The 143454-nt window shown below is 42.0% G+C and overlaps 6 protein-coding genes across 16 annotated transcripts; 2 read left to right on the top strand and 4 right to left on the bottom strand.

The window, feature by feature from the left end:
• Positions 1-34899: 34899 nt before the first annotated feature.
• On the bottom strand, positions 34900-45026 carry LOC146581988 (progesterone receptor-like). 2 transcript variants are annotated; one of them, XM_085289280.1, is made up of 9 exons: positions 44032-45026; positions 42859-42995; positions 42490-42606; positions 42199-42342; positions 41859-42065; positions 41124-41268; positions 40090-40220; positions 39789-39940; positions 34900-36109 (listed from the first exon to the last, which is right to left on the bottom strand). In XM_085289280.1, exons 1-9 carry the CDS (start codon positions 44907-44909, stop codon positions 35945-35947), a joined length of 2076 nt encoding a protein of 691 aa, XP_085145406.1. In that variant the 5' UTR covers positions 44910-45026; the 3' UTR covers positions 34900-35944. The 2 variants fall into 2 exon arrangements, with proteins under 2 accessions (XP_085145406.1, XP_085145397.1); XM_085289271.1 differs by having other exon boundaries at positions 42196-42342; positions 44032-45025.
• Positions 45027-46787: 1761 nt separating this feature from the next.
• LOC146581987 (moesin a-like) lies at positions 46788-58826 on the bottom strand. 3 transcript variants are annotated; one of them, XM_085289292.1, is made up of 15 exons: positions 58707-58807; positions 57495-57542; positions 57203-57286; positions 57028-57123; positions 56801-56923; positions 56220-56371; positions 56033-56116; positions 55782-55928; positions 55251-55347; positions 54530-54693; positions 54243-54373; positions 53885-54045; positions 53532-53624; positions 52557-52790; positions 46788-47572 (listed from the first exon to the last, which is right to left on the bottom strand). In XM_085289292.1, exons 1-15 carry the CDS (start codon positions 58713-58715, stop codon positions 47408-47410), a joined length of 1788 nt encoding a protein of 595 aa, XP_085145418.1. In that variant the 5' UTR covers positions 58716-58807; the 3' UTR covers positions 46788-47407. The 3 variants fall into 3 exon arrangements, with proteins under 3 accessions (XP_085145418.1, XP_085145436.1, XP_085145427.1); XM_085289310.1 differs by having other exon boundaries at positions 52557-52715; XM_085289301.1 differs by lacking the exon at positions 57495-57542 and having other exon boundaries at positions 58707-58826.
• Positions 58827-60753: 1927 nt separating this feature from the next.
• On the top strand, positions 60754-72960 carry zc4h2 (zinc finger, C4H2 domain containing). The gene is made up of 5 exons (XM_085289249.1): positions 60754-60922; positions 61571-61742; positions 61954-62126; positions 71105-71267; positions 72240-72960. Exons 1-5 carry the CDS (start codon positions 60867-60869, stop codon positions 72351-72353), a joined length of 678 nt encoding a protein of 225 aa, XP_085145375.1. The 5' UTR covers positions 60754-60866; the 3' UTR covers positions 72354-72960.
• A 315-nt stretch (positions 72961-73275) lies between these two features.
• LOC146581985 (uncharacterized) lies at positions 73276-74046 on the bottom strand. Its single transcript, XM_085289259.1, has 3 exons — positions 73759-74046; positions 73524-73668; positions 73276-73414 (listed from the first exon to the last, which is right to left on the bottom strand). Exons 1-3 carry the CDS (start codon positions 74044-74046, stop codon positions 73284-73286), a joined length of 564 nt encoding a protein of 187 aa, XP_085145385.1. The 3' UTR covers positions 73276-73283.
• A 1183-nt stretch (positions 74047-75229) lies between these two features.
• LOC146581984 (ankyrin repeat and SOCS box protein 12-like) lies at positions 75230-79225 on the top strand. 2 transcript variants are annotated; one of them, XM_085289236.1, is made up of 4 exons: positions 75230-75754; positions 75956-76279; positions 77090-77618; positions 78319-79225. In XM_085289236.1, the coding sequence occupies exons 2-4, from the start codon at positions 75995-75997 to the stop codon at positions 78462-78464; spliced, it is 960 nt and encodes a 319-aa protein (XP_085145362.1). In that variant the 5' UTR covers positions 75230-75754; positions 75956-75994; the 3' UTR covers positions 78465-79225. The 2 variants fall into 2 exon arrangements, with proteins under 2 accessions (XP_085145362.1, XP_085145353.1); XM_085289227.1 differs by having other exon boundaries at positions 75230-75759.
• Positions 79226-84466: 5241 nt separating this feature from the next.
• Positions 84467-127856, bottom strand: LOC146581983 (rho guanine nucleotide exchange factor 9). 7 transcript variants are annotated; one of them, XM_085289158.1, is made up of 15 exons: positions 127599-127856; positions 124582-126263; positions 122245-122583; positions 121325-121451; positions 121128-121237; positions 101715-101894; positions 100707-100796; positions 99505-99705; positions 97333-97512; positions 96857-97089; positions 95591-95720; positions 93642-93773; positions 91517-91760; positions 89062-89130; positions 84467-84761 (listed from the first exon to the last, which is right to left on the bottom strand). In XM_085289158.1, the coding sequence occupies exons 2-15, from the start codon at positions 126187-126189 to the stop codon at positions 84586-84588; spliced, it is 3819 nt and encodes a 1272-aa protein (XP_085145284.1). In that variant the 5' UTR covers positions 126190-126263; positions 127599-127856; the 3' UTR covers positions 84467-84585. The 7 variants fall into 7 exon arrangements, with proteins under 7 accessions (XP_085145284.1, XP_085145294.1, XP_085145302.1 ...); XM_085289168.1 differs by having other exon boundaries at positions 121128-121234; XM_085289186.1 differs by having other exon boundaries at positions 84626-84761; positions 89039-89130.
• Between the last annotated feature and the right edge of the window lie 15598 nt (positions 127857-143454).

Genomic DNA, 143454 nt, shown 5'->3' with positions numbered 1-143454 from the left:
TTAAACACAAATTGTACTAGAAGCTGTTCAGGACTGAAGCTTTGTCACAGAGTGGCTTTGAAAAGGATGCGTCACGCTGAAGCTGTGAGTGATAAGGCCCTTCCCTGTTGGAGACGCCACTTAACTCTGCATATGAAGACTGTTATTCCACTGCCTTTGAGTTACCTGCACCTTCCACTCCATTATAAGATGTAAAACACTCTGGGCCCGCAAAGATGAATCTTTCCTCAGTTTTAATAAGTCTGTCGGGCCAGACTGAGAAAGAGAGAGAGATGTAGAGAGAGAGGGAGAGAAAGGAGGAGAAAAGGAGGCCATGTATGAGTGTGTGGCCGTACTGCGCTCGCCAATAAATCATCTGGTTTACACCACTCATTATCTCCCAGGCGGTCCTTTGTTTTAAAGATGCTCTCTCCTTCTCTTTCCCTCCCTCCGCCCCTCTCCTTTGTCATCACTCCCTTCCCAATTTAGCACAAGGATGCTGGTCGCTCGTGGCACGAGCCTCACTGTAGGTTGATTTCTGCTATTGTTCAAAGCCACAGTATTATTTTTCAATGTGCATGTGTAAGCAGAACCTGTTGAATTCGTTTCCCTTTGTTTGAATCACAGCTGTCGAGTTTTTGTTTTTTATTTCATTTTGCCGTTCACTTTTTTTTTCTGCAGCTTCTCAGCATAACCTGTTGGCACCAGCTACAATGGAAATAACGTTCCACCAGTTTGGAAACTACCGCATATTGATAAATAAAATTTTTCCCATGGAACTTGGTCTGGAGTGATGTTTTTTCTTTTCATTTTGTCATCCCCCCTTCTTCAAAGCCTTATGAATGTGGGCAAAAGATTTAATTTGCCTTCCCACTGACCACCTTCGTACATGGTGGGAGCACAAACCAGTCGCCCACGCTCGAAGCATTTCCCCCTCAGTGCCCCCTCCTCTCCAAACCCCTCCAAAAACCCTCACCTCAGGGGTCAGTGCTGCACAGATGGGTTTGTTCTGATACATTAGTCAGATTGAAATCACAAGCAGGCTTCATAAATTCATATTCGGGGAGTATGGACACGCCTTTTTGCATAGTAACTAATATCCATATCAACCCGCTCTGCCCCAGTGTCCTCCAGAATTACATTTCTTCATACATGATTACATCTGATTGGCTGCACTCGGCATTTCCATTGCGTTTGTCTGAAATTACAGTCCCCATTTATCCGACTGAGGAGCAAACTCCAAGTCCTTGGTGAAAGTGGAGATGGCATGAAATGCTATTAAAGTGATTGGGCATTTTCTCTGACAAACACATCAGTGTTTGTGGGCATGGCTTTCGTTGTGGCTGATGATGTGAGCAGAGACAGAGTGGGCGAGTGAAGAGACTGATGGCAGAAGAAAGAAAAAGTCAGGGCAATGAGAGGCTTAATGTGCCTGTGGCTTCACTCCCCCCCCCCCCATGCACATGCACACACACACCATAGCCCTTCACTTCAGTCCACCCACCCAACCCTTGCTGTTTCCTTCTGTGCCCGAGGGCAGGTACATTCATCTGGTTTCCTGGCTCGGTCCCGAGACACCCCCGTAGATCCATGTTACTGTGGGTTTATTAAATCCTTCCCCCCACTGAGCTACTGTGTGTGACTGCATGTTTTTTCTGTGTATGTCTCTGTGTTTGTGACTCTGCAAGTGTGTGTTTGTGTGTGTGTGTGCACGGATTTGCCACGGGGGTTCTTCTGTTGTTTTCACTAACACACACACACACACACACGAAAAAAAATCCTAGGGAAAAAATAGCATTGCAGCGTGCACTGCAGCATTTTTCCTCGTCATTCCTTAAATCAAATATTAGCCTCGTGTCCTCGCTGCATATGTTGCTGCAGCATTAGGAGACTCTCTGGCAGCATACAGTGGTTGTAGTGTGCAGTAATTCATCCTTTTGATTGCATCTCAGTATTGTCTATTTACTTGTCAGCAGCTGAACCCCATCCTCACGAGTTCCCACTTGATGTAAGTATGTGCATGTCTTATGTTTTTTAATCGTGTAGCATGGCGGCTGGAACATCTTTATAGATGAAACAAGTCACCTGGGAAAGCAGAAACTGCCAGCAGCTTGTGGTGGCTTGGGAACAATTTAACTTACATATTCATCCATGACCATGAATACTAATTCAGAAGAAGACTTCCAAGGAAGATTTTTCTTTTTGACTGTGGAAAAGATTTGAATTATTGGAGAGTCTAACGTCACACTTAGTCAGCAAGCCCAACAAGCAAACTCACGTCTTATTTGTGAAATGGAGTTGAACTTTATTTTCAAGCTGACAAAAAAAATGCATTAAGAAATTCACAGCGTGTGGCCACCATACTAATTATTGTCACCAGTGATGTAAACTAAACAAGAGCAGGGTCTTTTAAGGTGAAGAAGCACTGCTTAATGGTTTTTTTTTCTCCCTTTGCACTAAGTAATTTATTTTCAGTTCTGCTGGTCTACTACGTCGCTGTCTACTAGGCAAGCCTTTTGCAGTTCTGACAAGGCCACGAAGCCACAGATGGAAAAATAAAGTTGGAGAAGAAAAGCGACACCGCGCCAGATGATGGAAAGAATTTAGGAACATTGGTGCGATTCCTCAAACGGTGTAAGCTGGCACCGCATCTTAGTCCCCCCCCCCCCCCTCACGTTATTTCACACAATCCGCTCGCTCACAAAATTTGCTGCGCGTGCAGATGCTACCCTTGATCTGGTGAAGCAAGTGAGTTCAGAACTCTGCAACTTTTCGACTGTGACCGGGGGATCCAGAGGGAAAGGCGGTCAATAGAGCTCTTAACTGATTTTGGTGTGCGATCTCTTAATGTTTTTTCATAGGGATCATACAGAAGACTCGTAACTCACACCAGAATCAATATGACATGCAATGGGACATGTTCTTTCTCATGTAATGTACATATACATATTTAATGACTTAATGCATCACTCGCCATTCATAAATAATGCAGGCCTTCTAATGCCTTTCATCACATGCTGCTCATCAAATATCAAGCAGATTTTTGCTCAATCTCAGAGTTACGGAGGAAACCTGAGATGGCACAAAGAAAGGGGAAACCGAGAGGGGAGGGGAAGGGGAGACATGAAAAGAGAGTTCATTAGTCAAACAGTAACATTTAGATCATTCATGAAAGGGCTCATTAATGTGATTCAAATTCCAATCAGTGGGGGGAACTGTGTCTAAACAACATTCCTCTTTAATCCCTCGGAGGGGCAGGAAACGGAAATTCCACTAAAGCATCTTGGTTCTTAAAGGTTATAGTATGTTTCTATTTTATGCTTCACTATAAACACACGTTCACATATGCACAGACACACACACATGCACAAGCACAGCCGTCAGCCACATATTGATGGCATTGTTATGACCAGAACATGCCTGATCAGGCCTGGGCCGTGGCAGGGATCCAGGTCTAACCGAGACTCATCAATCATACAGAGTGAGGGAACCAAAGAGACTTGTATGCATTAAAAAAAAAAGAAAAAACCTGGAGAAATAGCTGGGGCCGCTTGGCTGCTGGGTCACAGGTGTGGAGAGCAAGGGAGAAAGTGGGAATTATTCCCTTTCTTTCTTTCCCTCCTCTCCCCTTTAAAGAGAAACGGCTCTTTTTCTCCCTGTGCCGCCCTCCCATGTCTTTGAAAACGCCATTTCCATCCACATTTTCTTCTCCCAATTTAAAACCCACACTTCATTTGCCCCCTCAGCATCAACACCCCTCTCCTCCTCCATCTCCTACTCTCAATTAGGCCATGCCTCGAATCTCAGGCATTATCTCTGCTGGCCATTTATATAACATGACTCCAAAACGCATTTGCACAATTTTCCAATTACAGTATTATGCCTTGAAGCTTTGGTTCGTTCTGTCTCTCTCATTTCCCCCCTTTTCACTCAAACCGCTCTTGATGTGTAACACTACAAAAGAGTCACCCCTGCAAATACAGACATACATTTCTACTTTTAAATAATGGCACCTTTTTTTCTCTTCATGTGTTGCTGGTGTTTACGAAACTTTACTTTCAGGACCTCGAGCTTAATCATTTGCGCCCTGGCCCCCTGTGACTGATGGGTAGCAAGAAAGAAAACTTAAATCTTAAAGAATGCCTGGGGAATAAAAAAATTGGAATTAAAACACCAGAATATTTGAGAAATGTTTACATTTCCTGAGTCTGCATGAGTGATAAACAAAAATCTGAAAATGCCTAATCATAAAAAATGGAGATTACTGAAAGAGTAAGAACTCGAGGGCACTGAAGAATGACAAACATGACAAAAAAATCACTGCTCAAATGCCCAACTGAGCCAAAAACATGAGAATATTAAGTGAAATTAAACAAAAACTTTACAACATTGAAGAAATACAAGAAACATTGAATGAAATAGAAACTTTTTTGACTAAATAAACATTAAAATGAGATTTTGAATAGCAATAAGAAACTATTAAACAAAAACCATCAACTAGTGGCTCAAAAACCTGAGGGTATTTAATCTGAAGTGAATAATGAATGAATTGAATGTTTCACAAAGTCTCCAGAACCCTTGAGAATACTCTACAAAACTATACAAAAAAATATAATTACCAAAAAATATTAAACACAAATTAAATACAGGCTGAAAAGTGGGGAAGATTAACTCTGGGTGCATTCAGTGAGGGGATCTGACGGCTCCGTAAGTCTTTGGGGAGCATTTGCTGGCACACCCCATAGAAAGAGGGGAAATCAATACAAATTTATGTAAGTGATGACCTTTAACCTTTAATGAAACTCTAAGATGTCTCTAAAACAGCAATGCTCCTATCCGTATGGCATTAATGTCACATAATGGCTAAATCATATATACTCACCAGTCGTTTTGTTAGGCATGTCGACCAAACAGAAGCAACAGAAGCATCAGATGGGGAAGAAAAGTTGATGCCAGATGGGTTGGTCTGAATATTTCAGAAACTGCTGATCTACTGGGGTTTACAGAGAAGGGTTGGAAAGAAGAAAATATCCAGTTGAGCAGCAGCTCTCTGGGTGAGAAAGCTTTGTTGATCCCAGAGGAGAATGGTCCAACTGGCTTGAGCTGATAGAAAGGCAACAGTAACTCAAATAACCACTTGTTACCACCAAGGTACATGCAGAAGAGCATCTCTGAACAGCCAACACATCAAACCTTGAAACAGTTCTCCTACAGCAGCAGAAGACCACGCCATGCGCCGCTCCTGTAAGAACAGGAAACTCAGGGTACAAGCAGCAAAGGCTTACTAAAAACTGGACAACAGAGGACTGCATAAACATTGCCTTGTCTGTTGAGTTTCGATTTCTGCTACAATGTGAAAACATGCGCCCTTCTTTCCTTATATCAACAGTCAATGTGGATGGTGGTGGTGTAATGGTGTGGGGATAGTTTCTTGGCACACTTTGGGCCCCTTAGTACCATCTGAGCATCATTTAAACACCACAGCCTCCCACATGTGTGGAGTGTAATGCATTAGAAACTGTTACAATTATATTGCTACTTTCGTTACAAAGTATCTGCACGCAGGGAGCAAAGAAAGAAAGAAAGAAAGAAAAACAGCAAACAAGCATGCGTTCTTTTCTTCCTGTGCACTGATTTCAGTTTATGTGCCAGGAGGACAAAAATGACAGAGTGATGTGCATTTTTTCAGGAGTGGAGATGTGGACACTACTTTTTATTTTTATTCAACAAAAGGATAACAACAGTAGAATGTAATCTGCATCCAGGACAGAAACACCTGTGTTATGCAACTTCCTCTATTTGCAAGCATCTGCACAGGCAGCATGCTAATGCTAAGCTAACCAAGAGCCTAGAGAGATGTTAAAGCTGAGTGAATCCTGACCCCTGCCCAGCAGCCAGACCCTCAACTTCAACAGGTAACAAGTTGATGAGCAGTTGGGCTAAAGTCTCCGTTTCTACCTGTTCATGTGTTTAAAGTAGAATCACTGTGGCGATTGTTTTGAGTTCTTCTTGGGTTGGTTTTCATTTTTGCTTTGTGCTGTTGGCTTTGTGTTCATACATGAACACAAAAAAAAGGGGTACCCATTTGTGTTGGTGTGTGGGACTGTAGCCTCAGGTTAATATTGTAAACTAGTAATTATGAGAGAGTGCATTTAACAGTGCATTACTTTTTCTCCAGCGAGCAATTGAATAACCTACTCCACTGTGTTTAAGAGTAATGTGTAATATGTTACTTTTTTGAGTAAGAACCTTAACATGGTCACCTCAAGGTGCTGTATGTTGTAACCCCCTATGAAAAAGTACTTGGCAACAGTGGGAAGGAAAAACTGCCTTTTGACAGGAAGAGAGGTAGCAGCATTGACCTGCCACAACTGGTTGTGGGTGAATGGAGAGAGACAGGAGAAAATATGTGCTGTGGAAGAGAGGCAGAGATTAAAAATAATAAAGTTATAATATTAAAAACAGGATGGGGCGTTTGCTGTACTTAAATGCCCTCCATGGGATGGAAATGGGATGTGCTGGCTGACACATCTGCAGCAACTGAGTGATATGATGTAAGAATGAACAAGAACCTCTGAGCCATGTTTCCAGCACTTTGTTGACTCTGTGCCACAAAGAATTAAGACAGTTCTGAAGGCAAAGGGGGTTTAACCCAGTGATAGTACCTAATGAAGTGGCCGGTGGGTATGGCCTTTGCAGCCACTAGATTGCATCAGATTTAATTAGCGCAACACACGGTGCACTATGCTGTCTGCACACAACATCAAAACACCAAATGAGGGAATATTATTTGGACGAGTGGTCTTTCATCCTTCTAGCACTGCACTAGAGAATCAATGCCGGCAGCACATTGTTGTCCAGCACCTTACTGAGACTGTTAAAGTTACCTGTAATTTGCCTTCTATATGTACTTGACATATTTCAGCATTATGTCCTTACCATCATTGTGTTTGATAAATGCTGCATTAAGCTGCAAATAATTAGTCCAGATGTTTGCCTACATTGTGTATGAGTTACTGTTTCAGCTACATTCATGTTTGTATAGTAGTTTGGACTCTTTTCTTCCTGTCACTTTTTTTGCATCCCTACCTTCTGCTATGCATCGGTGGTCGATTAATATTTGCTTTCTTCTCTGTCATAGACTTCAGGCCCCTTTGACCAGTCTGTCTCCTATATGTATTTTCTAACCCCTCCATGTCCAGGCTGTGCATTTGCCAGTCAGCCAGCACTACATGCATGACCTTTACATAGTCCATTTGCAAAATGGATGGGTGGTTGCTTTCTGGTCACACAGTGACAGTGTCACCACAGATAAACCTCACAAAGCTGAGCCCGAGGAAGAATCATTGCGGTCATGCTTGTGCAAACGCATGACTAACGCCACCATCCCAATGCAATGCATTTAACAGCCAACGCCAGTCCTCAAAGTATTCCATATCTTTTTGGTTTGTATATGGCTCTGTGATGACTCGTTGAGAATTGCTGGCATAGGATTTCATTTATGTATCTTGTTCTATAACTTCATATCACACATACAAACCTGTGGGATAATTTTTTTAAATGAAAAATTTGTCCTAGTTTATCGCACAGATTTCTCTCTCATAGCTTTGCATTTCCATTTGTATTTGATTGCCAGTTTCCTCAGCACACAGTAATAATGTTTTGTCCTCTACCGCATGCCAGTCTCTGCTTAGTGGTCTGTGCATTTATGGCCCCCGTGCAGAGTAATACCAAAAAAAGGAATAGCCTACCTCTAGGAACATGCTGTAAGCTGTACTTAGTCATATGAGCAATCTTATTTCCACAGCTACAGTACTGTAGAAGTATATTAAATTTTCACAGCAGTCTAAATCTTCTGGCTACAGTCATTAACTGGTCCTTAATGCTGTTTGGTGTCCGTGAGCAAACACTGTCCGTTGTGATTATAAAGAGCTGCACTTCCGGTCTCTCCAGGGTGGCAACTGAGAGCTGACTGGCCTATTGTATCAGTTCCTGTAAACCCGAGCTAATACAAGCGTCGCTGACCACCCATCTGCACACTAACTGACCTAAATACTGAACAACATCTGTGGGGGCAGAGTGGAGTGTGTGTCTGTGCATGCCACTGTGTTTTTGTCTGGAAATCTGTTCCTCAATGACAGTGACAGAATAATAACGTCTCTGAGTCAGCAGCACGGTGAAGGATCTCTCAATGTCACCCGACTTGAAGACAGCGTATGTATCGGCGCTTGTTAGCTTAACAAACACAGAGAAAAAAATGAAAAACGGAGAAGAGCAGCCGGGAAGTATCAAGAGAGCGTCCGCAGACGTGCCGCGGCTGCGCGATGCTTGACAGGATGCATTAGAGGATCTCTGAGTGAAGGGTGACTGACCTAAACATGTGACCTAAGTGCTGCCCTAGATTTAGGAGTGCCACATGAGATCAAGAACATTTCACTCATCTGTATGTTGTTACTGGCTCTGCACCGGCACACTTTTTTTTTTCCCTTTTTTTCTGCATTTTCGGGGATGACCTAGAGAGCACATCCCCTTTTTTTGCAGCAGCAAGAACAGCTTTAGGGGAGTGCTGTTTTACTGGGCCAACTCGTTTTCCCACACGCAAGCTGACATCAGTGAGACATCAGTAGAACGTGGTGGGGGGAGAGCAGCTGAATATTCATGAAGGGCAGGGACCCATTTCAGCCCAGTGAACACTCTCCCTCTCTCCTTCGCTTACACACACACACACACACACACACACACACACACACACACACACACACACACACACACACACACACACACACGCAAGAAGTGCAAGGACTCGTTCCATACCAGCAGGCACATACTCATCTCATGCCTCACTGCACTCATTCATATCAAAAGCGCATGCTCATTACATACAACAGCAGAACACACACACTCGCACACCAGCCATTAGCCATCGTGCAACTCATCTAACTTGCTGTCTCTCATAAAGATATAATAAACATTTGAACAATATCTTTTAGCAGCAGCTGCTTATGAATCCATTAGCACAATAAGTGCATTTCTTGTTTCATTATGAAATAACTGCCTCAGAAATGTCTTAAGGCTAAATCTGCCATATGCAAAAGAAAAAAAAAAAAAGGCAGCAAGAAGAGACAGTTTTGCTTTTAGCAGATGGTTCCTAGCTGCGACTAACAGCTGTATTCGTGTTTCCTTTTCATGCGGACGTTGTTTGACATCGTGATTATAAAACAGGCCTGTTTCAGAGCCCGTCCTCCGCTGTCTTATTCTGATATTGGTATGCAGAGGCGTCCGCGAGAGGAGGAGGAGGAGTGCACGGTGCGATGAGAGGATAGACTTGGATGTGATGAGAGGCTGAGGCCAGTCAGTCAGTCTGGACGTTTGGCACAGAGACAGCAGATTCCATTTCCATGCCAATCTGCCTTGTCTCTTTCTGAATCAGACTTGACCTTCACAGGCTGATGACTCCAGAGGCCTGGGACCAGGAGACGCTTTCTGCCTAAAACCAGATCCGCACATTCCCCTCTCACACGCACACTCTCTCTCTAAGATGTGTTACAGGAATGGGGGAAAAAAACAGTCATTCCCCCTTAACGTGGTTGGTCTTGTGTCGAGCGCGAGCATCTATAAGTACGCGCGCACGCAAAAACTTAAAAACCACAGAAAAAGAAAGTCTCTCTCTTGATTTACTATAAAGGAGTGATACAAAGGATTGAAATGAGACCAGATCGTCTTTAGAGAGCCAACCCTCGGCGCAGATGGCTCTGTTTTTCATCTTCACTCGCATGAGATCTCATTTTCTGTGCTCTGTTCAGCAATTTCTCTGCTTTTTTGTTTTTTTTACCATTTGAGTTTGTTTCCATAAAACACCAACAGAATCCAGTTCAACAAAACAAATAATAAACAAAACAAATGACTCTCCTGAGGTTCTTTTTCTTCCTCTTGCAGGTTTTTAACCGACCCCCTCTCCAACCCTTATTTTCTTGCATCTAAAGCTACAAGCACTGGAGGTCAAGGCACCGAGCAACCCGTCCTGTCTGCCCCCCTTATGTTTGTATTTAAAGCCAGACTAAAATAGACCTTTACAAGTCGCCTAATGAAAGTGACTCTGGGCCCTCTGGTTAATTGACCACCTTTAATGAGTGTTAAACTGCAGCAGTCATTAGGCTGAGGGTTGCTGTGGGTCACCGCTGGGCTGAGGCAGAAAAAAGGGAAGAGAGAAAACAACAAAATACAGGTAAGGACTAAAATAGCACAAATGATTGTTCTTGTTTTTAGCCCTGTTTTGCTCGTGTTTTGAACAGCGTGCCTGCATTCGTTAACGTTCACTGCCTAAGGGCAGCACCTGTCCGGCTCACAGACAGAAAGCAGTGGCCATATGGGTGGAAATTCTTTCAGATCTGCTATTCTGCATCCAAATTTGGCATCCTTTATGTACTGCCTCCCTCATTCAGTTCACACAAGCAAATCTAATAAGCAAGCGAGAGAAAATAGAAAAATATTCTCCAATTTTTGCATAAGCCGACTTTGGGTTTTTTGTAATTTTTCCATCTCGCCTTTATGATTTTGACACCCAGGGCAGTAAATAACCACGCTGTCATCCGCTCTGTCATGGCTGATAGGGAAGGGAATTTTGTTTTCATGTGTTTTCAGATGATCACTGATAGCTTTTTCTTTTTTTTTTCCTGCTGATGACCTCATTTGAAAAAGCATATTGCAAACAAACACAATGTCCTTGTCCTTTATTCTGTGTGCTGTGGAAATGCTCCTCAGGGGAGCGCGTGGAGAGACATACATGCGCAGACACGCGCGCTCTCACACGTGCACCTAAAACCCCTGTGTTATTGGACTGAAATTGAGCTCACCACATATTTCCTTGGAGTATTGATTTAATCAACTGCGTATCATGTTGAGACCCGTATCATCTGATGCAACACACACCACCAGCAGCGAGAAGAAGCGATCCATCACTATTTAGCTGGACGGGCCCTTGTAGTCTAAACACGGAACCATTACGCATGGTTTAACATGGACATTTTGACCTCGAGTAGGTGACAAGGTCAATGACATCATTAGACAGGAGTCAGTCTGTGTGCCGGAGCGAGACTAATTGCTATCAGACCTCAATCACAACTAATAACTGCTTAGATTTGTTTCGATACTCATATTATCCACTTCTAATATCCTGACGGATTTGTTGTCATTGCCACCCCAACACGGGGAGAAGCTGGTCTGCACCTCGTTTTGCCTTGCCAGTATGGTAGCTCAGTAGATCCCTTTATCCTTAGGCTCTGTTAGTATATTCAAAGGTGCCTAAGCTTTACAAAATAGCTAGAGGGTGATTTCCCACACACCGATAAAGCCCAGACTTGAAAATCATTTTCAAAGAAGGCTCTCATCTTTAGATGCTTTGAAGCCCAGGAGAAGAGCTTGGAAAAAAAGAAAAAAGTGACGCACAGGAACCTAGATTCTCTTGGGTTTAACAGAAATATTGAGACTTTGTTAAACCTCTTTTACCCTGTAGTCTGGCCTGATGCTCACATCTGCAGCCCGGGGGTCTTGTCTGACCAACCTGGGCTCGCCCCGGAGGCGCCACACACATCCTTGCCCATCACAGCTTTGTCAGCGACCTCACTGGACCGTGAACAGAGGCAGACCACTCTGGAATGTCGGCATCGAGCTCGGCCGGCTCAAATGGACGAGCGCGCAGATGAGCACATGCGAAGACACACGCACATGCGAACGCGAGCAGGAGTAACCCGATCCAATGACACAGGAGCTGGCCTCAGTGTGCGGCTAACTGCCTTATCTCCCTCTGGCCGCGCTCCTCTTTCCTCTCTACATTCTTTCAGGTATTTGGCCGAGACCTTTTCTCTTTGTCTGCCCTTTTCAAAGACCTGCTTTATGCTGGGAGCCCTCCAGACGTAGTGCTGCAATCTTCTCACTGCCTCTCTCTCTCCCCCTCTCTTTCTTTCTCTCTGCACACGTCTCTTAGACCTGCTTCCCCGCTTTCTCCCACTCTTTCACTTTAATTTCTCCCCCACTATTCGAATACTCAGTTGAAAAAACAATGTCACCTGTGCTGCATCCCAGAAGCGTGTACGTGCATGTGCGTGTGAGAGAGAGAGCAACAGAGGAAGGCAAGGTAGGGGGATGTAGCTCTGAGGCTCTCTCAGAAGTGAACTAAGGTTAGACTAATGGAGCCTGTGATCTGGGGCTTTGTAATGGAGTGAAAACGGCCTCTTTTGAAGAGACAAGTGGAGTGTTTCTGGATTCGTATGGGGGCAGATCTCAATCAGTGTGCATCTGTGAGGGGCCATCCAGCATCTTCAGAATCTACTAATCTGCCATCGGATATCTGACTAGTGATCACACTTGAGAGGGCAATTGTACCCCGCTACCTACACAGATGCTCTTCCCCGAGGTGTTCCACGCATTTCTTTCTGCACTCGCTCCTATATGAATACAATCAACACAATACCTGTGCAGCTTTTGGAGAGCTTTTGGACTAATCAGCTCTGACAAGTGGAACAAAACAATTTAATACAGAGCTGATTTCACATCTGAGCGGCTCGTCATTTACATAAGCTTTTCACAGTCTGCTCACTGAGCTGCGACAGGCATGTGGTGAGCCCAGAGAGACCGGAAGGCTGCTCCAAATATTCTGCCACCCCCCCACCAAACCCCCCGCTTTATCTGACCTCAGCAAGGAGAGGGCTACACATGCGGTAGTACATGCAAAGACTCATTAGGATACACATGTGTGCAGATCTTAGCCCCAAAGTCTCTCCGTTTTCATAGCGCAGACACATGCGCACATGCACACACACACTTTTAGTTGTCCTGTGGTTAGCAGAGAGAGGAAGCAGTGGCGCGTCTCTGTGCTGACTTAATGTCTTTTAACAGTTTGGCTTCAGGACCCGGGGTTGGCCAGAGCTGTGCTAAAGCCAGAGCTGGGCCTGATCATCTGTGACGGCAAGAAAAAAAACCTCAGGCAAAGTGTATGTGTGTGTGTATCCTCTCCATCTCTCTTCCTTCATTTTCTCTGTTTCAGTCTCAGTGTCTGCATGTGTGCGCATGAAGTGTGTGGACGCTACGGGGGACAGAATTACCCCGGACAAAGCCATTGACAGAGGCATTAAAGTGACAATAGAATATTTACAGCGCACAGCACTGATTCACTCGGCTCCCTAATATGCAGCACATCAATATCCCGGAGAATGCTCATAACACACTGCAGTGCACGGCGGTAGAAATTAGCCCGGCGCGCGGTCTCACATACACATGCTCACGCGCGTGCACACACTGAAGGAACTGCTAACTGGTGCTGACTTGAAGGCAAACGGGGAGGGATCAGGGGCAGAGCAGAGTGGGGAAATAACTGCTGCTCTGCTTGAGTAAGTTCCTCTCAGTACTGAGGAGAATAGATTGCTGTGTCCCCCTTGCAGAGCCCTACCTCTCAGGTGGCCCACAGGACACCAAGTCACCTTGTCATTTAATATCAGACACAGTAGAACAGCTGTACCTCATGAGTGTTTATGCTGGTGGGGATTGTGTGTGGCTGTGTGTGCGTGTGCGCTCATGCATTTTCGGAAATGATTGGAAGTTCATAGCCCCAAGGCCCGGGGTTACGCAGTCCTACAGAGCACTTCTGCAAAATCTGCATTGGATCACAAAAACATGTCAGTCAGTTTGCTAGCTTTTCTCCTCAACCGCTAACCGCTGGTCCATTTGCCCCGTATTCACAGCCAGTTAGATCATGCTCACATGTTCAACAGACCTCTCTCCTCCTGTCTCAGTTTCACAGTCCAGAGCTGCCGAAATAGCCAACATATGTTTGGAAAATAAATGTGCAGCGTAGAGGTCAGACAGTTAGACTGTGCACAGCTCTGGGCTCATTTAGGTAAGTACAGACCACATGCATACACGACTGATCGAGAAGCTCTTTCTACTGTTGCTCTGTGCTGTTTTTTTTTAAATATTTCCTATCATTCATAATTCACGAGCTCTGGAAATATACGACCGACTACAACGGTTGTAATCTGAGAAAAGAAACAAGTCGGTGGGGTGCTGAATGCTGACAGTGATGTATACACAGCACTGATTAGAAATGTACAAACTGCTACATTACATGCATTAGAGGAGAAATAGAGACTGATGGATTGCTGTTTGGCTTACGAACTACAGTGAAGCACTGTAAATACAATGAGCTGCGGTCCAGAAGAAACAGGGCTATTTTTTAAAAGCTATTTCTTTACTTTTTTGGCACCAAACATACCCTACAAGAAGATAGTGGGAAAAGATCTGCAGGCTTTACACAGTGGAACAAGATATCTTAAGCCAGGACTTCCTATATAGTCATGTAACACTATCTAAAGGGGAATAAGTGTTTTTGTTATCATTTGCAGCGCACAAAAAAATCAGTGTATTGCATAGATTTCGGAAGTAAAACAACTTCCTGACCCCATATTCACCCATGACCCTGATGAAAAACATTTGCAGGCTTCCAAGTAGAACAAACAAAGTGCTGTAAGCTTAACTAACACTTACAGCCTCTGACTGAGTGTTACCTGGCATTTGTGTGCTTGGCGTGGCACTGCGGCATTATGGGTCACTACTCAACAACTTGGTTGAAGCTCCCATTTGTTGGGTTGGTTGAAATGCACATTTTCCTGACAAGCATCCTGCCTCATGACTGCTCCCTCTCTCAGAGGCAGAGGTGGAAATAGTGTGACGAATCAAAAATTAGACTTTGCACCAAAAATTGCTATTTCCTGTCCGCTACCAACAATCCGTGTCGGTGTCTGTTTAACACTGAGCACAGCCTCTGAACGCTTGTTGTGTTTAAACCTGGCCAATTCTTTATAAATGATAATCTCACAGAGGTGACGGATCAGAAAACACAAATAGGCCGTGAATGTTTTTAAAAGGGAAGAAAAAACAATTTTGGAGATGTTGGAAAGTGATGGTAACGGGATGGGAGCGCTATCTGAAAAGGCAAAATGAGAAAAATCACAGGTACCCCAGAATTCAATACCAAGGGTGGCGGATCAGGAAAATAGCAGATGTAAGAACATGTCGAGCCACACTCCAAACAGCTACCAGATCAGCCTTTTTTCTTCCTTTTTTTTAGCTGTACAGTGCTTACAGTACAATACCCTGCATCAGACTTCTGGAGGTATACACTGAGTATCGTAGCCTCTCAGGGTCTTAATGAGGACTCTGACATTACACCATTTTTCGTAACTGAATACTTCATGACATGTTTCCAACAGTAACACTGGTTTTATGTCTGTGGAAGTCTGTGTGTTTCACTTTTGTACGCTTCATTTTTTGCCTATTGTGTTACGCCTTAAATCCCCTATCAAAAAAGATAAAGAGACCAAGGCTCCACAGCCTACAGGGGCTTTTTACAGAGCACAAAGCATTTGGGAAACACGATTTTACTATATATGTATATATGTGCACCTTGTCTATAAAATATTACTGGGGTACATTTATTTATACGCTTACATATTTCACGTGTTTTCTTGTGCTTGTCCTCCAAACTTTACACAGCTAATAAAATCCTTCTATTGGAGCTGTTTGGTGAGGCACCATCTGAAAGCTTATGGAAGTAATTTTGGACAGATGACAAAATTATACAAGCACCAAATACCTTTGTATTGCATTCTAATTGTCTAGGTATATTAAAATCTTGATCCAGTTATGATATATATATATAAATCATAGGACTTTAAAGAGCAATTTAAAATGCTCAACAGATAAAGTACAGTTTTACTCTTATGTAGTGCAGACTGGGGTTTTTAATGGTTTAATTATAGGGAAAGCAACCCAACTCAAAAGTGACGACAGTACGTTTTTAACGCCATTGTCAAAAATAAATAAATAAGTAATAATAAATAAAGAATAAACCACAGATAGACAAAGTCAGGCTGGCTGTATTATATCCACCAGTGAAGAAGGTAAAAAAGAGGACAAAAGAGAATTAATCAACCTAACACAACAAGTTTTTCATTTGAAAACTTTATAATCCATCACAAAATCGCCCTTTGCTTGACAAGTGGAAAAGAAAGCAGGCGCTGAGGAAATACGACCCCTGTCACTGCGCAATGTTTAATTCTCTCCTCCAAGTCGGAGCAGAGTGGCACAGACACCGGTGGTCCAGAGGTGTGGATATTGACCAACAACAGCAGACAGATGAAAGAGTCCAGCTCGTCTGCTGTCCTTCATTAGGACTTGTCCGGGATGCAGCTGGATGTACTTACCTTTAATAGTGCTGATAATTAGCCCTGCCATTCTAACATTCCCCCCTCGACATAAACACACCGCCACTCACACACTCGCTCACACAGCAGAGTTTATTACTTGGACGGGAATCATTATCAGGGATAATTTGAAAGCAATTTTGAGGCTCACCTATTACCTCTGTTTTGGTTCCTTCTGGTCATTAGCAGAGCTGTCAGGAAGATTGAATATTACACATTTAGAGGGGGGTCCCTGACTCCAGGTGTCAGGAAAGGTTAGGCAGAGCAAACGCAATGACACACAAAGCCGCTGCACCGTCCCGTGAACTCCATCTACGTTTGGGCTTGGAGCTGAAAAATGAGTTTGGTTAGTAGTTTTGCTAGTTTGTGTATTTATCGCATGGGGATCGGGGGATGAGGGGGGTGTATTATGACTCTGGTCAAGATAATTCAGGATTCTGCTCGGTTAAGCCAGTCGTACAGGAGGAAGTTAAGCACGTCTCGCTTTTTTCTTACCGCGAAAGATTAATCACTGTTTCAGGTGATGTGCCAGAGAGGCTGTGGAATATCAATAAAGGGCCTAATTATGAATCTGAGGTGCGGCCATTGTCTGCAGAAGACTTCCTCTTTGCTGGATTAATTATGAGGCCGCGTTTTACCTGCTGATTTTATTAAACCTTTTCATGTCTCAACTTCCATCGACTCTTTGGGCATTAATATGCAGATCAAAAAGAGAGACAGACTTTCTCTGGCAAACAGTGAGGTCATGCTTCAAATTAGCATATAACTAATCTACATAAAATATCTCCAAAGACAGAGCCTTGTTAGAGACACAGCTCTGGGTGCAGTTTCGCGTCGACCGAACCATGACAAGGTTGAGCGAGCTTGTTATTCTAAATGTAACTCTATTAACTTTACACTGGTACATTCCATGCTGTGCGCTTGCATATATTTCGCTTTAATGGCGACGCATCCACGGTATGTTATTTCCAGCTTTTGCGTTGGGTATCGGTGTGTTTTAAACTTCGCTCACTCTACTGTTTCATCCGAGTGAAATCAAAGACAGAGAGAGATGTCTTTGGCAATGTCTGAAGGATTAGTGAGAGACACGTGTGGAACAGGAAAGTCTAAACCTATGAATAATCTGCCTGAGTGTTGTTGATATTTACAAGCTGAATGCAAATGTCATCGTCTCTATAGATCATCTTTTTACACCCCCCGCCCGTGCCTGGTGCTTTGGTCTGTTTTGTATTCTCTCAGCACTTTAAGGTAAAGCCAGAGAAAATTAAATCATGAAATCATTACTGAGAAAGGTCAGAACATAAATATTTCATAATCTGATATTTTCTGTGTAAGATTGAGTTTATGCATGGCGACGTTAAGGCTGGGAGAATACCGAAATATCAGGCTACTGTGTCTTAATCTTGGGTAAGCAGCTTCGTGGAGTAATGGAGGCAAATATTTTTGGACAACGATAGGCGGAAACCATAGTGGCAGTGCTTCTTTGTAGTCGCTGCTCCAGCTGCCTTGCATAAGTTGGTTCTTTTTACCACTTCAGGCAGATCAATAGGGCTATACCTGCTGGGCGGACTAATAAAATGGTCGAGTAACCCAAGTCTCTGCAGCCTGTCCTGGAGTGTCGAGGCCCACAAGTCTGCGCGCTCTGGCTTCCACACACCCTTTCCTTTCTTAATGATCAGGATTAGAGAGGCTGGGGCCTCTACTGTAGGAGGAAGCAGCTGCTTCCATGCTCATTATAACCTCACAACTCCGGAGAGTGGTAACAGCTGGAACACACGTTTTGGAAGGAGAGGGCTGGGATACTGAGAAGATCTCATGTGGCAAGGAGCATTCCACATCGAGCGGCGAGCCGAGGCGTCGCACGACAAGATGACAAGGCAAACAGAAGTGAGGCTGACTGATGCATTCGCTTGAGCATTTGTTTGGAGATTCTGCTCAACTTCCCATTATGTTCATGCCGTATTATAATCACCCAAATTTCTGTATAGATGAAGAGATGGATTCATGGCAAAATAACAACAGTGTGTCAGTTAATGGAGCACTTTAATCAAGGGCTGCGGCGCGGTTAAATGACAACCGTTATCTGCAGCAGACGATATCTGCTGCTGATGATAATAACAAGACGAGGTGGGCTAATGAAAGGGACGGTGGAATACGCCGATAAGGCTGCATATCCACGGTCCAGGCTCAAACATTACTTTAATGACTTGATCATCCTTTGCATTTATAATGGGATGGAGCTCGTCTGCGCTGGATTGATAAAACAGTTACAGTTGGCAACAGTGACAGGCCATTTGCTGCACGTAAAGCCTCACAGCCATACCTGCAGGGAATGTAGACGTATGAGTGCAGCTGGAGGAGAAAAAAAAGGAGTCAGACATTAGGCTTGATGTGCACACTTCTCACAGTAATGTTTAAGATTTTGAAAGGCAGGAGCCGCCTCACTCGACATCTCCTAAATACCTGTAGAAATGGAGTTTGCTCCCATTTAAGTACTCTGAGAGCATCCATTTTCTTTCTCCTGCCAGCGACTTTGCAATCTCCCCGCTGTGCAAAATGTGTAATATCCTTCCACGGATGGCAAGGCCAAGGCTGGGGCAGAGGCGAGACGGACTCTGTAAATTACCCAACGTCTCCCCTGCTATAATTCTCCGCTAATTGTCTGGAAGGCTCTGCATTCAGGTGTGGAATAATACTGGCCGAGTGGCGTATTGAAATTCCGCTGCTCTGCTCCCTGGGGTCACGTTCACAATATCCAGCCCTACAGAGCTGTGAATCTGGAGTTTAGCCTTTCTGCATGAGGTAATGAATAGCAGCATGCATTCAGAGGAGTTCCTCATCCGCCACGATGAGGCAGTGGCACCAATGGGCCTATTATCGCAGCACCGCTATGACAGGTACGTACGCCTCATACCCAGACACCCTGAACTTTCATTACAGAGAGACTCAGAAGAGATGCGGGAATCATAACAAGGACTTTTATGTTCCTACATTCATCGAATCAAGCCCGGGATAGAGAGCTCTAATAATAGGATGACACAGAAGGAGAAGAGAAGAGAAGAGAAGAGAAGAGAAGAGAAAAATAAGCAAGACAATAACAGAGAAGTGGGGAAAAAAAGATTTTGCATAATAAAGTAGCTCGTAACAAAGGCTCCACAGCAGACCTAAAGCAAGCCTCCTTTCTATTGTAACCCTGCCATTCAATGCATGGGCACCATGTGGGTATGCATACATCCTCCACCACCAACTCCCCCGTGATGACTAATGAAGTTGACACAGGGCTTTCAACTATTCATGACTTGAGGCCTGAATTATTTGTTGGGTTGATGTAAGAAGGCAAACTGTGTTTCCAGCGATCAGACCCTGGAAAAAAACAGAAAAGAGAAAAAAGGGGGAGAAAAAAACTGTCCCCCTCTGTGGGAATCTTCTGACTAGGCGTGCCTTTGATTTCAAAAACACTGTCTCTGTTTCCTACATCAGCCCCTCACAGTTTACAGCAGCTCCTTGGGGGTGGACGTTCTGTGCAGCTGTGGGCATAAGAGAGAGAGAGTGAGGGAGATGGAGAGACAGATAAAAAAGAAGGAGAAGAGGCAGAGCTAAAGCTCATTATGCATCTTGCTTACAGGCGTTGTGTGGATATTCTATTAGCCATATCTAAAGTGTAATTGTACCATTGGGGGGGACAGTGTTGTAGGGGTGCCAGGCTTTCTCTCAGCGACTAGCGAAGTGTGGTAATCTCACACACCATCTCATTACAGTTTAAACCCCCAGCAGCTGCTCGCATTAGACTTTTATTACACGCTGCCGCTCACAGCTGTGCTGGCATAGCCCTGGACAGGATGGTGAGAGACAGGAACAAAGACAGACAGACACAGGGATTCCAGCACAACATTTGGCTCCCATCAAAAAAAAGGGGAAAAAATTGAAATATCGAAGCAGAGGGTTGTAATGACCCTAACAGCCTCTCAGTGTGATAACTCTACACCCCTCCCTTCTACCCCAAAACCCTAAACCAAGGCCAAGGACAGTCGCACAGATGGACCAAGTCAAACTCAGTCAGATTGGGATTCAATCAAAACTGCCAGAGTGGTGGTCACGCAAAAGCTTCACGCAGGGACAGCTTTCATAAGCATTTGTCTCATTCTGAAAACAGTATGCGGCATCGCTGCTCTGTTATCTCAGCACATCACATCTGTTTTACGCGAAAGTGTGCATGATTAATGCGTCGCTGTCCTTCCGCACAGGCCACGTTCACGGAAACAAGAGCAACTCGGTAACATGCTGGTTTAGCAAAAAATACTTCATGTTCTGAGACTGAGATCCTTGAAAACACTGTTAATTCAGTTTTCTTTTTGGATGATTATGGGATTTCCCAATATGAGGTAGAGCTCTAGATTAATACAAGTCAGATATGGGTGGGGTATGATCAGCCTGGTTTTCCTTCTATTTATCCAACTCTGTGAAATCCAACTACTCAGTTTTACAGCATTAATACTAAGCGAGCTATTTAAAGTAGACCAAATTTAATTCAACCTTTATTTTAAAAACTTTTGTACCATGGCGACATGCTGCAAAAAGGACCGGTAAAGGACACCTGGAAGAGTAACTGACCATGTTTTTGGTACACTTAGAGCAATGATAGTGTTTCTGGCTCTTCTTAAAAACATGGAGACATACCCGTGGAAATGGTTTCTCTGATAAAAACGACAGCATTTTATCCTGACATCCTCTCACTTGTGTTTCTGTAGTAATGCAATCTAGTCTCCTCAACTTTAGCTGGTTGGTTGTGGCAGATGGCTGCTGCTGGAAGTTTCTTCCTGTTTAAAGGGAGTTTTTCCTTCCCACTGTTGCCAACTGCTTGTTCATTGGAGTTCGTTTGATTGTTGGGCTTTTCTCTGTAGTATTGTAGGGTCTTATAGGACCTAGATAGGGCCATGCAGTATAAGGCAACTTGAGGTGACTGTTGTTGTGATTTTGTGTTATATAAATGAAACTGAAATGAATTAAAGCACAAAAACATACAAGTTTTTTGGATAGTTCCACTTGTCACGTCCTTCTCCCTGAGATTCTGTATATTTAATTTGAAATGAAATAATTTCAGCATTGATTTGAGTGGGTTTGTGTCAGTGATGAAAAAAAAAAACTGTGTGGGAGATATAGCTATTTTAACCACACGGTGCCCAGACGGCAAGATTCAAAAGTAATTGGAAACTGCCACAATATCCCTTTGAGCCAGGTGTGTGTTTATTCAAAGTTTCCTTCATGCATAAAAGAGCTCCGAAGTGGCTCAGAGAGAGAGAGAGAGCGAGAGTAAGATGAGATAACATGGCAGAATCTGTCAGAGAGAGATATCAAAGGTAAAATCAACAGTTGGTTTCCTTCTACAAAAAAAAAAAAGAAGCCTGTGCACACAAGAAACTTGAAAATGGCAACCCATTTGAATAGTTCAGAAAAAAAAAACATTTATGGCTGCACAAGTCCTCGATGGTCTCCAGGATGAAGGCATGCAACATCTGGTAAGACTCAGAAACAGATAGGCCAAGCATCAGTTCACAAAAATGTACAAAAGTGAGGCAGTGTTGTGGAACAAAGTTCTTTGGTCTGATGAAACAAAACGTCACCTCTGTCAGGCGGATGAAAAAGAACAGCGACATGATTAAAGCACCCCCGTCATCATTACGGCTGCCACTAGCGCCGGTACGCTGGTATTCATTGATGATTTCACTGACGCTGCAAGCAGCAGGATAAATGCAGAGGTTTGCAGGGGGATTTCTGTGCGCTCAGGTTGAGCCAAACGCATCAAAACATATTGGACGTTTCACAATTCAGCGGGACAACAATGCTGAAGCACACAACGGAATCGGCCTTAAATGTGTAGGCGGGAAATCCTCGTCTGCTGATCTCAACCTGATTGAGCTGCATTCCACTTTCTTGGAGCAGACTAAAGGTGGAGAGCGCCCACAAAAAAAAGCAAAAGCTGAAAACGTGTGTGCAGTAGAGAAGGTGGATTGAAAGGATCTGCAGATGTCTTTGTGTCAAAGACTCCAGGCAGTCACTGACTGCAGAGGAATTTACACAAACCTCCAAATATTATTTTAGTTCATCTGGTATAACTTTGGCCACACTTGTTTATATTGACATAACACTCCTCTAAGTGCAATTTGATGTAAAACTGGGTTGTTATAATTCAAATTGACTGAGCCTGCAGAACAATGCCAGCTTCTGCAAGCTGACTAAACTAAACCTTTGTCCCAAATGGAATTCATGCTACTTTGTCTCTCTTCTTCTATGCAGGGGAGATTCTCTCTGTGTGGATTTGAATGAGCCCCAGCACCGGCTCTGTGTGTGGGTACACTCATCTTTGTGTCTCACCTTGACTTTGCTGAAGGTGGCATACTTGCAGAGGACACTGGGACACAGAGCCCAGCTGGGGAGGGAGATGAGGCACAGCTGGGAATAATTAAACCCAGCACTGTCTCCATGAAGGGGCCGGGCAGCCAGGCTGGCTTGGTGTCCCCCCCAGACAGAGCAGCTTGTACAGAGACTGCATACACAACAGTCTCCCTTACTCTATTCCCCAGTGAGGTGAAAAAAAGGCACAAATCTGACAGTGACTCAGTGGTGGAATCCCAGTCACACAGCCAAGACACAACTTGACTCTAATGTTATTTCCCTAAAAGAAAAATACTCCTACATACTTATTGGCTCTCATCTGTGCCCCTGGAGTGATAGACAAGCGCACAAGTGGAGGAATCTGTACAGATAATTGGCCGGAGCTGTGATAACGCAGAGGTTCTCTGTAACAGACCTGGCCAACTTTATCAGCTCTAAATTTGCCTTGGCTCTAGAATGCAAGCTGGCCATATCACACAGCCAGGGTTTGCCGGCATCAAGCTGGGGCTGGGGTTTGTCTCATTTGAGGAATGCTTTCTTCCTCTTTCTCCTCCACAAACCTGATTAATTTACAATGGCATGGCTTTCTGTCTGTGCCGCGCTGATCCACTATCATTGGAAGTGAAAAAGGTTTACTTTGGATGTTGCGTTAGAAAAGTGAAACTCTCCCCAGATCACTAAATATCTTTTTAAAAACCTGCGCCGCATGCCAACTCAAACACTTTTAGGATGAATGAATTGACTTGTGCTACATTAAAAAAAAAAAAAGCCTGCTCTTGGTGCGATGATAAACAGCGCTTTTTCCAAGAGCCATCCAAGTCCTTCTCAGTGCCAGAACTGCTGAGGTGAATGACCCAGCGCGCAAAAATTCTAGCGCGATTAATCAGGAAAGGCTTGGGAAGAACGCACTGCCGGCTGTGGCTGTGCTATCACCGCTCTTTTCACTCCCTGCTGTTTGTTTGAATAAGTTAGGCCGTTGAATGGATTCATTTGATTACAAAGGCATTGAGTTGGCTCATTAATGATGCTGTTAATGGCATCCTCCATCATTCTGGAATCACTATGTTGTTGCACAGGCAGTCAATGCACCATGCATTTCACCGCCTTTATTAAGTTACACTTTACTGGTCTGTAAAATTTGACTGCAGACATTTTATTTGCCACTTCTTGATAGCTGTGTGTGAAATATGGGCCGTGTGGAGCATGTAGGGGCATCTCTTCAGCCCGTCTTACGCCAACTAAGTTGTAAATAATGCTTGGCTGGTTGTCTCCCATCTCGCTTTACCAACTAATGGCTGCTTCATTGCAACCTTCACCTGTGTGCAACTTTGTTGCCTTGGTTGTAAAAAGAGAAGAAAAAACTAGTCCAGTGGGAGATTATTAACTGTGGCTTGGTCAGTCATTTTCCTGATCCGAGCCTCAGCAGTTAGCATGAGAACATTCAATATATCTCCAATACAGAAATCATTATAATGTATTCCTCTGTAGTGGAGAGCCTGATCTCAACACTTGTAAGCGAACAGCTAAAGGGTTTTTGATTAAATCCCAGGGTGCAGACTTAGATGAAATGAGCTTCATTGGCAGCAATATTACCGCTTATTGCCCGAGCTTTCACAAGAAATTAAATTTATAACAAAGCACAGCTCTTTTTACGTTGCAATCAATTCCACCAATGCGAACAGCTCTCATTGGAAGATACATCAGTAGCTCTGCTGTAATCAACACACACACAGAGACACAAAGACACGTGCACATACCATGACCAGTCAGGCACGGGTTGCAAAATAGACTCTGGATTCATTATCAGGTGGATTAGAAACAATACTGATAAACCCTGTGAGCAGAGCAGTTCACAAACAACTCATCTGTTTGTTCATTTGGCCTCCATGTTTACTCCGGCCTCTGTAACCGGGAGTGAATGAGTACAACACTCATTTCATATCTGGTAACTATAGAGATTAGCAAACACGCTCTCTGGCTTCACTTGCAGTCGTAGCGGTGATAACAGGGCTTCTCGCCTCAGTTTTACACACGACACAGCGCAAACCAAACATTTTAATTTAAGTGCATCTCCATGTCCACGGAAGGATCATTAAACTAAGTCCTAATAAATGTGTATAACCATGATGGATGGCTGAACAACACCGTAGTCCTTCTCCCCTCCCCCCCCCTCCCGCTTCGATGGAGATAAGTTGCTGCTGCGCTGCTTCGTGTATTGTGACGTCTCCTTCGGGGTTCTTGCAATGAGGAGAACTCACTCCACCCATCGAATCCATCAGGCTTTGGAGGGAGGCTTTATTCAGCTTGTTAGAGTAACACGTATGACCATGTAGGAGCTCTAATGAGTGGGGAGCTAGCCGGGAGAACCGTGTCTGGACGACAGAGAACATAAATCTCCTGTCCTGCTCAGCGCCCTGGGGACTGCACGAACACCAAAATTGTATGAGCCCACAGAATGTGTGTGTGCATGTGCGTGTCTAGGTGGATGTGGATGCATTATGTGTGAGCATGCAAGCACACACATAATGCAGATGACTACAACAGTACCCTCCTGGGAGACTCATCCACCATAGTTGAAAGAAGCAGGTTGTCTGAATTATGATCTAACAATAGTGCTCCACTCCCACTCTATAAAAGAATCCAATACGGGCATATCTATCATTACTGCAGCCCTTGCGCTCAACTCGCTTCTTGTTATTTGGAATGAGTTTTGGAAATCAATCCAGCCAAACTTTGCTTTGCACAAATGCCCTGCAGGTTATGATAATTCTTTCACTCTGTTTTTTAGATTCCCTATACATAAACTGCAGTCTGTGGTACAGATCAGACTCGGTGCGTCTGACTCACTTCCTTCCTGCTTCCTGACAGAGAGAGCTGTGTCTGATATGCTTATCAGCTGTATCCAGTGATATTGAGTAACATATACACTGGTATGCTCTTCCTGAGGCATGCCTTTCTTCACCTTGCAGGACAATTAGCTGCAGCAAGAGGTGTGTAATGAAAGTACGAAACTCCATCAGAGTATTGATTTGTTGGCGACATTTATCTTCCCATGGCGGGATGTGAACTCAAATGCAGTTTTAAATAAAAGTGTGTGCTCATGCCTGGATTTTTTTCCCTTATTAATCCCCCTAGGGGAAATTGATTCTATGTATTTAACCCATCCTAACTGTGAGCAGTGATGCCTCTCTTCTGCAACTGCTCCCACACAATTCAATTTAGTTTTATTTATATAGGGCCAAAAATCACAACAAGTCGCCTCAAAGCCCTTTATATTATAAGGTAAAGACCCTACAATAATAAAGAGAACAACAAGAGAACAGCCACTAACAACTCCAACATCATTGTGAAGTTTGCGGACGACACTACAGTGGTGGGTCTTATCACCAACGGTGATGAGACGGCTTACAGGGAGGAGGTCAGCGCCCTGACCCACTGGTGTCAAGACAACCATCTCACCCTCAACGTCGCAAAGACAAAGGAGTTGATAGTGGACTTCCGGAGGTGCAGAGAAGTACACACCCCCATCACCATCAGCGGCGCTGCTGTGGAGAGAGTGAGCAGCTTCCGGTTCCTTGGTGTACATCTGGCTGAGGATCTTATGTGGTCAGTACACATAAACAAAACAGTGAAGAAGGCGCAGCAGCGCCTCTTCTTTCTCAGGAGACTGAAAAGATTCGGCATGAACCCCCGCATCCTCAGGACCTTCTATCACTGTTCCATTGAGAGCATCCTCACTGGATTCATCACCACCTGGTATGGCAACAGCACCGCCTACAACTGCAAAGCTCTCCAGCGAGTAGTGCGGTGCTCTGAACGGATAATTGGAGGTGAGCTTCCCTCCCTCCAAGACATCTACAGGAAGCGGTGCCTGAGGAAAGCGGGGAGGATCATCAAGGACTCCAGTCACCCCAGCCATAAACTGTTCAGACTACTCCCATCAGGAAGGAGGTTCTGCAGCATCCGGTCCCGAACCAGCAGACTGAGAGACAGCTTCTTCCATCAGGCCATCAGACTGCTGAACACGTCATAGACACCTCAGCTTACCTACTGGAACTTCAACATTATGCACTACATACTGTACAGTAATGCCACTGTTTTGCACATGTCTCAACTCTGTATATTTTTATATATTTTATTTATTGTTGACTCTATTTAATTTGTAAAATATTTATACACACACACACACACACACACACACACACACACGTAGAAAAACATTTAGTATACACATCCAGAAATTATTATTATTTTTGCATATACTATTATATATTGTACATATATTTATTAGTTTCAGATTTAGCCATTCGTATATTTTGCCTGTTTATGTTATTGTATTTTGCACAACTCTGTTGCTTGTGAAGCTCGCACACAAGAATTTCACTTGCATGTGCTGTACCAATGTACCTGCACATGTGATGTGACAATAAAAGTGGTTTGATTTGATTTGAAAACAACAACAATCAAATGACCTCTTTGAGCAAGCACTTGGCGACAGCGGGAAGGAAAAACTCCCTTTTAACAGGAAGAAGCCTCCAATAGAACCAGGCTCAAGGAGGGGCAGACAAGAGACACACTGTGGAAGACAGAGATTAATAATAACTAATGATGAAATGCAAAGTGATGTAAGGATTTTCTGGACTGAAATGATGATGTTTTTGTATGAAAAATGTATTAGCATCACTTTACAGCACAGCTTTATACTATTTGACATTTGACAAGTGTTCCCAAGAACAATAGTTTGCATGCTGTTAAATGATTGTCTGTTTATATAACTCCCACCGTCATATTTGTACTTTTTGTGCCTCTTTTCTGTAAATTATTTATAACAAAATAAAGATTATTCAAAAAAGAGTTTAAGGAGCAACAGGCAACCACAACGAAGTGCCAAAACTCCAGCTGTAAGCTAGAGCCTTAGTTAAGCAAATACAGAGAAAATATTGATCTTGGCTTAATTATGGCGGAAATGGAGCCCCCAGATGAATCCGCACCAGCGCTAGGTTCAAACCCAGGAGTGACGTGCTGTGAGGTAACAGTGCTAACAGCCGCTGAGCCACAGTGCAGCTTGGGTCTACAGAATGTGCTATTAGAGAAAGAGAGCGAGACAGAAGTATGGACAGTGCGTTCCCATGTGTGCCACAGGAATGTATACCAATGTGTGTGTGTGTGTGTGTGTGTGTGTGTGTGTGAGAGAGAGAGAGAGAGAGAGAGAGAGAGAGAGAGAGAGAGACAGTTTATGTAGCCTCAGGGAGCTGCTATGGTCATATTTTAATAAGTTGCAGTATGTTGGATTATGTACTGCGAGCTTGTAATATCACACCGTCAGGGGCAAAGCCATAACAGATTCTCTGTTAGCTGGTCCTTAGCACAAAAACACACACACACACACACACACACACACACACACACACACACACACACACACACACACATATATATATATCAGGGGACTCTCCAAAACATTGTTTTCTGTTCTGCAGCACTTGTGAAAATGTGAGCTCCCACATGATTCCAGTTCAAAGGTACGCCTTTGCCGTTTTGTCTGCCTCAGCATGCAGTAGGTCTCTCTCCCAGCCACAATGAACAGAGCTCCAGGTTTAATAGGCCTTAAGTAGCACACCCCTTTGCTGCCTTTGAAGAGCAAACACTTTGCTGCTCTCTCTCACACACACACACACAGAGTCATATATGTACACGCACATTGCTGTGTGAGCAATAAAAAAACAGTGGAACAGTGGCTAGTTCTCTCTCTGACACATCAAAAGGGGAGCTGAAGGGAGTAATGTGTGGAATGATGTGTGTGTGGACCAAGGCTGGGATGCCATTCATGGTTGTAGTGTTGTGGTTTTAACTGCCTGAGGAGACTTTAAGGCTGTGACTGGCAAGTTCTTTACAGTAGTTTTAACACATGGCCTGTCGCAATCTCAAACGCTGTTTGCGTCTAAAAAAAAATGCTGCTTGCTTCAGAATCTTTTTTTTTAAAAAAACAAAATTTTATTTGAGCAAAGTGCAGAAGATATAACTATATGACTATCATGTGCTTGACAAAATAGCTGCAGTGTCACTTACCCTCATTAAAGCCACATGCCTCTCTCTATAAAGCAATAAAGACCACAAACAACCTTGGGAATTGTCCCCGTTTTTGAGAAACTGAAAGTGAAGCTCGGTCGGGCGCACACGCACAGCATGGGTGCGTACGTGCGTGTTTAGGAGCACATATGCGTGTTTTCTGGGTCTCGAAGTGAGCGATCGCATAACTCAGGCACTGAAGGAGAAGGGCAAAGTTACAATTAGCCTGCTGCCGAGAGCGTAGCCTCATTGTATGTGGCATGTTTATGCTTTGCTCATGCTGTAATTACATATGTCTTCTTTTGTTTTCTATTCCCATAAAATGAGGAGCATAATGAGGGAAAAAGCTCATTTCTACACAGAACCGTGTAACGCTACACAGTGCTCTTTTTGTCTTCAAGCTCATTTAGGCCTAGGAGAATGTCTATGGGGTTTGAAATGGGAGGAGAAGGGAGGAAGAGAGGACTGTAAACAGCGACATTGCTTCTCCAGATGGGAAACTTCTGTTAAGCTGTAATGAGAATGCATAATGACACAAACGAGCTTGATTAAGCTAGACATGCCTGCGCCTTTGTTGGGGAACATGAAACCAAGAAACCTATTACAACTTTTCTTTTTCTTTTCTTCTATTATTCTCTGTGATATCCTTTTTCGAGCCATAAGAGGAAGAGAGATGTCTTCATTAAATGTTTGGGAACATGTTTCATTTCTCTCTTTTTTAAAAATTAAAAAAAAAAAAAAAAAAAACCCACAGCCATACCCAATAGGGAGAGACGATGAAAAGGCAAGAACAAATGATTAAAAAACAAAGCAAAGGAGTGACTGCTCCTAATGGGACTGTTTTCAACAGCTGCATTAACAAGCCTGCTTGATTTCCTTTGCCTAAGTGAAGTTGTCAGCCCATGTGTCCAGTGTGCTATGTTTAGGATGTCTAAAAGAGTTGTGTTTTCTGGCACCAGCAGATAATAAATGCGAAATGGTTGACCTAACGTCTCTTTCCCCCGTGTTGCTTTACGGTCATTCTCAAAACAGACCCGAGAAATCCTCCTGAGTCGAGGTCAAGAATCCATCACCATCCCCCCCTCCCCTTTTCCCTACATGAACATGCATTTCCATACCGGCTCTGTGTGAGAAGCAGGCCCGAGGGAAAATGATAAGAAGTGCTTCTACTTGCACTGAGCCCCTCTCAAAACATCATAAAACCAACATATTGCTTCCAATTGAATCTCTTGTGCTTCAAATTAGGTTAAAATACTTGTACCTCTCAGAGTGTGGATCTTTACATATGCAAATGCGGGAATACCGAATTGTCTGCCTTCATTTCCATAATGTGAATCATGAATAGGCCTTAGATTTGCTTGGTTGATTTCCAGCTATGCTCAGAAACAAAATCCATATTTGGCACCGCAAAAAGGAACAAAGATTAGAGTTTTTTGAAGGAATGCTAGATTACGCACCCTCATACTGTATTAGACCCAGTGTATGCACAAAAACATACACTTTTCATAGAGCAGCATGTTGTGAAAGAGTCCTACGTCACGGATTACTTTACCATGACTCCTTTGATGAAAATGTATTGCTTTAACCTTGGAAACATGGCACGGCAGTCGATATGGTTTGAGAGACTTGGAAATACTCGTGCCTGTGGATTCAACAGACTAAAGACGCTCTTCGACTGATGAAACAATAGCAGGAGGAGGAGGGGAAACATTCTTCTGCCGAGTCGGCATTATTGGATTTGGATTGTAACATAGTAAGTCAGGCTGAGAGGGGGCCTGTGAATATCACGTTGGAATCATAATAGACAAGGGCCGATTGTTATTGCACCACACCTCCATTAATAATTCAATCATTTGACCCGTGACATGATTTCCCGTAAAACAATCTGATCCTCTGAGGGCTGATGGAGATATTCGAAATCTATGAGTGTGTGTGTGTGTGTGTCTGTTTTTGACCTTCCCAGTATGACACAGAACTGATGCCCGGGGCGGCCACTCTTAGTCTAAAATTCAGAGGGAAGAAAAGACAAGATACCAGAAAGTGTGCACGCTAACTAAAGTGTGCTGCAGCATTCCCCCCCCCCCCCCGAACTAGATATGTGCCCGCCCCAAGGGTGCGCCAATAAGCACGCCACAGGAATGGAGGGTCTCGCACGAAGCGTGCACTTAAAACTGAGCAGCGCTCTGAAAGTTAAGCGCAAAATCAGAACAACGTATGCAGAGTGCATTAGATATAAAAACACTGCGTGTGAGTAAGTGGAAGCAAAGCCCGGTAATATCATAACACATTGTTTCAGCGATTACTACTGACAGGGGAAACGTTGCTGTTCTAAGTTCAGGCCTGCTGCAAACACAAAGACTAACACAGGTGCAGACGTAGATGAATGTAGGGATGTAAAAGCACACACAACTGTGTGCACGCCCACAAAATAACAACACTGGAGCATGCACGCGCAAGAAAAAAGCAGGGGTACCATCTATCAGGCTGCAGACGGGAGCCTTGGAAGGGGAAATCTGTCCTGTGATGGCCCTAAATGAGGGCTTTGGCGGCGCTGTCACATTGTATTTGGCTGGGACATAGGCGGTATGAGGGCCTACAAGAGATGGCCTGTGTGTACAGATATAATGAACTTGGGAGGTGTGTGGAGCATGGGCAGGCAGTGTGATTCTGTCACAGCTAGCGGTGCTCCGTGCCTGCTGTGAGGATGGAGGGAGGGAGAGATAGAGAGAGCGGCGGAGAGAGACGAGACGTAAATTGAGTGCGGAGAGGGAAAGAGTGAGGAAGAGGCGAAAGCAATGATCAAGACAGAAAAAAACATCAGAATGAGAGATGGAGAGGGGCCGGGAATGAATAAGCAGCCCTGCAGAAAAACACAGAGCTAATCGCTGCCGGATTGGTGAGGCAATACCGCTGTTATACCAGAAGAATATTTGCTCTAATTAGAGCCAGCTAATGTGTCTCCAGGTATAAAAGCTGTTGGCGTTTTCCTGAGAATAATGAGAAACACAAAGCTCGCAGTGTCCTGGAGAGAGGTGCAAAACTCCCTTTGTACATCATTAACAGTTCACTGACAACAAAAGTGGTCTTAATAGAATGTAATGTGGTCTCCTCACCTATCTGTTTGTTCAAATGTCCATTAGGGGAATGCAGAATAATTCTCTCCTTCTGTGCTTCAACCACAACCCATTTTATTTCCAAAGTTCTGCCTCCATTTGCTTCTCTCACCTCTGTCCTCCACATTAAGATGATAAACATGATTTCACGGAGCACTACAATCATCAGTCTTTGTAAAACACGCCAAAATCCTCGATAAAAGAATTAAGCTCGCTTTGGAGAGACGGGGCCAAACGTATAGATTTACAATTCCACACTCAAGTTCCCCGCCATGTTTTAATGCATCATAAACACTTGGTGTTTTTTGGTCTCCGTTCCAATAAAAACAGGAGTGCGCGGGGGTGTAATATCTGGAGCTGGGGGAAATTAAAGCCGAAGTTCCTCTCGTCTCCTCCTCCGGTGCGCGCTCACACTTGAGCACGCGCGCACGCAAACACGTACGCACGGCTAATCAGCAGCCCGGAGAGAAATCTAAGACCACATCTACACCCAGTGGAGGAACCTGATACAACCACGTCGCCTCCTCCCCCCTGCAGCCCCCCTCCGCCACCTTCCCACATACCCGTCTTTCTCTTAATCATCAGCTCACACACACTAAACGCTCCCACTGATAAATTAGACGCGAGGTTCAGTATGATTAACTAAAGTTAATGAAGACTGAAAGCGATCGCAGGCGATGTAACCATAGAAGGGAGAAGCATTTGAGAAAACATCAAGACTACATTAGAAAACCAACAGACATTCTTTTTTCCCCATTTCTGCTGCTATTTCCAAAAGTCCTTTCAGTGCGCGGTGACAAACATAACCCTTCTGACTGCTGGAAAAATAAATCATACTTTCAAGTGAAGACAAATGCCTTATCCGTTGGGAGTAGCTGCAGGCTATAGTCATAATGGCCTTTCTCTCTCTCTCGCTTTCCTCTTCTCTGAAGGCAGGGAGTTTCCCTGAACTAGTTTGAAATGTCCACAAAAACCAGCGTTACACAGCATAAAGCAAGTTTAGGGCTGATCGGTAGCAGGAATGTTGCTCTTTAAGACTTATTTTACGATGAACCCCGTGATGGTGAGAAGCACTTATGGTCCTGGAAGCAAAACTGCTACTCAGCCTCCCCCCCCCCCCCCCCCCTCTCTTCTTTTTTGACCAAACAGCAAAAACGCTCATCGCTGACATCTTTAACCGATAAAACACGCTTACGCTCAAGATCATTACTCATCATGTCTGATGTGGTGTCACAGTCTCAAAATTCGTGGATTTCCTATCACTGCAACCCCCCTCTACACCCTCTCTGTACGTTTGGCCCTGCTCAGGCTTGGCTCGGCTCGGGGCAGACCAGCTGCAGAAGTCTGTCTCCTCTCCTCTCTCCCCTCCTCTGCTCTCAGTGCTATCAGGTTGCCACTCCTCCTCCTCCAGCCCATTACACAGGCCTCTTTATGCTGCGCTAAAAGCTGCTCATGTTCAAACACTCCAGGGAAAAGCTCCTTAAAAACATGTCAGGATGAGAGGCCCTGTCTGGTAAAATATTAATAGGAAGTTAATTGGTTGTTAATGGACTGGTGCTTGGGTAGGAATCACCCTCCATTAGATAGGCCACTGAAACACCCCATTCAGGGGTGTCATCTTACCACCTCCACCATCTAATTGGTTTCCGGTCACCGTAGCAGTTGAGTTGCGGTAACCTGGTGTTAAAGACATTATCGCTTGAGTTTTATATAAGCTCTGGCAAAGAAAGTATTGTACCAAGCGCAAAGCGCGTTTCCCCACCACTCTGGTATTGTGGGTGTTCAGTTACTTTGGGGTCAAGCTCGGCGCGCCCTTTCTCTTTTAATTGGGCGCCCTTTTTGTCTTTCCTCGTGTTAATCTTTCCTTCTTCTACACATAAGGAAATAGTTTTAACTTTTGTTGTTTGTGGTCAGAGTCACTGCGCTTTCTGTGGTCGTCCTTACCCGAAAGAAAAAAAAAAAAATCCCCTCCTCTCTCAGAGCAGACATGTAATATTGATGCGGAACAGACTCGGAGAAACACAAAAAAAATCAAATGGAATCCAAACTAAGTTCAAATGTCGACTTCAGCGCATACATTTTTGATCATTGCAAACCTACCAGATGCAATTCCCTTCAAGGGAAGCCACAGGGGCACGCCGAGCAAGGGACGTATTTAGAAATAAGTGATATTTCAGCGTGTCTTTCAATCCCGACTTCGTTCAGCTCCGATTCATTTATGAGAGGGACAAATACTTGCTGAAAGAGGTGGTTCAGGAAATGGGACTAAAAATGGCGGCAGAGGTTACCCATGTTTTTATGGATGAGGCTTTCAAATGTACCACGTAACTAAAATGAGCCAGCTCTTAAAGTAATCTCATTGTTTATCTAGACTTACAGACGTTATGTAAATGCTTTATATATACTGTTTATAGTGTCTCATACCTGAGTCTTTCTCTGGAAAAGGAAAGAAAAACATTTTTTAAATCAGTTATTTCAACATCACAGCCTGGTTAAATGTGAGGGTCCTACACTCAACATTTATATTAAGTTTTTCAATCCTGAATCATGCTTTTCATGCAGCCTTTACTTGCTGTTACTCTTTAATGCACTCAAGTCCACTCTCGTGCCTCGGTCTATTTAATGGTAACCTCACTCAAACATTGAGTGAACCCGTGTCCAATTACATTACAAAGCAAATGTCAATGGATCCAACAGATGTTGTGCTACTACACAACTTCCAAGTTTCATTTCACTGGTGCAGGTTATCGCAGCCGCCACTAGATGGTAGCGAAAGGCTGGAGTTACTGATTGGCAGACAGGCTCAACTGATGAAAGAAATCCTCCAGGCCTGCTATTAAATATCCAGCTCTGTGCCGTGTTCTGCTGTAATGTATTACTTGACTGGATGGAGAATGTGTGATAACCCCGACTGTGGGTAATGCAGTAGTAGAAATGTCTGCCTGATGTTTCGTTCGCCCTGCTCAGCCAGTTAAACTCCTCGCGGGCTTGAATTGAATGAGGCGGAGGGGAAAAACTGGAATATTCACCCGTATAATCATCAAGACAATGAGATTAGCAAAAAAGAAAAACCCATCAGGTATGCACTCAGACTTTGGCTTTATTTTGTTTTATTACATGTCAAGCTGTAAATGTTGCAACAATAGAGCGGGTTCTTGGCTGGACCTTTAGCAAAAACTGTCATAAGCTACGAGGATTACATGGTAATACACAACAAAACATTTGCAAAGAACACTTTAGGAAACTGTAGAAAAGTTACAACAGTATGAAACGTCCACTGTGGAAAAACTTTACTTTAATAATATTTAGCACTGAAAAACCTTTTTTTTCCCTGATAAAAAAAAATAAAATAAAGTCACCCGTGGTGTTTCTCGACTAATGGAGTCATTTTGTCCAATTACGTCCTTCACTGTGACTGCTGTGACCTTTTTGGCATCAAAAATGGATAAATATACATTTGAAATTTGGTGACGCTCCAGTCGCACCTTGAAAGTGCTTTCATTTTGACAAAACAGAAATCTAGTAATAGTCCGATATTTTTTTAATAGATGATGACAGCTGTCAAAAAAATGTTTTTATATGCCTCCGGGCCAGATAGCTTTGCTTCCAAGCATGAACGTCACAACCGCTTATTAACTGTCAGTCACTGATTTATTATTTTTTTTCCTTTTTTCATCTCAGGTGCACACAGTAACATTCATTGTGAAAAATAGCTAGTTCAAAATGTCATGCTAATGCACACAGACAAGCTACCGGGATGTGCTGCCTTCAAACTTGGCCCCCTGCACCGCACGCCCCAGAAGAGTTTGTGATTATCCACATGAAGAGCCGAAGAAGTTCACATGCCATGAGGTTCACCATTAGTATGTGGACAGAAATGCATGCAAGTATTTTAATCAGCCCCCAAAAAGCATTTGTGTATGTGCGGGATACATTCAAACAGGCAATAAGAAGAAGAAGTGAGAAGATGAAATCAAACTACATTAGACTGGAAGAATGTGCTGTCTGCCCTTCTGTTAACATCTGCTTACACCTTGACTGCACCCTACTCTCAGGACAGAAGTGTAAAAATCATTGAGAACTCTTTCCGGTCGGTGTGGCTGATGAAAAGACAGTCTTGGAGACTCTCACTCACTAGGCCGCGTTGTGGAAAAGGATGGGCTTGACCATCCCAGAGAGGATTTTGGGCACGTGGACGCTCACAATCTCCGAGATCATCTCTGGGAAGCTGACGTGCATTTGCATGGACTGAGCTTGGATGAACAGATCGTAGGTGAACTGGTGTAATTTCCTCACAACCTATGTCAAGAGACAAACATGATACATACATGTGTTGGGGTTATTAGAAACAAAGAGATAAATAAATATGTAATGTGGAAAACATGTAGATGCTGTCTATTGTCCCTGTATAATAAAGACTAAAAATCCCCAAATAATAATACGAATGAACAAAAACAAACGAGACTTTCATGGCACAGCTTAAGAGGCGGTTTTAGGAGATAACACTTATTGTGACACTAAGCTCCACAGACAGGGCAAAGCTGAAGGAGTCCTCATCAACTCTGATCTTCTTCCTAAAGGGCCCTTCCAGACAATCTCTGGCTGCCCTCCAGCTCAAAAGCCACAAAGCCGAGCATTTAAAGGTAAATCCACAGTGAAAGACAGGAGGCTCAATCTGTTGTGGCTCCTCTCCACATAGCGCTTTAACTCTTCTGGTCATACTCATATAATGATGTAAGGGTTTTTCCTTTGATAGCTAATTGTTCTCATCATTGAGATAAAAGTACAAAAAGAAAAAAAAAATCCTAAAAAGGGTTAAAAGTAGTGCATTTACACTCCCTAGTGGTTGCACATCTACATCAACACACTTCCCCCTCCTAAACCTCAGTAAGGATGAGATGAGTGATTAGTGTGTATTACAACAACAAAAGAAAGTTCACCAAATAAAAAGAAAATAAAAATGCAAGAAATGCACATCGAGAAGTCGTAACAGGAAAACTACATGTGTTTTTAAGTAGATACACCTGCGTACCTACAATACCACGTCAGTCTTTTACGGCTTAGAGGTAAAAAGGAAAAAATATTATTAACAAAATAAACAGAATATAAATCTAGAAATACACTGATGGCTATCAGCGTGTGTCTTATTTAGGGTGAATTTAAACTAAATTAAAGACCTTTTATTACTCATTCAAATCTACCTCAAATGCCTGGACTTGGACTTTTATGCCTTTTTTTTGGTTCATAATCTTTCCATTTTCTTTTTTTACTGAAGGTCACAGCACAACTTGACCTTTCTATATTTTGTTAAAATATAATAAAAAGCGCTTTTAAAAAATCTTTTCAGGTGTTGCTGATTTTGCTGGTATTGGGTATATATGTGCACAAATGTTTGACAGAAATAACAATGAAACTCGTTAATCAACCTTCTGCATGGTCGCGCATATGAAGGCAAATCTTATGAACCTGCTTTTTTATTGCTTATGCATTTGTTTCGAGGTTTAACACTACTCTTATGACATCACGTCAAAATTATGGCCACAGATTAAAGTGTTTGGTGTGTGAATAGGTACATGTGGCTTGTAGTGAAAAGTGTTTTGAGTGAGAGTAGAAAAAGCAGTCAGATGCAGTCAAATTCAGTCAGAGGTTGGAAGTAAGGAAGTACAAATACTTTTTATACTTAATACTTTTTCTAGCAACTTTTTACTTTTACTCACTAGATTTTTAAACAAATATCTGAACGTTCTACTCCTTACATTTTCAAAACAGGCTCGTTACTTTTGTTTTAAAATGATCATTTATAGCATTTACACTCGGGGTTAAAGTGGACCGATAGAAGTGCAGGTTCACGGTACGCGGTACAGCATCTAGCTAGCGCTGCAGAGGAGGACAAAGAAGGAAGGAAGTGACATGTTTTTTGGTTTTCTGGTGGTTAAAAGGTGGTAATTTCAAATTCAACGTTTCTATCAGCTAAGATAAGAAAGACAGGACAGGAAGAAGAGAGGTTTGAAGGTAAGGACTGCTCAGTAATACTTGATAAACTGCAAATTTAAAGCTTCATTTTAATCACATATTGGATTTGCATATGATATGTTTTGATAAATTATGTGTTTTCATGTTGTGAAATGTCCTGCAACACAAACTAAGCTAAACTCATTTTGTGTTGCATGAAAATATTAGGTAGTTTCGACTTTTAATTCCCTGTCACTGCACAACAGATTGAAACTGAGTGGATTTCTTAAAGTTAGACTCTAGATTCAATAGCATTGGTATTCTCATGTACTAACATTATTTTATTATATTATTATAGTGCAAAGTTCAGTTGCCTTTGTCCAAAAATGCTTTTTCACATTTACTTGAGTAAAGTTGTTTCAGTGCTTCAACTTTTACTGTAAAGAAAGTCTGTACTTTTTCCACCTCTGTATTCAGTCATGTGAAAACAGCCCATAATTTGGTAGCTTGCAAAACCACATTAAGCAGCAATAACTCAAAATAATAATTTTCTGTATGAAGGTCATATGAGAGAGGCTGATAAAGGTTATCAGCCTCTCACATAATTCTGGAGGAATTTTGGCCCTGTGTTCTTTGCAACATTGCTTCAGTTCTTTGAGGTTTGCAGGCAATTGTTTAAGCACAGCTTGCTTATGTCCTGCCACACCATCTCTGTCAGGTTAAGGTCTATACTTTGGCTGGGCCTTTGCAACACCTTGATTATTTTCTTTGTGAGCCATTCTGTTAGAGATTTGTTCCGGTGCTTGACTCTAGAAACCTTTGGTATACTGAAGAGTTCATGTTGAACTCAATCACTGCAATGTGTCCAGGTCCTCCGGCTGCAAAACAAGCCCAAATGAGTACTATGCATTATGACCAAACATCTCCAGTTGAATTTTTTTGACGTTGAAAACATTGTTTCTCAAAATCTCCAGAAGCAAAATATTCAGTTGCACCTTTTCAAATTAAGTTATCCTGCCATGTTCTTTTCAGAGAGAAGACTTTCTCCTGGCACCCCTTCCAAACAAGCTATACCTTTTCAGTCTTTCTCTAATTGTGCTGCCATGAACTTTAACATTTAACATTCTCACGGAGGTTTGAAAATTTGCTGGGACGTCCACTCCTGGGAAGACTGTGGCATTGTGTTAACACACACGAACGCTTTCACAGAGCTACTCACAAAGCAGTAAAGGCCTCTTTAAACTTTATTTTTCACATGACTGTAGTTAGCAGTTCATTTACTGTGTCTGGGTTATTCTTCAGTCCATATAAATAATTTACAAATGGAAATCATCTTATTGGCTTTAATACAGCAGCATCTGGCACCACTATTCTTTTATAATTGTTAATTATCATGGTAGGCTGTTATGGATTAGGCGTTTCAAGGAAGCAAATCTCAAATCCAGGTTATCATATAATCCGAAACACAGATACACAGTAGCTAAAAGAGAATAAAAAAATAACAGGCTTAAACCTGTGGAGAAAACAAGGGCTTAGATATGCAATGTCTGACAGATTCGGTTGAAGGAATCCAGCCGTGAAATTTTAAAACAATAAAAATCTTGCTTGTGTGTTCATAATAAGTTTACAGTTGTATTGCAAGCCTGTATAGTGTTGTGTCTGTCATTTTGTGCGAGAGGAAGGAGCATTATTTTAAGATAAGATAAGATAAGATAAGATAGAACTTTATTAATCCCTCGGGTGGGTTCCTCTGGAAAATTCGATTTCCAAAAAGCACATCACTGACAGAAGTTACAGTTACAGAATATTATATATATATATATATATATATAGACACACACACATACACACACATATATAAATACAGAGAAAAATATAAATAAAATATACGAAGGGGATAAATAGAATAAATAGGAATAAAAATAAAAATACAAGTGATTTGCGTTCACTCTAAAAAAATGACATGTGCATCCATGTCCAGTGTCACAGCATGGTGCATTTTTTGGAATGCGGTTGTGTGTATTACCGACTGGAGGTAGTCCAGCAGCTGCGTGAGCTGAAACAGTCTCTGCGTGCGGGTGGTCTCTCCGTGGTGGCTGGCCAAACGGTCTAGCTCCTTGATGTAGGAGGTCCGCAGTTTGTCAAAACAACTCTGGCTCTTCAGGCCCTGCACTGGCACTGTGACCACAAAGCCAGAACACAACAGTAACTCTCACAGACTTTATCCAGCCCATCAATTCTCTAAAGTATGGCTGTACTCTATTGCAGTTGTATTTCACATGTTGAGTTGACATTCGCGTCATTACTCATGGTCCCGGGTGACTCACTGATGCTGAGGAGGACCAGGGCCTTCATGCAGAGGAACTCCTCCTGGGTAACCTTGAGCATGCACAGCCTTTGGGATAGTAGCTTCATCCTCACACAGTGTTCATACATGCTGGACACTTGCATCCGCTGGCTGTGAGGAGGGATAAAAAAGAAAAAAGGGGAAAAAAAGCGTGACGCAGGAGGAGGGTCACGTAGTGAGAAATGTAGAAAGGAGTAGTTATTGGGGACATGAAGGGGAAAAAGGGAGAGAAAAAAGGCACCAGAGGTGAGAAAAAACGAGTTAGATGGATAATGGAAAATAGAGAACGACAGTGAGGCACTGAAAAATGAGGGTCAGCAACAAGGGCATGCGTATCCATTACTATGCAGGTCAGAAGCAGCCTAATAGAGTGACATGGGTGTAACACAGACAGAATGAGTGCTAACGTCACGCAAAACACTGACCAATTCAGAGCTGCCATGAGAGTTGGCGAACATCGTCATACCTTCTTTGTTCTTGACACAACAATTTACTGATAACAGCCTGGGGGGGGGACTCATGTGCAGTGATTTTTGTGACACAAACTCTGTTGTCTGGGTTTCTTTTGGGAGTAGAAAGAAAAAGACAAAGGCTGGAGTTGAGGTGTCAGAAACATTTTGATAAGGGGCCGAGGGGGTGAGGTTGGAGTGTAAATTAAAACTTGTCAGAGTGGAAGTTCTTGGACACTGATGAATGGTTATGCGATGATGAAAAAGAGCAAAGCATTTGAGACGATTCCCTCCGCCAGCCGCATTTATCAAATGCAAAGTGACGGGTTTGCTGGTGTGCCCGGAGAGACATTCGCTGTTTGTTTTCCTCCTGCTGAAAAACACCAGAAAAGTGTCGCACCGTGCCTTTCATCGCATTTCACGATGACAAGTGAAGTCTCATGGCATCGCAGCAAACCCCATGCCACAGTGATAATTTCTCGTTTCTTAGTTTGATAAAGATTTTGTGTCTCCTTTTTTGTGAATTCGTTGTTTGATGTTAAATTGAATATTTGCTGAAACTCACTCATTGAAAACCAGGTCTGGAGCAAAGTACAGCATAGAGCTGTTAGTCAGCGTGTAGGATCTCCAGCCTAAGGCAAACACCATCACCCCCATCCATGACAGCTGAATCAGTGACATCTGGTCATCCACATACAGGTCCCGAAACCCTGTTAACAAAAGTCGCTGTTATCAAGCTCTCCTCAGGGTTAAGCATTCACAGTTTTATTATTTTTAAAAAAAATCAGCTGATTTGGCTTAATTAAATAACTGTTGAGGCAAACATGGATACAATGATGGCCATTCTCAGCCTTCCTCTATTTTATCTTTTTTGTTTAAATGGGAAACATCCCCCTCTAGTGGCTAATATTTGAACAACTTTGTTTGTTTTGCATGGACACTAAACCAGCGCAAACTTCTGGAAAGGTATCTCATCTTTTGACCTAGGTACTGAGGCCTTGCTCAGTGCTGGCAGATTAAATACATTTCCTAACAGTGGTACTGCTCATCCAAACCGCAGGGAATTCTAATGTCATTTTTGATTGAATTACGCTTATTTCTTCTCAAACTGCCCATTTACCATCCACTGTCTTAGTCAAAGTTGTTTACAAGTCTGATCTTTCAGGGTTTTGCTTAACAAGGAATGCAAGTGGTATGTTTGACTAGAAACCAAAACGGAAGCAGCCATGGAAATGTGCTCCCTACCAGATTCTCTGGAAGAGCTACTTGGAATTAATTACCTTGGCTCAGATTAGTTTACCTGGTATTGCCTTGGCCCAGTGGACCACGGTTACCAGCTGCCGTTCTCCCAGCTCGTTCAGGCTGGTGAGCAAGGACACGGGGCTGTCTGGCTGGGCAGGATCATGCCCGGCATTGACCAGTGCTGGCTCAATAGCCTGTAGGATGCTGAGCAGCGACAGGCAGGAGTGCAGGGGTGGGGGGATGGCCGCAACCAGGGCCTGGGAAGCTGCTCGAGATATGTAGATATGTAAAAACAACATGAAGCAGAAAGTGTGGCAAGATCGAGTCTTTTCTGGCAAAAGTAAATTTAGCGTTGAATAAACGTGACATTTGAGCTCTGTGCAACTAATCCTTACCACCTTGAGCCCTGACAGCTGCATTTCTGGACTCCAAGACTGCATCTTTCTTCGCTGCCCTCTCTTCTTTTTCTCCGTGTCCCCAGCTAGCTGGCTGTTGCTCCTCTTCTCCATTACTCGCCTGCCCGGTTCCCTTCAGCCTGCGACCTAGAGAGATGATTCTGTTAGAATTCAGATGGAGGGCTTCTAATCTAATAAATGTAAGGAATCTGACCATGCTGACCTATTTTTTTAAAACTGCAAAATACTTTCCTTTATTTATGTCTCATTATTTCCTCGTCTCTGGTAGCTCACCTTTAAGGCTCATTCCCGACATGAAGCATCTCTTTAAGCGACACGACGCGCAGTTCTTCCGCCTCAGTTTGTCGATGGTGCAGTCGTTTCGGCTGGCACACAAGTGGTTCTGCTTACCTGGAGGCACACAAGAGTGCTGGGGGATGAGGAGTGCGAGTTCAACAATGCCTAGGCTTCCACTCATAGCAACGATATGTGGGCGTTTACTGATAACAAATAACTCGACCTCATAATGTCAGGGTCACTGTGCCCTGTCTACAGGAGAGAGCAAGTGGGTGTAAGAAATTAAAATCAGTGCGTGAGTAATTGTGTGCGTGTGTGTGTGTGTGTGTGTGTGTGTGTGTGTGTGTGTGTGTGTGTTGCACCCACCTGCAGCGGCCCTCTTGAAGAATACTTTGCAGCTGCCGCAGGTGACTGCTCCATAGTGACAACCCGAGGCGTCATCTCCGCACACTTGACACACTCTCCTTTCTGACAGATACACACCTGGAAAAAAATCCTCATGCCTGGGCGCGCGCGCACGCACGCACACACACACACACACACACACACACACACACGTGCACGCAATGGTGTTGTTTTAGTGTCTTCCCTCAGTTTTTAAACCCTTTTACCGTAAAAACTGAGGGAAGACACTGATGAAGAATTGCAGCAGACATTAAAAAGCACTCACACAGACGCTATCGGTTTTGGGTTAGTAGGTCTGCCTTCACTGAGCCTTATCGTGCCAAATCCCTAAAATCCAATCAAATTAAAATTTTTTCCATCATGTGGTTGACAATTTGTCAGCAAAGGGAGTCAGTTTGCTCCAAAGTAAAAGTTGTGATTAGCACATGCCAGAGTGAAGTTTTTTTTTAATGAATCCGTAACTTGTAATAAAATAGAAGGTTTTCTTTCTAGAAGCAGAAACAGCAACAGGTGCTGTATCTCTTCTTTATAGGGACACTGATACATTTCCTACTGCTGCAGTCCCAGGGCTTATAAGGACATTTCTGGAAAATCTTAAGAATAGGATAAACTTTAAGTTGCTGTAGCTGCATGCTATAACATGATTTAGAGAAAGCCAAAACAAACAAACAAAAAAAACACACACACCATGCTGTTGGAGGACAAAGGGTTCAGTGCTGCTGAACATTTCAGGACTCCACAGAGTATCAATAGAAGTCATGGCTGATAGCGATATATAATAATCGTGTTCGCTGCCTTTGATTTATTTGTGCTGACACTTATCCAATTAGCTTATGCTTTGTGGCTCTCACAGAAACGTCAAGAAACTAAGCATGAAATCCGGAAAGACAGTGCACCGTTAAACATCTGCGAACTTACGCCTAAACTCATTACAGCACTCCTTTTAGAAGACAAAATGACCAAAGCCCGACTGCATTGAGCGCAGTTACTGGCGCGATACTCATGCTGTGTGTTTCTCATTAAAGAAACGTGTGAGAGATGGGAGGGATCGGTAATACTGAATGTACTGTACTCAGTATGAATGGGCTTTTGACCTGACGCACACAAAACAAATCATTCGAATCTGATCTTTACCTTAAACTGCGATCTGTGCAATTCATCCACACCGAAGGCTCGCTCTTGATAGTGGAGAAAGTGCTTTGCCCCTGAGGAATCGCACTTGGGTAACTTTCCATTTGGCCATATCCTTGTGCCGTCGCTCGCATGCGACCTTTGCCACCCTTCTCACCTCTACCGTACCAGATACAGCGGCATTCCTGCCTGTTTCCGCGAGGAGCTTGCCCACAATTACAGTATTTGCACAAAAAATTATGTTCCCCTGATTCTCCCCTCTGTGGCTGTGGCTGTGGCTGAGGCTGGGATCGGTCGATGTATGCGCGCTCATTTGCGCACCACATTTGCGGTGTGAAATCCCTATATAGGTCTGAACTGGCATAGTAAGACGAAGGTGGTTTTAAGGGTACGACCTCGGCCACCTGAGGGGTCGCGGGCAGCTCCAGCGTGGGGTTCATAAACACATTTGACTCCCTGCAGACGTATCTGGGTATCACCGAGCCACGCGTCACAGTTTGCGCACCGTCCATTTCGCCCGATCCGAACAGATCCATACAGCTCACCTGCTGTATGCCCTGGCACACTTCTCCAAAGTCGTCCTCTCTAAGGCTGCTGTCACCCAGGACAAGCAGGCTGCTGTCGGAGTTCATATTTCCAGTCCTTCTCAACTCTGGCACTCCCCGAGAAGTATCCGCCACAGTGGAGTCGCATTCTGCGAAGGCGCTGCTGGAGCTCTGGTTCATATTATTGGGCGGAGAAGACACCGAATCCAAACCCAAAGACACCGACACCGCTTTACTGAGCTCATAAGCCGGACACGCATAGATGGTGGTATCCAACCGATCCCCTTCATTCATCGTTAAAGAGTTTGTTCCTTCCAAAACCGAGTGAAAGGACATTTTCGGCTCCGGTTCTCGGAGTTAGAGTGCACTGGGTGCGCGGCGAGCAAACAAAACAACACTTTCCAGGCTAGAAAACGCCTACCCAGTGACACTACTCTCGTGCGTCTAGGCGGATGGGAAATGCACATCAGTCGTCGACGTAAGTTACGAAGGGGAAGGGACGTCCCGCCGGTATAACTTTCTTTTTTTTTTTTCAACGCAGGATTAAAATTCACCTCACGAATTACCAAAAACCAAAAACAAAGAAAGAGAAACACCAGCATAGTGAGAATTGGTTTTCGCACAGACTCTTCTTTATACAGTGATTAATGAACCCAGTGTAGGTTAACTTTTAGCAATTTTAAAACCCAGCTGCGTGCCTCTCACTATTTTACGTGCAAATCTAATGGCGTCTCAAGAGCATAGCTGCGATTAATCATTACATGTATTAGTACGTTTCATGTGTAGCTCAGGCTCAGCGTCGGGTTTCTCTGCAAGCACTCTGTGCAGTAGTTTGTTTTCCTACTTAGAGTTATATAAGCTTGCTTGTGTTTGTCGGTCTGATTCACACAGAGAATCAGGTTAACAACAAACCAGAATGCACAATCATTGATGTGTTTAAACCATATTAAAATAACAACTAAAAAGAACGGGGTGGTCAGTGGAGGCTCTGATAGGTAGTCACGCAGTGCTTTCAACTATTTATTTTTGGATAGCTTGTGATGACTCAGCACACGACAGGAGCTGGGGACTGCAAATTAATTTTACCCAGTATATAGAAAAGGTCTGGATTGGGTTGGGGCGTTTGTGGAAAGCTTCCTTTTTGGATTGCAGGAGGAGAAGAAGTTAGGCAGACCCTTTTTTTAATGGGGTGACACAAGAGGGAGTGAGTGGCGCACACTCACATTCAGGGTGGGCACATGGGAAATGAGAAAATCCTATCAAAAATGTTGTGCTTTGCAGGACAAGACAAGATAATTTTGTCCGGTTTTAATCAGAAATATGGTTTATCGTACTGAGTTGGCGAAATAAAAAAAAAGTCTGTGCACTCATCTTGTTTTAGGTTCCTCTTTGCAGAGTGAAAGACTTAATGAACACTGTAAGAAAAACCCTGTAAAATTTAGAGTAAAAATATTGGCAGCAGGGTTGCCTGCCCTGTAGTTTTTGTAAACGTTTTTTTTACAGGATGATGCTGTATTTGTTTTACAGGACAATTATGTAAAATCCTAAAGATGCTGTTAAAATAAATATAATGAAAAGGTTTGGTATTACTTGCTGAGCACATCAACTTTTATTAATTTAACCATAAACTAAATTCGTGATTTGCAAAATTATGATTAATGCTGAAAGCTGACCTTATGTATCAGTGCCAACAGCTCCTCTGTATTCACTTATTATTACATCAGCAACAATCAAGCTAACCTTAACCTTGTTAGCAGAAAATGAGCGGTGATATAACATTACTTTCAAAAATGTCGAATTTAAAGCTGCTAAACACAAAGAGTGAAATATTAAAATTAAGAAATGAATTAACTAAGTCACTTACCACCACTAGAAATCCCTCCACGCATTGCTGGAAATTCTCACGACTATTCTAAATCCCACAATGCATCTGTAAATATGGAATTTTACAGTAGCCTATAGACTTTATCCAAGCTCCCAGAATGCATTGCTGTTTACAGAATATTACTGTATTTTTTGAAATACTGAAAAATTATGTTGTAAGATTTTTATTTTTACAGCAATTTGTTTTCATTTCTCATATCATAAAAATCAAAATCATCAAATAAAGTTGTTGTTTTTTTATTTATAAATATGCTTACAAAGGTGCATTTATACCAAAAAGGTTCATTTCTTCCCTTGTTTTCATTGACAGGGCCAGTTGAATTTAAGCCCCCTTCAGCCACATCCCTGCTCCACAGTGGCAAGTTAACTTCGCCTATATCACATTATATTACACAAACATGCATTTAAAACTGATAACCAGCAGCAGATTTACTCATTAGACACCCAATATTGCTCATGTGGAAAATAATGCACCCAACCCACATCAGTTGTGTCTCTCTATTTTATTTTTTACTTCTATTTCCAAGATAAAGAAAAGATGATTTCACATTTTGCTAGAATAAAAACATTTGCCTTAAATGTCACTGCTTCAATTAATCAACATTAATAAGGTTTTCAATAGGACATATTGGAAGTGCAGTAAGATGTAATCAGACTGATAAGGGCAACAGCAAACCTGTTTATAAATGAGAAGTGGGAATGTGGGTGTGTGCAAAATTAAAAATGCATCTAGAAGAACAGCTGCTACATTCTCACTGACTTGCTTACTAAAGAAATCGTCAACATTGTCTATAATATAATTTGTTTTCGGGTTCACACTGTCATTCTTAAGCTAAATTTACGATTAATGTGATAATGTTTCCCCTACACTTCTAAAATCTCTGTGTGTGTGTCCAGCTCATCCGAACTTAGTCTCTCCTGCAGGCTGAGCCAGCCGACAGCACTCCCGCTCACATGGACTCAAACTCATCGATGCGTTGTTTAGTGTTGCCCTGACGAATCTGACGCAGGGTCTTGTATTTGTCACGGCCCGCCCTCACATTCTCAGCGTGGATCAGGTCATTGGGGGTCTTTTTGCTCTCGTCTACAGCTCGAGCCAGTTCGGTGCTCAGGAACTGGGGAAAAAAAAGAACACAAACACAAAGTGAATAAAATCCTCTTACCTCAAAGTACAAGACTGTTCACAAGCCTTACCCCACTCCCCTAGACTCCCCCTCAATCCCATCTAAAAAACACTCTATTGTGCCCAGTTATAAAGTCTATTTTTGTGTTGCGTTGTCTATGCAGCATCAATTCTCGTCACGTCTGTGAGATAGGGGCACAGACGGGATTTGCAACTTGAATAAAAACAAAAGAATGATAATGTACCGACCCACCAATGTTTAATTATGTAAAGTGCACTTAGCTCTGGTGAAACACAATTTGTGGCAGTAATTATGTGGCACGTCTTTACAGCAGAGTCAAAACCTCCATACAAATGTGTCAACAAAATGTACAGAAAATTTAACAAACTAGTTTAAATGTTTGTGACAGCACAACAGGACAGCAGGAACTAAAGATGCGATTTTCAGACTGTAGGAAAGAACAATCAGCTGGTTGGCGGAATAGGTAAGAGTTCACAACTCCAAACCAGATTGCAATGGTTATTTAAAATGAACATGACGGCTAGGTGAAGAACAACAATCTACACTAGAGGATGAGGCTCACTGAGGATTGGCTTGATATCTATCGAAAAGCATGACTAAGAGAGAATTTGGGAGGGCAAGTGGAACATGGAAACGAGAAAAAAATGGCTGCGGCGGACAGTTATGCATTCGCTGCTGGAAAGGGTCGGTTTGAGGTGTGGTCCCACTGTTAAATGTCAAATAAATAATCTCTAAAAATGTAACTCAGCCACTTACTACAAAGTATGTAACACCAATACAAATTTAATAACAGATTAGAATTCATTTTTTTTCTCGCAAAGTTAATAGTTGGAGCTGGATGGGTGTAGGCTCTGGGGAGTTCCCATGATGCAATGAGTGTTTTTTCTTCACTCACCTTTTTTAACTCTCTGTGTGCTTTCACACCACTCTGCGTTTACTCATTAGTTATTATTAATCTCTGGCTCTCTTCCACATCTTGTCTTTGTGTTGTCCCCTACCCCTAACCAACAACTTGCAGCTGCAGATGGCCCCGCCCCTCCCAGAGCCTGGTTCTGCTGGAGGTTTCTTCCTCTTTAAAGGGAGTTTTTCCTTCCCACTGTCGCCAGGAGTTGTACGATTGATGGTGTTTTCTCTATTTTCTGTATTATTGCAGGGTCTTGACCTCACAATATAAAATTGTGATTTGGGTCAATATAAATAAATCTGTATTTATTATATTTTATTATATTCACCAAGTGGCACTTACAAGTTTGCAGTTTTTCTCAATCGCTTTCACACATTTCTTGAAACATGTTTGAAAATATTATAACTGATACACAAATTAGTTAAACTACAAAAGCCATAACTTGCTTAAAAGCTTATTTTCATGCTTCAGAATCCAAAGTTGTGTCAACAAATAGAGCAACAGGGCAAGTAACTTTAACATGACACCAAAGTGGTAAAACAATTGCTGATATTCTACGATAATGACAGTGTACTCCTATCCTTCCAGTCTTGTCCTACACTGACATTGAGCGCTGTGTATCAAAGGAAATACTGATGGTTTGAGATGCATATGATTTTACATTGTGTTTTGTAAAGCAAAGGAGCCCTTTGCATATAATGAGAGGAACAAAGTGTTTATTTTGGAGGCACACAATGCAATGGCCACTCAACATATTGCGATGCAGTAAAGAAAAAACATAAAAAAACAAAATAAAATGTGCAAAAAAAAAAGTGGACAGAACAAAAACATTTAAACTATTAAGACTAAAAAGCAAATAAATAATAATCGGCACACTCTGTGCTACACTACAGCCGCTTGTTTCGGTCACAGAGTCCCAGTGACCTGACCTCTAAAGCTGTCCATTGCAAGGTTATAGTTGGTTAAGTAGAAACTAAAACTAGATGTGAAAAATATTTGATGGAAGTTAGAATGAAAATAAAAACTAACAGAAGTTATTTTGTAAAACTTGTAAAATTAACTAAAATAAAATAAATGTATGTATTCAAAAATGTATGATTTTATTGCTATATCTTGTCTCTGCCTCATGCTTTTATAAAATAACTACAAAAGCTAAAAGTAACACTGAAACTAATTCAAACTAAACTAAAACTAAACATCCTGAAAGGTTGGTTTTGTTCATCTGAACGTAACGTTTTCAGAGGGAGAAATGTTTCATCACTCGTCCAAGTGACTTCTTCAGTCTCAGCTGACTGCAGGTGTCTCCAGCCTTATAAACAGTACATTTGCACAATGACTGAAACTAGCACCGAATGAATGAACAATGAGGTCAGTTCCTTGATTATTAATATGCAAACTGTCATGTCCATTGATAAACAACATCAGATCAAAGCTGACTGATCATTGCTCATAAGCTGCCAAAAGTGAACACCCTTAATGTTCCTGTACGTGTCAGGAGTATCGAAACGGCTGAGACGCATTTTTTCTGAAAACAGCGTTTCCGTGGATTTTAAACCCCAAAACCTGCTCCACCAAAAACTGTTCCAGCCCAAGGATCGGGTCACCTGACACAAACAGAGTAACATAGTGTACGCTGTTAAGTGCCAGGAGGATTGCCAGGATTTATACATCGGGGAAACCAAACAACCTCTGGCGAAGCGGATGGCACAACACAGAAGAGCTACCTCGTCGGGCCAGGACTCTGCAGTCTATTTACACCTACAGGCCAGTGGACACTCTGAGCGTACACATCTTGGACAGGGAGGAACGCTGGTTTTAGCGCGGACTCAAGGAGGCCATTTATGTGAAAAGAGAAAGACCATCTCAGAATCGAGGAGGGGGCCTAAGGGTACATATTTCACCATTGTACAATGCTGTGACTGGAGCCATTCCCCAACTCTCTGTGAATGGATCTCATGGGTTTTGATTAGTGGGCTTTGATCAGTGGCTGTTGATCAATGGTCATGACAATTTGCATATTAATAATCAAGGAACTGACTTCACAGCCTGTTGCTCATTCAGTGGGCTGGTCACTCATTGTGCAAATGTACTGTTTATAAGATTGGGGAAACCTGCAATCAGCTGACTGAAGAAGTCACTTGCATGAGTGACGAAACGTTTCTCCCATTGAAAACACTACATCCAGATGAACACCACTAATCGTTAACTGTGTGGAGAGGGTGGCAGACTTTTGCTTCTTGGGGAGTTAATATAGAGGAGAACCCTTCCAGGAGTGTGAACACCTATGAGTTGCTGAAAAAGGCCCAGTACAGACTACACTTCCTGAGAATTCTCAGAAGGAATTACATCAAACAGAGACTGCTGGTGTCCTTGTACAGAGCCTCCATCGAAAGCATACTAACCTACTGCATATGCACCTGGTACACTGGCTGCACAGTGGCTCAGAGAAAAGGACTCCAGAGGGTCATTAACAGCGCCCAAAGGATCACTGGCTGCCCTCTCCCCACACTGGAAGACCTACACAGCTGTCTGTCTTAAAAAAAGCCCAGAACATTACAAGAGATACTACTCACTACTCACTATGGCCACTTCCTGTTTGAACTGTTGCCCTCTGGCAGACAGTACAGAGCAATCAATGTAAGGACAGACAGACTCTAACACAGCTTTTACACAACTGCAATAACAGCTCTTAATGTTGCTACAAAATAATGGTCATTATGCAGCTTATATGGTTTATGCACTGAGTGAGGTATGTGTGTTTGAATGTACGGGAATTGTTTGTTCAAACTGCTATATTATTCTTATTAGCACTTTAAGTTTTTTTTAATTTTTTATCTTTATTGTTTTTATTTAATTTTAATTTTATGGATGATGCACCGATCGGAGACCACTTTCATTGTACCTGTGACAATGACAATAAAGACATTCTATTCTATTCTATTCTATTCTATTCTATTCAGAATCAACCTTTTGGGATTTACTTACCTGGATGATTGAGCATCCATCAAGCCTAAAACTAAACATTTTCAACCTGTAAAAACTAACCTGAAACCCCTTGTGGAAACGAACTGAAACAAAACTGAACCAAAATAGAATGTCAAAACGAAATTATAAAAACTAATTAAAAACTATTAAACTGTAATAACTGCTCACATGCAGTCTAACAGGAGGATGGCCACCTGCATGTCTCTGCGTCTTCACTGTTGTCTTCCCCTTTCTTCACTGTCACACCCTTTTACTCCTCTTCCTTTTCTTTGGGCAATCTGTTTCCCTCCTAAAATCTTCATCTGAGCAGTCCGTGCATGGTCCCACACTGCGACCGTGCTCTCTGTTGTGCATATGCTCTGTAAATATGTTTACTTTGGGGCAGATTTTGACTGTTCAGTAGGACTGCTCTGAATGTGATGTCTAACACTGTGTACATACACCATTACATAATACCAGCATATTTGAGAGTAAAGACATTAAACTGAGAAAAAGTACATAATCTATTTCAATCACAAAGGTTTATACAACCGACAGTTTTTCACCCTGTAAACAATTACGCTGAGTCTTTTACTTAAATGTGCTAAAATTTGCAAACGGTAACAAAGAATGAGAAATGCTTTAGGTTGTGCAGAGGACAAAGGGCTTTGAAAGACTTCAAATCCTGTCGTGTCAACAAGAAAAACTGTAACATTTGGATTTACTAATTAATGCAAAAGGAATTAGAATTGATTGCATGTGTGTGTTTGTGTGAATTGTTCCCACATTGGTAGAATGGGCTCATTTTAATCCAGACTCATTTTGCAGGAACTGGCCATTTACTCATTGTCACATTAGTCTCAGTATTCAGCTTGAGTGGTTTCTAATTTACAGAATATTATTCAGAGAACCTAAAGCTTTTCAATTAAAAACAACAACAACAACAAAAATCGAGGGTATTTTGTGAATAATTTGTCCGCTCTCTTAAACAATCCATGACTGCTAACTTCTAGCTGAATAGGACCTCTGGCCAGACTAGGTGATGTGTTACTAGACAGACATTTGACTGTGTTCAGCTGACCTCACCTTTAGGTTTTTCTGTAGTCTCTGGTTCTTCTGGGCCTCTGTGACTCTTTCCTCCTCGCTGCGATCTCGGACCATCCCCGGAGAAGTCAGCTCAGCGCTCGCTTCTGCGCTGCTCTCATCCGTCTCATCGTGGTCGAGGATGTTAGAATGGACCGAATCCTGGATGTGGACACCCATGAGTTTAGTCTTCAGCTCTTCTTTTGTTTGCTCCAAACCAGCTTCTACCATCACTGCCTGTTGACAGACATGACTTGTACTGAAGTGCTGGGTTGGAATGTTACATTAAAAGTAACTGAGTAATTGAAGTAATTATTCACTATTATAATATAACTAACATGGGAGTCCCATTCTTAAAAAAGGTCTTATGGATGTACAATCACTGAAATAGCTGACCATGACATCTATTTATTATTTTGCTTGACATTTATGATTATTTTTATTAATGATATATAAGGGGGTAATGACTGATAATTGTTAATGCTTCAGATTCCCTCATCAAACGAATTTTTTTTTTTTTTTAGAAAAAAGTCGCTAAGGGGTCTGAAAACTCGCTAAATATAGCGACAAAGTCGCTAAGTTGGCAACACTGATATCAACATATTTTTAGTATTAAGGCATGGGTGCTATGTGATAGTAGACTATGTGGACTCACAGCTAGTTTAAAAGGTTTTTCATAGAAGCTCTTAGGTGATCAAAGAAGCCAGACCTTAGCAGAATAAATAAAGAACTATGATGATGTACAGTTTATGGTTTGGATTATCTGTTTCATGTTTTCGTCTTTCATGCAATTACATTATAGTATTTGCAGTATAGCATTTATAGCTAGATAGAGAAATAGATAGATATACTGTATATGATAGTGCAGTGATGTGGGTAACACTGTATTTGTCTTTTGTACTCAGGTCTGTTGACAGATATGTGTATAAGCTTGAAGCCCTTCTTGATTTCTCTCATGATTCTTTAATTTACCCTCACCCTTTTCTGCCATCTTTTCGCCTCTTCATCCTTTTTCTTCTTTGCATCTTCCAGCTGAGAGATCTTAGAAGTAAGGTCTGCCAGCTCAGTGGCCTATACAACAATGGTTAGGAATGGACAGAGAGTTAGAAGCCCTCCTGGTATTAGGTCATTGTGCTCTTTTAGTGCAACGTGTAGGAGAGAACGTATGCTTGCATGCACTTTGCATTTAACTGAAATTGAAATTAAAAATCAGATTTTATAAAATAATCTCTTTCCTAGCTTCACGGATTGAATCTGTATGTAGGTTCGTCAATATAGGATTCTGTGAATTTGACTGAAAATGAATAAAAGGCTGCTGTGTGCAGTTGTACCAGGTTTTCCTGATTTTTGATCTGGGTCTCAGAGTGGTGCAGCAGGGCTGCTTTAGCCTCTACTGCAGCTCTGCGGTCTTTGTCCAGGCGCTCAGCCTCCTCCAGAGCAATTTTTCTTTCCTTCTCTAACTCAAGCGCCCTACGAGTTTGCTCCTCCAGCTCTGAAACAAACGTGCACGTTCACACAGACACATCCAACACACATCCGTCCCAGCACACCCAAACATGCCCGTTTAAACTTTACAATCACGAAATATAAAGTGTTTAAATTCGCACAGCCATGCTTCAGTGTTTTGTTTTTTTAACAGAAAAATAAAACCAAAGTTAAGAAATATTTGCATTCAGAAAGTCGTCAGACCATCTTGAGCTCGCTTTGTCTGTTCCTCAATCTGTCTCAATCTCTCCATCAGCTCCATGGTCTCCCGAGCAATCTTCTCTGTTTCCTTCTCAGCATTTTCTCGCTTTTTTTTCTCACTCTCGAGCAGAGCCCTGACAGGAGAATTGTGCATAAATACACATCCAAAGAAAAAAAAACATCATCTCCTGACAGTCCTTTCTTAAAGCAGAGAGAACACACTGTAAACTGTAAAAATAAACTTTCATTATTCACTCCCTGCCCCCCAAACACCACCACCACTTTCTTACCTCTCCATTTGTCGCTTGTTTTTCTCCTCACGAGCTTGGGCCTTCATCTGCTGCACCTCAATGGTGTCGGGCTTGCGTCTGCGCATGTACAGATCATGATTCCCCATGCACAATGCCAGGATGCGTTTGTTGATGCGAAGACGAGGTACATAGAAGACAAAGTCCTATACCAAACACAACGCAGCAATCGTTGAATGTCCAAGGATTGGTTTGTGATAGGCCCCTAGCACATCAAATCCATTTTACCATCAAGGATGGGTTTAAATATTCAAAAAGGATAGTTTTGTTTTTGAGGAAAGCATTAGTTTTTCTAAACTCTTGGGCACTTTCCAAGTCTCTGCATGCAGTCAGAAGGCAAATTGGACTGAGGGTCTAAACTCATGTTTGTAAATGAGATCAAGCAGAAGCTCATTACACTACTTGCTGTAATTTATGCGTTTGCAAAGTTTTTTATTTTGGCAGTAATAAAAATATGGGATTCGCTCACACCTCCTGTTTACAGTCACAGCGAAATATCGTGAAAAAAGCCTATGTTTGAATACTAACATATTATGTACCCTCCCTGGTACACAAGGAAAGACTATTTAATACCGTCCATGAGCATCTATGAAGTGAGTTACGATAAGCACACCATCAAGCTGAACAGAGAGGTTGTTGCCAGATTTTAGTTTAGCTTCATGGAAGGCGATGTTGCCACCGTTAACGATACCGTTTCGCATACCGGAGCTTTCCTGTCGATGGGCTTGATGACAAATTTCTTGTCGTTGAAGGAAATATTTCTGATCTCACTCCAGGGAAAGCCAATCTTTGGAGTCAGCCTGCAAAAAAAATGGTGTGTGGTTTTTCATTATACTGTGGTGTACAGGGAATGTAACAGATGTTAGCATGTTGAAAATACAAAACAGACGGAAACTGATTGCCTACTGATAGGAGCTCTGTGACTTTAGCACTAACATCAGCATGCAAATATCTTCACAATCACTTTAACATATTAGCATGATAGAATTTGATAATCAAACAAGAACCAAACTACATGGTAGAGCCTTTTTCAAGCACTTGATTATATGGATAGAAAAATCGACAAAAAGTAGCTCATTTCATTCAAATGAAAAAATGGTGTCTCTAGGATAAAGAAAAGCAAAGTCATCTGGCCACCATGAATGCCAGTGGTTGTGATCCACCAGTGAACAGAAAGATTTACAGACTGTGATGTATGTAAATGTCTCAGAGGCATTCATGAATTATGACTCACTTGTCCTTTTTGTCATAGATGTTTAGCCCCAGTGCGTCCACCCCTAACCACAGCTCTGAGCCTTTCTTGTTCTTGATGTTGAAATAGTTGACCCCATACATCTCCAGATCCTGTGCTATCTTCAGGTACTCTAACATTGCATCTTCTCTGTGTGGAAGAAAGTATCATTATGAACAAAACACCAGAATGCAAAAAAAGTGTATTCAAACCTTTTGTTTTGTTTTGGTTTTTTTGCAGTAAAACTGTAGTACCTGAGTATCCCTTTATGCTCTTTATGCCACACCTGGATTCTTTCCTCCCACTGACTCTTGTTCAGCTTGTGCTGCTCCAAAACCCTGGTTCAGTCAGTAGAGTAGGTACGCCAGTTAGAGTTAAGGTCGCAGAAACTCGAAATTAAGGTGAACTCTGGCTAATGCTAATATTCACAGGATGTACTACCTCTGTGGCAACAGCTTCTCTTTTGCGAGATATCCCAGTACATGATAATCGTCCCTGTAGTCTCCGAGCTTGACCTGAACAGCGTATGAGGCCAAGAGCACCGCAGTCTCAGGTGGACAGTATATATCATCATTTAAGATGCTCTCCTTTACCTAAAATAGAGAACAAACACTCACGAATAACCCATTTTATAGTAGGACAAGGATTGCAGTATTGATGTATAAATACACAGAGAGAAACCCTGTGTATTCTTGTCTTTAACTAGTGCACCCGAATGCACATTTTCCAAGGCAAGCACTCTCTTATGGAAACAATGCAAAACCTGCTGTTTCTTTTTACTGAAATTTGTATTATTCCTATTGTTGTTGTTTTTTTTTTTATCTAAATGCAAATGTTTCTTATGTTTCAGTAAATTTGCCATTTGCAATAAACTGACAGGTGTGAGTCGTCTTAATGGAAAAAACAAATGGTTCCACATGAATTAGAATGACTAGGAATGCTCATCATTGCAATTTTTGGTGCAAATTTACATAACCTTCCTTTCAAAAGCTTGGGTTTTTGTAAATGTGCTCATCTCCAACCTGCAGAAAAAAGAGCCGCTGAGTTGCCTCTTGGATCAGCTCTTCGGCGACATCCTCGGGGTAAAACTTGGCCCTGAACTTGATCAACAAAGGGTTGTCCCGCTTCACATCTTGAGCAGTCACCTGATTTATTTGTGTTTTTTTACAAGCAGAGGGATGAATAAGTAGCTAATAATTAGCCTCACAATATGACACAGTGGAAACAATTTACATCTCGTTCACCTCACCCTCTTGTTCAGCTTGAGCCAGGTGGAGAAGCCTTTGCTGTCCTTATATTGAAGCCCAAAGAACCACGTCTCCCTCAGCCCGATTGTCTTCACTATCTAAATACATGAAGGAACACAATCAAAGTCATGCTTTTGCAAGTCAGATGATGTCTTTGACTGTACTTGCACGGCATACCTGGTCAAAAAGCTGTTTGCCAGTTGTGCTGGGCAGGATGGCAAACTCCAGCTCTGCATCCATGGTTGTAACTCGGACATTTATCTGCCAGAGAAAAACACTCTCACTGAGATACAGGGGGAAATGCTCCCTGCTGTGCATTCATCTGCGTCACTGGAGAAGCATCAAGGAGCATGGAGAGCAACTGGGTGGAAAAAAAGAGCACTACAAAATCTGTACTAACATTGTTCGTTAAAAAAATGCTAAATTTCTTGGTTCTTTTACAGCAAAACAAAAAGAGAGTGTTCCTTACATTCTTCTGTTCAACCAGGAGCATCCAATCGCAAGAGGTTGGTGGGGACTACAATCAAAAAATGAAGCCCACAGTGTATTTTAGACTTAACTTGCAACATGTTGGGTTTTTTCCATGATGCATTAGTAGTATTTATAATGATGGGTCAAAGTAGCGACACCATATATATAGCACATATTTTTTGCAGTTGTTGATATAGACCAGGGGTGTCAAACATGTCGTTTGGGGGCCAATAAAGATTCCACTCTGGTCCACTAGCTGACTTTGGAAAATGTGAAGGAGTGCATACATTTTAAAACTTAACTGTATTTTCAGACGTTTTATGTTTTTCCTCCTGATAAAGACATCCCTCATGTTACACTAAAGTAGTTAAACAACAGTTTTTTCACTATCTACTATTGAAATGTCTGTTTTTTCCAAATTTGTCGACAGTAAAAACAACATTTTCTGTGACTTAACAAAAATTTTCTGCTTTATAATTACAGCACAGTCCGGCCAATGAGCTGCTAGATGCTTTTCTGTAATTTTGCACATGTATTTCTCACAATTTAAGCACAAAGAGCTGACAAATTTCTCTCACTTATTACAGCAGCGTTTCTTTATCATGTAGCAAACAAAGATAACTCAGAGATTAAATGTGTAGTTAAATTTCTTTAGACCCACAGAAAGGGGAGTTTCACTCTTCCAGGCCAATCAAAGTGGGTTGTATGTGGCCTACAATCTAAAATGTAAGTTTGACATCCCTGGTATAGATTGACTTGTAAAATAGCGAAAAAACAAAAAAACACCAACGTGGGGGGAAAATTGTTTGCGCTGTTCCCCGTAAGGCTTTTTAAAGCTTTATTAAGCTTCCATTAGAACCTGATTTAATTATGACAGAAACAATAACAATGTCGCACAGCTGATAGTCTCACCGAACACACTGTTTCAGTGAATAGGCTACACATGAAAGAAAGAACAGAAAGCTCAACTTTGCAACTGTTTTGTTTGTATAGAGAAAAAACTGAAACAATAAGCTTCGATACATGCAGGAACACAAATGCAAATAATCAGAAACACCTTTTTAATATCACAGCTTGATAAGAGAAGCACTAAAAATACCTCTAAGAATCTTGTAGCTTTTACAGACGAGGTCCAATTGCCATACTTAAACCACTTATGTAGCGCAGTATAATAAAAATATAGAAAGATAATAAAAGTCAGATTACTTACAGTTGACATTTGTATTCTGTTTTAACCTATAGTCAAAACACTTCTTCAGAGAGGTGCTTGTAGTTGCCTTTTTGCTGCCGAGTCATATGAAACTGCTTGCAATACCTGCAAGGATTATACTGAATGAGAATGGGCCATTGTATTATTCCCAAGTACTTTTCATTTAGTTAATCCAGTGGCAGCCCTGGCCCACAGGTTTTAAAGTGGCAGCCTTCACCCACTGTCTACGCTTTTCTTCATGAATCATTGAGGTTTTGACCTTGTATCACTCGCAGTATCTCAATGAGGCATGATGTGCGTCTGCCAAACCTGTCTGTAGACGGATACAAATCACCAGTAACTAACCACAGGCCATTATTTCTCAGTATCAGTGAATGCGGCAGTGCATTCCTCTAATCTATTAATCCTCTCAGAAATGTTCAACGCATATGTTGTTATGGCATACAGTTTAAAAAGGGATGAGTGTTTGTTTTTTACTTCACCTGGAAGTAAACTGCAATAAGCCCCCCCCCCCCAAAAAAAAGTTATACTAAATATTCCTTGTTTATGCACTCCATAGACTCTAAGATCATACATTTTCAAAAGTACATTTTTCTCAGCTTTACAAACACACACAACCAAGTACAGAAAGTTTGAAGAGTTAGAAACATCTAAACTTGTGAAGTGAAAAAATTATGTTTCTGCAGTATTTAAACACCAGCAGTGTGTTTTTAAGTAATTCTATGGAACTGATCCCTCTAACCGCCTTGTGCACATTGTCAGAAGTTACTGATTTGCATCCCTTTTGCTGAAGCAGTGTTCAGATTACACTCGGGGGGATTCATCAGAGTGTACTCATCAGAGCCTTGTTAAAGAAAATGAGTTTCCAGCCGTTGTTCTTGTGGTATAACAAGAGAAGTCTGGGACTGCATACCTCCTCCAAGACTGAAAATTTCCTCCATAATATGAGTTTAGTCTCCCAGATCCAAAAGGATATCTTGATCTGGATTAGTTTGTGTTATTTCTTGAAGACATCATGATAATGTCTCCCATTTCCCTCCGTATTTCCATAACTTTTTGATAAAACCTTCTCTCAAATTAGAACAGGCAGCTCAAACTAATCACACAACCTCCTTGGCTAAGGTAAATTTGGTTGTCCTGCCAGTTTACAGCAGAAAATTTCAAAGGGAAACCATGAGCAATGTAGAGTTTGACAAAATCAGCGACAGTCTGACCAAAGAGTAGCACTCAGTTATTTAGGGACATGCTCCAACTTCTGGCTTGCACCTTTGTAGAAAAGGATTCATACTGCAGTGCCGTAATAAGCCCAAACACACTTCCGAGCTGTGCAAGAACTACTTGAAAGAAGACCAGAGAGTGCTGTCTTTTGTGCGCTTTTCTTCCACAGTCACCTGACCTCAACCCCATCACACTTTCATGGAGCATAACAAGCATCAACCCCGCGGGAGAGCTTGGGAAGTACAATAGAGAAATTCTTAATTTCATGAACTAGTTTTCAGAATACTCTCTTAATTTAAACTATTAAGCTGGTCTTATTTGTAAAAACTGTGCATGCTATGGATTCAGTACTGCAAATTAATGCTTGGAAATAGCACTTTAGACTTTGACATTTTGGCTTAGATCTGATGCCATGTTTCCCACTGCCAATGCTACTTCGTAAGCTGGAAACTTGAGGCACAGCCATATTTATAACAGGTGGTGAACAATGACAGCATGATGATTTAGCTGAATAAGACTCTGATGAGTACATCAAATCCATCTGAACCTCAGTGAAAGGTTACAACTTAAGGAAACGTGATCTGTTGCACAAAGCACTTAACACAGTCACAAGTATATATATATATATATATATATATATATATATATATATATATATATATATATATATATATATATATATATATATTGTTAAATAGCTTTTATATAGTTACTTTAGAGAGAGGGAGTGGACAGTTTGTACTTGAGTGTCTCGCAGGTTGCTTGGGGTTGCTTGGAGCAGGGGGCTCGCGGTTCCACTTGTCATTACGTAGCCACGCTTTTACAGTACGGACGCGTGCTCGTGTGCGCGCTCGCGTTGGCTATTGTGTTTTTATCAACAAGGGGACCACCCTGGCCTCGCGGGTAACTGAGCTGGCCAGCTGAACGACTAGTGACTGGTGAATGATGGCAGACGAACAAGAAATAATGTGCAAACTGGAGAACATCCTGGAGATACGGTAAAACTCAGATGTCGGATACAGTTAAAGGTTGCCTGAATGTTTGGCACGTACTAAGTATACGCTATGTTAGCTAACATTAGCCGACCAAGGTAAAAGCCCCTTTGGCTTCGCTTTTGTTACTGAGCTAGCTAATATTAGCCGACCTGCTCTGTGTCCTTTCTTTAAACAGGTTTGAGCGAGTGTAGCTCTGTGTTAACTTGTTTTTGACCGAAGTGGCAGGCGGGCTGAATATGACACATATAAGCAAGTTGTAATTTAACCGCATATTTGAGCCATGTGCATCCACATTCCAGATGTGTGACAACAAGATGCCAGATGTGCGTTGCTAATTGTTACTGTCTGCCAGGTAGCTCCTTAGCTTAGCAGGCTGTCGGTGTAATGTAGTGTAGTGCAAAGTAATGTTTCCCTTGCTATAACGCTTTGATAAAGTAATTATGTATGAATTAATTACAGTGCAGGCTCACTTAAATAGGTCATAACATTACTGCAATTAGAGCTTAGAAATATGCACAAATTCAATACCGCAAAGCAGATGGAAATGTGTTTGTGTTTGCTTTTATGTTTAAAATCTTTTGCGCCGTGTGCATAGGAGTGACTGAGACAACCTGGCAGCTCATGTCTTTTTCCTTGTCCCACTGCCTGCAGGAATAAGACTATCCAAATGCAGAAGATTAAGTCTCGTCTGAAGATTGAGTTTGAGGCTCTGGAGTCTGAGGAGAAACATTTGAAAGAGTACAAACAAGAAATGGATCTCCTGCTTCAAGAAAAAATGGCCCATGTGGAGGAGCTGCGCCTCATCCATGCAGATATCAATGTGGTGAGTGGGTGCTGTTCTCTAGTAAGTGCCACTAAATCACTGGTGAACTTTCATGTGATTTCACAACAACTTCTAGTCACTGCAGTGTCTGCTGGTGTAATGTAGCAGGATGAAAGATTCCAGTGGTTATATGTTACTACAGATAGCTTAGGCTGAGTATATTACATGTGCATTTCTCAAAAATCAGCCCCTGCTTTGCTTGTGCTTTTAGATGGAGAGCACGATCAAGCAATCAGAGAATGACCTCAATAAACTGCTTGAAACAACTCGGCGCCTGCATGATGAGTACAAACCACTGAAGGAGCATGTTGATGCCCTGAGGATGACTTTAGGTCTACACAGACTCCCTAACTTGAATGAAGAAGAGGAGAAGCTCTCCTTGGAGTCAGTAAAAACACACGCACACACACGCACACACACACACGCACACACACACACACACACACACACACACACACACACACACACACACACACAGTGCATCCAACGTCATAATATTTATGTAGTAAATCTCATCAAATTTTTTTGTCAACATTAAGTAGTTGTGCATACTACTACTTGTTCAGTAGTTCAGCTGTTGAGTTTGTCTATTGCCCTCTTGAGATATTGCTGTCTAGATGCAACAGGATGGAAATGATAACAAAGAATGCAGTGCTGTTAAAAGACAATGTGATCTACAGTGTGTCATGGGTAGAAAAAATACAGCAGTTTGAAAAACCGAATACAAATTTAGTGAGAATGTTATGACTTCATATTGTTTTAGTTGTGCAGCTAATATCCACCAACTTATCTCCACTTAGAGGGAAGCTGCATCACGTAAACAACATTAAATATGATTTCCTGCTGGAACAGTAGACTTGAGTGACCTCTTGTTTCTTTAGTTTCCTTTCAAAGACCCAGACTTTCTTGTACTTTTTGTAAAGTGGTATTGAGCAATAGTTCTCCAGGTTTTCAGAATGTTTTTCAAACTTATTCTTTGGATACTGGCTGAATTCTAGTCCTTGTACATAGGGCTGGACAACTGATTGAAAATCAATCAAAGCTGTCATGGATGTGACTTGTGACTTTTGATTTGTGGTCATACAGCCCAGCCTTACCTGCCCATTTTCAAAGGACTGTTGTTTATTTTTTCGTTAAGCCACTTAACACTGAATCATTCAAGCATAGACACCTAACCCAACCAGACAAACCAGTGCTGTATCTACACATAATAGATAAATTAGCAAAACAATAATTTTAAATGATTACTAGCAACCGATTCTTTTAGTTGAATCTACAAAAATACCATCGTTACCACAGTTTGACAGGCATAAAATAGCATTTTTGTACCGACAAGCTGATTCCTAGATATTAGCCAATAACTTAGCATATTTGTGTCCTTTAAAAAAAATTGAGGAAACTGATTAGTGGGAATTGCATTTGGCCTTTTGAACTGATGCCTTGTACGCCCTGTGTTGATCCACAAAACAAGGCACAGAAAGGCAGCCAACAACCAAAGAAGAGCTTTGGAATGTCCTTCAAGAAGCCTGGAGAAGTATTACTTTTTCAAATTTCAAGGAAGTGATTTCAGGCTCTGTTGAAAAGTAAAGATTTCCATACAATATATTGACTTTAAAGCTAGTTAAAGTGGTAAAAAAACGTTTTGTATACTTGCATGTTTCATTAAATCGCTACACTTATTTCCCATTTCCCAACAAAATATAAACAAACAAGGCACAAAACAAGAGTTTTGCACAGTACTCTATATGCATACACCATTTTTTTTATGCTACATGTGGGAAATAAATGACCAGATGTTTCCAGTCTCAAGTATCCAAATCTGAACAGGCAGCATTTGAATAAAACTTCAGGAAAAGGTGACAATCTCACTTTAGCTGATGTATTTCGGTGATGTTAACAGACTGACATTATGTTTTGTGGAAGTGCTACCTGTTTACCTTTGGATACTTGACACTGGATTGCGGCTGATGGATTAAGACTACAGATGAGTATGCTAGGAAAGCTCATCCTCTTCAGAGATTGAATTAGCAAATTCCTTGGTGTCTCTCTTTGGCTGCTTTTCCAGCATTCAGAAGGACACATAGATCTGACCAACCACAATCACTAAACCTTAACTCCCTTATCACAGCCATCAGGTCTAATAGAAACCCTGTAGTCATTTTACTATAATGAAATAGAAGTATTTACACATTTAAATGTTGTCACTTGCAATGCCCAAAGGTAACCAGAATCATAATTAGTAGTTAACTTTATTATTGCATTTGCAAAAAAAAGGTCCAAAAGTGGAACCTTGTGGAACACCTCGTGTAATCATTGAATTTCAAATGGATGCAAATTTCCATTTGGTAAAAAAGAAATAAAAACACTCCAGTTCAAATCTAAGAGTCTGTTGCTTCAGGTAATAATGATACACAGGTGTTCGACATTAATCATGAAACACAACCAAGCAGCAGGTTTTATTTCTCAACAGGCCCCAACTTGTAATTAATGACCCGATGACAGGATCTGTTTCAGAGACACTGTGTCAGAGGGATGAAGCAACAGCGGAATTCATACTTGAAATTTATTATTGCATTATCCAGTCACTAATGGAAAGTGGTTTGTGCAAAGGCATGTTGTTATTTTTTAATTTTTTATTTTTTTGGCAAATGTGGCACATAAAAATATTCACACACAACCAAAGGACAGACAGCAATTTGGTTTCTACACAATTTTAAATGAGCGGGATTCTGTTGAGGTATTGCTGACGGGGCTAGAGGACTTGTATATTGGGATGAATTAATTCACACAGAGGGATCAGTCTAGTGCATCTCACTGTATTTTGATAAGGGTAGGGAATGTCAATAAAGAGATCTAAAAACACACTCCTAAATTTCTAAGATTAGAAAAATTTCGCTGTCAGTACTTAAAAAGAAAATGACACCAGGATGAGACATAAAATAGTTAGCCTTTAAAAACGTTTATTGTTCTTGTTGCTCTATTGCTCTACTTTTGCTGTAATTAAAACAGAGATTGCAGTAGTTACAGAAAGGAAGATTTACTTCTGGCTTTGGATCGCAAACAGCATTATCTAAGCATCAGGCTCAAAGTCTATTCAAGTGATTACAAAGTTATCAAAGTCCAAGACATTATCTTTTGAGCAAACAGGATAGTATTTCAACAGTTGTGATGTAATGTTCATGAGAGAATCTGCCTGATCACGAAAATGAAAATTTAGTTCGCCCCAACCATGGTGAACTTAGTACAGTCAGTGACTTATGTGGCTATAATTGGCAGAGTAATGGCTCTCCTGTGACTTCTGTGCCTTGGCTTATTTAGTACCATCACACAGTAGTTAAGTCATTGGAGAAAACTGCTGAGATGAAAGACCATTGGATTGGATAAATATCTACAGAGAATGACAGCTTCCTTTCCCTCTCATCAATATGGTGGAGCAGGTCCTTAAAGGAAGACTTGACAGTGCTAAAACACAGATGCGAAAAAGAAGGAGAAAATTCTTTTAAGAGCAGAAATTTGGCATGCTCCAGTGGCGAGGCAGATGATTTCCTGGAATACTGCTTCATTGTGTGGTCTCGTGGCCATCTCTGGTGTGTTGGATCCCTTAGTGTTTTTAATATTTGGAGTATTTGGTTTATACTAAGTTTAGTTTACAGTGGGGCATAAAAGTATTTAGTCAGCCACCGATTGTGCAAGTTCCCCCGCTTAAAATGATGACAGAGGTCAGTAATTTGCACCAGAGGTACACTTCAACTGTGAGAGACAGAATGTGAAAAAAAAAATCCATGAATTCACATGGTAGGATTTGTAAAGAATTTATTCGTAAATCAGGGTGGAAAATAAGTATTTGGTCACCTCAAACAAGGAAAATCTCTGGCTCTCACAGACCTGTAACGTCTTCTGTAAGAAGCTTTTCTGTCCCCCACTCGTTACCTGTATGAATGGCACCTGTTTGAACTCATCATCTGTATAAAAGACACCTGTCCACAGCCTCAAACAGTCAGACTCCAAACTCCGCCATGGCCAAGACCAAAGAGCTTTCGAAGGACACCAGGAAAATTGTAGACCTGCACCAGACTGGGAAGAGTGAATCTACAATAGGCAAGCAGCTTGGTGTGAAAAAATCCAGACCTCAACCCCATAGAAAATCTGTGGCGGGAGTTGAAAGTCCGTGTTGCTCGGCGACAGCCCCAAAACATCACTGCTCTCGAGAAGATCTGCATGGAGGAATGGGCCAAAATACCAGCTACTGTGTGTGCAAACCTGGTAAAGACCTATAGTAAACGTTTGACCTCTGTTATTGCCAACAAAGGTTATGTTACAAAGTATTGAGTTGTATTTTTGTTATTGACCAAATACTTATTTTCCACCCTAATTTATGAATAAATTCTTTACAAATCCTACCATGTGGATTCATGGATTTTTTTTCACATTCTGTCTCTCACAGTTGAAGTGTACCTCTGGTGCAAATTACTGACCTCTGTCATCATTTTAGGTGGGGGAACTTGCACAATCGGTGGCTGACTAAATACTTTTTTGCCCCACTGTATATACACTGCCAGTCAAAAGTCTTAGAACACCATATTTAAAAAAATAAATGGTACAGAGGTAAGTGATGAACTAACTGAAGTTTTTTTTTTTTTTTAGTAGTAAGGTTATCCAAAACTGAAAACGATGTATATTTCAGCTATCCAAAAAGGTTTTTATTTCAAGGAACAAGAGATGGGTTAACAATTTATAGCTGTTCTGCAGCAATGGAGGTTGATTGAGCTTTCAAAGTTAGTGCTAGCGATTCCTACAGGTGTCCCAAATTTTCTTGATTACTTACAACTCCATATGTCTCCATAAAAGTACAAACACTGTGGTGTCGTACCTGCTTGAGCATTATTTGAACAGTATTGTACTGCAGAAAGTAGTGTGTTATAAAAATGGTGAGAAAAAGGCAATTACCAATGCAAGAGAGACAGACCATCATAACATTTGAAAGTGTAAGTTTTTCCTACAGAGAAATTGCGAAGAAAGTCAAGGTGTCAGCGAGTACGGTTTCCTTCACCATCAAAAAGCACTGAGAAACTGGGGGAAACGATGACAGGAAACCACAACAGAATCAGAAGACAGGTTTTTGAGAGTCAACAGCTGGTTTGCTAGGCGGCTCACAGGAACACAGCTTCAAACACAGCCTAATAGCAGTTGTAGGCACATCTCAGTTTCATCTGTGAAGAGAAGCTTCATGTTGCAGGTTTTACAAGTCGATTTGCAGCATGAAAGCCATCAGAAACCTAAGACATCAGAATGAGAAAAAGAGGCTTGTCTGAGCCATGAAACATCACCAATAGACTACTGAAGACTGGAAGAAGGTGTTATGGACTGATAAATAAAATTTTTAAATATTCAGTTCATCACTGAGGATTTAAGCAAAAGGATGGTTCCACACTGTGTGACATCAGCTTTCAAACATGGAGGAGGAAGCATAATGTTCTATGGCTGTTTTGCTTTGTGAGAGAGTGAGAGGCACACACTGAAGACGGCTACCACAGCATTCTGCGGCGCCATGCAGTTGCCTCTGGAATGCGCCTAGTTGGTGAGGAGTTCATTGTACAGCAGGAAAATAATCCAAAACATAAGTGCAAGCTATGCCAGGACCACCTTAGGAAACAAGGATAAGGTAGTAAGCTTGAAAACATGGAGTAGCCAGCACAGTCTCTCACCTTAAACCCCATCGAGCTGGTTTGGGATGAACTGGAAAGAAGAGTGAAAGCAAAGCAACCTACAAGTGCCACACATTTAACATAAGCCATTGCCAACATTGTAGTCTATGAAAATAGTGGATACCACAGCAATTGTGCCAGCTGTCTCAAACAAAATGGTAATATGAGGTGTAGTCCTGCTTTGGATGTTCATGCAAATCAAACTTAGTTACAGGCTTTTAGGTGCTTCGCTAAATTGGAAGTATTCCTCTCTTGGTTCTCGAATTACAGTAAAGAAGTAACAGTAACATTTTTTACATATTACGTTTTGGGAACTCAGTTAACAGTTCTGCAAAATATCTTTGTACCCCACTCTGCCTTTCTTATCAGTAAGTCTGGGTGGAGCCATTGCAACACATCTTCCACGTGTATTCCTATGCCTGAGCGTGTCTGCCTCCTTCTTCTTTAGCTTGTACAGATAGATTCAAACACTTAGGCCTGTGCTACCTACAGCACATATGGAATTGGGGAAGGAAAAAGCAAAAAAACAAGTTCCAGGACATTTTCAGTCTTTCCATTTTTTAAAGTTGTTGTAAGTATTACGTCTGGTGACATCCCTAGACTGTATTTGGATGGCAACAGAGAAACGACTGCAGTTATTTGTAAAGACTGGCAAGTTAAATCACCTCAACAGAATCAGCATGACTATATAAAGAGTAACTGGGGAAATATGTGCTATTAGAAGCTGGCACCTAAAATAGGGGTTATTAGAAACTGGCATTAAAACTCTAAAGACCAGTATTTACTTTTTTTTTCACACACTTTTAGAGCCTCTGGCAAATTTTCTTGTCTTAGCAGGAACCTTTGAACACTTAGGTGTTTAAACATCAGATAGGTATTCTTGTGATCAACAGATTTGTTAGCCTGTTCAGACATTTAAGTCTAATATAAAATAATTCCACTTGTCTAGATTCCAGTTTCAGCTGCTGACAGAAATTTCTTGCTTCAAAAAGTTCCTGTTATCCACAACACCAGAGGTACATCTTCGCGGGGTGGGGGGGCTGATAAGTAGACTCCCAGCAGCACAAACTGCAGGCTGACATCCATCAACAGTAGGTGATTGTACATTTTACGATGTGGAGGAAATCATAGTTAATGGTCCTAATAGTGCAGTGGATCCCATTTTTGGGCTAGGAAGTGAAGTATTCCACAGCTTTGGCTTTGTTTATTGTATCCTCTACATTTTGCTGTATAGGTGCAAATATTTTAAAGTGATTAAATTAATACTGCAAATGCATGTTGTTTTTTTCAGGTCTGTGCTAGCACAGCTGTAGAAAAGCAGTCTTCAGTGGAGATATCACACTTGTGTATTTTCACTAATGATTCTACCAGACTGATGATGATCTGGGCCCGTATCCCTAAAGAATCTTTGTGCAAAAAGTGGCTCCTAGCGGCCAAATTCTAAGAAAATTCTCAGAGTCATGACGTTTTCTTAGAATTTCCCCTAAAAGTGACACGACTATCCCAGTTAATATAAAAGCTATTCCTCAAGATTCCTAGCGCTTAAAAGGGCTCCTAAGGCGAGATCTGCTAAGAGCAGGGAAGAGGACTTTTAGTGGCTTAGGAGTTCCCCTAAGCAGCTGCACAAAATGGCCAACAGAAGAGGCAGGAGAGATGTCCTGCAAACACTGGATGACAGAGAATTATTGAGACGCTACAGATTGGATCGTGCAGGAATCATGTTTGTGGTGGATCTCCTTAGAGATGCAATTACTTCACCAACTCGACGCCACAACACTATTACACCGGAGACGAAAGTAATCACAACCCTGAGGTATTTGGCAACCGGGAAAATGCAACAATGCAGCAGTGATGACTTGGGTCTGCAATCACAGACATTGCTAAAAGCTGAGCCGTGTTACCCTCGTTAAGACCACACTGGACTTGTAACGTTGTGATTTCTACTTCATTAAGGACAGCCCCTTGAGATAGGCCATCTTGTTTTCAACAGGGTCCATATGGGAGTGAAAGTACAACATATGTCAGCTAGGATATTAATATGAGCAAATAAGACACAAATCATTATTTTAACAGGGTGTAATGAGTTTAAGTTTTCACATATTTTAGATTCTAATGGCTATAACCCCTACAGCTTACTATTCATTTTCCAGATATTTTCTTGAATGTGAAATATTATTTACAATTACAGTCAGCATAAGATTAGAGTGTATAATTATGTTTATTGATTTGAGGGTACATCCTTTGCTCATTATCACCAAAAGCTCATTTCCATCAAACTTGTAGGATCAACCAATCACGGCTTTTGAAATGATGACTCATACCTAGCAACGGGGTCAACCACACCTCCTCACTAAGATAGGATTTTCCATCCATTCCTTGCTCAGAGTTCACTGAAAATGTTCTGGAATCACTTCTAAGCTAAAACTCCTGGCAAGGAATTTTTAGGTTAAGTTAGGAGCTCTCTGAGAGGATTCTCAGAATCTTTAGGGATACGGGCCCTGGTATTTCTCTCGCAGTATGTGACATTCCTCCCTATGCAAGGAAAAACTTTCTAACTTGAAAGCACATTGGGGGAAAAAAAGAAAGAAAGGGGTGTCAATATATTTGCTGTTGGGGAAATTCGGCAGGCTGACATTGTTGGCAGTTTGGATTCTTAATTTGGCCGCGTGCTATGAGGAAGCTTAGCTGATTAATTCATTTTTGGCCAGGTGGTACTCTTCCTTTTTTCTTAGTGGCATGCTCCTTCATGTTCATCCTGAATGTATGAGATACTTGAATACCAACTTTAGAACTTGGTAAATGCAAGTTCTGGCTTATACCGCTGTTGTTCTTAAGTGCTTTTCATACACACAAGTCACCACAGTGAGAAAAAGATTCATGAGATGTCGGAGGAGACGTTTGAAGCACCATTTGCTCGAGTTTCGTTGAGTAACCGTACTTAGTAGTAATAGTAGCCACTGTAGTTGTATCACAAGTTGTGTTGGAGCGGTTTCTGAGAAAATTAAATCACACCTCACAGGCCTGTGGGGTGCTGCTGGGTATTTTTTTTTAAAGAGACCGTATAAGAGTGATGTCTCAGCACACAAATGAGCACGCTACACCTCCATAATAGCAAGAAAACCTCACACTGAGGTATTAACTTGTATGAAAACAAAAATGGCACATAAACTTTTAGCGCATGAATCGATGTGTGTGTTAATGTGGTGCTTGCAAATGATCTTTATTGTTCGGAGCATTGGTGGATCATCGAGTTTGGTTTGTGAATGCTCAAAGTTCTGCTCTATCGCAGACTTATTTTGAGAAAAATCAGAGCGTAATGAAATAGGATATCACTTTTTTTTTTTTTTTGAAAACGAGCCAGTCAAGCATAAAGTCCAAGGCCACATTTCTTTTTCCAGCCCTCCCCTGCCCACACACACACACGTTTGTATGCATGCAGACAGTCTCACATGACTGTGCTTTTGCTCAAAGTTGTGCATAAAAAGAGAACGTGTGAGTTCCACTATAATGTTCAATTTAAGTCTTCCTTTTGTTCAGTTTTTGCCGCCCCTCGTCTCGTGGTGCACGGTGTAGATGGGGTAATCTCAACTGGAATATGATTCATAAGCATTAAATAGGACTCACTGCTAGCCAGGTTTCGCTTTTCCTTTTGAACAGTTACTTTGAGAAGCAGAAGGCAGAGTGGCAGAAGGAGACGCATGAGCCTGCCATTCCAGAATCCCTTGCTGCCGCCGCAGCCGCAGCACAGCAGCTTCAGGTGTCCAGGAAGCAAGATGCCCGTCAGACAGCCACCTTCAGACAGCAACCTCCACCTATGAAGGTATTACCTACACACAGATAATGATGCCAAAGCACTGTGAATTTAACTGACATAAACTTCAGCTATTTATACACCAATCAGGCATAACATTCTCACCACCCGTCTAATATTGGGTCGGTCCCCCTTTTACTGCCAAAACGGCTCCGACCCTCAGACCCGATCCGCAGACCCTCCACTAGACCCCTGAAGGTGTGCTGTGGTATCATAGCAACAGATACTTTCACTCCTGTAGTTGAGAGGTGGGATCTCCATGTATCAGACTTGTTTGTCCAGCACGTTCCACAGATGCTCGACTTTGGAGGCCAAGTCAACACCTCAAACTCGTTGTTGTGCTTCTCAAACCATTCCTGAACTATTTCTGCTTTGTGGCAGAACACGTTAATGGTCTGCAACAGTGGTAGGTGGTACGGGTCAACCTGGCAGAACAATATCCAAAGCATTGCGCTGCTTCTGCTGGCTTGCCTTCTTCCCATAGGGCATCCTAGTGTCATGTAGTCCTTGGGTAAGTAACGGACATACACCTGATTCATCAGACCAGGCCACTGTCTTCCATTACTCCGTGTTCCTTCCTCGGACCTTACATAGATACTGACCACTGTAGACTGGGAACATCCCACAAGAGCTGCAGTTTTTTAAACTCTGACCCAGTCATTTAGCCATCAGTTTGGCCTTTTGTCAAACTCTCTCAAATCTTTACACTTGCCCATTTTTCCTGCTTCTAAAATCAGCTTTGGGGACAAAATAAGGACAAAAGATAAATTTAATTTGTGACCTGCTCACTTTTCATTGCTTGTGGCTATTTCTGTACAAGTTGATGAGTTTCACTCGTGTCTTTCTTTAGTGGTGCTTCAGTCAACAGACACTATCCGATGGATTACGTAGCTGCATGAAACCTGTGGTGCTTCTTATCTGTACAACACAAGAAAGTCCTCAAATTAAGTTCTCGCACTAACCACCTCCACCTTTCTCCAGGCTTGCCTGTCCTGCCACCAGCAGATTCATCGTAACGCTCCCATCTGTCCATTATGTAAGGCTAAAAGCCGCTCCCGCAACCCAAAGAAGCCCAAGAGGAAGCCAGATGAGTAGACTCCCACCTTTAGCTTCAGAGGAGTATAAAGACAACTGGTCCAAGACACTGACCTTGAATCAGCCGTGTACAGTCCACGACTGGTCTGACAGGTCTGTGTTTCCAGTTTCCACACAGTCCCCCCAGTTTAACAAACTGTCTTAGTAACTTGCTCCTAACCTGTCAAGATTTGGTTGAGCATCTAGTAATGTTATTTTGTAGTTTTTCCAGTGCTTTGGATGTGTTTATATGTAATGTACGACTTCCATGGTAGTTTATTAGCACCTGACAATTGTAATTGTAATAATGCAGAAAATTTGAACTTGTCTGAATAATGTTGCCCGTGTTGCTATTGGTTATTGCCTTGGATATTTTACTGTATTTTCTCGTTTCTTTTGCAGTGCATGCCTGCTGCCACGGCTGTCTGTTGTGTTTTTGTTTTGTTTTTTTGTGCCAAGATAAAATCGAATAGGTTTAAAAGTGAAATGCAACACAGTGTTGTTTTAATGTTTACAGTGTTTCAGTAACCACCAAAACTGGAGGGGAAAAAAGGCCAGACTCATTTGCTTTGAATAGTTTTGTGTGTTTAATACAATGATAAGAAAATAAACTGCTGTTTTGTACTAACCCTGTTAGTGTGCATTTCCCCCCCCCCACCACTATTACACTCAAAACAAAGGCTGGACATTTGTGTTATTTAGGGGTGTGAATGTAAACAGCTGCTGCCGAGCAGTGCAAGTTGGTGGGTTTAGCCTGTGTTTGAAAATAAAGAGGCAAGAATATGTTCGACTGCACTTACGCCACTGTCCCTCGCTCCATTAATACCGCAGCTGTCATGTCTGCAGCTATCTGTCTGAAAAAGGACAGCGAGGTCTCCTAAATGAGTTCCTGTAGCTTTTTTGTCAGGGTAACCCCTCATTTCATCTGTTGCCAGGGCAACTCCACGTTCCTTAGCGGTTGCTAAGGAAACCCAGGTTGCTGTGACCTGCATATCTTTGCCAAGTAGTTCCTCTCAGATCCAGAGAGGGGCATTGGAGGGCTTTGAGAGATTCTGTGCCAACTCCCCCTAAAGTGTCCAATCCTATAAGAGAAAAAAACCCAGAATCAGATAACAGATGTGATCAGTTACTCTGACATGCATGTAAGCTGGCGGGTTAGCTTAAGATGATCACCTCTTAACAGTCACTTACCCAAACGTGTGTTTAGTCTGGACTTTAGGGCTTGGATCTGCAGTTGTGTCTTTTTCCTCCTGATAAAAGTTTTCAAGGCCAGAGAAGCCTGTTCCTGCGCGCACACGCTGCACACAGCGGGACCGTGCAGCTCCACCTCTGCAGCCTGTCAACAAATAAGAGCACATGAAGGCTGAAACAGCCGTAATGACATCCAGACAGGGCGAAACAGAGTCACACAAGGATGTTTCATAACCCGTCTCATCTCCTCCTTCAAGGTTTTGATCCTCAGCATCGTAACTAGTTGAAAGGGGGCGTGTGGGACAGCGGGACCTTGACCCACATGAGGGGAGGCTGGGTCTATGTTGCGTTCAAGAACATGGAGGTTACTCCCTCTGTGCGCTGATGCAACTTGTCTCTCAGTTTCGGACCAGTTGCTCCTTTTGGCTCCTCCATGTTTGTGCTCCCGGGGGCACTGGCGCTTGTTCCGGACACGAGAAATCATTGTTCTGCAGTAGTTTCTCAGCGCTTCCTCCTCTTCCATTCTGTGCCAAACAGACGCAGAGCTTCACTGCTATCTATTTAAACGATAAAGTGGCATTCAAGAAAATGAATACCGCAACCGATTAACCTCGACTAAGTTTAGCTTATGGCGCTAAATTAAGTGTTGGCACCAAGTGTTTATTTTTTGGGAGGGATAACAGAGTATCGAAACCAATCGTTGTTGTTTAGCTAAACCAGGCCCTAGTAAAACAATTGAAAACGTGGCACACGGCTCATTAAGAAAGTGGCTTTCCCAACACGTCACTCGCTTCTTTAGTTTTTACTACAGCTGCACTTCCTGCCATCACTGCGCCACTACCTCCATCTGGCGGTCGACGGGGGAATTTAAAGGGTACCAATAAAGCATATTTAGTTTTTTTCTTTTCTTTCAATTCAATTAAATTAAGAAACTATTTCTAGACTTTAATAAAACAGAACATTATTGTTCTTGATGTTATTATTATTATTACATTATTGTTTTATTAAGGGCTAGGTGAAGTTTCTTAAATTTCTTTGCAAGCTCCTTTGACTACGATGACCTGGATGACTGAGAACCTTCACAGACTTAAATTAAGAAACTTCTTACTTTAAAAAAGAGAGCGATGTTGTGCAGTTAGTTACACATATGTTTATTTAAAAGAAATTTAAAAATGGGACTGTTGTGTTTAAAATTTGGTGCTATTTTGTGTGCAATGTATTAATTGTAAAAAATTATAAAAGTAGTACAGTCAAGTTTAGTGACACAATACTTTTTTGATGTGATATGTCACAGCAGGGAATGTGACGTGAAGGACTAAACATTTCCAGCAACCGCATTGCTTTCATGGTCTGCATAGTTTATTTTCAAACTGTCTCACTGATGTTATTAGTTTGGCTGTGGTAAAAAAAAAGCCCACTGTATTTCTTATTGCATTTTTATTCCAGCTTAGAGATTGCGCCATTTTTCAGTCCGTGTTCTTGAAGTTTGCATTAAAAGCCAATTCTCCATGTCTGTATTTAATTGCTCTTTGTGCTCAAATAAATTAAAACCTCTTCGTGGGGTTTGAACAATGCTAGGAATCTGGTATCTTGTGCCATCTGCTGAAAGAGTGCTGTGTGTCAGAGCCTCCCTTCTGAACGTGGGACAGCATGAAGACATGGGTGGGTTTGGCAGGGTAACAGTTGACTGGCTTCCTCTCTGAAGACCCTGACAGTCACACAGCTGACACTCACCAAAATGGCTCCCTCAGTATGAACCAGGCAAAGCGGGGTGATGACAGGACACATGCAGCAGAATAACCACTCTTCTTAGAAAAGAAATATAGAAGCGCAGCACCTTCCAGCTTAACATGCCACATACGCTGACCTGTGGCAAAGAGACAGCAATGTCCCAGAGATAAGTCACACTGGGCAATCGCTAAGTGTCACAACTCTATCACCTTTCTAATTATAAACATGAGACTCAAGTCTCCAAGAATGGAAGTTTAGTCAGGCCCATCTGTGGCCTAAAATTAGCCCCCAAACACCCCCCGCCCCACCCCAGAAAGGAGCTCTGGCACCTTTGTCAGTTTAAGCACACACATACACACACTGCACTTTTCTCAACTCGTTGCACCAGTGGAAGCATTGGGCATTCCTCAAGGACCTTTACTTCACGTGACTTGTGTTTTATTGGAGCTCTGAAAGGGTTTCGACTTATCCTGTTGGAAACACCATCAACAAGCAACAAGGTGAGGTAGGTGTCTTCCCAGTGTAAATCCCACACTGCTGCAGTTGCAGTTGGCACAAACTGATTTATCTCGTGATTGCGGTGTATGCTTGTGAGCCTTATTCTTTCATGTTTCTGCTATTCTGATGTTAAAAAATGAGTCTTAACAAAACATAAGCCGATAGACAAGTTATGGTGTTATGGTCTTTCTCTGCTGTTGCAGATGAAAGGGTTTTAACTTGAACTAGCCTGGAGTCCCAGTATGGTTCTGGGCCGAGCTGCCAACATGAGTTTGATGGACATTTCTAAGATCTTCTCCCTGCTCCAGCCCAAGGAGGAGGATGAGGACGGCGAGCAGAGTCAGGCTCTGAACAACGCCGTGAGCAGCGACGATGTAGCTCTGCTCTCAGAGCTTCTGTCTCAGGAGGATTACAGAAAGTCTATCAATGCTCGAAGTGGGTGGGGGGTCCCCGTAACTCCCTTGCGCACTGCTGCTGCACTGGGACATCTGAGGTGCCTGGAGCTGCTACTGGGGCACGGAGCAGAGGTGAGACTTTGTAGAGAGGATGATGAAATGTTGAGGGTGTAACAAGTTGCCTTCATTTTTTTATTAACAAAAATGACATTTTGGACTTGGACATCATGGATTTTCTTTCTTTTTATTTTGTTCAAAGGGAAGAGTAATAAAACAAGGTGTGATATTACAATATATTGCATCATTACATTTTACAATTTGGGCATTAAAGCTGGCGTAATGATTTTTTAAATTCGAACAATAGATCAAATTTTTAAGTGCAGTGTGGAAGCAGTTACTAGGAGTCACAAGACCAACACAGTCCAACTTCGCAGCACGTCTCAGTTCTGCAGAGCATCTATTAGATGCTTCTTTGGGTTTTTCAAGCTATTAACAATGTTTCTCTTTGTTTCCAGTGCATTCAGTGCACAAGCCAGCAGATGTCTATCAACAGATTTGCAGAACGAATTGATTATCTTCAGTCAAAGCCTAATCAGTAGCCTTGGGGGGTTAGATTTCCCACAGCAGCAGAGCAGAGTCAACATTGTCAGTTCAGCATTTCACTTACAGTGAGCTACAGAGCTGCTAACCATATCGTACTGAAGTAAAGGTGACAGCTTGCGGTGGCACACATGTGGATGTTGGGTTGTGCAAATGATACCTTCACTTAGAAGGGTGTTAAACTGTGATCCAGTCACTTACTCGCATGCACACAGGACGGTATTTGATACTTACTCAGGGGAAAAGTACTTGCGGTGATAAATCAGTGGCGTAATTTCTTGTATCAACAAACTTTGTTTCTACTTTTAAAAAAGCCTGTTGGTTTCTTATGTCTGAATCCAGGTTGACAGCTTGGACGTGAAGGCCCAGACGCCTCTGTTCACAGCTGTCAGTGGGAAACATCTGGACTGTGTAGTTTCACTGCTGAATGCTGGAGCAGATCCCAATGGCAGCCAGTACAACAACTGCTCCCCGGTGCTGACCGCTGCCCGAGAGGGTGACGTCGACATACTCAGAGAGCTGCTTCGGTTTGGAGCTGAGGTAGATGTGAAGCCCAAAGTCCCCGAATGGGCCTCCAACGCCACAGCGTGCAGAGGGCCCCTCTACATCTCAGCTGTGTATGGACACTTGGACTGCTTTAAACTGCTCCTTCTTCACGGTGCAAATTCCAACTACAACTGCACAGATGAGAAAATGTTGGCCAGGATCAAACAGCCGAAGACAGTTTTGGAGGTGTGTCTCCGCTACGGCTGTGGGGTGGAGTACATTCAGCTTCTTATAGACTTTGGAGCAGACGTCTATCTGCCGACACTCATCATTGACAAAACCACTAAGCAGAACGAAGCTCTGCTTCTTCTCCTCAAGGAGAGAGGTGAGAGCGAGTCACACCCGAATTTAATTTAAAATCCTTCTCCTCACATACAAAATCTTGAATGATCAGACCCCATGATGATAGAGCTTTGCTTTCACGCTGCAGCCTAACTTATTGTTCTTAGAGTTTCTGAAGTAGAATGGGAGACAGAGCCTTCAGACCCCTCGCCTCTGGAACCAGCTCCCAGTTTGAATTCAGGGGACAAACATCCTCTGTGCTTTTGAGATTAGACTCAAAACTTTCCTTTTGGGTTTTTTTAAATAAAGGTTATAGTAAGGATGGATCAGGTGACTTTCAACCATCACTTAGTTATGCTGTAATAGGCTCAGGCTGCAGGGGGCTGTCCCGTGATGCAATGAGGATTTCTTCTTTACTCTTTACATTTCACATGTGTTTATACACCACTGCTGCATGCCATTCAATTTTATATTCTCTCGTCTTTCTTCTTTACACGAACCAGTCATGGCAGAAGTGCTGCCCCTCCCTGAGCCCGGTTCTGCCAGAGGTTTCTTCCTGTTCAAAGGAAGTTTTTTCTTCCTACAGTCACCATGCGCTCGCTCATAGGGGATCATCTGATGGTTGTGGTTTTCCCTTTAATACTCTGTGGGGTCTTTACCTAAATTGTCATAAAGTGCCTTTTGTTATGAGTTGGTGCTATAATACCTCAGCATACAAATGTTGTTTTCTGTTTCTTCAACAGTTTGCCCCAAATCTCTGATGTCACAGGCTCGACTGGCAATCAGAGGATACCTCCCTTTTGCTAACAAGGAGCCTGCAATTGACAGCTTGGACATTCCTCTGATCCTGAGAAATTACTTGAAACATGAAACCTCAGACGCCATGTGATGCTTTTCTTCTTTTTTAAAAATTTTCTTTCTTTTATACATTTTTTAAATTTTTACCAGAACAAGCTAAAGGACTGTTTTACATCCCAATTGTTTATAGCTGTGAAGTCAGATGATTTTCTTTCATGTCTATGAAGCTTTTAGAAGCAAAAGGAGGGCTCCATGTTGGAAAATCCACTGTATCTTTGGGAAGTGTAACAACATCAGTGGCCACTAGAGACCACAGTAACACCATACGTTGTGGATATCAAAATCTGAGGCTCCTCACAGGCACTATTGTTATTCTGATATTACCTCACTAAATCCACTTTGGCTCACTCCTTCACTCGGGTAACATTACACAGACACATGTAGTCACCTTACTTATTTAGACATCCAGACACACACACACACACACACACACACACACACACACTGTCTGCACCACAACAGGATGTCTTAGATCTTGCCTGAAAAACATTCTTGTGTCTTTGGACTTCAAAACACCAGGAAGCAGAATGAAAAGCCTCCACTTCAGTGCCTCCAGCTGGGAGAATATATTTCCATAACACTCATTACTTATTGATTAGAGCATAATTATTTTCAGGATTCAATTTTAGTGTTTAGAAGTTTGTTGATTTAAAAAAAAAAGTTTTCTTTTGTGTGTGTGTGTGATTAGTGATTACCACTGTAATATTATTTATCGTACATAATATATCCTGGAGTTAATGTGTCAACTGTTAGGAATGGGCCCTACAAACAAACAGGAGATGATGTCACACGACAGGAAGGCCAGCACAATGCTCTCACTCACAGACTGATGCCTCGAACCCTCCCCCCCGCAGTTCTGTAGTTTTATTTTCAACAAAAAGTACAGCTATATCAGATATGGATTGATTTTTTTTTACAGCAAAGTACAACATATTCCCAGTGCTTCTGATTACATCAAAACATATAATGTACATACAGTTGACATTTCCACTCTCCCATTCACAGTTTCTGGATTGAATAGGCATTATTTTTCAGGTTTTTCATCTCTACAACAAATAATCAAACTCAAAAGCCAGCAAGAAAGAAAATGACAAATGTTTGCATATGATGACAAAGGATATGGATTCTGTGAGTACATTTTTCACTTGAGAAAAAAAAAAAAATCCAGACACCCCCCCCCTCCCAAACCAAACCCTGAAACCAGATGGTAATATACAATGAATAGTGTCCAAATGTGGGATGTCAGTCTTCTGTTTGTTGCCATTGAACACCAACATCGGCATATGGCTCATTGAAGACTTTTACCCTGACTATTCTGGAACAGCACAGGACTGCATAACCGACTCCAAGGAGTTCCTACTGAAGATGTTGCTATGCTAACTGTGAGTGAACGCGTCTACTGGCTCACCCTGGACTAGAAGGAATTACATAAATCTGTGCAACTTCTGATGCATTCAACTAACTTGGCCTTAGTTATATGACTGGAAAGAGAAAGCGAAAAAACAGAAATAAATTTGCACAGAAGGCTATCCTCTCAGCTCGGAGCACAAGGTCAGATTGATAGCTTTATAAGAAAACTCAAACCAGCGTATATACATCATTGAAACCATGTGGCCAAAATGGTACTGTTTAATACTGCTGTCAATAAATACAAGCGAGGAACTGCTTTGTAATGTCAAGTCATTGTACTTAAAAGGAACAAGAGTGTGATATGAACAGCTGTGAAATACTGTGTGTGTGTCTCTTCAGGATTATGTTTATTTTTAGCCCGTCCCAAGAGGTTTCGAATTTATTCAGCTCTAAATCTATACACAAACACCCAAGATCAGTGCTAACTCATATTTGGTTCACTGTTGTCGTAGAAAAATGATTACCCGTTTTGCCTCTGCACATAATGGCACTCCACAAAAAAATAAAACAAACCAAAAAAAGTCATATATTTAGGAAAAAAATATTAACCAGCAGTCTGTAGCATAGCAGTGTGGGTTTAAAACGATGCTAGAGTTTATAGTACCCATCATATCTGGGCTAAGAGAACATCAGTGCCTTTGATTTTCCCTATCAGCAGTTCAGTGTTTTATTCAGGAAAAGATGTTCCCCTCTTATGTGTCAATAAATAATAATAATAGTAATAATAGTAATACAAAAAACAGAAGCTACAACCTGTAATGCCAAGTGAGCAGGAGACAGGTGGACAGAGAAAAGAACTCCCTTTAGTGAGATGGTATGGGTACACACAAATGAATGGTTCTGTGTTGCCGGGGGGAAAAAAAAGAAAAGAAGATTCAATTGGAAGTTAAACAAAACTAAATGATCTCGTTAAGTGTTGCCTTAAGTCTCATGCAAAATATTGGATGCCACAAGCATGCAATTACCTGGTACTGAGATCTACCGCATGCTAGAACTGGAACAACATTCGTCTCCAACGCAAAATACCGATATCCAAATATATGATCTGTTCTTTTTACAGTATTTACAGTGTGTAGCTGATAAAGGTAAAATAGATGACTCTTGATTCATAACTCACTTTTAATAATATAGATCGACACGCGAACCTAAGTTGACCAATGGAAATCTGCTTCCTACTATATATTCAAATTAAACTGTTTTTCAGCGTGTTAAATACACAATAAAAGAAGTCGATGTTTCTAAACATCTGAAATTGGAATACATTTCTAATGTGCAATAAAACTGCTCCTATGTAAATGTGCGATAATATATGAAAATGAGTCGTCTTTCAATTTTTAAATGGGTCGCAGTCAAACAGCACAGTATCTACTTATATGGAAAAAGTGGCCTGACCTCTAAGGCTACGTTCACACTGCAGGCTAAAGTACATCAAATCCGACTTTTTTGACCCTATGCGACCCATATCCGATCATGGTGTGACAGTGTGAACGGCACAAATCCGATATTTTCAAATCCGATCTGGGTCACTTTCGTATGTGGTACTGAATCCGATACATATCCGATGTTTTAGAAAGCGACTGCTGAATGGTCATTAATTAAATGGTCATGTCGCATTAAATCTGTCTTTTATGTCACTGACACAAGACGGACACCAATTATCAGCGCCCGAGAAGACATCGCGAACGCTTCCTGGCCATCCAGTGTAGATGTTAGTGAAACTGTTGGGAAGACAACGTTGGAGAAATGTGAACGTTTTATTAGTACTGTATAATCTGCAGATTCTGACAGAAGTCTTTAACTATCCTTTGAAGCACCGCTCCTCTCTAAAACAGCAATAAGGATAATTATTAGGCCAAATGTAAATAACAAAATAACTTTATAACTTAAAGCAAAAATGGGAAACGTAAAGTCTGAAACAGTCAAACAATACTGTTTGCTCTGGGTCTAAACAGAGCGCGTTGTGTGTGACGTCTTCTTTTGTGCATGCGGCCGCTTTGAGGGTTCACACTAGAGCGCGTTTGCTGTCGCATTTTATTTGTAGTGTGAACGAGCAGACAAAAAAAATCGGATTTGATCAAAAAATCGGAATTGAGCATTAAGACCTGCAGTGTGAACGTAGCCTAAGTTTCTGTCCGAGCGGCTCTCGTGCACTGGGGAACGAGGAATTCCCAGTGTGCATGAGGGAAGGGGCGGGGGTTGTGGGAACAGAACGGAAGAGAGAGTGAGAGATGCACTGAAGGGAAAATACATGACTAATTCAAATCTGCCTGTGAAACTGAATAGATAATCACTAGTGGAATGCTGGAAGGCACTGTTAGATAGCATCTCTCCTCTCCGCAGCAGAACGGGCCAGCAAGTAAGCATGATTATTAGTGTGTGCGTTTGCCTGCATGCTTGTATCTGTATGTTGGTACTGGTGGTAGTGTTAAGCAGGGAGTTGGAGGGAGCAGGGAAGGTAGGCAGAGCGGGCCATAACAAGGGACCTGAGGTTACGATAGCCTAGGAACCATATCTTTTTTTGCCGTCCCAGCCAGGAGAACTATCTTCCAAAACAATCTCACTGGGAGCCATCTCTACAGACACCAGCAGCCAACTCACCCAATTTCTCAACTTCCTTTACTGAAACAAAACATAAATTACAACATACAAAGCAATTGTAAGGTCTGTTTTTTCTCCAACAGGTTATAAGGCCTATAAGAAGGCAAACAAATGACATAGAACAATATAACTCTTTCATATCACGCTGTAGTGAATAGTGATAGATATAGAATGATATATCACATTGCACAAATTGTCAAACTGTATATGTACTGTCCATCTGGTGATATAATTCAACACAAAATGTACTCCTGTGTCTGAGGTCAAAACGTGGTCACAAACCGTGGACAGATGTTTCACTTACATTCCAAGTGTGGGGAAAAAAAGAATACGTCTTCACGATGCATGTAAGATTTTCCTCTTCACTTCCTCAGATCTTCTCTTTTACTGCTGAAGGACTCTATAATGCTAGGATCTCTCGCAGACCACGGCTTCACACACGTTTTTGTTGATTAAACAAAACCAATCTGATCACGCCACAGTCCTTTGGAAATCACTTAAGCAGAGCTGGAGCTAACTGCCAGATCTGGGGGGAGTGGGGCAACGTGAGGAGGGGTGAGGCAGAAAGCAGAGGTTTGGAGCTGGAGTCTATAGAGATGTATGAATGTGTCAGAGGAAACCTGCATGCTACAGATTAAATTCGCCTTTCTACCTCCGTATACGGTATCGACTTGCGCTGCTGCGGTGGACTTTTTTGTTTCCCCAGTTAGTTTTGGTCCACTTCACAAATCATTATCACTTTTTTAGACACCCCCCACCCCCTTGAATACTGGATGGGCTTCTTACTTATTGGTCACACTGACGTGTTGATATTTGTATCGCTCATACTCAAAACGGGAGTACGTGCTGTGCTTTTTTACAGTGGGAGTGACACAAAATAATCAACCGAAGTCTTTTCTTTGACAGCTGACATGTTATTCTTTTGGCCAATGCATCACAACTTCACTTTTACCGCTCGTTTTCTGGAGGTAGGCTGTGCTTTTTTCTCTCTTTTCCACCCAGGTGCCAGCACAGTGCTACAGGGGTGGTCTCTAGGGAGGGCGGGATGGGAGAGGGGCTGTGGCACAAGGCAGGCGGACCGTTGCCGGCCTATCTCCTGCTCCCAGCTGCTTCATCTAAGCTCACTGCCAAATCCAGCGCGCGCACACACCCCCTCAGCGCGATCGGACATGAATACCCTGTCACGAGTGGTTGGTGAACGGATGTAAATATACTATTGATGTTCCGCCTATTGATTTGTTCCCTGACCCATCATCACATCACGGCCAATGGCAGGTTTACAAAAGAGTGAAACTCTTCCTCTGAGAGCCACTGACTCACAGAGGCAGAGCAGGTGGATGGAGAGATAGAGAGGACGAGTGGGATGTGGAGAAGGAAGGGAACACCTAATGTCAGACTGTGAAAAGAAAGAGAGAGGAGGGGGCTATTATATGCAAGCTGCTACAGAGAAGAGAATGAAGCTCTGAGTGCGAGGAGGAGGTCCAGACGCAGACATCAGCAGCGCAGAGATGGCTGGATGGGTGCATGATCAGTGGCAGGATGGAGCTAACTCAGAGGTGAGGTTGACAGCCGAGCTTGGCAAGTCCTTCACAGGCCGCGGCGATCGGCTGAGGTCGTCGTCTCGCATTCAGAAGAATGCATCAAACAATCTCTCATAGCAGCACAGCAAGATCTCAGCTTTTTTTGTAGTTTTTTTGTTTTGGTCACAATCATACTACTGGGAATGACTTGGCTTGGCCTCGTGTTTCTATCCAGAAGATGGATTGAAAATGATCTCATGTAACAATCTCGATGACTTCAGGACATTCAGATGGCGTGATTATCCAGAAAGGGGGGAAGAGTTTGTGACAGTTGACTCAGCCGGAGAAGCATGATAACTAAGAATGTTACTAACATATATGAACTGTAAAGTTGTGTTTATTTTTTTATATGTTTTTTCTTTGTTTTAAATCCAAGTCTTCAGTCCTCTCGCAGCTTCCAATCACACTCTATATTAACATTGGTCCTTAACTTCAAAGTCTCGTGTTTGTGTGTTGTTTTTTTTTGTTTTTTTCTTCATCATGGGGGGGGAGGGGGGACATGATCATCCAGTGTTTAGTGCTTCTAAGAAAAATAGCTGGTCCATCGGAAGAGTCTGTGTATCTCTATTTCTTAAATGGAGCTAATCTACTAAAATTCTGCCAGAAAGGAGCCTGGCCTCTTTTGGATTGACTGAATTCAAAAACCTCTCCTTGTGCCATGTCCTCCGTTACCTCATACTGCCCCACACTGAGGGGGTCCTGTGGGGGCGGGTATGAAGGGGGCGTGCACCTGTTTACACCTGGGAAGGCAGGCGCCAAAAAAACAAAACAAAAAAAAGAGCAAGAAGGTTTTGTGGGGGAGGGAGAGGGGACAAGGAGGCAGTGCAGGGCACAAAGCAAAAGAGAAAAAAAGAAGAAGGAGGGAGGCAGATAGCAAAGAGGAAACGTTATCAGTACTGCATCTGGAACAGGCACAACAACACAACATCAAGTCATGCTTCCACAAAAACAGGCACATAGACATACAAAATGGGTCTTCACTGTTAACATTCCTGCATATTAATCCCGAAAATATGATGAATATATGATGAAAGCTGAATTGGGAGATTCAGCTCTAGCAATGACACAAGGGAGACTAAGGATGCTATTCAATCAAACTCTGTGGCGGGCAAACAAGAGAAGCAGCAGATTACAACTGATACGCCGATGAAATCGAGCATTTGGACAAAGGGGCGCTGTTCCACCATGTTTGTTAACAGCACGTTTGTTTGAATAGCACCCTCGACACTTGAGAACACAAGAGTGGCGAAAATAGAGCCAACAGAAAGCTGTTAATATGCATTTAACTACAGTCTACAATGTCGTCGAGCTACAGTCTACAAGCATCACAACTATGCTACTGTCATTATTAAATACAATCGATATTTGGAGATGAAATATTCAAAAGTTGCCATGGCATCTTAGGAAAAGAATATGAGAAGATGAGAAACAGTGTCTTTTGTTTTTGGCCAGACACTGTTTTAGCAGTTAGAAGGGTTCGATCTCTTTGTGTTAGTGGAACCTGTTTATCTGTTTATAGACAGCATAATGCTTGTAAACAGATTGGACAGTGACCGCATGCTCCAATGCCAACGTTAGACACAACACCTCCCAATGCTGCTTAGCAGTTGCCATGGCATCTTATTGTGCTAGCTCTAAGGAGAACTCTAATGCATATACCTTTATCATTTTCAAACCATGTCCATACAACATGGCCCTCTTTCTCAAGATGAAATCTATAAATGAATCTGAAATTCAAGAGAGTACTTCACCTTGTGCCAGCCAATGTACACATATAGCACTTAGAAACAGACAACATTTACTTCTGACAGACATCTACTGGGTTCCTAATGTCAGAGAGAACATTCCAGCAGTGGTCATTAGTTCATTAATACCTTAATGGATGGTCATGCTTATTGTGAAACTGGCAAGAACATCAGTAATGGTAAATGTACAAACATCTAGCCTAGCACTAAAATGGCTAAATAGTAAAGGATGATACCGGCAGTTTGGACATGTGGGTGCTTTGTCGCCGATGCTTCGTCGAGAATTATCATTCTGAATAACTTGTTCAACGTCTTCCTTCTTTTACCGAGATAAGTGGCAAGTGTAGGTCTCTATGCAGTTTTTGATACCACACATGTGTCATAGATTTTTAATGTCACATATGTAGCATTAAAACAGAACACTTTCAATCTGTAAATTAGAAGAAAAGGCATAATCTCCCTATTTTATTATAAATCATGACCAACTGTGGAACATGTTACGAGATATCACAGCGTTCAGTGTTCACCAAAACAGCTATTGTTTTGTTTCTGTTTGCACCAAAAGCACCAACAACCACTCTCATGGCCAATTCCCACTGAATGCAGCATTTGTCTTATAAAATTGCATGAGACAGACAATAATGTCTGATCATTAAAATCAATTGGATGTCACTGTTTGCATTTCAACAATCCTTTCGGTAAATATAGGATGAATCAAAAAAAATCACATGATTTCAAAATGCTTTAGTCGTTCACTATCAAAACACGTACTTTTAGAAGGAGGAGATTCGTGAGTCTCACATGGTTGTCAGTAGAGGCTGCAGTGACTCCACACATGCTAGTATGTAAAGAATGGGATAAGTTTGACTAATTTACACACATATGTATTGTGTCTGGGGAACAAAACACGTTTTGTATGCAAAAACTTTAAATCAAGCCATGTATTTTAAAAATCACTGCAAGCTTGTGTGTCCATTCCTTAAAAAAAGAATTCTGATGATTCTTCTCATTACATTTTGTGAATACTGTGAATACCCAGTCTGTTATTCCAATGCTACACTCTGCAGGCTTTGCATATTTAAGCTATTGTATAACCTCTCGGTCACATGCAGCATCTACTGCAATCAAGTCCCTCTGTGATGATATAAAAGTGTGGATAGGAAGTAGGGAAGCTCACCCTATCAAACAAAAGAAATCAAATAAGCTAAGTTTTGATCATTTTATTAGATTTTCTAATAATACTTTTACTCATACATAAAAATTACGTAATCAGGTTGCCCTTGTAGTTCCAGTATGAGCTTTGGGATCAGCAACATGTGAAGCATCTAGTAGGATTGGTGAGGCACTGTTATATACACTATATTGCCAAAAGTATTCACTCACCCATCCAGATCATTGAACTAAGGTGTTCCAATCACGTTAATGGTCACGGGTGTATAAAATCCAGCACCTAAGCATGCAGACTGCTTCTACAAATATTTGTGAAAGAATGTGTCGCTCTCAGGAGCTTGGTGAATTCCACCGTGGTACCATGATAGGATGCCACCTGTGCAACAAGTCCAATCGTGAAATTTCCCCACTTCTAAATATTCCACAGTTAACTGTTTGTGTTATTATGACAAAGTGGAAGCGAAGTAGTAGGCCACGTAAGATCACAGAGCGGGGTCACTTGATGTTGATGTGGGTAGAAGTCGCCAACTTTCTGCAGAGTCAATCGCTACAGACCTCCAAAGTTCATGTAGCCTTCAGATCAAGATCAGTGCGTAGATTGCTTCATGGAATGGGTTTCCATGGTCGAGCAGCTGATGCGTCACATGCAGTGGTGTAAAGCACACCACCACTGGACTCTAGAGAGCTCGATCAGTTCTCTGGAGAGACAAATCACGCTTCTTGGTCTGGCAATCCGATGGACGAGTCTGGGTTTGGTGGTTGCCAGGAGAACAGTGCATGTCTGACTGCATTGTGCCATGTATAAAGTTTGGTGGGCGTGATATTGTGGTGTGGGGTTGTTTTTCAGGAGTTGGGCTTGAACCCGTAGGAACTCTTAACGTAGTCCAACATGACTGTGCACCAGTGAACAGGCATGAGCGAGTTTGGTGTGGAAGAACTTGACTGGCCTGCACAGAGTCCCGATCTCAACTTGAAAGAACATCTTTGGGATGAATTAGGGTGGAGGCCTTTTTATCCAACCACACAAATGAGCTCCTGGAAAAATGGTCAAAAGTTCCTATAAACACTTCTAAACCTTGTGGAAAGCCCTCCCAGCTGTTAAAGCTGCTAACGTTGGACCGGCATTAAACTCCACGGATTAAGAATGGGATGTCACTCATGTTCATATGCGTGTGAAGACAGACGAGTGAATACTTTTGGCAATATAGTCTATATCCTCAATTGTAAAAAACAGGTTTCAGGATTTTTTGTATAGGGGGACTCAAACTGGATCCGGATTAGGATCACTTTTCCTTCAAAGAGGGATCAATCCTGCTGTTCCCGAATAATTGGATAATAATTCACTATACTACAGTGTGTGCTTTGCTATGTTATGAGTCCTGAAGTTCTTATATTCTATACTTAGCAATGCAAATTAACTTATTAGCCCATGCTGTGCTGTGCGACATGGTTCATGCTATGTAGTCCCTATTCGAATAAACAAATAAATAAAAGGTCTGCATTGAATAAAAATAGACAAAACAGTAGTTGGCTCAGAAACCAAGCAGTTTGTTTAAATCTAAAACAGGGTTTTGAGTGTTTCAGCATTAGAATTACAAGTGATAAAACGTTTTTCGGCACCTTCTGCGAAACATGTGCAGTGGGAAGAGGCCTTTCCTCAGTAAGAGAAGAAAAATTCAAGCTCTGTGCGATATTTTAAATCACTTTCAAGGCAAGCGTGACACAGGACCCACATGTCATGAACACCGGCATCCTCCTTTAAACTCAATACTTCATGCAAACAGCCCTCTGTCTTTTCATTGATGCTTAACAGCTGCTTTACAACTCATATCAGGTCATATCTTCAACGTAGTCTCATGTATAGGCTGACAGACATTTAACTTAAAAGGAGATACATCTGAAGTAATATAGCGAGAACGCGTGAATGCTCATGACTTTTCTAGCTTACCTAGACTTACAAGGCTAGTCTAGGTCCATCCATAAACAAAGTATGTGTCAAAAAAGGTGTAGAAAGCAAAAAAACAGAGCAGGTAAAGGGAAGAGTAAACAGCGATGAGAAGACAGAGCACACCAGCGAAGAAAAAAAAAAAAAGGGAAATCACCTGATATCTTCTTGTTGCCTCACCTTTCTGTTTGGTCACTTTTCTCACTGTCATGGCTGCCTGTCGCTTCTGGTACTCAGAGATCTCAAAACCTAAAAGACAACAGCGTTATGTGCTGGAGAGAAGTTTCACACAGGGTCTGCAGATTAAAAAAGTTTTATTTAAATAACTTTAAAATACAGTAAAACTTCTTTAATTTGGAATTCACAGAGCTCCTGAGAGCTAATTTTACTGTATGTGGAAACTAGAGGAAGCATCATTCAGTCCCAGCAATAAACAAAATCCTGTCCAGTCTGAAAAACACTTTGTAGTTTATCACCTTCTGCTACATTTTGATCAAAGCCCAGCCAGCCGGAGAAAAAGCCCAATTATCACTTTGGTCTTTCAGATTCAAAATCTATAAACCTCAGAGATAAAAAAAGGTGCATCACCCTGCAGACAGCAATGGCCCTGTAACCATCACAAGAGGCTCATGCTTGTGACAAGAAAACAACACTGATGTCTGCATCTGCTGAACTGTAACGTTACCTACAACCACGCTCCTTTTGGTTGGAAAGAACAGGTCGCACATGAAACTGCTGACAACAAGGTTTGTAGACATTGTGGGCTATGCAGGTCATGATTTCTAGGAAGGGGCGCTGCTGCAATGTTTTCAAAAATTGTTTGATTACCTGCATCTCCATGCAATTCAAGTGAAGGCAGATAGTTCTAAAACTTGTATTTTTAAAACTAGACAACTTGCACTGAAACGATCTAAATGGTTAAATGGCCGAGGAAGAAAAAATGTAACTTTTTGGGTGAACTGTCCCTTTGATGTTAGCTCATGTTTTTTGCAGTGAATTCCAGCAAAGTATTTGCCCCTTTCTTATTTTCTTTCTTATTTTTTTGCATATTTGTCACACTTTCATCTTTCAGATAATCAGGGAAATTTTAATATTAGACAAAAATAACCAGAGTAAATACCAAATGCAGTGTTTAAATGAGCATTTCATCTATTAAGGGAAAAAAGTATCGAAAGCCTACTTGGCCCTGTGTGAAAAAGTAGTTCCCCCTAAACCTAATAATTGACCGTGTGACCCTTGGCAGCAAGAACTGTAATAACGTGCTTGCAATAACTGGTAATGACTCTTTCACATCACTGTGGAGGAATTTTGGCCCATTCTTCTTTGCAAAATTGTTTTAATCCAGCCACAGGGGAGGGTTTCAAGCATGAATGGTCATGCCAAAGCATCTCAATCAGGCTGAAGTGATTAGGCCACTCCACAACCTTAATTTTTGTGTTTTCAGAAGTGGACCTGCTGGTGTGTTTTTGGATCATTGTCCTGGTGCATAGCTTAAGTGCTATTGAGCTTCAAGGCATGAACTGATGGCCAGACATTCTCCTTCAGGATTTTCTGGTAGAGAGAAGAATTTATGGTTTCATCAATTACGGCAGGTCATTCAGGTCCTGAAGCAGCAAAGATAAATGGCCTGTATTTGTATAGTGCTTTACTAGTCCCTAAGGACCCCAAAGCGCTTTACACATCCAGTCATCCACACACACATTCACACACAGGTGATGGCAGCTACATTGTAGCCACAGCCACCCTGGGGCGCACTGACAGAGGCGAGGCTGCCGGACACTGGCGCCACCGGGCCCTCTGACCATCACCAGTAGGCAACGGGTGAAGTGTCTTGCCCAAGGACACAACAACTTAGACTGTCCGAGCCGGGGCTCGAACCGGCAACCTTCCGATTACAAGGTGAACTCCCAACTCTTGAGCCACGATCGCAAAGCAGCTCCAGACCATCACACTACCACCACCATGTTTGACTGTTGGTACGATGTCCTTGTTAGCTCCTTGCCAGATGCAATGGGGCTCAAACTTTCCAAAAAGTTCCGCTTTTGAAGATATTTCCCAGTTTTATGGATCATCAAGATGGTTTCTGGCAAATGCAACAGAAGATTTTGTGATCTTTTTGGTCAGCAGTGGTTTTCGCCTTGAACATTTTGCCGAGCCTCTTTCTTATTGTTGAATCATGAATGCTGACCTTAACTGAGACGAGTGAGGCCTGCAGTTCTTTTTGATGTTGTTCTGGGTTCTGTTGTGACCTCCTGGATGAGCCGCTAATGCATCCATCCTTGGAGTAATTTTGGTAGGGCAGTCACTCCTGGGAAGGTTCACCACTGTCACCGCTTTCTGAATATTAGTTCTCACCATGGTTCGCTGGAGTCCCAAAGCCTTAGAAATGGCTTTGTAATTACTTTTTCACACAGGGCCAGGTAGACTGGCATAGCTTTTTTCCCTTAATGAATGAAATCACCATTTAAAAACTCGGGATTTACTCAGGTTTTCTTAGTAAAATATTAAAATGTGCTTGACGATCTCATCTATGTAAATGTGATAAATATACAAAAGAATAAACTGAAGTTCCAGCATTTTGTGAACAAAACTAATAGTTTTCAAACAGGGAGGTGTAGAGCGGTGTGTGACTAACCAATTTTCTCATCCTCCTGCACCATCTTCCTCTCCTCGGCGAAGGCCCTGAGCCAGCGGATCTTCTCCTCTGGCTTCTTGGCCAGGAAGATGTGGATCTCCTCGCTGTCTTTGTTGCACAATTTAAAGGCATTCTTCACACTAACGTTGAAGTCTTCGTCACGCCCGTCTATAGTGTCCCGCACCTCGTAGCGATCCATGTCAATGCGGCCCTTATAGTACAGGATGTCCCGGCGTATCAGATCCTGGTGAAGAGCAGATAGATTTTTGTCATTGTGTGTGTGCTGAATCTTAGAGGAGCCGACAAACACGGTATCTCGAGAGTCTGCCTTACGTGACACCTTTCACTCACACGCTGCAGAAAACAGCCCTATTTTTCAGTTCTTTGCCTAATATCACAAAAAAGGACGCATGGCACTAGATTATCAGATACACACTAAAACCAGACGAATGACTGTAAAATGACACCGCCATGAATCGAATATTTGTATAGCAGGGGTCTCAAACTCATCTAACATCACAGGGTGCATCCAGTGTAATTTCATATTAAATGGGCCACATCAGTGAAGGTGCCTAATAACGCCTGATAACAGTGCCTAGTAACTTTTTAAAAAATGCCCATTTACTAAGCACATGAAGACGTTCAACTATAAATGTAATTCCTGAGCTATCTTAAGATGAAAAAGCTTAATTTTAGCAATATCTTTGTTTTTTCGCATGAAAAGAAAATTTTATTAAATCAGAAATGTTTCAGGACGGCCCATTGGGTTTACACTGTAAAGGAAATAAAGAAATAAAAGAACCTGAAATTTAAAAAATACATCTCATGTGAATTCATAGAAAATATCATATTTTTTTTTACTGTGTAAAACTGAAAATTCTGTTGTAAATTGTGAAAAGGGCTTTTTTTGGTGTATGTCAGGTCATGGAATATGTCCTTTTTAGTAAGAAGAAATTTCAGTTAAAGGTTCAAAATTTATGTTCTGAAATTTCAACTTTCTATCTATTAATTTCTGAGCAACATGATTTTTGAGTACCTGAGCCCAACACACCAGCAGCTATAAAACACATACTGCAAAAGACACAAACACAACTAATGAATGAGTATTGACTGACATTGTTATTGCTTTGCATTTCAGCTCTCCACGCGCGCACACAGCACAATAACTGTAACCCTTCTAACTTTCATCATTTGCAGGAACAAGATGGCCACGTGAAAAATTCTTCGCCGCGACCCCTCCCTCAGGAGGAAATGAACATCCCGTTACGCTGCGAGGTCGACGAAGGTACAAAGAAAGGATCGGGGCGTCTTTTAATAAGCATGCAGAGGCAAATGTGCATCTTTGTGCTGATAAGGAAGAGATGAGAGGAAAAGAAGGCAGGCAACATGTAATGTGCTCCTCACGCATCTCGAGGGCTCTTAGGAGCCGATACATATGTAGCACTGAGGATGCTGGATAAGCAAGAATAAAAACAAAGACTGGAATTTATAATGTAGAATGACTCGGAGCAGATTTTTGTTAGTGGACCAGAACAGCAGGCACACAGAGAGGTCTGAGGACACACCTGAGTTCATTTCTGGTGCCATAGATGTTCAAATGTGACAAGTCAGGGGAGGGCGTGTGTGTGCGTGGAAAGACAATATAACTCCAAGTCTTTGTTTTTTGTTTGTCTGTGTAGTGATAAAACTATTGTTCCTCTGCTTCCACACGTGTGTGTTCGTGATGTAGTTTTTCAGCCTCTGTGTGTGTTTGTGTCTAAGTGTCTGCCTGCATTTGTGTCTGTATCTCTGTGCGTGTATTGAGTCAATCCAGGCGTGAACATTCGTCTGACAGGCGAGCACAGCCTTGGTGCATTAGAGCCTAAACTACCAAAGCTCCATTTTGTGAAAGGCACTGAGGATTTGAACGCATCTTCAGCGAGGGCTGGTGCGTCTCATGCAGCATTATATAATCTGTTTTCAGGTTGTAAGAATTCACATTGTCTTCAAGCGTCTCTGTCACCAGCCATGTGATCTTGCAACTTCCAAGAACACGAGTGGAGGCTACATTTTAGCTTCCAAGCATGTTTTCACTCAATAAAGTCTTTAAATAAAGGGAAGACGTTGAAGAGAGACACAGCCTTACCTTCTTACAGAGGACCAGCTGGTGATCAAAGAGGAAGAAGACTCGCTGCTGGCTGCGTCCATACGGCTGATAGATCCATGACAACTCCCCAGTGTAGATGAGCTCTGAGCTCCTGTCCAATATATCATCCCCCTAGACATAAACACAACAGTTAAAGAGTTAACGAATGAAAAGAATACTCCTGCTACAGCAAAAATTTATTTACTCATGACCGTTAGTCGCACTCAGCCTGTGGAAACAGTTACATAATATATTTTGTGGTTCACAAAGAAGTCTTGGAAATTAAACCTGATAATGTCATAATCATGTCATCAGGGATAAATCGGAATTATGGAACGTTTTTTACAGGCTGAAACATCTAAATGTCTCTCCAGGTTAGGAAGGGGGAGTGCTTTAAACCAACCAATCTTGAAACCAACTAGTAAATAAAATAAAATCTTATTACAAGCTGCCCAACTTTGCAAAGTGCAGTAGTAAACTGCTGGATTAATCCTTTGGAAATCAGTCAACACACAGTTACGTCCTGCTCTGAAAATCAAGGTGTCTTTTTCAGTTTTTAAACACTCGCTTTCCTGCTGTGTGTGTTTCAATCCTAGCTCATCTGTTTTTTGGTATGTTAGTAAAAAAGCACTCGTTGGCCTACAGGCATTTAAAAAGAGACTAAGACAGTCACATCATTTAAACATAAGATGGCGGTCCAGAGTGTTCAGCTGGCAAAGCAAGTCAAAACAAACTACCTTATTTATGTTATTTACATTACTGCAGTCATTACTTTGAAGGCCAGCGTGAGAGTCTCTGCCTTATTAGTCTCCTCTGCTTTGTGTTTCACCGTGTCTCGACTATGTGTGTAACAATGAAAAAGGAGCAGAGGAAAGATGTTACTCAACTTCAAGTCAAGCCACTACGTTACTGTAAGTACAACTAAAACTTCCCAACAGGCGATCATCTGTCGACTAAAATGCACCAGGATGCCTTGAAGTAGTTATAAAGACATTATTTTGTTTATTATTTCTTTATTATTTAAAAAATTACCGGCACAAGTAAATGTTTAAATTTAAGATTAAATACAAAGGACACATCTGAAATGCAGCAGGAGACTATAACGTAACCTTTGGATTTTATTTTTTGCGTTTTTGCTCATTTTCTTCTGCTTGTTTATGAAAGAGAGAGCATAAATATATTATGATATATTCTTATTGTTATTATTGTATGTTACTGTTTTTGTTGGTGGTAAAATAAAAAGTATGCTCTGAGTAAGTGTGTGTCGCAGTGTGAATTTCTGCAAGTGAAACTACTACCATCAGAGTAAATTAATTATTATCAACGAGCAGCACTGTTGCCCCCAGGAAGGCCTGTGCTTGATTCACAGAGTTTCTTGAAAAGAGTCTGCAGATCAAATCATCTGCATTCATTTGTTTCCCTTTCTCAAACAAACACTTTCTCACACACGTCAGTCTCGAGCACGTTAACGGGCAATTTAACCGCTTTAATCTCTCTGTATCGCTGTTCTTAACATTTTTTCTCCAGTTTGACACCTCATAGTTAACACTAAACGTCTGAAAATGCCGCCAAAATATCTCAGTATTTTAAACTCACTCGACCCGAATCTGCCATGAAAAAATTAGAGAAAAGCCCACAGGGAAAAGCAGTGGCGGGGGAGCTTACTGTAGCATATCACAACCATTCAATGTAATTTACATTGCTACTACGGGCTGCTGGCCATGGCTGGATTTCTTTTATTGCCATTTGTGCAAAGACCCTTTCTGGTGGTAAAATGAAAACAAAGGCATAGGTGTTGCTGATGGACCCTTTTCTTTAGTCTGAGATGCTTTGGGTGTAAATGCTGTCTACGCCCCACATTTTAGGAATTAATGGCACCATTTGGGAAAACATAAAAACATAAACATTAAGCTTTTGTTCAGTACAGTACGGTACATTCATACACATACCTCCCAGTCCAGAACCGAGGCTTGCCACTGGGCGATCTTGTCAATATTCTCCAGCCGTCTCTTCCTCTCGTTGATTTGCTGGGTGACGTTCCGCATTACTGCCAGCGCTGCTGCCACGTATCGATAGTCACTACAGACACAGTGCACACATAATTACTCTTGGGTGTTTAAGAGGGTTGTAGCTCTTGGTGGTTGGCCACTCAAAGGCATGTAATGTTGTAGTAGTTAATGATACAGAGTAGCCTATTAAAGAGCGGGGTTATAAACTCAAGTAACAGTAGTAAATCTGCTGGAACACACTCAAAAAAAGGGAAAAAAGACACTGCTATTTAATTTTAATCAGCCACTTTCTCTATTCACAGTTAACTCCGGCTGCGTCTTTGCTAACTGAGCTGGATTTATCCCTCTGGCTTAGATGTGCTGCAGATCCAATCCTCACTTTGGAAGATAATATGTGTGTGTGTGCTTGTGTGACAGAGAAAGTCCTATATCTGGCAGATTCTCCACTGCTCCTAACAGTCAAACACTGCGATCTGGCAGGCCTCGCTGGCAGAGCTGGCACCTGTCCCTCTCTGGCTGAGAACGCGTGGTTTGTGAATGACCTGGAGCTGGCTGAGACATGCTGAATCACTTACACCATGTTTCCGTGGGTTTGCACGCATGAGTTTGCACATCTGGATGCGCACATATGCGTTTAATGCATGAAAGCTCATCAGCAAATGTTTAGATTATATACTCTGCTTCTGTGCTGCAAAAACATAGATTGTTTTGTGTGTGCCAACACCCGAAGAAAATAATCCTCAATTCATATTTAACCTGTTATCTCTCTCTCTACATATATATATATATACACATATATATAGCAAAGTTATTTGATGTATATATATACACACACATATATATATATGTGTGTGTATATATATATATATATATATGTGTGTGTGTGGAATGGAATACTGTATATATGAACAGTGGAATTTAGTATTTTCAAGACAACTTAGAGTTCGTAATGAGATGTTTTCTTCAAAAAAAAAAAAAGGAAAAAAAAAAAAAGAGTACAAAACAACATTTGCTCCAGTTCATGCATGGATAATTACCGCTTCAGTGGTTTAAACCCAACACCTGCAACAGCTGCATTGCAACACAATGCATCTGGAACAAAATGATGCATCAGTAATGACTTCACTTTTAGAAGCAAATGCATTTCTATGAAAGGGCAACAAATGAAACAGCTGAAAAGTTATTCGTGGCCTCGGCGTACTGTACCTGTGCTCCTGTGCGGTGTATTTAAGAAGCTCGGCCAACTGGAGTGGATATTTGCAGATTTTCTGGACGGGCGTGAGCAAGAAGCCATCTATGGCGATGTCAATCATTTGCTGGAGGAGGCGACAGGCTTCGAAGAAGTGCTGGTACCTGCCATCCCTCATCAGTTTGCTCAGCTCCATACAGGCATCCAAGTGGTTGTTACAGTATTCTGAATAAATCCAGAAACCGTCTTGCTGTAGTGCAAAGGAGTAGAGATGGACATCGTCAGGATAATTAAAAAGAAAAATCATATAAATAGGGGAGTGATTATGGTTTCTAAAACATTAATTTCTTCTTATCTTAGGATGCTGTTAGCTGGTTAATTAGCTCCACAATTTAAATATTATCTCAAGATAACGAGACGAGATAAAAGAAAAATCTATTTTCTTCTTCTTCTTCTTTCATTTTTGGTCGAAGTTTGTCTAAAATATACTCACGTGTTCTAAAAAGCATGGCCCGATTTCAGAGAGGTGCGGCTCCTCTGTGTTGTACTGTTTCTCCAAATCTCTGACAAAACCCATCTGAAAGCGGTAGATGTCCTCGATGTTTCCAAAGATGACCTTCAACTGGTCGTCGTTAAACATGTCCACGCGCTTCCTGCACTGGCGCAAGTAGCCCTGCAAACAACACCGGTTACAGCTACAGTGAGGCTTTGACAGAAGATCCTGTTCAGATGAGCACAAGCATTTTTCAAAATGAGTATCAGGTCTCGAACTGTGCCATGGCTGCTTGTAGTTAATTAAATGCCCTGAAGCTTTGGCACTTTGGGAACAGATCTGATATAAGATAGCCAGACTTCTCCCTGCTGTCATTGTGAAATATGCATGCTAATCCTTTTTGTTTTGTTTCTTAAAGTCAGGCTCAGTTCAAATATGCATAATCACAACAGGGACTTCACATTATTGTATCTGAGAAATGTGACATTTCAACGATTAAGTCATTTACTGGTGATGAATTAAAACATCTGAGAAACATAAAAAACATTACAGGCATCTAATAAATAATTTTTTAAATAACAAAAAAAAAATATCTTAGCATCATTTTGAATTCAGCAGTGCAAAATTTCTTCTTCTTTGTAACTTTTCTAAAACACTGAAGCAACTTACTTTAATGAACTGACCGGCTTTTTAAATCCAGAATATTCTACATCTGTATTTTTGATTGCTTGGTCTGGTTTTTAGCTCTTCAACTTCAGTTTTTATTATTTAAAAGTGAGCTTGTTCAAATCTGTTCCTCAGCTCAGAAAATCCTTTGCCCGTGCATGTCCTTGAATATTTGGAAGATCAAAGTTGCTTACATTAGCAAGACGTGCAGAGGTAAAATCCACGCTTTATGGCAACTATTCTTAAACAAGATGCTTACCTAGATATGATCTGGAATACAAACATGTATAGAGCAGTTTAGGGAAAGATGATTGGAAAATATGTGATGGAAATCGTCTAAGTTCAAAACTGTTTATTCTAGCATAGAGCACTGCTGTGTGCTGTGCATTACGGCCAAACATCTCCACTTTGGTCTTGTCTGTTCAAAGGACATTGTTGCAGAGGTCTTGTTGTTTTTTCAGATGCTTATCAAAACATAAGCATGTTCTTTTTAAAGAGAAGAGGCTTTCTCCTGGCAAAGGTTGCAAACAAGCCATACCTGTTCAGTCTTTCTTTGATTGCACTGTCATGAACTTTAAACATGCTAACTGAGGGCTGTAGAGTCTGAGATGTAGCGTTGGGATTTTTACGAGCATCACGCAGTCTGATGATGGAGTGAATATGCTGGGACGTGTACTCCTGGGAAGATTGTGGGATTGTGTGAGCACACACCTGAACAGCAAAGTGCCAAAACGTCTTCCTTTAGGTGCTCACACTTGCTGATGATTAATCAGTCAAGTGCCTTTTATCATTAGTGTGGTGGCCAGTAAATAACAGTGATTGTCACTTAGATTAGTGAGTTAGATACCACTGTTTAAAGACCAGACACATGCCAGGGAAAAGCAGGCTGTATGTAGTGTATGTTGTAAAGACATTTAAATCAAATGATGCAGCATATAGAGGCAAAATTGTACTAGCTCCAAATATTTTAGAAATTAAGTTATTAATATATTCAAATGTTACAATGTGTGCACTTTATAGAGGATACATGCCTGTTTATTATTTATTAGACTGAGATTCCTGGCTTGGGAGCATTTTTAAAGAGCTGCAATTCTAATAATATAAAAATGGCCAGGGTTTTGTTTATTTTTATTAGGTGTGAATTTTAGCTTGTCACTTCAGGATGATTCATAATATAATGACAAATTTGGTCTGGACTGCTGGGACCACTGTGTACAGCTGACATATTGCGGTTTTGCATTTAGCTAAAGAAGCATTATTTTTGGCCTGTTTAGCAAACGAGAAAGAAAAAAAATGCCTGGAATAAAAGTGTGAATGTGGGAGTGTTACGAATTTATGCAAGATACTAGATGCGTAGCATCAAAAAGACTGCTGCTTTTTAATTAATTCAGCTTCATACCATATAGTTTATAACCTGCCCTGCTCTTACTTGACATATTAAAGCAAAGCCGGGAACAGCAGTGTATATAGATGTGTGATTTATGAATGTGTGCCGGTGTTTAGTACCTCACAGATGTCCTTGAGGTGTTTGATATAATGTCTCTCTGTGCTCATAATCTCATTTATAACGTTAGCCCTCATCTGGTCTCGGTTTTGGAGGGGTGAGCCCAGACATAAGCAGTCATTGGTTGGATCCAGGTGCCCGTTCTGTACCTCGCTGGTTCCTTCAGCTGGCTCTGCTCCACCGTCTTCCTGGTTCACCCACAGCTGAGGACAAATACATTCATGCACACACAAGAGCCACATGCATTCGAATGAGTAAAGAGCTTTCTTAAAGGTTGGGTGGGGGAAAAAAGGATTAGACAACATATTTATATATAATGATTATTGTTAGTATTAACAAGTAATATTAGCTCTCCTAATGTGTTACCAGTCACACATGAAAGCATACACACCCAAACATCCCACACATAAACACAGCGCTTCATTAAGAGGTCCTCTGGTAGTTTAGACAGTGAGTCGCTCTCCAGCATGTCAAAAAACACACTGCCAAACACTCCAGAGTATAAAAAAGCCTCTCTCAGAGACCGAGCACATATTCTGAGGGCATTTAATGTGTGACTCAAAATCTGCCCCCTACACATATGCATGCATGCGCTCAAATACCACCTCGTGATTTCACCGACACTCACGCACACACATAGAGATCCACATACATCGTGTATTCCACTCTCGCTCGTAGAAAGGGCCAAGTGAGCGTGTTTTCAGATGCCCAGCAGCCAACACCTGATGACACACAGTTTGCCAAGAGAACATCAAAGAACCGACGGGTAGAATGTCAAACACAAGATGAGGAATGTAGCGCCACAGACAAGCAGAGTGACGGGTGGTAGAGCACTGACTGCAGACGAGAACTAGTAGCACAGCATTAAGACTGAGAAATAGTCAGAGTCAATAGTAAATAGAGTACTGAAGAGAATGATCCATAATTGAACTATAAAAAAAAAAACATGAGTAATTTTTCCCAAATCCATCTAATTCTACGTGAATACATCTGTACAATTTTTTTTAGAATGGCCCTTTAAGGAGACATTTCACATTAGCTTTACTTTTGACTCATCAGTTCTGCCTCTCTATCGAGCCCGTTGAGGAATGATGTGATAACGTTAATGTTTGGTAATGTCGAGGGCACGTTGCGTGGACAGACTGGAGCGGGCGGGTGGGCGGGCAGGCTGGATGGGTAGATGAAGCTGGGAAAAAAAACGCACCTTTGACGTGGTGTTTTGGAACCGTGGAGTTGCTATGGGGTTGATATAGAAAACCTGTTTTGTTTGGGGCTGAGGAGGGTGGGGTTCCACCTTGGAAAGAGAGAATGACAGAACAGAAAGATACTTTTTGGTTGACAGTCAGTCAGCCTGTCTGCCCTGCCCTCTCAGGAGTGAATATGGAAGGGTGGACAGGTGGGAATGACCATGGAAAGTGTCTGGGTGGGTGCTCTGCTGTGGGATCCCTTCAACTACAGCAAAGATGCTAATTCTTCCTTCCTTCATAAAGACACTAAACCATATCAGGAATGTTCAACGATATATTCTACTTTGCATCATAAACTGTGTCTAATTAAAATATTTTTTATTATTATATGCCTTGGACTAAGACTTTAGGCGAGAAGCCTTCTGCTTTCATCCAAAGAAATTTCAAAAACATATCGCAGAGTTAAACTATGAATATACATCTTCCTGTACAGTCACGCTTCACCATTCCAAGAGAAGTGCAATTACAGAAAGCAGAAGTAAAAGTAGTAGGGAAAGGCATTCAGCGGCAGCGTGCAGTTTTTGGATTCAGCTGAACTAAGACATGGGTGCTATTACATAATCATGATGTAATGCGAGGATGTTGTAAATTTAATTGGATTTCAAGGATAGAAGTTGAAGGTGATGCTACGCTAAAAAAAAAAGAAAAGGGGGCTCATCAGCATCTTTGTTTTCTTGTCCCTGAACATCCGATAAAGGCACCTAGCTAGCTGTTTTCTCCTCTCTTCAGTGTTATGTATTATTAAAATAAAGCAGCACTTAACAGTGGAACTGTGGAAGAAGCATATTAATGTGTGTGCTTTGTGAAAGTGTGTTTGTGTAAGGCGGAATAATTGTGCATGTGTACCTTCCAGTATGTTTATTTATCAGCTCGGGTGCATATGTTCATGTGCCTCCATTTGTGTACGTGTGTGGGTGTCTGTTGTGTCTGTGGTCGCTGGCCAGCCATGGCTGCAGCTAACTCACCCGTACAAAGCTGGCAGGGAACCATCCTTCCTCCTCATCAATCTGGCCCCACCACCAGTCCTTGTTGGAGGCGTCCAGCACCTTGATGACGTCACCGGCCTTAAACGCCAACTCCCGGTCCGCCATGGTCACATGGTCCCATACCGCCTCAGCGTTGACGATTGAACCTCCACTTATCAACTGTAGGAATTGGAAGGAGAGACAAGAAATACCTTATGTATTATTCTGATCACGTGAAGCTGTGAAGCAGGAGTAAACACTAAACATTGATCAACAGAACACAATCCAACGTGATCCAAAACGGTAAATGAATCAAATCTGAAACTGAATGCAGTACAGTAATATGCCAGATTTTGGCTCCAGTATGTGTGAGTCCTTGTTGTTAAACCCACTCAGATTTCTAATGGAGTTAAACATAGGCCTTCAAAGCCAGGGCCCGCTAGCAGCTCGGGGACTGCACAGCAAATAGAACGGCACAATAGCCAACACAGATCATAGAACAACACAACAATAAAACAACGATACAAAAAAGGCAGAGCCGTTAGTGGGGAAAACATTCTGTGTTCAGTGGCACAGCACCAGTCTCCACACAGGGACGGTAATTGGCCCATTATGACATTAGAATAATTACATGTGTTAATGTAATATAAATGCTAAGGAGCAAACAAATGTGAAGGGATAATCTCCTTTCCTTCATGCTGTCACTGGGGCTTGTTATTTTATCTGCAGCAGTCTTCTACCAAACATGAAAGGATGACTCATCAAATCTTTTCTATTGACTTTAAAATCATGAATAAATAATGTGGACATTATGCGACACTAAAAATAAAGATTGAATTTGTGCAACGTACATGAGCAAAGTTATTTGATGTGCATCAATTAGAGATTGTAAGGTGATCAGTAGTCTTTAAGGGGAACCGGAGAAGCTAAAGGTTGTTCTCATTAAAAGACATGTTCTTTAGTGCCTGAAATCATCAATCTAAAGCGTCACCATCTGTCACACTGATCACTTAGCTCTGTTACCTTGTGAAGCACAACCCCATGCATGCGTGCAGCCCCACGTTTTTACTCTGTATGCATGAAACCTGTGTATGCATCCGTGGAACAAATCCAACTGTTTGTCCCAATTGTTCTCTCCACAGTAGTGTTCATCAGCATTCTCCAGTCCGGAGCTTAACCACGCATCCAGTCCCTGGGGCTGTGGGCAGAGCAGCCAGCGCTAACCAACCCTGACAAGGGATGCTGTGGCTCTAGGTAAGGACTTATCAAAGGCCTGCAGAAATAGCTGTCACAGGGATGGCTACAAAATTAGTTCCTTACTTCTCTTAAGGCCTTTGCATAATCCTATTGAGCTACTTTCATTTTATACGTTTAGCTAATTGTTTTTTTTCTCTTTAATTATCTAAGATTATTTTGTCTATTGTAAAAGACAAAAATGACCCTCCTACCTCTACCTCAGTCTAGCACAAAATTGCTTTTCTACCTTCCTGCCGATGCAGTGAGTTTGCAGTGTGTCTATAAGAAACAACACAGTGTGTGCATGTGTCAAACTCAGAAGCTACATGGGCCCTCCAACCTGTAGACAAGACCACCACCCTGATGGATTACTGAGACAGCTACAGGGGCTATAAGCCAATCAGGGCAGAGAAGTGAATACAGGGAGGGACGGACTTCCATGCCTGGAAGTGAAAGAACAGCCGTCGTCATGGTGACAGATGAGGATGCTTCACTGATATTGACAAGATGATGGGATGAGGCAAGGACATTTCAGGGTGCACCACAATATTTCCACATTTAGGCGCGTGTGCGCGTGTGAGAGAGTAGTCACACACAAAGAGTGACCACCGAATAACTGCAGTGTCACTCAGCTATTAAATATTAAAATCAATCACAAACTGCAATTTCAAATTAAATCTAAAAATGCAAAGGAAAACAGCACGGGCCTCTGCAGACAGTTCGGAGATCAAAGATGTTTAGCCAGGCATCACTTTGGACAGGTAGCTGGGGTAACAATAGCTGTAGCCTATATCTCAAAGCGCTCCACTTCAGGAAGAGAGGAGGGTTACCGCAAAAACATGTGTCACGCTGCCATGGAAACAGGATCAATAAGTAGTGCTCAAAAACATTAAAAAATCATTGCTGGTTCAGGAAAGGGAATTTAAATGATCTATTAGGGAAAAAACACCTGAAGGAATAACTAGTGGAAGCCAAATCAGCTCCACTTGACTTACACCATAAAAAGAAGCCCATAGAAGAGATGAGCCTTGGCACTGAGGTCAGCCTTGCTTCTTGCCCTCCCACCCCCTCGTCGTCCCTCCAGCACCACTCCATTTTCAGCCCCATTCACTACAAGTGCAATCTCTCTTGTCCCCATCAATCTGCTGTAATACGGGCAACAGACAGAAAGAGCAAAGGAAAGAGGGATGGAGATCCATTCACAGTGTTCCTCCCTCCTCAGTTCTTTCCGTTTATCCCTCCATCTCTCTAATGAGATCAGTACTGCCCTCTCCAATATATTGCATCCTTTTTTCCCTCTACATGTCTGAATAAATTAAAAGCATTACATAATCAATCTTCCCCCGTTCCCGCCTAAGCACGGCCCCATACCTAGCTGGATAATACAGTAAACACACAGAGCCAAGCACAGAGAGGGCTTGCTCATCATACTCATCATTACATGTGTGTCTATCAGCTGTCATGACCTATGTCATCATTATGGGCACACTGCAGTTCCTACATGAAAGATCAGAGGGCTAAGCAGATATCTCTGAACTGCAAAACCCGTATTTGGGTCAATGCAAATGAATGCAGAGGAATCTTTCCCTTTATATAGGCGTTTGTGACAGTGCTTTCTGTTACATGTCAGAGCACAGACATGGAGCCTGACACGGAAATGTGTATGAATAGAAAGCAGATTCACTTGCTTATATCATCTTTGCAGCGCAACACATCAGCATTCACTGCACTGGCAAAGCCACTGCATTCCAACATCCTCCTCTGTATCCAACCTTAGCACAGCTGCACCAAAGTACCAATAGCATCCCTGAACAAGCACGCATACACACACACACATACGCCTTTAGCCAACCTTACCATGTTTGTGGCATGTAACTGTTCGGAGAGTGTATGCATGGAGAAGTCCGGTTCATACGATCATGATAATCGAACTCCTGTTTTGGAATAGGTGACGGTCCTCCGCGAGAGCCTGAGCCGTAAAGTAACAAGGTAGTGTATTCCAATGCACCGAGTGAGTCTCGCGGTCCGTCCTCCCTGTGTCTGCCAACCCTGTTATGTAATACACTTATACCCCGAGTCTGGGAGCCAATCAAAGATGCTCTGCTTAAAACCGGTGAGAAATGCACACACATCCTCACACACGCCGCTGTCCCACTCGCGCACACCATCTGCACATTGACACTTCTGACTGCACAGCATTTAACAGAACTCTATTAGAAGGCACCTGCCCTGGTGGAATTACAAACGTGTGAATGCTCGGGATGTGCGCAGGATGCAGACTGAAAAGGCACAGCACATAACACCCACTTGAGACTACCTCTCACCCACATCACTTAACATGCTCGCATACTTACATGTGAGCAACACATCTGTAATTAGCACTCCGTTTGTTGGCCATGTGACCCATAACCACTGCGGTGCACGTTACGATCTTGTGACGTTGCGACGATTTGCATGCTTACAGTCCTGCGAGGGTCTCCGAAAGGGGGATGCTGTTTATGCGTTTGTACCAGCCACAGAGATGAAAACACCAGCCCTCATGCAACAGCATGTGATGGAGGTATCTGTGTTCATAATACACATCTCACAGCACCTGCAGTCCAACATTTATCACTTAACTGCACACGCACAGAAAACACACAGCACTTAGCAGTGAGTGTGAGGAAGCACATACAGTATCTTCAGAAAACCTGGTGAGTCTAACATCCCTATTAATAGGACTGTCATGGACAGCTCTGGGATAGGGCTTTCAGAATATCTATTTCAGACGTTCATTCAACATTCATGACATCTGCCTCCAATCCTTTATTAGACTATGGCGATGCACTTGGAAGGGAATGGAAGGAAAAAGACTTTTTTTTTGTCATCTCCAGCTGACAAGCCTTTTCACTTGGACTGCATTGCATCTGAAAGAAATATATAATGATGCATTTTTTATTAGTCACCATTTAGTGCCTGGGTGACATAACGTGTGGGCTTCAGAAACAGGTGCTACAAGTGCAAGAGAGAAAACAGGGCACAATATGGGGGGGGGGGCTGTGAAATGGGAGCTCAGTTTAGCTGAATCTAAAATGGGGGAAACCTGGAGTGATGAGGCCCTGCTTTATTAGGCCTACCCTGCCATGCTGTTGGTTACTGTTCAGCTGAGACTACAATGATGCTCTAGAGTGTGTGATCAGCAGCACAAACCTCTCACTTGCACCGCTATTTGCTACAAATATCACACTGACTTGTGGGGAGATATCACAGCACAGCTATTAGCTGCCATATTGTGGATGAGGCTACAGTGGATCACAAAAGGGAGGAAAAAAAACAAGTCCTTATGCAGCAGTAGGACGTTGTTAGAATAATTTTTAAAAAACACCGTCACATTCATTTCCCATCTAAAAGTCATATTATTATAGAATAAAATTCATCAATGCGCATAATCCACAATATTCAACATGGAGGAGAGGGGAAGATCGACGTGGGGTTGGGGAAGGTGGGTTGGAGAGGAGATGTTTATACTATTATGCGGGGAAAATGAATTTCCAGTCACCACAGAAAAAGGTAAGCGCATCACAGATCTGTATCCGCACAACTACGACCACCACCAGACAACACTAGCTATCACAAACGGGGGGGAGGAGGACACAAAACATAACGAAGGATTGGAAGGAGGGAGAGGGTGGGGGGTGGTGGTAGGGTGGTGGGAAGAAACAGAAATACATTATGTTGTACCAACGTCATTCATTTCAACGCGTAGCCGTGATGGAGCGCCGGGTGTCCCCGCTCTCGACCAACGCGCACTGCTGTTCTCTCCTCTCCTGTGTGAAAGTGCGCTGCGCTGCGAACCGGGCCCCAAGCGCAGATCCATTTAACGAGTACCGAGGATGAACATCAACAGCACGTTCACAAGCACCAGAACCGCGATCACCGTAAACACCGCGCAAGTCTGGACGTCCAAGGCCATGGCGCAGCGCTGCGGGCCGATGCTGAGCTGTGCTCTCAGTTACGGGCGGTATTCAGCTCTCCACACTTAGACACGCAGCCTCAAAGCAACCAGAAATCCTCCATTACAGTTAGGCAAGAAATGACGAAAAGATGCCCCTACTTCTCTCCACACAGCGCGATGCGATTCATAAAGATAACGGGAAGAGATGCATCATCCTCACCATCATCATCGTCATCAGTCTGCACCGCGATTTCTCCCCGCTAGTCAACACCTGCCGGTGTTTCGCCTCTTCCCTCAACCCGACCGTCTCTCAGGCCAATAGATTCTCAGAGCACACAAGAGGGAGGCTGTGCGCAGGCTGTTCGCAGCTGCTGAGCTGCCTTCCGGTGAGTGGGGGACCAGGGAGAACGGCTGTGAGCCTGAGAGGCGGTCCTGTGTTAATAGTGATCAGCTCTCTGCCGCTAGACTACCGGCGTCAGCCATCACCTACAGCCGGGGGAGGGGCACAGCCAGCCCCTCGCTGACTACATCGACCACTGAGACCAGAATCATAACCTCATTCATCTCCCACCCCATCTAAAAATATCGTGGTGGTGCCGTGGTGATTTATCATTTACCATTAACAACCCCGGCATGAAGGAGAATAAATGTCAGAGTAATGGATGCATGTTCCTCAAAGTGATCACCATCTTATAATTTTATTGGCATAATGTCTGCCAATTTATCAGTGGCAGCAGATTCATCGACAGGAGCTGGTTTGATATTCAAATACATGCACTTTCTGCATTACCACTGGTGCACCGGGCGCACCTCACTGATGCAAGAAGACCGTTTAAAGGTGCCATCTCTCGGACATGCAACGGTTTCTCGGGGATCAAAGGTGTCCAATTCAGTCCTGCTGGAGTGGATGAACCTCAAGAGATGAACCTCAAGTTTTAAGTTCTAAGTTCGTGTGAAGACCGGTCCAGCGTGCACTTAACTGGAGAACTTGGACTAGATGTACTCTGTGGAGCTAACCTTAAAAGTTATTTCTTTCATTTGCAGTGCAACCTTTTTTGCATATGCAGTTCAAAGTCCAAGCCACATCTATGCTACAATAATTCTGCCTGATGCAGACTTACCTTTGCTCTAGTATCTAATAAAGTGCTCCAAAAACAAAGGAAGTGCATCCATAAAGAAAGAGTTCCTTACATAAAAGGACACTGACACTACTCTCTATAGAGGGCAGAGATAAAATTAAGACCACCATTTCCTTGCAATTATTTTTTTTTTCAATTTCTGTACAGTTTTAATATTACCTGTTGCTGTTGTTGCTTTTTTAAAATGGAAGATGCCTCCACAAATGTAGTATTAATCAATTAAGTTGCAACAAAGTAAATTTTTTTCCACTAAACTAGATTTTTTCTGAATGACTTTATTGTTACATCATACACGTTTAACCATGTACAAGTCTTCAGTAGTCTCACTATTTCTATGGGGTTTGTCACGTCTCTTGGGTGGACCCTTGCACTCCTCACTGGTGGCAAATTTCTCACAGGATATCTGCCCCCATGAACAGATATCCTGTTCATGGGGGCCCAGGATTTAGAGTGGGTTGCATAGTTTTCAGAAGATTGGTGAGTCAATCCCCAGCTCCTGGATCTATATGCTGAAGTGACCGTGGGCAAGAAACCGAACCCCAAGAATCCCCTGATGTGTGTTAGCATTGAAAATGTATCTGTGGATGCAGCCTGCAGTGTAAAAAGTGCTTTGAGGGGAAAAAAGGGGAAAACTGGTACTACATGAACGTTAATGAACATGCTGTATGTGTCATTGCCATCATTTTATTTTACTTGAAAAGAAGAAGCTCTTAGGTGCTTAGGTTTCTAAGTTATAAATTTGACTTCATAGAAATTTTAAATCAAGAGAAATACCTGTGAAATGTATCCAGTGGTTGAAATTGTGTAATAAATCAGTTTCCTTAGATAGAAGTGATGGGTCAGTTGGAAAACTTTGAAACTTCAAGCAGCTAATGGGATTTATAAAACTAATGGCTCCAGAGGGACAAACGTGTAAATTTCAGCACTGGTATCCACTTTTGAAAAATTATTTCAGTTGCCTGCTGCAATAAAAAGGCTGAAACTGATCTCACGGAGGAAATGTCAGTTCCAAGCGGTGCCTAATTAAAAGAAATCACCCATTGGACGTTTTTACATTTTAATATCTTAGACATCAAATGATTGGGTATTTGATGTGCTTTGTTTGACAATGATCTATGCAAACATGGATTTATGGACATGATATGTCAAACCTGACAGTGCTGGTAGACCTCAGACCCCCAGCTAGAGTTGCGAAAAACTAAACAATATACATCACTTGTAAAAGAACCAGATCATAGTAACTGTTTCCCAAAAATAAAGGATATTTTAAAAAACAACTGTAATTATACCCCAAAGTGTATTTTAAAGGCCATAATGGGCCATGTGACATCATCATAGTCTTAAATTATGTTTCTGTAGTAGTAATAACTGAAGGTGCAGGCACTAGAAAGGGAGATCACAAATCTCCCGCCCACACTGGCTCAGCGGCTCCCTGTAAATCACTTCTCCTTCGATCCCCTCCCCTCGACACCAAATGTGCTTAGATGCCACAACTGCATGTCGTTTCTCTGTCTTCTCTCTCCTCTTGTTTGCGTGTTGTCCTGTTTGTTACTTGTGATCTCTGTGCTTTTCTTTTTGCCCCCCCAACCGCTCGTGGCAGATGGCCTCCCTCCCTGATCCTGGTTCTGCTGGAGTTATTTCTCTCCACTGTTGCCAAATGCCTGCTCATTTCTCGTTTCTGTCATTTTTGTAGCTTACACTGTAAAGTACCTTGAGATGATTACTGTTGTGATTCGGTGAAGCATAAGTTACAAAACTCAAGAACAACTTTCTGACTCTACGGTCACTGGGAAATGAGGAGGATTTCAACAGCAGCCCACTGTAGAAATAAAGTATTTAAAAGTCAGTAGCAATATATTCTAAACTGTCACATTTGCAACAGAAATATGTGAAACACAGACTGCTGTTACTGCTAGCTTAGTTAGCGTTTTACACCCATGGCCAACATAAACAAGTGCAGCTGTGGTTTGATATCTTTTAGTGTGACTGGAGCATTTTGAGCATATTGATTGAATGGTTGAAAAGGAGGCTGTGCTTGTGGGGTTGTTCTGTTAAGTTTCTGCGGATCAAAATCAACTCTAACTGCTAGAAGTTTGTGCAGGAAACAGGTGAAGTCCTCTGAAAAAGAGAGAGGAACAACTACTACAACTACAGAGCAGCCTTTCAGACCTAAAGGAGACTAGTGTCTGGTGTGCAGTGCAATGTTTTTCAGTGTTGAGTTGTTTTAAGTTTATCGAAAGTGACAGGACAAAATGGCCCAAGCTCCGATCTGATGCACGTGTTTGCCATTGGCATGCACATAATTTTGGCCTTCATGTTCACAGTGATACCTTAGATGAACATGAGCACATCCCAGCCTGCGGGATTGTTGGCAGATTATGAGTGGAGCACAACGTGATTGTGAATAAATTAACATAGGAGAATCACTTCAGTTCCATCTCCCTAGTCAACCATCCTACACACGGATACACACTCCCTTTCCAAACTACACTCTAACTTCACATTGAGCTGTGAGCTTTGGAATGAATCAAAAGACCTCAGAATAATTTTAAGAGAATAACACCAAAGGAGTGCAATATATCAGTATTTTTAAAGCCATAAATAATTTCCAGGGCACTTTCTGCACATACATGCTGATAAAAGCAATGGCTCCTGAAAGCTTGGCTTTCAGAGAACAGAGAGCCATACAAGGCATCACAGCTGAGATATGACAACCGTCCTCAAACAAGCTTTTTCCCCCCCTTCTCTCTGCTTGTGTGTGTGCAACACAGAGTGAGGAGATTACATAAGCCTACCCTACCTCTGTGGGCTCCCTCTCCAATCTCCCTGACATTTAGACAACAAAGGTCACATCTGAAAGTCTAAATCTGCACAGACACCAATGCTAATATACTCATACATATACAGAAGAAAAAAAAAGATGGTATAAACGGCAGAATATTTCCCACTGGCAGAGAATTACGTTAAATGAGTCTGAAATTACACTTAGTGAATGTGCATTACTTAGGGAACGAGCACAGACGCAGCTCAGTCGTATGACTTGCACCAATTTCAGGACTGTCAACCACTAAACCAAACTGACAGTCAATTTAGTGACATCACTCTTCATCCTCTCATGTGAAAATGACCCTGAACCGCTTTCACAGAAGCAGCTGCTGGCTCCCCACTTCACTGGGACATGTTTTACCCATGAGAGAACAGCTCACACAAACAAAGGTCTATTTTACTAATCTACAAATAACTGCCTTTCATATTTACCCGAGTAACAATTAGGAAGTTCTGGGATTCTGCCTACAGACATTAAAAACCAAACCAGATCAGTATTTATCCGATCCTACTCCGAAGGTGATCTTATCGTGCACCTCTGGACTTTCTCCAGGACTGCTGCTATATTTAGATCCCATCACGACTACCTGCACTGCACGGTTTGCAATTTTACAGTGAACCTCAAATTTGCATCTAAGGTTAGAAGCAAAACCAGGACCATGGTTATAGTTTTTATGAAGTATTCACAGGGTTGTACAGTATTAATTCGTTCTAGAGGGTCAGACTGCAGCATCTGAGGGAGACAATAGTCTTTCTGTGCACTGAAAACATAGGTTACTTAAGCCACACTAACACAATTCAGGGTTCAAATTCAAGTTGAAATGTTGCTGTTTTCACATACTCGGGAAGATCCACTGTGCATACCAATGACACAAGTGCAAGGGGACAGAGCAGAGTGATCTAAAAATAGCATCTATGTGGAAAGCAGTCCAAAGGGCAATCAGAAGATGACCTTGAAGGAGAGATGAGTGAAATTTATAAAAGGTAAATTGTGGGAATTCTTTTTTTTAATGGGTGAAATCCAGCCTCAGTAGGTCTGAATATAACTACTGATTCATTTGTATATCGAGTTGTGAAAAAGAAAGTGCACCCTTTTTCTATTCTATGGGTTTATTGACAAGAAAAAAAAACCATTGTCTAGACCTCAGCAGATCTTAATATGAGATCAATAATAATGTTTAATATTTAGTATTTACAGTTATATTCCCATATATCATCGTGATGTTGTTTACTCTATTGCTCTCGTTTTCTTCTGCTTGTTTTCTTTTTTCATTCTCAACAGGTGAAATTAAAAAAGTATCTACTGTTATCTATTGTTAGCTAGTTTATTGTGATGGTGTTGTTTTTATTATGTTGCTCTTTGTTGTTTGTTTTTGTTTTCCTTCTGGTTTTTTATCTCCATACGGTTGATCCAGGTGTTTTGTTTGTTTTTTTCTTTTTTTTTTTTCTTCCCCCCTTTCTCACCATCTCTTCTCCCCTCTATTTTTCTTTCTCTCCCTCTCTTTCTTTCATTCTTTCTCCCTGTCCTATCCCCCAGTCATGTCTGTCCTGTCTTTAAAAAACGAAAATAAAATAAATACATAATTATAATAAAGGTCAATCAAATGGACCAATATGGCAAGGCCATGATGATCCACTTGGTAAAGTAAATCCACTTGGCATCTTTCTTGGCCTTCAGACAACAATTCTGATGGCTAAAGATCCAAACGGGACAGGCAAAAAAAAAAAAAAAAAAATGAGTTCAATACAACCTTATAACATGATGTTCATGTTCACAGTGACTTTGTACTCTCTGAAGATATTATTACTGTAAAATGTTTTTTCTGCTTACTGTGTTTTAATAAAAAAAAAAAAATTAAAAGTCAAAACTAAGCACCAAAGGAAGAAGATTCCAATGGTGACAAGTTTTTGTAAAATATTGTGTTATGTTGCTAACGAGTCCCAAACTATGTCCATGACACACTGTTGACAATCCATTTGCATGCAAGTGATCAAGTTGTAACAGCATGTAGAAAGCGTCATTCACACAGACTCATTTACTGTGTAAGTTCCCAGAAGTTAGTAGACAGCAGCCTTGATAAAAACACAGTGAGTCACATGACTTTTCAGTCAACTGTTGCTGTCATTACACACCCAAAGACTTGACAAACAACTCAATGCAATTAAGGAGCATTTTTACATTTCCTAAGCATCTTTACAAATTTCCTGTGAATTGCTTCTTCTTCCTTCGGTTGATCCCTTTAGGGATTCCCGCAGCAGATCATCTGCCTTCATCTAACCCTAACTCTACCGTCCTCCTCTGTCACACCAACCCTCTGCAGGTCATTCTTCAACTACATCCACAAATCTTCTTTGAGGTCTTCCTCTTTTCCTTCTGCCTGCCAACTCCATCTTTAACATCCTTTGTGCAGTATATCCACTATCCCTCCTCTGCACATGTCTAAACCATCTCAGCCTTTTCTCTTTAACTTTGTCTCAAAGCCACTCAACCTTAGCCGTCTCTCTAATATTCTTGTCCGTTTACTCCTAATGAAAATCTTAACATATTCAGATCTGCCACCTCTCTTTTTATCAGTGCAACCATCTCCAAACCATACATCACAGCAGGTCTCAATACCATCTTGTAAATCATCCCTTTCACTTTTGCTGCTGTTCTTCTGTCACAGTGTAAATTGCTAACACGTGTAATGCTTATTAAATCTAATACTAAACATGTGCTGTTTGAGATAAACTGCTTAAAATAGGTAGACAGACTTTTTTCCTACAGGTCTGAATACATTAGGGGATACTGATGCCCCTGAACAATATGGTAGCTGTGTAAACGCGTCGGTCCAATGAACAGCAGCTAATGCAGTGCGTGTTTATATATCAACTTGGTGGTTAAATAATATTAGAATAAAGCTAAGTAAAAACTGCCGTCCTTGAACAAGGCTTGCACAATGTGGAAAAAACACCCTGCATATGACAGAACATTAACCAGTAATTTATGCCCCAGGGTAAAAGCTGGATTCTACATGATATCAGTTTAAGACAAGTGCTGCTCATTTGCTGGTCTGGGATCAGCTCTTTTGAGACTTACTTTAATTCTTACTTTTCATTTTTGGATTAGTTAAAAGCCGCCACTATCTTATGACCTCTCTCTGAAAAAGACTGCTAAGTTTCAGTGCTAGCAAATGAATCTGTTTGTGGTCAGTAGGTATTTAGTTAATAGGAGGCAAAGCCCACCACACCCATTTCCCTTCTGTCTGCTCCAATTCTTTTCTTCTCCTCCCATCCCCACGGCAACCACACTGACTTCCTGCTTCCTCCCAGGCCTTTCAGCCACAAAAGCGCCCTAAAAATAAAGTGCTGGACTTTTCCTGAACGCAGTTTTGTCACCATTGTTCAGGCATCAGCTGTTTATTCGTTCAGCTCAATTTGGCTTTTAGTGTAAAGTCGAGTCAGTGGGTCAGCGCACGGAGATTTGAGAAATAGAGTAAGATAGATGCCAAGTAGGGCAGACAAAATCACGGATACATATTTCAAAAGTGATATCAAAACACTCCAGGGCCTAATAGCTTCAAGAGAAATAGTCCTGCTCATGCATGATACAGTCACGAGAATGAATTGCTATTTAATCACAAATCAATACAGTATCTGTGTGTTCTTGAGACTGCAAAACAAACTGAATCTGTCCAGCGACTGTGGTCTTTGGGTCAGTCCCTGGTGAGACTGCATAGCATTGTGCAGCACTAGCAGAACTAAAGACGGAAAGTCTTTGAATAAACACAGGCTGAACTTAGGGAATGCCACATCAAGTCTCTCTGTGGAATGAAAGCAAGCCTTTGAAGATTTTTGAAACATATAAAATTAGAAACTCATTTGATGCACGCCTCACCTGTTTTCCGCACTTCTGTGACAGAAGCTTACCACGCTACTGTCATAACCGTATAACACAGAGTAATTTAATTGTGCATTGATAGCTTCAAAAATGCAATAAACAAATGAATCTCAGCATTATCCTCCCGCACCTCTATTAAGAAAAAATCCTAATGAGATTGAAAGCACTTGTTCAAGCTGTCACTGTTTGCTGTAAGCCACACAGCTGCTGGCTGTAGCTTCACATTTATGTGAGTTGTAACGATAGTTTCATCTCTCTTCTTTGAGAAATACGTGTAATTTCCCAAACAGAAAAAATGTTTCTTTAAAGACGATTAACGAAGATAACAGAAGTGACTATTTCATTAAATGATGCCATTAAATTATCATCTTGATATCCCTTTCACTCATTAAGCTGCCTCCCTGAATCATCTCAGTGATAAAACATGCATTTAAATGACCGCTTTCAAATGTCTTCTAATATAGGGGAGAACTCTGTTTCTGTTAAAATATTTACTTAACATAACAAAGTATGTAATGGTGAGGCAGCTTTTGAGACATTGCAACCAATACGAAGCACTGTTGTAACTGCAGTTTCTTAGTTATGGTTCTGTTCAGCGTGAGAGTCAGTGTGTGGTTTCATGAAGCCCACAGACTCGTCGCTGGAGAGACCCCAGCTAAGGTGTGAGGGATAAAGTCAAGTGGCATTTGCTAGGTTGGTTGTAAAAACTGGCATTGCTTGACTACACTCAACTGTGCTGGCTGTGTGTGTAGTAAGCATGTGTTATTGTCACCATTCATCAGAGCCACTGGGTGCCACCTGCAGCCCAGACCCCCCCGGAAGCATGTAGAGAGAAGTGCCTTCCTGTTCTTCCTGACTTTTCCAACTCAGGATGATTTGCATGCGATGCTTGTTGGGCACGGCTTTTCAGGAGTAAAAAAAACGTCCATGTTTAGATTTTTCCTGTAAAACATTTCTCACATAGTCTGTGGGACAGCAGTTAGCAGTGATGAGTCCATGCTTTCACTCTAATCTACTATCACACAGTGCATGCCATAGATGTGCGACTAGCTACAAACTGCAGGGATGGTTAGAAACCTCTACCTGTCCTCTGAGCGAAAACGATTTTACATTCTCACTGCTTCCACGCCACAAGAGTTCAAAAGCAGAACAGCAGATTGAAATGCAAAACTCTGCAGTGAAACCATATTTGGGTGAAAGCTTGTTTGGCTTGTTTTCTGTTGCTGAGCACCTTATTTCTTTTTTTTGTTTTGTTAGGGTAGCTCTTGCCATCAAAGACTTAATAGGCTGTCTGATAACCATCTTCCATTGAAAAGCTAAAATATACGACTGCACACAGCCATGGATGCGCACTAAAACTTTGTGCTCTTGTGCTCACACACAAGCTTTCACATCCACACAACAGGCCACAGGAAGCAGGTGTTTTCACATGCCTGGAGGGAGGAATAGAGGAAGAGGGGGGAGAAGGTAAGCAAGCACAGAAAGAAGTGGGGGGGAAGAAAACTTGATGTGAACAGAGGAGAAAACAGAGATGGACGTGATGGAGGAAGGGATGACGAGCGCTGAGGTCATGAAGAAAGGGAGGCGGATCGAGACGGGGGGGGGGGGGGTGAAGAAGAAGAACTACAAGGAGATTGCATAATACGTGGATGTGATGGAGGGTTTTCTCTGATGCCGCATGTGGCGTAGCTGGGAGTCAGGGAGGTCAAAGGCAGAAAGTTAAGCTAAATAATGTACACAAGAAGTGGCAGCTGCCAGAAAAATACACTCCATCTTTCACAGAGGCCTGCAGGATACATTCTAACTAGGAGAACACTGTACAGACAGTTAGCTTCTGTCTCATTATTTTAATGCAGGATAAAGTGACCAGGGCCGGAGCTATTTCTTTATTCAGACTCCAAACACTCAGCAGAGTAAGTTAGTTATAGTAATTCAAATCAGAGAGACTGTCTCTAAATGTGCACAGAGAGAGTAAAGAATCACAGATAACATAGGGGTTTCAAAGAGCTGACCATCAATATTAACTGAATACATCCAGGGTTAGCTCTTTTAATAAATTGTTAAATATAATAAATATATTTTACACATATTCCTTATGAATATGCGTCATATTGAAAGTTAGCTACTTTTTATTTATTGACATTTGTATTTTCTAACCTATTTCTGTATAGGCGATTCAAATTACAGCTTTCTCTGCTAAACCTGGCATCATTACAAGTCTCTCTCACAAACTTAGTTTAATTGGTTTTATATATTATACAGGACAATGCAGTGCACCTTCAAGGTGCTACAGTAGCACTAGCAGTGGATAGTGATGGCTGTGGGTAAAATCAGCCAGGGAAGACTTGTACACATGGAACTACAACTGGTGCTGGATAACAAGCCCTAAGTCCTTTAGGTCTGAAACGGTCTCATAGGTGAAATGACTGCATGTTGTGATATTGCTGAAATCATCCACCAGTATTTCTCCATTGTCCCACACTGTCAACAACATATCACAGTTTGAGAGATAGAACGGTGGAGTGTTTTTCAAGAAAGCATGAACGCAAATCAGTACTTGCACAGGCATGCATGCTCTGACAAAATACAGAGTGTAATGCGGAGCTACTGTAAAACAGGATACACCAGTGACTCAGAGAATTAATACGCAGGCACTGTTCTTCCAGTCCCAGGGAACGTGCAGCCATCTGAAAAGTGGAAATGGGTTTTGTAGACAGTGAAGGCAACGCTCTCCTCAGTTATATAAGAGAAAGGCCCTTAGCCTCTCTGCCTCACTCGCTGACACGCAGAAACACACACCCATACATGTAAGCACAGTCACATGGGCATTTATGCGCCATTAACAACAACATGCACACACCTGACAGGCAGAAAATCATTCTTAAGAAGAAACAGCCTGGGGAGGCTCTAACACAACCATCTACTCGGGTTTAGTCAGTGGCACTGCTATTTATCAGATTCTACAGCGTCCTACAAAACAGCATTAGCTGGTGGCTGCGGTAAGTTACAGCACCTTGACTGAGGAACAATGCTGAATGAACACTGATAAAGGATTCTAGGTCGCCACTGGCTCTGAGTGCAAACTGTACAAACGTGCAGTTATTTTGAGGTGGAGCTATTCCCATGGTTTCTCTCTTGGGACTCTAAAAGAAAGCCCAGGGTGAAACAAACGCTACACATTCATAGTGTGGTTGACAGAAATATCACTAGCTGGTGCTGTTCATTCCACACCAAATAATGAAGTTGTCAATGCAATGACTCATACATCCTGACAGATGAATACTGAATACATCAGAAGAGCATGTGAAGTGTGTGTGTGCATCAGAGGGTTGCAAAGAGGGTGTATCACATGGGGGCCAAAGACCCAGGATGCAAATACAAACGAAATCTGCGAGTGTGTCCGATTAAATTAGTGAACAGAAATTTTGTGCACTGTTACTCCCCGCGTGTGTTTAAGTGTGTGCATAAGGACGTTGTCCTTTTTTATCATTGCTCCATTTCTTGCCCAGCTAACCACTGCCTGCTGAGTCATGCGTTCATAATAAATAGATAGCATTGCATAATATGATTATGTCCAGACAGACCTAGGTTCGCCCAAACTTAATCATAGAAGATTTCTGTTGAAACTCTTAATCTGCATGAAGCTGTTAATAAGACAGTCCCCTTCACTGACAAGCTGACAGCAGAGCTTCAGGCACAGCATTAGTAACACACAGGAAACTGTCCTCTCATCTGCATAGGAATTAAAGACGCCTATTGCCAGAGTTTGTCAGAGGAGAGGAAAGGAGAGGAGAGGAGAAGAGAGGAGAGACGAGGAGAGGAGGTTGACTGGGGGAGAAATCCATTTAAATGAAAGGGAGAAGAGAGGCGTCAGCATTAGCAGTTAATCCACTGCAGTGAGAATGCTTTCTCTGTGCCTGCGGCCTCCGGCCTCTACCAGTCATCCAAACAGGAAGACTATAATATACACTACGCTGTATCACAAACAAGAGCTTTTTAACAATGAAGACCTGGAGAGATCCATCCATCAATCATCTATATACTATCAGGTTAAGTCACCATGCGCCCCTTTGCTTTTTAAGGAGTCATATGAAATTTTGTTAAACAGTAACTATAATGACAATAAAGCTATCGTTACTGATTTTATTTGGATCCCAGCGTTTGAGCCTGCTCCAAATAAACTTTTCTCACCACTCAACCGCACACATAAGACACTGCCAGTGTTATGTGTCCATGTTCCCTACCCCAGGGGAGGACCACGACAAAGGGAGCATCTCTCTTCTTTTCTCTCCCACCCCTTTTTCTCTGCCTCTCTCTCTCTCACCCACACACTTTCTCTATTTAGCTCACGCTTAAAAAGGCTGCCTAAAGATAGAAGCAAGAAGATGAACTGGAGCCAGTGAGTGTCATGGCAACAGTGCACAGTGTTTCACAAACACTATTTAGATCAGCAGGAGAAAAAAGTTATAATCAAAGCCTATAAATGCAGTAGTGTCACTTCTTCAAAGGCACAGCTTACAAAATTTCAATGGGAAGACATGCCAGGACCGAAAGCCCGGGGATCATAATTCAGCAGCTGAGCAGACAGCATTACTGCTATGAGAAGAGACTCCTTAATGTAATTCATATATTGTAGTCAGTCCTCATTGACTGCTTGTAAATAACTGGAAATTTGAGACTGATGTGGAAAATGCAACTTGTAGCAATATACCTTTGCAACTAAAAGCATTGAATTATGTGATTTCTGAGTAAAATAAAAAAATACTTTTCTGATACTACAAATAAATAATATTCGTTGAAGTTTCCATATTTACCCCAAAGCAGGCTGGTAAGCTGACTTTTAAACATGTAGCTCCATTCTGATATAATGTAAGAAAAATCTTTAAAACAAAGAGACTGTCACAGTGTGGTCTAACCGGTTTTACACCGCAGGAAATGCAGATTCTACATTCAAATTTTGGCCCTCTAAAGCAATGAAAAGGCTTAAGAGCTGTCTCATCCAAACTGTGATGTTAAAGAACTGAAGGATACATCTGATCTGAAAAGAAGCCTTTTTTTTTATTTTGAGCTTTTTAAAAACACAAACATAATTCACTCACTACACTTGTCGAAATAATGATGACAAAAGACTGTTTCTGGGGAAAAAATATCTTTTACGAGTTTATATCGAGTCCTTTAGAGACCTAGAAAAACTGAACACACATGGAACAAAGACTTGGAACCTGAAATCTCAGCGGAGGATTGGAAATTAGCTACTCAGATGCGCTTCAGATTAAAGCACTTTAATTATTACAATAAATGAATGATGCACAGAGGTGAAAGGAACAGTGAGTTTGGGAGTGCAGAGAGATTAAAACATTCTGGAAAAAGTAATGTGAGCAAATTATTAAAAGTTTCATTAGACCCAAAGTCATTTCTACTTGGATTGTACCCACAAAAGCACAGTTATATTAAAAAAGGAACAAACATCAGTGAACCTAATTTTTTCCTTTTTTGTGTCAAAAAGCTAAAAGCATAATTTTAGTGGTAGAAAAAACCCTAAAATGTTGCTCAAAGTTAGACAAATCATGGCAAGTTTGGGGGTAGAAAGAATAACATAAAGAAGACAACCAGACAACGTATGAAAAGGTTTGCAGACCCTTTTTGGGCACTGTTTGCTATATTGGGTCACGTGTATCAAAAAGAGGAGTGGTTTCCTGACACTTTATTTTTAGTCTTAATATTTTTCAAAACAAAAAACAGTGTTTGTCTTGTGCATTATAGTTCTGTAAGTAGAGCTGCTGGACCCAGCACTAGAAATGTGTGCCACTACCCTGTCAGGATGTATCAGAAGACTCTGTATCTCCTTTCACTAGAATCCTCTAGAGGCCACTTCCACTTCAAAGCATCGATTCCGAAATGCCTGGTTTCACCTCCCGAGCAGCGTTATTCCAGCATACTCTACAGCCAATTTTACACAACTGACACTCTAGACAGTTTTAAGAGAATCCAGCATGCAAAGAGTATTATTTAGAATTTACTGCTATTTCTCTATCTGCTGTGAAAATTAACAATTTGGTCTGAGTGAATTGCACTCGACACATTAAACAACACATCTGAAATGTTGGGTGTGCAACTCAGGATGAGTAATGGCCAAAGAGTACTGCGTGACATTAATCCACGTGGCCACCATCTTCACGGATCAGTCCCTTCATTATCTGATGAAACACTGAGCAACGCCTTGTAAACTCCAATATTAACGGTATCAGAGAGAAGCTATCAGTCATCATACCGTCCACTGTGTGCAGTGTTTTTTTTTTTAAATAAATCTGTCCAAAGGCCTGAAAAGTCTAAAAGGAAATAAAAGAAATAAAATTACGCAATGCCATTATTTGCAAGCGTGTGTATATTATACTCACTATGTTGACCTGTAGCGGTTCTGACCCAGGTCTTAACAGCCTCCTCCTCCTGCAGCTACCAGAACCTCCAGACCGCAGGCGCACTGAAGATGAGGACTGCCCCATGTCTGCTGGATAGAGACAAGAAGACATGCAGAACTGAGCATACATCAATTAACAATCTGCATATTTAAACGAATAAAAATATGGAACAATACCTGACTGTGGCAGGAGCAGGGCCAATGCAGTGAGAGTGCTGGGGGGGAGAGGCAGGGAGCGACACCGCTGGAGAGACGCCCTGTGTGGGGGCTCTAACGGTGACACACCCGGGGGGCGAGACAAGGCCTGGAGAACACTGACTAGTCAGGACACCTCAAATATTCCATACACGGTTACTCAGATGCACGCACACACACACAAGGCTGAATGCACACTCTCTCCTGCCCTTCACATTACTGCCTTGTCCCCCTTTTTTTTCTTTTTTTGTGCAGAGAATTAAAGTATTTCACATCCAGCAAGTCTATTCTGGTGCATTGGTCAGTGTGCATGCCCTGCAGCAAACCATGAGAGACTATACATCATGCCAACCAGGCAGTCTCTCAGGTTAAAATGAACTGACTCTGAGTTAGGGCAATGAGAGGTAGAGCTTATGGAAGCGATGAGGCAGAAAATTGGCCACAGAAAAAGAATGAGAGTGAAGGAGAGAGAAAGGGGAACCACAAGGGAGGACAGAAGAAAGTAAAAAGAAAGAAAGAGAGAGAGAAAGGCAGAAAGGGAGTATGAGAGCTAGGGATAAAAGCTGCATCCAAAAATGCAGGCAGAGGCTGAGCATTGTTGCAGCTAAACAGTGAGTGGTATATAAATACTGGGTTAGTACTGGGATGCCCTTCATAGTCTGTGGTGTGTCTTTGATTCATTATGGGCTTGTGCTATATTTGTCAGTGAGTTGGTGGAGACTACTAGTGAGACTTGGCCTACCTATTTTCCCTTTTTCAGTGTAAAAATGAGATATATTTATGTGTAATAGACACACCTACATAGACTTTATATAGCTGCATGTGTTGGTATATATATGGGACTACTTGTCGTGTCTATGTTCATATTTATATGTTTGCTTTTAGTGAGTTTAACATCTTACTCTGTGATGCAGTTCCGTGGACTGCGTCTCCCTAGTAACACTGGTTTCTATGACAGAGCAAGGCCTGGCGCGGGAAGTCATCCCTCTCTGCCCCAGAGAGTGTTGCACTGTGGTAGCAGGCCTGCGTCTCCTTCGGGAAAGTGAGCCGACCTCACTGTAATGGCTGTCGAGATCTCGGTCCGGGTTGGGTCTCCAAAGGTCCAGGACAGCTGATGCCGGGCGAGGACGAGGGCGCAAGCGCTTCTGAGGTACAGAGGTCTTCTCTGTGCTCGAGTGGGGCAAGGCCGGGCCAGGCTGTCTTACACTGCAGCCTGTCTGGCTGGCAATCTGCTCACACAGCTGCGATTGGCACAGATACTCAGCAGTTTGGCCCAGATAAAGGTGCAACAATACATTTCTTGTGTAGGGAATTGAGAAAAATGTCTCTGCAGGTTCAACAAAATATACCTCAAATTTTTTTTATTTTAAAAGTTTCTACCCAGTAGCTTAATTGCAGTGGATCAGTAGGTAACTGAATGACAAGACTGTTGGCAAATCAAGGGAAACATCAGCACAACAGACATGTGGATTTCATTTTTAAATAATTTGTGATTACTGAGAAGGATTTTCTTGTCACACGCCATCACGTCCCCTAAACAGGGCTTTGCAGTGTAAATGTGACAAATTATTTTGGCACAACTTTGAGCTGTAACGCTCTTTTTAGCAAAGCTCGGTGTACACAGCTTCACAGTTTTTGCTGTCCATGTGCAATGCTCTTGCCAAACTTGTGTTAATTCAATAACTTATCTTGATGACAGGCCAAAACATATTTGTGCTGCTGTCAGGTTTGTATCACCTTGACAGCAGGTGATACAAACCTGATAGCAGCAAAAACTTTGTAACTACCAGCCTCTCACGTTCAAAATCATGAGTGCACGGCTGAATTAAATAGATCAATTTCACTTAATGAGGTACCACAATACTTGAAGCAAGGCTTTAAGTATTATGGTACTTGTATTAGTAGGGAAACAAGTTCCCCCAAAGCCAGTGGGTTGCAGTTAAGTCAGTGTGTGAATACATAATCAGTGTTTGCAGTTTCTCTTCTACTGCTGATCTGTGTACACATTTGGCACAAACAGTTCTGCAAAAAAATGAAGTTGTGTTTTATTCCATTTTCATGCCACAGCTACTTGGCTTGTGAACCTTAATTAGGCTGACATTTATCACCCTACAGATTTCAGCTAGCTCTTTTAAGGCTTACTTGTTTAGTTTTTCACTGACTTCAAAAAGCAGAACTCTCAACACACGCAGGTTTACTAAGCCCTTTAAAAAGATTTGGGTTAAATAAGTGAAATTCTGCCCTTCTTAAGGCTCAAAACATTTTCCATCTTGAAATTCTTCAGTAGGCTTCAAGTTAAGTTACATCTTGTAATACTGTTAAACATGAATTATTTTTATCTGCTAATTCCTCCTTCTGCCCCTATTATCTTTCCATTTAAGAGTGGTATCAGCGTAGAACCCTGCTAATTTACAGTGGGACCAAACATTAGCACCCTTCCCAAAACACATGCTCCCAAAGCCCTTGCCTTTGCATAATAAGCCCCTATGAAAGTGTGCTGAGTACTGAGATGTCATATCTGATTTTGTCATTAGGAGCTGGGGCCAACATGTCCTGACTCGTTGCTGTGACTAGAAGGGAGATGACTAATTCTGCCACTGGAGTGAGAAGGGAAGGGTGCTGTCATGATGCGCGGATGTCACAGAACTCTGGGCTGCCGCAGTCCCACACACACACGCCTGGCTCTGTGGGAAACGTGGGGTTTTGTTGCAGGCTACAAAAGGCCGACTAAGCAAGAAAAGGCCAAATTCCTCCACTATGATGTTGTGCACCTTTACAGTTACTATTTCCTCTTTTCTCCAACAGATGGGGCAAAAGGACAACTGCAAAGCAGGTGCCCAAATCATGTCATAGTCTAGCTCTTTGAATGATTTTTGTTTTTTCCTGACACGTATGCTACCTGCATGCAACCAAATCACCCCTGGTCCCTTTTAGCTTCTATGTTTGTTGTTTTTTCAGAAGCAAAAGAATGACCATGATTAAAGCAGTTACATAAATGATATTTCCAGCATTTATGAAGTAATGACATGACGCATGCTTCTGGCAGTGTTAATATTGTGAATAAAAGCCTGCAATGGAATGTAGTTATGGCATAAAAACGTGACCCTTTACACATGAAAATGCCTTTGTCTAAAAAATAACAGAAAACCAAAGGTGGTTTAACAACACAAAGTATACACTTGTTTACTGAATGCATTCATTTGAATTCGGTGGCTCATTAGCTATTTAAAGTTACCTACCTTAAATATTTCCTCTGTGGAATCTGATGCTGGTACGCTATTGGTTGTGCTCTCTTTATCACCTTGTTGTGATTGGACATTCACTTCCTGTATCTGGTGGGAGTCAAGCGGAGCATCTTGGGAATCCTGCTCATTTCCTGTCTGTCCCGCTACATTTTCCTCTTGACAGAGAGAATCTGATTGGTCCCTTTCAACTTCTGCTTCACTTTCAGCCTCCGTGTTTAAGCCTAAATGAGGGACATGATTTTCTACTATGGCCTTGGACCGGAGGTTTGTCTCTCTGTCAGCAGGTTTGTCTGTAACTTCAAAACTCTGAAGGCCATTGACAGCCTGAGGTCCTGAGCAGGGCCTAAAGGCTTTAAGGACCACTGGAGGTGATCGTCCACCTGTCACAGGTGCTGGAGTGTCACCATTAAAGCTATTGGAGTGTAAGAATTTACTAGTCACTGGTGATGAAGGGGTAGGCTGGGATGTTGGAAGTCCTTCATTGTGAAGTGTCAGAGACACACTGTGAACATTGTCCACTGCGCGCTGTGGGGCCCGTGGGGAGCTCATCGGAGTCTTCTCCCCCTCCGGAGGAGAGAAGGAGCGTGATGTTGTTCGCCATCGTCTAGCTGTCTCTGCAAAGTTGTTGAAAAATTTGAAGAGACCACCAAAGTGCCCCTTGGTGTCCGACTGTTTTGGGGGAGGTGGCTGAAAGTCTCTGACACTCTCAAAGTCCACAGAGCCATAGTCTGAGTCTATTGTTTTGTCCAGTGAGGGAAGCTCAGAGTCAAAGCTCCTCTCTGAATACACAGGATTGGTCTTCCCCAAAAGGGAAATCCTCCTCAGGTAACTCCACACATCTTTGTGCCTCCTTCCTCCACTCCGGTGGGTCCTCGGGCTATCTCTAGTGCTTAGTTCTTCACAAGCTGCAGCAGTTTTGTTGCAGTTGGCTGAATTGTTGTGGCTTCTTTTAGTATAAGAAACTTTTTCAGATGGTTTGCAGCCATTCTGAGTCACAGCCTCGCCCGTTATAGTGGATTGATGGCCATCCATAGAAGTTGAGAGGTCAATGTCTTCAAACAAACAGTCAAACTGTGCTGTATAGCCAGCATATGAATGCCTCTGGCCACGCTGTCTAAGCGTGCCACCACTGGGCTGCTGAGGTGTGCCAATATCGCGGCAGAAAGACTCCTCATCCACCAAAGAGCTGGTAAACTTTGCAGTGGACAATTTCCCTGCCTTCCCTCTGAATACAGCCGGGGATTTAAGCTTCTTGAAGGATCGAACTTTGTCAGCGAATGAGAGTTTCGGGATGGAAGCCTCCCCAGGCAAAATCATGGAGTGGGGTCTCCTCTCCAGCTCTGAGACAGCTCGCTTTCGGTTCAGGATCCTCCAGATGCCCCCTGTGGCACGAGGCCTCCTGTTGACCTCCTGTCTGTCCTTGACAGGGGTCTGAGAAGAGGCAGCCTGGGTCTCTCCCTGCCCCTCTGCAGGCCCTGTTCCAGTCTCCTGAATATAAACACTGCTGGTCTCATTCTCCACATCCAGAGAAACATTAAACACTCGGTTGACAAACCCATTAGGGTTGTTGCTCTCAAGGGCAGGGTTGCCTGTCTGCTCCATCCTCTCTCATTCTACGGTGTCAGCTATCAGTTCCAATGGACATCATGTTTCAGGCCCTTCCCTTTCTCAATCACCTAGAGGAACAAAACCACATTTTTATTCAGGAGTTTGACATTAAACTGACTGCCTTGTCATTTTATATCATCCTTACTCCAATGTAACTCGCTCAGAATGCCTGCCTGTAGATGGGCACCACAAATTTGGGAAATATCAGCGGAGGATATTAAATAAACTGAATTTTATTCGCAGGTCAAACATTCAAGAATAACCAATACAATGAGCTTAAATACTGAAACGCCATGACAGTATTCAAAGTCTCATTCTGTGATTGCGAGAGGCAGACGTCTGTGCAACAAGTCAACACCCAGCTCCCCACTTTCCCAGTATTTTGCCCATATTATTCAAAGTAATTATTTACGACACAGTTGCCATCCACCATTTAAACCGAGAGGATGTGTTGTCATGGAAACACCCACTACAGAGATGTGTGGTTATTTCAGGACCGCTCCAGCTGTGACATCATCAGAGCTCAGATAAGCTCCCTCTGAGGAAGAAGATGCTCGGTGACACAGCGAACCCACCACATGCTAATAGCACCCCCTTCTACTGTAATCCCTTTAAATGTATGGAAGCATTTTGTGTAATTGGAGGCCCCCCAGCACAAATCTTTGTTGTTCCCTCAGATCACAACGAAAGATGCGTTTCAATTAAGCTGGCCTCTCAGCACAATTTTACAATTCAATTTACTGATAAGCCTTTCAGAGGGCTATTTAAATAAACAGTAGCTGCGCAAAAAGTTTAAAAAAAAATTAGAAAAAGAAGAAATGACAGTTTTACAAGCGCTGTCTAATTACACACATTAGCTAGTATTTATTTTAGCATTTAAACAGAAAAGTTCATGTACTTTTTTTAAATGGCTTTAAAAGACTGTTATTCTCTGATAGCAGCATTATGAGTTTTGCTCAGTGTTATACACCCTGCTTGGTAGTTATACTGTAATGAGATATACACTAAGTTTCACTAAGTTTTGGCTTTCAGTATTTATTGTGTCACAAAAGTTTTAAGGGCACCAGCAGCTCGCTCTACCCCGCTGTCAGTGAACGACAGACGGCTGCCGCACTGGGCGTTTAAGTCATTTTAAAAAAAATGGCGTCAATAAAATTAACGTTTGCCTAACGCTAGGCTGAAGTGTAAAACGGTCTTTTAAGTTTTTAACCACCTCAAAAGTGTTTTAAAAAGTGAAAACAAGGAGTCGAAATAGCGCAAAAGTCAGCCGATGTGGGCTTCGCTGTGAAATTCACGAACTTCATAAACTTGCTTGTCAAGTAACACCCGCGAAAAACGAACTGTCTTTTTCTCCCTTACAAGTCCTCCTGAAGAGAAGTTAGCTGTTGGAGCTCACAACTTACCTGAAAGCAGAAAGCTTCCCCCCTCCGTGTCAAACAGGCATCGTCGCTGCTGTCGTCAAAGTCAATAACAGCAGTCGCTATTAACGTCAGCCAGACTTATCCGCCGTCCTCTGCGGGCTTAACTTCTATCCATGAGTTAAGTCGTGGACTGCAGCGACTCCTTTGCCGATCACGTGTGTTTTGGGGCTTTTTTGTTGCCTGTGAAGTCCGTCCGCTATCCTCAAGACTCCGAGAACGAGTTGGACAAACCGGTGAACTCTTGCCCTGTAAGCTTCTGCAGACGCCGACACTCTGATTTGTGATAAAGCTCTCACGCAGACAGAGAAACACACACCAACACCCCCTACACACACACACACACACACCTAGACACACATGCCTGCACACCAGCAGAGCAGCTGTAATTATTTGAGTTAAACAGGCTCATAACAACGCGTTTAGAGCTAAATTATGCTGGAAACATTTCATTTTATAAATAATATTTATCACATTTTTAATCCCATTTTAAGTCTTCAGTTCATTAAAAACCCCTCATCTGTTTTCCACTCGCTTTTTAAGCACATATTTATGTATGTTTTGGTTTTTTCTCTTCTCTTCTATTTGTTGGGTGGATTTATGAGAAAGCACTTATAATTTCTAAAGGAACATCAGTGAAAACAAGTGATTGACTGAACTCTGGTCTCACTAGCTGATCCTCCTTTGGGATTTGCTCTGAATGTGAAAATCCTTCTATTGAAATGACACAATGGGGAGAGGGAGCTCTGGAGAGGCAGGGTGGTGGGGGGGCTGAAGGAATTCACAAAACTAAACAGCTCCAGAGCTCCATAGCTGTGAAAGAGGAGATGGTGGAAGAAGGGGCCTAAATTTAAACATTTCCTCTTTGTCCTGTTTTTGGGCCCATTGTCATCACATAGCGTTCTCCCTTCTGCACAGGAAGGAGTGGATCTGACATCAACGCTCTCGGGCTGACAATGCCAGGAAGTCTGTCTGACTGTATGTAAATATCTCTGCGTGTCCATGCTTCCCTTGCTTGCCCATGGAGCCGTACTCCTCTCCTCTGCTGTCCCTGGAGTGCTCCAGGGTGTAGCGGTTGTAGTAGCAGCAAGACGGTGATTTACATGCTACACTTCCCCAGATAACTCATAAGCAGCTGTCACTGCGAATTAAAGCCACCTCATCTTCATATGACCCCCTCGTATGATGGAGCATCTTAGGTCACGTCTTCATTTGCCGAGCTAATGGCTTGCCCCCCACCCCCCCCCCCCTTTTTTTATACTATACATATAGAAAGCTACATTTGACTGATTTAAATTAATGCCTTCTGTCATTTCTTATGTGTTCTGTTCATCTTTTCTCATAAAGTTAACTTATGTCTTTGTTCCTCTCCTTTGCCTCCAGTCCCTCACTCCTTTCCTCCCTTCCCTTACTCACACTTCCTCAGAACCCCAAGCAGTCTTCCTGCTGTCCCCGGGCCATCACAAAAGACATCCTGGCTGAAACGGGACAAATGTTTCAGCTCAGATCTGGTTTGTACAGACAGAAAAAGCAGCCTCTGATCTTTGGAAAATAAACTCATTAAAGCAGCATCTTGTATGAGGGAATAGAAAGCGGGGAAATGGGCGATGAATGGAGATGGGCTTCTGCCTGAAATGATAAGTTCTGTTGGTGTCTGGCGAGCCGCGTGCATTACAGCGAGTTTATTTTGTTGCCCATTTACCCCGAGTGTTGAACACTCGGAACAGAGCTCTTTGAAATGATGTCACTGGCTTCTCGTTTTCAGAACAATCAGCCTCTTCCTCCTCTTCCTATGACACGGTCCGCACTCATTGGTTTTTGGTGGAGATTACTGGAGACAAACCCAGTTTAGGCCCAGCTGTAATTATTTCGCCAGTCTTTGTCAAAGCCGCTGAGTGAAAACAGGCTGCCGTGAAAAAGCCAGACAGACAGGGAAGGGAAGGAGGGAGGGAGGGGTTGGCCGATATGTTGTGATATCAAATGAAAGGCTTACTAAAAGCCTGGGAACTGGATTCGGGAGGTGTAGGTCATGTGAGAACAGCTGGGAAGTTGGGGAAATCTTGTTTTTCGGTGCAGGTGTTTGGAAAACACTGTGGAACTTTAGCACATGTCCCTAGATGGCGCCGATTGCTGTCACGACCGTGTATAAGACTCCTTATGCATGACCATGCTCTGATGTAAAGTCACACACACACCCATATTTGCCCACTTTTGGTGTAAAAACTATTTCCAGGTAGCACTCGCCTCCGGTGGCAGACAAGAGTTTGAATTACACTGACATTCCTGACATTCCCTCTGCACTGACCTGCATATTTCCTTGGCTTGGGTGCACATGGCACAATCCCCAAATCTCACTCACACACACACACACATCTGAGCTCATCCTACAAGCTAACGCTTTGACATTTGACTCTTTGAACCTTCCAATCACTTGGGTTAATCAATCATGAGCCTTTTTTTTTTTTTGCACACTTACACACACACATAAATACCACCTCAGTCGGCACACGCATACGGACAGCTGGAATGTGCTGAAAGGTCTGAATGTTGCTGGTGATTGGAAGGTCTCACAAAATGACTTATCTAGCAGTGATCTGAGAGACAGCAAGAGGGAGAAAGAGGCGCAGGGAGGGAGGAAAAAAAAGGAATGAGGGGGATTTGACAGTGTGTGTGTGTGAGAGAGAGAGAGAGAGAGAGGCTTTCAGCTGGGGACTTTCAGCCATTATCAGGATGAATCTGAAAACAGGAAGGCGGGTTCCAATAAACAAGACGAGCGGAAGGCAAGCACAGTTCTACTTCCTGTTTTAGAGCAAGGGAGGAAACAGCAGATTTTTTAGGAATTTAAGTCATAAGTGCACTCTGGATGGACTTTCTTCATAAAACATTAAATGTTCTAGTTTTTTGGCATTTTCGGCATTTTTAGCATTCAGCATGTTTCGCATGTGGCTCAGTAGTTTCCTGCATGTCCTCTGTGTTTTGTGGCTGTCAAAAATCTAAACTTCGATGATGCAGATATTCACCCCAGTTCTTTATCAGTGCGTTGTTTATTTGTATCTTTCTATACGGGCCCTCGGGGTGAACTGAACTTGGCTGTGTTTTTGGGTCAGTAAAAGTGACAGAAAAGCACCCTGGCACCATTTCCACTCATCTGGGTGCTTCCAGATTCTTCAGAGAGCAGTGTTTCTGACTGGGAAAACCCAGGGGACTTTGGAAAAGAAGGGTGGGATTATAGTCAGCAGAGGAGGGCTGAGGAGAACAAAAGGATATAAAAACTTTGAAGATCATTCTGCATCTTCTCAGCACAATGTGTCAGTACAGCTGAGCTGAGTCAAGGTCTGAGATCTTAGGCGAGATCTCTTACACGATCAGTAGCATGATTGATAGTAAACCGGCATTCCTCGCACTGAGTCGTCACTGGAAAAGTCCTTTTAGAGTTGTCTGTTTTATCTCCGTGATGAATGTTGACCTCTGACCACGTCATTGTTTCTGGTCAGTGTCCGCTGTGCTGGTTTAGCTGTTGAAATCAAGTTTAACCAACTGTGTTTTTAACAGATACGAAACAATAGCTCTATAATGAGGCCTATCATTTATCTCCCTTTCTTCTCCCTGTGTCCTCTCAGCTTTCTGTGAACTGTCTCCTGGCAAAGGGAAATACATGGAAGTGCTCTTCCAATCATCAGATACTCTGTATAAAGGAAGGTGGTAAAAGGATGCCTCTATAAGTAGCATAACAAAATTATTCTTTTATAATCCCACAAAACTCATCCAAAAGCAAATGCTGCTTATCTGGTAGTCACTTACTAAGTATTGTCTGGAATTCTAACACAAGCCTCATTTCTTTAAACTAAAAATTGTATTTTTATTCACTTAGTTGCAGTTTTTATGTCTATGGGCCAACCCAGCTCTGTGTGCTATTTCTATAGCCACAGCAGACCCTTAGATTACAATAGCAGAACATGGTTCAGCTCTTGGCGCTGAGAAGAGTGCATAAATGTGCAAATGCCAACATACCAGTATTTACAATATATGGAAAATGGACAGACATTGTATATTCTGGACTTTGCATGTACTTGTGTACACTCAGTGCCATCTGAACAACTGTCCCCCCCTAGATCCTCACTGTTTGGGATTGTGTGATTTCCCAAATATGCAAATACAATTGGGTAAAGAGAGACATCTGGAGGAACCAACTGAAACTGTCCTCTTTTTACACCAGGGACATGAGGGATGTTTTTTTCTTCTACTAAATCAAGTCTCTAAACAGAAAATACACAATAAGTTTCAAAAAACAATAACTTAGGTCACTGAAATATGCTGTCACTCCTGTAAATACTTTTAATAGTGTAACAGTTTATATAATGCAGTCCACACAGCACCCTGCAGTTAAATATGTCCTCCACATGATGGCACTCTGGTTCTTTTAAAGCGTGCCGCTTCATCTCGCAAGTTGCTTTGGATTACAAGACAATCCTTTATTATTAAAAATCAGATATACAATGCATTTGAGAATATTGTCTATTTCACACAGGCAAATCCAGTTTTCAGGGGAATCAGAATGATAAAGTGAAACTGGAGGAATGGATCTAAAATGATGAAATGAAATGAACCAAATTTCCAATGAGGATTTTAATTAACTACCAGAGTTCCAAGGTTTATTTCACTCTCTCATCGGATTATTGGCAGTTGTTGGAGGTTCAATAAGAAACTGCTACCAAACCTGATAAAGGGGTTGTGATTGTGTTCAGCACTAGTCTGCACCTGAATCCAGGCTCGCTATAAATGAAAAAAAGTTGTCGTAAGGCTTTGGGCACCGTACTCTGTAATAAATATCTCGTTACATGTGCAGTAATTCCACAGAAACAGGCAGGATTCCTGCTACTGCATGTGCTTTACGAGGAATCCTCTCCAGTGGGATTCAGCCTTTAGCCGTGTGTCAATCAATGGATCATGGCCGTACTGTTCAAGCTGTGACCACAGATACATTTTTTTTTTCAGAAAATGTGCCCTGGGCTAAAAAGTAATTTGGTGTGAAAGTAAAGCATTAGACCTCGGAGATGTGGCTAGCATTAAACTTAGATGTGATTAAAGCCACAGGCATCGATTGGATCTCTGTTACAAGGTACCGAGCCTCGGGATGTTCTTCAAAACAGCGGAATCCCTCCATTCAATATCATGATTTTCCCATGTAACACTGTGAAATCATTTTATTTGCTTTGCACATTTGCAAAAATGTTGAGAAAAATAACAGTAACATGATCTGCCACTTTTTTCCTGGCCAGTTCCATAGAATCCAAGGATGCCTAATTGATGCAAGTTAGGTAATGGCTTGGTTTAAATTAAAAACTACAAGTCAAGTGGAACTTTCTCGTTTATAATTCAGTGAAGCACATCGTCCTTGCTTAAAGGCTTTAAGAAGCAAGATAAGAGGCTTTTTAATCTGTATATGGGGAGACATACCTCTGTTTCAGCTCTCAGTTCCAATCAGCCAAGACGGAGCAAAACCAGTAGAGATGGTTCTCACATGTGTGTTTGTGTGTCCTGTATGTATTACCTGAGTTCCACATTCATCTTTTCATGCATTCCTATTGAGGTTATGTGAGAGGAAAGAGATATCCTGGTTATTAGGGGAAAGCTGTTGAAGAGGTTATAGAGCCCAGCACTCCAAACTGAAGCCACTTTTGCTTTCATGTTAGCAGCTGTCCAAGCCCAAAATGGCCAATTACCATCATTTTTTGCTGCTGGTGGTAATGTTAGTGAGATTCAGAGAGAGAGAGAGAGAGAGAGAGAGAGAGGCAGAGACGGGTGTGAGATGCTGTCGGAACAGGGAGCAGATGAGGTAGAGGCAGTCGAGATAAGCCGGGAAATAAAACCATATTTCCACCAGCATGGAAATGTGACAACATCCACCATGACAGAAGGTGAATCCATCATCTGCAAAGGAAATAGATTCGATTAGATAGGTCCCTCTGGTGTGTGAATATACACAGAGATTGTTTTTATGGTAATAATGAAGGTAATTGCAATGTTTCTATATATTGATATACACGTGCATGCGTGTGTGTGTGTGTGTGTGTGTGTGTGTGTGTGTGTAAGAGACCCTAAAAGAAGAAAGAAAGTGATATCTTTGCATTCTCGACTCTGTAACCATGGATGTTATTATCATTGGGAGCAGGAGGGAGACTTACTTTTCCCCAGAGACTCCTCCACTGATCTGTGTCTCAGGCTCTCAGCCTGATCTTTGCTTGAAGGTAAATGCTGCTAAAGCTCGCGTGTGCATTATTTCATATGGGTAATATATGATATTCACTTAGAAAGGGCATTATGTTTTAATCAGTCCTTCTCACAGTGTGCTCAGCCCAAGCCAATCAAAGGTATGTAGCATGAATTAAAAAAAGAAGCAAATACCACTTGATCATTTTCAACTCTGTTAATTTGAATAATCCCTCAAGGAAACACATATCTTTTCAGCGGACGATCAGTAAACAGAAATGACAAACAAACTTCAGCACAGGCAAGGTCCCGCTGAAAGAGATGACATTTCCCAGGTGAGATGAAAGATTGCCTCGTGTCTTTTCATCAGGATTGATAATGCAGAGCACAGTATTACATGTGGGTGGCTTTGGTTGCTACTGAAAAGGAATACAGAGTCTGTCTTCTGACCTTTCATTCGACTGGCTAGACCTTACCAATGGATTGACATCAATATGAGACGGACTTGTCTGACAGAAATAAAAGAGCGAGAGAAAAAAACAACTCGCACCCTTTTTGTGACACAGTAGGATTGTGGAATTAAAGCAAACAGTGGCAGAGCTCTAAAAAAAACAGGAGAAAGGAGGAAAGAGTCAATTAGTCATTAGTAATTTAATTTATAACATTACTTGCATTAAATAATCTGGGGTGATTTATATAATCTATAGGGTTGAATGGTTTTACACACACCTGTTTAAATCTTGTGAATGTTTAATGTTACCATTACAGGCGTCTCTGCTTTGACAAACAGGTAGCAGTTTTCTAGCTTTCATCTAGGCTCACTGAATGAACTGAAATGGACCTCTTCACCATGTTTGTGTTGCTAGTGATGATGCATCATTTTTAAGGCGATAATCAAGCAAGTAATATGGCTCGTTTGGTTAATTAACACCCCATCTAATAAGCCTGCTCCACCGTTTATGAGTCAAATTCTAGTATCTCAATAATATATTATTTAGCGGTAATTAGAAGATCTCTTGCTGTGTGATACATCCTTGCAGTCTGTGAATGTGTCATGCTAGCTTAACTGCAACTTTGTATCCACCCTCTCATCCAAATCTCCTTTTTCTTTCGGCTCTTTCGGCATCTCACCCTATCTCTGGCATCCTCTTCTGTCACACCAACCCTATGCATGTCCTCCTTCATCACATCCATGTGTCTGCCCTGGGGTCTTCCTGGCAGCTCTATCATCAACATCCATGTCAGAGCCATCCCCACTTTGCCTCTCTAAGGGTCTCCAAAACGCTCAACGTGATGTCTCCCTTTGATATTATCATCCACAATCAACCATCACCTGCCCGTCTGCATTTTTCTCCTTAACTCCACACCTACCCAACACCTCATCATCTCTGGTCCCTTTACCTACACATCCATTGACGTCCACTCCAATCATCACTGTCTCTTCTAACTGACATCCAACCTGTGGGGGCATACACACGGATAACACTCAACACTTCAAGCTCATGATCCTGTCTGATTCTCACTTAAACTCCACAAAACTGTTACTGTTACATACTTTTTCTTCAGGATTGCCCCTTCTAGCTACACCATGGTAGAACAGCTTGAATCCACACCCAGTACTCCTGGCCTTGCTTCCCTTCCACAAGGTCTCCTGAGCACGCAATATATCTATTTTCCTTCTTTCTCTCTGTCTTATCAGGCAGCTCTCTCCCTTTACTAGTCAAAGCACTTCTTCCTTTCCTTCTTTCTTGCTGCCTCTGGACATGCCTTCCCCCTGTCCTCCTCCTTTGTCTTCAGCCAACAGTCTCCACTGCCACCCTGTTGGCCAACAGCACCGGAGGCAGTTGTTGTTAACCCAGGCCCTAACCGATCTGGTATGGAAATCTCATTCTTGATGATCCGCATGTTTGATTTGGCAAAGGTTTTATGCCGGATGCGCTTTTTGAACACAACCCTGCCCATTTATCTGGTGGTTTGGGCACTAGAAGGACTGGCTTGTGGCCCCTCCATGGCTGAGTTCTCCCTCTCATCCAAATACATCCCTTATTCTGGCTCCAAAATACCAAGGTGGTGACAGCTGTACAGGCTATCTTGTATTGACACATAAGGTCAAATATACAGCAGTAGCAAAAAAAACCTATTAATTGTGAATACTCTACTCTCTCTGCATCTTAACTGTAATAACTTTGATCTTTTAATTCTCATTTTAGGTCCTTGCATGATAAGTAATGAAGCCCTCCTCATGCTGAGTTTCTTTTTGTTTAATTAATTCTATTGCAGCTTTGCCCAGTCTGTGATAACAATGAGGGTTGTATGTCTCACTGCCTCCATCTGTCCTACTAGAACATGTCTGGGAACACAACATCACCAGAACAACAGAACGGTTAATCTGCCTTATTTACTTCGCCCAATATGGCTGCTTTGTCACACACATCATTTGTCCTCCAGGATAAATATTTCTCCAGCGTTGCTGCACACTAAATGTTGATTTATCCTCAGCCTGTTAAACTGGCCAATCTGCATATGGTGTGTTTGTGTTTTGTCAGGATGCATCCACTGTGACAATATATACTATAATTATCATCTAAGTGTGGCAGCAGAGCTGGAGTCCATTCCCTGGTCTGCAGAGACCTGAGTTTGTGTGAACTTGGTTTTCATTTTGTGAATTATGTACTGAAAATATCTTGTCTGATAAAGGGCTGATTTAATAGGCGAACAATTTAATGTTGTCTGATTTGATTGTAACGAACAAGATTTTGACTCATTTTGTTCTCCTCAAAGGGAGCTAAAGTGGGGAGTGGGAGAGAGAGAATGAGAAAAAGATGAAGATCTGATTTGTCGTCGAGCTATTTATGTTGCTGAAACAAAGAGAATTTGGAGCAGGCCATTTAACCTAATGCTCTCTCGTCTTTGCTAACGGTCTGATGATAATTAGTATTACTAATCAAGACACTTGTGTCTTCTCTCCCCTGTTGTGTCACCATCCCCCTGGGCCATTGTAAAATGTCTATTGTTATGAAGGGCACTCAGTTGTTCCTTTTATGTTTCCATTGGATATACATGAGTACAATCTAATGTATTTCCCATCTGCACTGTCTGTTGACGCGGCATTAATGGTCTTATTTTTTTGTTTCGTGTCAGCTGACAAATAGCAACTGAAACACCTAAATCATCACTTCATTTTCCTTGTTTGAACACTGCTAACAAACTTAATTTGCTGGATGTGAGTTGGATAGAATCGAGTGTTTCATGAAAACCAGGTGTTCTTGTGAGTGATGAGCTGCCGCTAGTTCAGTAACTCGCTGAATAAATAATGGGTGAATAAATAAGTTAAATCAGACGATTGTTCAGAATTTAAATACTTAAGTGAAATACAGAAGATTCATTGATTGTCTGTATGCCGTCTTCCCTTGAGTAGCTAGTGAAAAATGAATAACTATTTTCAATTGATGGGTGAAACGTCTGTTAATTGACTGATTATTTAGAGAATTTCTGCCAGTCTCATATGTGATGAAATTGATTTTATATTGCAGTCCACAATGAAGCTGCTTCATGTCTTGTTTGGTCCACAAAACACTGTCCCTGAGGAGAGTCTCACAATTTTAGAAGCTTGGACATTTTTCAGTAATTTCCAATAAAGCTAAAAGTTTGAGGCTTGGTAACCTTGCCTGAAAATTAGAGACTGGGCTCGGCCACCAAATGCTTACCTCCTGGAGCAGGTAAGCATTTGGTGGCCGAGCCTGAGTTCATGGGGCTGTGGCAGATGCATTAGCGCATTAGCGCCCTGTGGAGCCACTAACCACAGGGAGGTGTTGGGAGGGAGCCACAGATTAATTATGACTAATGGAGACAAACTTCAAGCAAATAGATTGAAGTGACTACGAGTGCATGATTGATGCAGGATACTGTTGATTGAGCCTGGAACTAGCTTTAGTTTAGCATGCTAGCATGCTAATTTAGCTAATTTATCTGTAGCAGATTTCACAGCAATCCTTCAAATAGAAGTCTGAACTCAGAGAAAACTACAACAAAAAATCACCATGTGAATTAGAACAGGGGTGTTGTTATTGAGAGGCAACACTGATATCCCCTGAGCCACTGAAGAAAAAGCAAAAATATACACAACGCAGCAAAGCTATATACATAAAAGATGAGCAACATTCAACAAGATGAATTACCAAGCACATTTAACTGAAGAGGGCAGGAAGCCGACTGTATATTTGCTGGTTTCTTTGTTGTAGCACGGTTTCCCTGTAGATTATACTTTACTCAAGGTGTGGATATTGGCAGAGTGGAGAAGAATCACTGTGTGTGACTTCATCTCAATAAAATACAGCCTGTCATGGATTACAGATTAATTAGTTTGTCTTTACCTGAGAGCAGTGAGTGGAATCCAGCGAAGAAAAGACCAATTTTACACATCTCTGATTAAATAGTGTAAAATTACTTTTTAGAAATATGAGCCAAAAGGAAATTGTGGATTTTTACTTACTGGGGTGCATCATGAAGTCTGACTTGGAAAGCAGTTCTGCGTAATTTGAATTAATAACATGAAATAGACTTAAAATGAAAGGAAAATACCATTTGTGCTGACAAACTTTTCTTCCGAGATATGCCACTGGTGGGAGAAACTTGTCTTCAAGGCTTCCTGCCAGAAAGCCTTCAGGAAGTCAGGTGAGCTAGTAGAAAAAGTGTACCAGAGGCAGAAGGGCCGCAGAGGCAGCAGGCTGCACAGGATGACTGGGTTAAACACAGGATTTACACCCAGGAGATATGGATTCTAGTTCAGAAGTGATTATGAAGTTATTATTATTATGAACATATAAAGTTTCTTTTAATTATGGTCAATTTAGACAACAAAACAAAATGGTTCGATTTTGATTGGGCGGAAAATGCTTTTGATTAAAACACACCCTGCAGCAACTTTTAATGTGCTCTAGACCCCTCTCGGCAGAAAGCCCTCGTGACCAAATACATGAATGCGGGAAAATGTGTAGCATACATAACAAGAATCCTTTCAATATGTTTGGATGCAGTCTGCCTCCTGCCTGATTGTGACTGCAGTGCCAAGAATGAAGCCATATAAAGGTTTCTTTTACTGAGAAACTGCAGTAGAAGTAGTGCACGTACCTCTGCCACAATACAAGTCATTGACAAATCAATGGCTTTATAGGAAGAGATATGCCATTTAAAAAACACCCAGGACAAGCCATGAGCGTTTGTCTCTTTCGACATTACAAATCCCATACACTATACTTTCTGAACTCTTAGTCAGCACATAAAGTCAGCAGGCAAAATGCCCCCTGCCAGAACAACCCCTGGGGATGCTACAATGTAGCTGAAGTTTGTTTCAATATTTCTGACAAATGCATATTATAAATATTGCTTATGTTGGGCAATGGAACATCCTGAGAGCTTTTATTATATTTATATAGTTATTTAAAAAGGATGAACTCGGAGATTCAATTTGGATGTCATGAGTGGATTTGATACTGAATTTGGAATTTATGAAATGCCGTCAAACCCCAACCCACAGTGCATTCATCCAATTTTCAGCCAGTGGTTTTTAGCCTCTATATTGTTATTGTTGTGGTATGAACACACATTACCATATTCTTTAGTGTCTCCCGCAAGCCTTGTGTCAGGCGGTATTTCATCAACTCTTATATATCTTTTCTGATTTGCGGTTCTCTGTTGTTTTTCAGTAAGATGTAGCTGCTAGCTAGGACAATCATTTTGCACTCAAGAGCTAAAAACTAATCAGGGTCACAGAAATCAGTCATTCGCTGATAATGACAACAAAAACACCACAAGACAATTCAATGCTGTGCAAAAGTTTCGAGTCAGTCAGGAAAAGGTGCAATGATTTACTGAAATGTGTGCAAACATACATGGAAATACAGAATATCAAGTTCAAGTTCAAAGTTTATTCGCCACATTTTTGTTCGGCTCCAGCCTTGGGCCCATGCAGCTGGTGCCGTGGTGTCCACATGTTGATGTCGTTGATTTTTCTTTTATGCGAGCAGCTCAGGAGAATTTCAAAGCTGTTCTTTAACACTCCGACACTGGTCTCTCAATCTCCCGTTGGAGAGCCGCGAGCCTCCCCATGATGGTATCAAACTTCTGTTCCGTGGTGTTGTCATTCTTTTGATTCTGAGACCCCACAACTGCAGTGAGCCTTTCTGCGATGTGATCCAACTTTCGCTCAAGGGTCTCATTTTGAGCAGGCCTCTCTTTGATGTATCCCATCATACGCTCAATGGTGTTATTTTGAGTATTCGTGGCAGCTGTAAGTGTCTCCAAGGTGTTAACCATGCTGCGTTCGTTGTGAGAGGTCGTGCCTCGTCCCATCGCTTCAATTCCAGCGGGCAGCCTTGGGGGGGGGGGGGTTTGAACAGCCGGTTCAGCTCTCTTAATTCTCCGATAAGCCAGGGCCAAGCCAGCTCCGATCAGCAAGAACCCTGTTATCATGGTTCCAAATAGGTAGATATCTTCACGATCGACAGTCCCGCCAGGCACATGACCTGCATTGTGTGTTTTTCTATCTAGGTATGCTTTTACTGCATTGGCAGTGTGTTTGGGACCATTGTCATGCTGAAAAGTTAAGTCATTACCAGCCAGTTTTTAGATTGCATGGTGGATCAAAATCTGATGGTAAATTTCTGCATTCACAATTCCATCAAGGTTTGACAAGATCTCCAACATAGGTCTTTGCCCCAGCAAAAGACGTCAGGTCTTTGCTGGATTTTTTCTTAAGAACAAGACTTTCGGATACTCTTCACCTGCTAAAGGTAATTTTTCACGCCTGCCACTTGTTCTTTTGTCTTCCACTTGTCCAGTTTCCTCAGCTCTTTTAAGAATATGTTGCACACATACCAAGCTTTATGCCAAGCTTTCAGCTGATAGATCTTATGCTACGTGCCGGGTTATGGATGAAATCCAGTAGAATGACGCTCCCACAGTAATACACCTTCCACCCATTTATTCCAGCCCAAACCATAACCTTATCCCTAACCTGAGTTACTGTTTTCCAAAGGAATTTAAGTAAATGAATGTACATGTGTAGATTCATTGCAAATGGTTCTCATGTTTCCTCATTTTTTCGATCTTGTAATACAGGGATGTGTTGGGTGCCCGGAAGCGTAATATACAGATGATTTGTCAACTAGCGTAAAATGTTACGCTTTGGGAGTGAGAACGTGTTGGTTATCTTGGCATTTCTCGTAGATCCCTTGAGCTAGGCTACATCCACACTAGCCCGGATAGATTTGAAAACGGCATTTTCGTCTGAAAACGCTCTGCGTCCACACTATCGTTTTCAGTCGTTTTCACAGAGTTGTGCGTCCACATTGAAACGGCCAAAAACGCTTACATTCCAGTCCTGCGCATGCATGAAACGTAAGACGATTCAACCTGCCTCATTTCTGTCTGCAGTTTATTTATTTTCCAGCTCTTTGAAACGTCGCAACAAAATGTGGAGGAAAAGCACCGAGTTTTTTAAATGGACTATTAATGAGGTGGAGTTGTTGCTGCGAGTAACACAAAAGTACAAAGTTGCAAAAGCAAGTGAGAATTAAAGAATTTGAAGAACAGCTGTTTGGAGCATGTACAGACTGATATTAATCTTTAATCTCACAATTGAGAGCAAACAAAACAACTGCTGTATAACGCCCTCCGCTATCTTAGTTTAATTGGTCACTTGACTGCATCACATGACTAAAATGTGTCATCGTTTTTAAAAAGTCTCAGTTTTCGCCGTTCACATTGCGACGCGAAAGCACCGTTTTCAAATATATGCGTTTTCGAGAGCGTTTTCAAAACGCTGCGTTTTCCTCGAGAGAAAACGCCATCTCAGTGTGGACTGGAGGCCAAAATGGAGAGAAAACGATGCGTTTTCAAACAAAAATGCATTAGTGTGGACGTAGACTTAGGTGCCCTTTTTTATACTGGAATAAGTCATAGAAAAATATAAAAATGTTCGTCAGAAAATGGTCAAGCGCAAGGACTGGAATTAAACTGAGTGGAAAAACAGCCAGTGTCCAAAGACAAACTTTTAAATACATTCAGAAATCCTTGACAACTATTGCTGAAGATCAAAGTCTGGCTCCTTGGAAGAAAAACACAAAGAAATGAGAGGTGGCTAAAGACTTTTGCACTGCACTTTATTATGGCTGTCTGCTTTCTTTTCTACTATTCTGCTCTCCAATGGCTAATAACATATGATTCCACATGCTGTCATCTTACACCGTGTGAATACTTTCTGTGCTTACAATTTGTTGTGTGCATTCCAGAGTGGCTGGAAATCATTTCAAAAGCAACAGCTGTTTCCTTTCTGGCAATTTGCTGAAAAAATTGGAGACGTGTCAATGCTGTATTTATTCAGAGTGTTGTTATTGACATCATGCCAAAGAATTAATTTACCTCACTTGAAAACATATCATTATTCATGAGTCACCTTTAACAGCAAAAATCAGCGATCGTCCAAAAAGCTAAGCCTGGATCAAAACACAACAAGACAGTGAGAATGAGTGCGATTTACCATCCCTGGAGACAACACAACCTTGATGGGCTTCAGAAACTGCTTGTGTCTGACAGGGTTGTTTGGTCTCTCCCTAGTGACCTTATTCATGAAACTGTCCTTAAAAAAAACAGAAAAGCAAGTAAAATCAGTGCTCTGTGTGCTTGATAATAGAACATTTAAAAAGAAAACAAGTTTGCTGTTTATTCTCAGATACATGCACAGTACGTGACAGCTGAAGAGCCAGCATGGATGTTATTTGAAATGGAGAAGGGGGGGGGGGCGCTAATTTGAAATCTCATGCATATTCACATGTTAAGGTAGGGCAGCCTGACTCTTGAAGCTGTTTCAAAGTGTTCCAGCTTTACTCATCTGTCACACACATTGTACTGTGCAAAGCTCTACTGGGAGAAGGTTCGTATGTTTTGCAAAAGACTCCTTTCAACATGTGCTTTTGGCAAGCCATCAGCCCCCTAGCCAGCTCGGCTGTGATATGCGTGTTCGAACTAGTGCATAATAAGAAAGTAGTCTTAAGCCTGAAAAAATACCACTATTTCTCATTTAGCTGTTCTAAACTCATCAGTGCAAGCTCTACCACTGAGGATAGGGTGCTCGTGCAGCTGCAGCTGTGATAATGTGCAATATGCACTCATTGTGTGTGACTGTGTATGAATTATTCAGCTGCACGTGTGTTTCTGTGCTTACATTTGTATGGGCACCGTGTGGGTGTGTGTCCCTCTGAGACAGGATTAAGTGTAGATAGAGTTTTCAGAGTAGAACCGATCTCTCTGAGACACGGGGGTCTCTGGGCTCTCTGTGCTGAGCCCCAGTTCTCCTCCTCGGCATTTCCCTCCCACTCCTTTTAGCACCATGCTTAAACACTGTTGGGCCTTGGGATGAAACCTGGATACAGTACTGTAGGCTCAAGGTTATGGTTTCCATTTGAAATCAGCCTGAATCTTTGTCTTTTTATATATATATTTTTTCTAAGAGCAGTGAAGGGGAGAGGAGTCTGCTAATGGATAGCTAGAAGCATAGATAATATGTGCTCCCCACTCTTTCTGATCACCAGCTCTGTGGGTGTCAGGCTTTAGAAAAAAGAAAAGAAAAGAA

This window comes from Mchenga conophoros, linkage group LG2, assembly GCF_057382185.1.
Source record: "Mchenga conophoros isolate Kocher_MC1m ecotype Shallow Benthic linkage group LG2, M_conophoros_male_GT1.1, whole genome shotgun sequence".
NCBI classification, from domain to species: Eukaryota; Metazoa; Chordata; class Actinopteri; order Cichliformes; family Cichlidae; genus Mchenga; species Mchenga conophoros.
This window is presented reverse-complemented; position numbering and strand designations above follow the sequence as displayed.

What these genes read in the sequence shown, in the direction of transcription:
- zc4h2 (XM_085289249.1), top strand. Translation starts at nt 60,867, where the DNA reads ATGATGGCAGACGAACAAGAAATAATGTGCAAACTGGAGAACATCCTG. An exon ending in GAGAACATCCTGGAGATACG is followed by an intron (nt 60,923 to 61,570) that starts GTAAAACTCAGA and finishes CACTGCCTGCAG; the next exon opens with GAATAAGACTATCCAAATGC. An exon ending in AGCAACCTCCACCTATGAAG is followed by an intron (nt 71,268 to 72,239) that starts GTATTACCTACA and finishes ACCTTTCTCCAG; the next exon opens with GCTTGCCTGTCCTGCCACCA.
- LOC146581984 (XM_085289236.1), top strand. Translation starts at nt 75,995, where the DNA reads ATGGTTCTGGGCCGAGCTGCCAACATGAGTTTGATGGACATTTCTAAG. An exon ending in TACTGGGGCACGGAGCAGAG is followed by an intron (nt 76,280 to 77,089) that starts GTGAGACTTTGT and finishes GTCTGAATCCAG; the next exon opens with GTTGACAGCTTGGACGTGAA. An exon ending in TCTTCTCCTCAAGGAGAGAG is followed by an intron (nt 77,619 to 78,318) that starts GTGAGAGCGAGT and finishes TTTCTTCAACAG; the next exon opens with TTTGCCCCAAATCTCTGATG.
- LOC146581985 (XM_085289259.1), bottom strand. Translation starts at nt 74,046, where the DNA reads ATGGAAGAGGAGGAAGCGCTGAGAAACTACTGCAGAACAATGATTTCT. An exon ending in TGAAGGAGGAGATGAGACGG is followed by an intron (nt 73,669 to 73,758) that starts GTTATGAAACAT and finishes ATTTGTTGACAG; the next exon opens with GCTGCAGAGGTGGAGCTGCA. An exon ending in CAGACTAAACACACGTTTGG is followed by an intron (nt 73,415 to 73,523) that starts GTAAGTGACTGT and finishes TTTCTCTTATAG; the next exon opens with GATTGGACACTTTAGGGGGA.
- LOC146581988 (XM_085289271.1), bottom strand. Translation starts at nt 44,909, where the DNA reads ATGTCCTTTCACTCGGTTTTGGAAGGAACAAACTCTTTAACGATGAAT. An exon ending in CTGGGCCAAGGCAATACCAG is followed by an intron (nt 41,269 to 41,858) that starts GTAAACTAATCT and finishes TTTTGTTAACAG; the next exon opens with GGTTTCGGGACCTGTATGTG. An exon ending in CCTGGTCCTCCTCAGCATCA is followed by an intron (nt 39,941 to 40,089) that starts GTGAGTCACCCG and finishes TTGTGGTCACAG; the next exon opens with TGCCAGTGCAGGGCCTGAAG.
- LOC146581987 (XM_085289292.1), bottom strand. An exon ending in GCAAACAGCTTTTTGACCAG is followed by an intron (nt 57,124 to 57,202) that starts GTATGCCGTGCA and finishes TCATGTATTTAG; the next exon opens with ATAGTGAAGACAATCGGGCT. An exon ending in AGCGGCTCTTTTTTCTGCAG is followed by an intron (nt 56,372 to 56,800) that starts GTTGGAGATGAG and finishes TCTCTATTTTAG; the next exon opens with GTAAAGGAGAGCATCTTAAA.
- LOC146581983 (XM_085289158.1), bottom strand. Translation starts at nt 126,189, where the DNA reads ATGGAGCAGACAGGCAACCCTGCCCTTGAGAGCAACAACCCTAATGGG. An exon ending in AACCGCTACAGGTCAACATA is followed by an intron (nt 101,895 to 121,127) that starts GTGAGTATAATA and finishes CAATTCCTACAG; the next exon opens with TTGATAAGTGGAGGTTCAAT. An exon ending in ACCTCAAGGACATCTGTGAG is followed by an intron (nt 97,513 to 99,504) that starts GTACTAAACACC and finishes TGTTGTTTGCAG; the next exon opens with GGCTACTTGCGCCAGTGCAG.